Source organism: Gorilla gorilla, chromosome 15, assembly GCF_029281585.2.
Source record: "Gorilla gorilla gorilla isolate KB3781 chromosome 15, NHGRI_mGorGor1-v2.1_pri, whole genome shotgun sequence".
Lineage (NCBI taxonomy): Eukaryota > Metazoa > Chordata > Mammalia > Primates > Hominidae > Gorilla > Gorilla gorilla.
This window is the reverse complement of record NC_073239.2, coordinates 53,418,841-53,563,019: the sequence shown is the minus strand read 5'-3', so window position 1 is coordinate 53,563,019 and position 144,179 is coordinate 53,418,841.

Genomic DNA, 144,179 nt, shown 5'->3' with positions numbered 1-144,179 from the left:
GGAATGGAATGGAATCGAAAGGAATGGAATGGAATGGAATGGAATCGAATGGAATCGAATGGAATGGAATGGAATGGAATGGAATGGAATGGAATGGAATGGAATGGAATGGAATGGAATCAACCCGAGTAGATTGGAATGGATTGGAATGGAATGGAATGGAATGGAATGGAATGGAATTCAATGGAAAAAATGAAATGGAATGGAATGGAATGGAATGGAATGGAATCGAATGGAATCGAATGGAATCGAATGGAATGGAGTGGAATAGAATGGAATCAACCCGAGTAGAACGGAATGGAATGGAACGGAACGGAACGGAACTGAACGGAACGGAACGGAACGGAACCGAATGGAATGGAGTGAAATGGAATGGAATCAAATGGAATCGAATGGCACCGAATGCAATGGAAAGAAGGGAATGGAATGGAATGGAATGGAATGGAATGGAATGGAATGGAATCAACCCGAGTAGAATGGAATGGATTGGAATGGAATGGAATGGAGTGGAATGGAATGGAATTCAATAGAATAGAATGGAATGGAATGGAATGGAATGGAATGGAATGGAATCGAATGGAATCGAATGGAATGGAGTGGAATAGAATGGAATCAACCTGAATTGAACGGAACGGAACGGAACGGAACGGAACGGAACGGAATGGAATTGAGTGAAATGGAATGGAATCGAATGGAATCGAAAGGAACCGAATGGAATGGAATGGAAGGGAATGGAATGGAATGGAATGGAATGGAATGGAATCAACCCGAGTAGAATGGAATGGATTGGAATGGAATGGAATGGAATGGAATGGAATGGAATAGAATGGAATGGAATGGAATGGAATGGAATGGAATGGAATGGAATTCAATGGAATAGAATGGAATGGAATTGAATGGAATGGAATGAACCCGAGCTGAACGGAATGGAATGGAATGGGATGGAATGGAATGGAATGGAATGGAATGGAATGGAATGGAATGGAATTGATTCGAATGGAATGGAATGGAATGGAATGGAATGGAATGGTATCGAAAGGAATGGAATGGAATGGAATGGAATGGAATGGAATGGAATGGAATGGAATGGAATGGAATGGAATCAACCCGAGTAGAATGGAGTGGATTGGAATGGAATGGAATGGAATGGAATGGAATTCAATGGAATAGAATGAAATGGAATGGAATGGAATTGAACGGAATGGATTGGAATAGAATGGAATCGGATGGAATGGAGAGGAATGGAATGGAATGGAATGGAATGGAATGGAATGTAATCGAATGGAATGGAATGGAATGGAATGGAATGGAATGGAATGGAATGGAAAGGAATGGAATGGAATGGAATTCAATGGAATAGAATGGAATGGAATGGAATAGAATGGAATGGAATGGAATTGAATCGAATGGAATGGAATGGAATGGAATGGAATGGAAAGGAATGGAATCAACCCGAGTAGAACGGAATGGATTGGAATGGAAAGGAATGGAATGGAATTGAATGGAATCGAATGGAATGGAATGGAATGGAATGGAATCGAATGGAATGGAATGGAATGGAATTCAAAGAAATGGAATGGAATGGAATGGAATGGAATGGAATGGAATCAACCCGAGTAGAACGGAATGGAATGGAATGGAATGGAATGGAATGGAATGGCATGGAATGGAATGGAATGGAATGAAATGGAATGGAATGGAATGGAATGGAATGGAATGGAATGGAATCGAATGGAATCGAATGGAATCGAATGGAATGGAGTGGAATAGAATGGAATCAACCCGAGTAGAAAGGAATGGAATGGAAAGGAACGGAATGGAACGGAACGGAGAGGAGCGGAATGGAGTGAAATGGAATGGAATCGAATGGAATCGAATGGAACCGAATGGAATGGAATGGAAGGGAATGGAATGGAATGGAATGGAATGGAATGGAATGGAATGGAATGGAATCAACCCGAGTAGAATAGAATGGATTGGAATGGAATGGAATGGAATGGAATGGAATGGAATGGAATGGAATGGAATGGAATCGAATGGAATCGAATGGAATCGAATGGAATGGAATGGAATGGAATGGAATCAACCCGAGTAGAACGGAATGGAAGGGAATGGAATGGAATGTAATGGAATGGAATGGAGTGGAATTCAATGGAATAGAATGGAATGGAATGGAATGGAATGGAATGGAATGGAATGGAATGGAATGGAAACGAATGGAATCGAATGGATTCGAATGGAATGGAATGGAATAGAATGGAATCAACCCGAGTAGAAAGGAATGGAATGGAATGGAATGGAATGGAATGGAATGGAATGGAATGGAATGGAATGGAATGGAATCGAATGGAATCGAATGGAATCGAATGGAATGGAATGGAATGGAATGGAATGGAATGGAAAGGAATGGAATCAACCCGAGTAGATTGGAATGGATTGGAATGGAATGGAATGGAATGGAATGGAAATCAATGGAAAAAATGAAATGGAATGGAATGGAATGGAAAGAAATGGAATCGAATGGAATCGAATGGAATGGAATGGAATGGAATGGAATGGAATGGAATGGAATCGAATGGAATGGAATGGAATGGAATGGAATGGAATCGAATGGAATGGAATGGAATGGAATGGAATGGAATGGAATGGAATGGAATGGAATGGAATGGAATGGAGTGGAATGGAATGGAATGGAATCAACCCGAGTAGATTGGAATGGATTGCAATGGAATGGAATGGAATGGAATGGAATGGAATTCAATGGAAAAAATGAAATGGAATGGAATGGAATGGAATCGAATGGAATCGAATGGAATCGAATGGAATCGAATGGAATGGAGTGGAATAGAATGGAATCAACCCGAGTAGAACGGAATGGAATGGAACGGAATGGAACGGAACGGAACGGAACGGAACGGAACCGAATGGAATGGAGTGAAATGGAATGAAATCGAATGGAATCGAATGGCACCGAATGGAATGGAAAGAAGGGAATGGAATGGAATGGAATGGAATGGAATGGAATGGAATGGAATCAACCCGAGTAGAATGGAATGGATTGGAATGGAATGGAATGGAGTGGAATGGAATGGAATTCAATAGAATAGAATGGAATGGAATGCAATGGAATGGAATGGAATGGAATGGAATCGAATGGAATCGAATGGAATCGAATGGAATGGAGTGGAATATAATGGAATGAACCTGAATTAAAGGGAACGGAACGGAACGGAACGGAACAGAATGGAATTGAGTGAAATGGAATGGAATCGAATGGAATCGAAAGGAACCGAATGGAATGGAATGGAAGGGAATGGAATGGAATGGAATGGAATGGAATGGAATCAACCCGAGTAGAATGGAATGGATTGGAATGGAATGGAATGGAATGGAATGGAATGGAATGGAATGGAATAGAATGGAATGGAATGGAATGGAATGGAATGGAATGGAATGGAATGGAATGGAATGGAATTCAATGGAATAGAATGGAATGGAATGGAATGGAATGAACCCGAGCTGAACGGAATGGAGTGGAATGGGATGGAATTGAATGGAATGGAATGGAATGGAATGGAATGGAATGGAATGGAATGGAATGGAATGGAATGGAATGGAAAGGAATTGATTCGAATGGAATGGAATGGAATGGAAAGGAACGGAATGGAATCAACCCGAGTAGAATAGAATGGATTGGAATGGAATGGAATGGAATGGAATGGAATCGAATGGAATCGAATGGAATGGAATGGAATGGAATGGAATGGAATGGAATCAACCCGAGTAGAACGGAATGGAATGGAATGGAATGGAATGGAATGGAATGGAATGGAATGGAATGGAATGGAATGGAATGGAATGGAATGGAATTCAATGGACTAGAATGGAATGGAATGGAATGGAATGGAATGGAATGGAATGGAATCGAATGGAATCGAATGGAATTGAATGGAATGGAATGGAATAGAATGGAATCAACCCGAGTAGAAAGGAATGGAATGGAATGGAATGGAATGGAATGGAATGGAATGGAATGGAATGGAATGGAATGCAATGAAATGGAAAAGAATGGAATGGAATCGAATGGAATGGACTGGAATGAAATGGAAAGGAATGGAATGGACTGGAATGGAATGGAATGGAATCAACCCGAGTAGAATGGAATGGATTGGAATGGAATGGAATGGAATCGAATGGAATCAAATGGAACCGAATGGAATGGAATGGAAGGGAATGGAATGGAATGGAATGGAATGGAATGGAATGGAATGGAATCGAATGGAATCGAATATGATCGAATGGAATGGAGTGGAATAGAATGGAATCAACCCGAATAGAACGGAACGGAACGGAACGGAACGGAACGGAACGGAATGGAATGGAGTGAAATGGAATGGAATCAAATGGAATCGAACGGAACCGAATGGAATGGAATGGAAGGGAATGGAATGCAATGGAATGGAATGGAATGGAATGGAATCAACCCGAGTAGAATGGAATGGACTGGAATGGAATGGAATGGAATGGTATGGAATCGAATGGAATGGAATGGAATGGAATGGAATGGAATGGAATGGAATGGAATCAACCCGAGTAGAACGGAATGGAATGGAATGGAATGGAATGGAATGGAATGGAATGGAATGGAATCAACCCGAGTAGAAAGGAATGGAATGGAATGGAATGGAATGGAATTCAATGGAATGGAATTCAATGGAATGGAATTCAATGGAATAGAATGGAATGGAATGGAATGGAATGGAATGGAATGAACCCGAGTAGAACGGAATGGAATGGAATGGAATGGAATGGAATGGAATGGAATGGAATGGAATGGAATCGAACGGAATGGAATGGAATGGAATGGAATGGAATGGAATGGAATGGAATGGAATGGAATCGAATGGAATGGAATGGAATGGAATGGAATGGAATGGAATGGAATGGAATGGAATGGAATCAACCCGAGTATATTGGAATGGATTGGAATGGAATGAAATGGAATGGAATGGAATTCAATGGAAAAAATGAAATGGAATGGAATGGAATGGAATGGAATGGAATGGAATGGAATGGAATCGAATGGAATCGAATGGAATCGAATGGAATGGAATGGAATCGAATGGAATGGAATGGAATGGAATGGAATGAAATGGAATCAACCCGAGTAGAACGGAATGGAATGGAATGGAATGGAATGGAATGGAATGGAATGGAATGGAATGGAACTCAATGGAATGGAATGGAATGGAATGGAATGGAATGGAATGGAATGGAATGGAATAGAATGGAATTGAATGGAATCGAATGGAACGGAATGGAATAGAATGGAATCAAGTCGAGTAGAAAGGAATGGAATGGAATGGAATGGAATGGAATGGAATGGAATGGAATCGAATGGAATGGAATGGAATGGAAAGGAATGGAATGAACCCGAGTAGAAAGGAATGGAATGGAATGGAATGGAATGGAATGGAATGGAATGGAATGGAATGGAATGGAATGGAATGGAATGGAATCGAATGGAATTGAATGGAATCAAATGGAATGGAATGGAATCGAATGTAATCAACCCGAGTAGAACGGAATGGAATGGAAAGGAATGGAATGGAATGGAATGGAATGGAATGGAATGGAATGGAATGGAATGGAATGGAATGGAATGGAATTGAGTCGAATGGAATGGAATGGAATGGAATGGAATGGAATGGAATCAACACGAGTAGAACGGAATGGAATGGAATGGAATGGAATGGAATGGAATGGAATGGAATTGAGTGGAATGGAATGGAATGGAATGGAATGGAATGGAATGGAATCAACACGAGTAGAACGGAATGGAATGGAATGGAATGGAATGGAATGGAATGGAATGGAATGGAATGGAATGGAATTCAATGGAATGGAATGGAATGGAATGGAATCAACCCGAGTAGAACGGAATGGAATGGAATGGAAAGGAATGGAATGGAGTGGAATGGAATGGATTGGCATGGAATCAACACGAGTAGAACGGAATGGAATGGAATGGAAAGGAATGGAATGGAATGTAATATAATGTAATGGAATGGAATGGAATCGAATGGAATCGAATGGAATCGAATGGAATGGAATGGAATGGAATGGAATCGAATGGAATGGAACGGAATGGAATGGAATGGAATGGAATGGAATGAAATGGAATGGAATGGAATTCTATGGAATAGAATGGAATGGAATGAAATGGAATGGAATCAACCCGAGAAGAATGGAATGGATTGGAATGGAATGGAATGGAATGGAATGGAATGGAATGGAATGGAATGGAATGGAATGGAATGGAATGGAATGGAATCAACCCGAGTAGAACGGAATGGAATGGAATGGAATGGAATGGAAAGGAATGGAATGGAATGGAATGGAATTCAATGGAATGGAATGGAATGGAATGGAAGGGAATGGAATCAACCCGAGTACAACGGAATGGAATGGAATGGAATGGAATGGAATGGAATGGAATGGAATTCAATGGAATAGAATGGAATGGAATGGAATGGAATGGAATGGAATGGAATGGAATGGAATCAACCCGAGTAGAACGGAATGGAATGGAAAGGAATGGAATGGAATGGAATGGAATGGAATGGAATGGAATGGAATCAACCCGAGTAGAACGGAATGGAATGGAATGGAATGGAATGGAATTCAATGGAATGGAATTCAATGGAATGGAATTCAATGGAATAGAATGGAATGGAATGGAATGGAATGGAATGGAATGGAATGAACCCGAGTAGAACGGAATGGAATGGAATGGAATTGAATGGAATGGAATGGAATGGAATGGAATAGAATCGAACGGAATCGAATGGAATGGAATGGAATGGAATCAACCCGAGTAGAATGGAATGGATTGGAATGGAATGGAATGGAATGGAATGGAATGGAATTCAATAGAATAGAATGGAATGGAATGGAATGGAATCGAATGGAATCGAATGGAATGGAGTGGAATAGAATGGAATCAACCCGAATAGAACGGAACGGAACGGAACGGAATGGAACAGAATGGAATGGAGTGAAATGGAATGGAATCGAATGGAATCGAAAGGAACCGAATGGAATGGAATGGAAGGGAATGGAATGGAATTGAATGGAATGGAATGGAATGGAATCAACCCTAGTAGAATGGAATGGATTGGAATGGAATGGAATGGAATCGAATGCAATGCAATGGAATGGAATGGAATGGAATGGAATGGACCCGAGTAGAACGGAATGGAATGGAATGGAATGGAATGGAATGGAATGGAATGAACCCGAGTAGAACGGAATGGAATGGAATGGAATGGAATGGAATGGAATGGAATGGAATGGAATGGAATGGAATGGAATGGAATGGAATCAAAAGGAATGGAATGGAATGGAATGGAATGGAATGGAATGGAATGGAATGGAATGGAATGGAATGGAATTTAATCGAATGGAATCGAATGGAATGGAATGGAACGGAATGGAATCGAATGGCACGGAATGGAATGCAATGGAATGGAATGGAATGGAATCGAATGGAATGGAATGGAATCGAATGGATTGGAATGGAATGGAATGGAATGGAATGGAATGGAATGGAATGGAATGGAATGGAATCAACCCGAGTAGAATGGAATGGATTGGACTGGAATAGAATGGAATGGAATGGAATTCAATGGAAGAGAATGAAATGGAATGGAATGGAATGGAATGGAATGGAATGGAATGGAATGGAATGGAATGGAATGGAATCGAATGGAATCGAATGGAATCGAATGGAATGGAGTGGAAGAGAATGGAATCAACTCGAGTAGAACGGAATGGAATGGAACGGAATGGAACGGAACGGAACGGAATGGAACGGAACGGAATGGAATGGAGTGAAATGGAATAGAATCGAATGGAATCGAATGGAACCGAATGGAATGGAATGGAACGGAATGGAATGGAATGGACTGGAATGGAATGGAATCAACCCTAGTAGAATGTAATGGATTGGAATGGAATGGAATGGAATGGAATGGAATGGAATCGAATGGAATCGAATGGAATGGAATGGAATGGAATGGAATGGAATGGAATGGAATGGAATGGAATGGAATGGAATCAACCCGAGTAGAACGGAATGGAATGGAATGGAATGGAATGGAATGGAATGGAATGGAATGGAATGGAATTCAATGGAATGCAATGGAATGGAATGGAATGGAATGGAATCGAATGGAATTGAATGGAATCGAATGGAATGGAATGGAATAGAATGGAATCAACTCGAGTAGAAAGGAATGGAATGGAATGGAATGGAATGGAATGGAATGGAATGGAATGCAATGAAACGGAATGGAATGGAATGGAACCGAATGGAATGGACTGGAATGAAATGGAATGGAATGGAATGGAATGGAATGGAATGGAATGGAATGGAATGGAATGGAATGGAATGGAATGGAATGGAATGGAATCAACCCGAGTAGAATGGAATGGATTGGAATGGAATGCAATGGAATGGAATTGAATGGAATGGAATGGAATCGAATGGAATCGAATGGAATGGACTGGAATGAAATGGAATGGAATGGAATGGAATGGAATGGAATTCAATGCAATAGAATGAAATGGAAAGGAGTGGAAAGGAATGGAATGGAATGGAATGGAATCGAATGGAATCGAATGGAATCGAATGGAATGGAGTGGAATAGAATGGAATCAAAACTAATAGAACGGAACGGAACGGAACAGAACGGAACGGAACGGAATGGAATGGAGTGAAATGGAATGGAATCAAATGGAATCGAATGGAACCGAATGGAATGGAATGGAAGGGAATGGAATGCAATGGAATGGAATGGAATGGAATGGAATCAACCCGAGTAGAATGGAATGGACTGGAATGGAATGGAATGGAATGGAATGGAATGGAATGGAATGGAATGGAATCGAATGGAATGGAATGGAATGGAATGGAATGGAATGGAATCAACCCGAGTAGAACGGAATGGAATGGAATGGAATGGAATGGAAAGGAATGAAATGGAATGGAATGGAATGGAATCAACCCGAGTAGAACGGAATGGAATGGAATGGAATGGAATGGAATGGAATGGAATGGAATTCAATGGAATGGAATTCAATGGAATAGAATGGAATGGAATGGAATGGAATGGAATGGAATGGAATGAACCCGAGTAGAAGGGAATGGAATGGAATGGAATTGAATGGAATGGAATGGAATGGAATGGAATGGAATCGAATGGAATCGAATGGAATGGAATGGAATGGAATGGAATGGAATGGAATGGAATCAAATGGAATGGAATGGAATGGAATGGAATGGAATGGAATGGAATGGAATGGAATCAACCCGAGTAGATTGGAATGGATTGGAATGGAATGAAATGGAATGGAATGGAATTCAATGGAAAAAATGAAATGGAATGGAATGGAATGGAATGGAATGGAATCGAATGGAATCGAATGGAATCGAATGGAATGGAGTGGAATAGAATGGAAACAACCAGAGTAGAATGGAATGGAATGGAACGGAATGGAACGGAATGGAACGGAATGGAACGGAACGGAATGGAATGGAGTGAAATGGAATGGAATCAAATGGAATCGAACGGAACCGAATGGAATGGGAAGAAGGGAACGGAATGGAATGGAATGGAATGGAATGGAATGGAATCGAATGGAATGGAATGGAATCGAATGGATTGGAATGGAATGGAATGGAATGGAATGGAATGGAATGGAATGGAATGGAATGGAATGGAATCAACCCGAGTAGAATGGAATGGATTGGACTGGAATAGAATGGAATGGAATGGAATTCAATGGAAGAGAATGAAATGGAATGGAATGGAATGGAATGGAATGGAATGGAATGGAATGGAATCAAATGGAATCGAATGGAATCGAATGGAATGGAGTGGAAGAGAATGGAATCAACTCGAGTAGAACGGAATGGAATGGAACGGAATGGAACGGAACGGAACGGAATGGAACGGAACGGAATGGAATGGAGTGAAATGGAATAGAATCGAATGGAATCGAATGGAACCGAATGGAATGGAATGGAACGGAATGGAATGGAATGGACTGGAATGGAATGGAATCAACCCTAGTAGAATGTAATGGATTGGAATGGAATGGAATGGAATGGAATGGAATGGAATGGAATCGAATGGAATCGAATGGAATGGAATGGAATGGAATGGAATGGAATGGAATGGAATGGAATGGAATGGAATGGAATGGAATCAACCCGAGTAGAACGGAATGGAATGGAATGGAATGGAATGGAATGGAATGGAATGGAATGGAATGGAATTCAATGGAATGCAATGGAATGGAATGGAATGGAATGGAATCGAATGGAATTGAATGGAATCGAATGGAATGGAATGGAATAGAATGGAATCAACTCGAGTAGAAAGGAATGGAATGGAATGGAATGGAATGGAATGGAATGGAATGGAATGCAATGAAACGGAATGGAATGGAATGGAACCGAATGGAATGGACTGGAATGAAATGGAATGGAATGGAATGGAATGGAATGGAATGGAATGGAATGGAATGGAATGGAATGGAATGGAATGCAATCAACCCGAGTAGAATGGAATGGATTGGAATGGAATGCAATGGAATGGAATTGAATGGAATGGAATGGAATCGAATGGAATCGAATGGAATGGACTGGAATGAAATGGAATGGAATGGAATCGAATGGAAGGGAATGGAATGCAATGGAATGGAATGGAATGGAATGGAATCAACCCGAGTAGAATGGAATGGACTGGAATGGAATGGAATGGAATGGAATGGAATGGAATGGAATCGAATGGAATGGAATGGAATGGAATGGAATCAACCCGAGTAGAACGGAATGGAATGGAATGGAATGGAATGGAATGGAATGGAATGGAATGGAATGGAATGGAATGGAATGGAATGGAATCAACCCGAGTAGAACGGAATGGAATGGAATGGAATGGAATGGAATGGAATTCAATGGAATGGAATTCAATGGAAAAGAATGGAATGGAATGGAATGGAATGGAATGGAATGGAATGAACCCGAGTAGAACGGAATGGAATGGAATGGAATTGAATGGAATGGAATGGAATGGAATGGAATGGAATCGAATGGAATGGAATGGAATGGAATGGAATGGAATGGAATCGAATGGAATGGAATGGAATGGAATCGAATGGAATGGAATGGAATGGAATGGAATGGAATGGAATCAACCCGAGTAGATTGGAATGGATTGGAATGGAATGAAATGGAATGGAATGGAATTCAATGGAAAAAATGAAATGGAATGGAATGGAATGGAATGGAATGGAATCGAATGGAATCGAATGGAATCGAATGGAATGGAGTGGAATAGAATGGAATCAACCCGAGTAGAATGGAATGGAATGGAACGGAATGGAACGGAATGGAACGGAATGGAACGGAACGGAATGGAATTGAGTGAAATGGAATGGAATCAAATGGATTCGAACGGAACCGAATGGAATGGGAAGAAGGGAACGGAATGGAATGGAATGGAACGGAATAAACCCGAGTAGAATGGAATGGATTGGAATGGAATGGAATGGAATGGAATGGTATTCAATGGAATAGAATGAAATGGAATGGAATGGAATGGAATGGAATGGAATCGAATGGAATCGAATGGAATCGATTGGAATGGAGTGGAAGAGAATGGAATCAACTCGAGTAGAACGGAATGGAATGCAACGGAATGGAACAGAATGGAACGGAATGAAACGGAACGGAACGGAATGGAGTGAAATGGAATGGAATCGAACGGAATCGAATGGAACCGAATGGAATGGAATGGAACGGAATGGAATGGAATGGACTGGAATGGAATGGAATCAACCCTAGTAGAATGTAATGGATTTGAATGGAATGGAATGGAATGGAATGGAATGGAATGGAATGGAATGGAATCGAATGGAATCGAATGGAATGGAATGGAATGGAATGGAATGGAATCAACCCGAGTAGAACGGAATGGAATGGAATGGAATGGAATGGAATGGAATGGAATGGAATGGAATGGAATGGAATGGAATGGAATTGAGTGGAATGGAACGGAATGGAATGGAATGGAATGGAATGGAATGGAACGGAATGGAATGGAATGGAATGGAATGGAATGGAATGGAATCAAAACGAATAGAACGGAATGGAATTGAATGGAATGGAATGGAATGGAATGGAATTCAATGGAATGGAATGGAATGGAATGGAATCAACCCAAGTAGAACGGAATGGAATGGAATGGAATGGAATGGAATGGAATGGAATGGAATGGAATGGAGTGGAATGGAATGGAATGGAATGGTATGGAATGGAATGGAATGGAATTCTATGGAATAGAATGGAATGGAATGGAATGGAATGGAATGAACTCGAGTAGAAAGGAATGGAACGGAATGGAATGGAATGGAATGGAATGGATTGGAATGGAATGGAATGGAATGGAATGCAATGAAATGGAATGGAATCGAATGGAATTCAATGGAATCGAATGGAATGGACTGTAATGAAATGGAATGGAATGGAATGGAATGGAATGGAATAGAATGGAATGGAATCAACCCGAGTAGAATGGAATGTATTGGAATGGAATGGAATGGAATGGAATCGAATGGAATGGAATGGAATCGAAAGGAATGGAAAGGAATGGAATGGACGCGAGTAGAACGGAATGGAATGCAATGGAATGGAATGGAATGGAATGGAATGGAATGAACCCGAGTAGAACGGAATGGAATGGAATGGAATGGAATGGAATGGAATGGAATGGAATGGAATGGAATGGAATGGAATGGAATCAACCCGAGTAGAATGGAATGGATAGGAATGGAATGGAATGGAATGGAATGGAATGGAATGGAATGGAATGGAATGGAATGGAATCGAATGGAATCGAATGGAATGGAGTGGAATACAGTGGAATCAACCCGAATAGAACGGAACGGAAAGGAACGGAACGGAACGGAACGGAATGGAATGGAGTGAAATGGAATGGAATCAAATGGAGTCGAATGGAACCGAATGGAATGGAATGGAAGGGAATGGAATGGAATGGAATGGAACGGAGTGGAATGGAATGGAATGGAATGGAATCAACCCGAGTAGAACGGAATGGAATGGAATGGAATGGAATGGAATGGAATGGAATGGAATGCAATGGAATGGAATGGAATGGAATGGAATGCAATGGAATGGAATGGAATGGAATGGAATGGAATGGAATGGAATGGAATGGAATGGAATGGAATTCAATGGAAAGGAATGGAATGGAATGGAATGGAATGGAATTGAATGGAATGGAATCTTCCCAAGTAGAATGGAATGGAATGGAATGGAATGGAATGGAATGGAATGGAATGGAATGGAATGCAATGGAATGGAATGGAATGGAATGGAATGGAATGGAATTCAATGGAAAGGAATGGAATGGAATGGAATGGAATGGAATTGAATGGAATGGAATCTTCCCAAGTAGAACGGAATGGAATGGAATGGAATGGAATGGAATGGAATGGAATTCAATGGAATGGAATTCAATGGAATAGAATGGAATGGAATGGAATGGAATGGAATGGAATTAACCCGAGTGGAACGGAATGGAATGGAATGGAATTGAATGGAATGGAATGGAATGGAATGGAATGGAATGGAATGGAATCGAATGGAATGGAATGGAATGCAATGGAATGGAATGGAATGGAATGGAATCGAATGGAATGGAATGGAATGGAATGGAATCGAATGGAATGGAATGGAATGGAATGGAATCGAATGGAATCGAATGGAATGGAATGGAATGGAATGGAATGGAATGGAATGGAATGGAAAGGAATGGAATGGAATGGAATCAACCCGAGTAGATTGGAATGGATTGGAATGGAATGGAATGGAATGGAATGGAATTCAATGGAAAAAATGAAATGGAATGGAATGGAATGGAATGGAATGAAATGGAATGGAATCGAATGGAATGGAATGGAATAAAATGGAATGGAATGGAATCGAATGGAATGGAATGTAAAGGAATGGAATCGAATGGAATTGAATGGAATGGAATGGAATGGAATGGAATGGAATGGAATGGAATCAACCCGAGTAGATTGGAATGGATTGGAATGGAATGGAATGGAATGGAATGGAGTGGAATGGAATCGAATGGAATCGAATGGAATCGAATGGAATGGAGTGGAATAGAATGGAATCAACCCGAGTAGAACGGAATGGAATGGAACGGAACGGAACGGAACGGAACGGAACGTAACCGAATGGAATGGATTGAAATGGAATGGAATCGAATGGAATCGAATGGAAGCGAATGCAATGGAAAGAAGGGAATTAAATGGAATGGAATGGAATGGAATGGAATCAACACGAGTAGAATGGAATGGATTGGAATGGAATGGAAAGAAGTGGAATGGAATGGAATTCAATAGAATAGAATGGAATGGAATGGAATGGAATGGAATGGAATGGAATGGAATGGAATCGAATGGAATCGAATGGAATGGAATGGAATGGAATGGAATGGAATGGAATGGAATGGAATGGAATGGAAAGGAATGGAATCAACCCGAGTAGATTGGAATGGATTGGAATGGAATGGAATGGAATGGAATGGAATTCAATGGAAAAAATGAAATGGAATGGAATGGAATGGAATGGAATGGAATGGAATCAAATGGAATCGAATGGAATGGAATGGAATGGAATGGAATGGAATGGAATGGAAAGGAATGGAATCAACCCGAGTAGATTGGAATGGATTGGAATGGAATGGAATGGAATGGAATGGAATTCAATGGAAAAAATGAAATGGAATGGAATGGAATGGAATGGAATCAAATGGAATCGAACGGAATGGAATGGAATGGAATGGAATGGAATGGAATGGAATGGAATCGAATGGAGTGGAATGGAATGGAATGGAATCGAATGGAATCGAATGGAATGGAATGGAATGGAATGGAATGGAATGGAATGGAATGGAATGGAATGGAATGGAATCAACCCGAGTAGATTGGAATGGATTGGAATGGAATGGAATGGAATGGAATGGAATGGAATTCAATGGAAAAAATGAAATGGAATGGAATGGAATGGAATGGAATGGAATCGAATGGAATCGAATGGAATCGAATGGAATGGAGTGGAATAGAATGGAATCAACCCGAGTAGAACGGAATGGAATGGAACGGAACGGAACGGAACTGAACGGAACGGAACGGAACGGAACCGAATGGAATGGAGTGAAATGGAATGGAATCAAATGGAATCGAATGGCACCGAATGCAATGGAAAGAAGGGAATGGAATGGAAAGGAAGGGAATGGAATGGAATGGAATGGAATGGAATGGAATCAACCCGAGTAGAATGGAATGGATTGGAATGGAATGGAACGGAATGGAATGGAATGGAATGGAATGGAATGGAATGGAATGGAATGGAATGGAATGGAATTCAATGGAATAGAATGGAATGGAATTGAATGGAATGGAATGAACCCGAGCTGAACGGAATGGAATGGAATGGGATGGAATGGAATGGAATGGAATGGAATGGAATGGAATGGAATGGAATTGATTCGAATGGAATGGAATGGAATGGAATGGAATGGAATGGTATCGAAAGGAATGGAATGGAATGGAATGGAATGGAATGGAATGGAATGGAATGGAATGGAATGGAATGGAATGGAATCAACCCGAGTAGAATGGAGTGGATTGGAATGGAATGGAATGGAATGGAATGGAATTCAATGGAATAGAATGAAATGGAATGGAATGGAATTGAACGGAATGGATTGGAATAGAATGGAATCGGATGGAATGGAGTGGAATGGAATGGAATGGAATGGAATGGAATGGAATGGAATCGAATGGAATGGAATGGAATGGAATGGAATGGAATGGAATGGAATGGAAAGGAATGGAATGGAATGGAATTCAATGGAATAGAATGGAATGGAATGGAATAGAATGGAATGGAATGGAATTGAATCGAATGGAATGGAATGGAATGGAATGGAATGGAAAGGAATGGAATCAACCCGAGTAGAACGGAATGGATTGGAATGGAAAGGAATGGAATGGAATGGAATGGAATCGAATGGAATGGAATGGAATGGAATGGAATCGAATGGAATGGAATGGAATGGAATTCAAAGAAATGGAATGGAATGGAATGGAATGGAATGGAATGGAATCAACCCGAGTAGAACGGAATGGAATGGAATGGAATGGAATGGAATGGAATGGCATGGAATGGAATGGAATGGAATGAAATGGAATGGAATGGAATGGAATGGAATGGAATGGAATGGAATCGAATGGAATCGAATGGAATCGAATGGAATGGAGTGGAATAGAATGGAATCAACCCGAGTAGAAAGGAATGGAATGGAAAGGAACGGAATGGAACGGAACGGAGAGGAGCGGAATGGAGTGAAATGGAATGGAATCGAATGGAATCGAATGGAACCGAATGGAATGGAATGGAAGGGAATGGAATGGAATGGAATGGAATGGAATGGAATGGAATGGAATGGAATCAACCCGAGTAGAATAGAATGGATTGGAATGGAATGGAATGGAATGGAATGGAATGGAATGGAATGGAATCGAATGGAATCGAATGGAATCGAATGGAATGGAATGGAATGGAATGGAATCAACCCGAGTAGAACGGAATGGAAGGGAATGGAATGGAATGTAATGGAATGGAATGGAGTGGAATTCAATGGAATAGAATGGAATGGAATGGAATGGAATGGAATGGAATGGAATGGAATGGAATGGAAACGAATGGAATCGAATGGATTCGAATGGAATGGAATGGAATAGAATGGAATCAACCCGAGTAGAAAGGAATGGAATGGAATGGAATGGAATGGAATGGAATGGAATGGAATGGAATGGAATGGAATGGAATCGAATGGAATCGAATGGAATCGAATGGAATGGAATGGAATGGAATGGAATGGAATGGAAAGGAATGGAATCAACCCGAGTAGATTGGAATGGATTGGAATGGAATGGAATGGAATGGAATGGAAATCAATGGAAAAAATGAAATGGAATGGAATGGAATGGAAAGAAATGGAATCGAATGGAATCGAATGGAATGGAATGGAATGGAATGGAATGGAATGGAATGGAATCGAATGGAATGGAATGGAATGGAATGGAATGGAATCGAATGGAATGGAATGGAATGGAATGGAATGGAATGGAATGGAATGGAATGGAATGGAATGGAGTGGAATGGAATGGAATGGAATCAACCCGAGTAGATTGGAATGGATTGCAATGGAATGGAATGGAATGGAATGGAATGGAATTCAATGGAAAAAATGGAATGGAATGGAATGGAATCGAATGGAATCGAATGGAATCGAATGGAATCGAATGGAATGGAGTGGAATAGAATGGAATCAACCCGAGTAGAACGGAATGGAATGGAACGGAACGGAACGGAACGGAACGGAACGGAACGGAACCGAATGGAATGGAGTGAAATGGAATGAAATCGAATGGAATCGAATGGCACCGAATGGAATGGAAAGAAGGGAATGGAATGGAATGGAATGGAATGGAATGGAATGGAATGGAATCAACCCGAGTAGAATGGAATGGATTGGAATGGAATGGAATGGAGTGGAATGGAATGGAAATCAATAGAATAGAATGGAATGGAATGCAATGGAATGGAATGGAATGGAATGGAATCGAATGGAATCGAATGGAATCGAATGGAATGGAGTGGAATATAATGGAATCAACCTGAATTAAAGGGAACGGAACGGAACGGAACGGAACAGAATGGAATTGAGTGAAATGGAATGGAATCGAATGGAATCGAAAGGAACCGAATGGAATGGAATGGAAGGGAATGGAATGGAATGGAATGGAATGGAATGGAATCAACCCGAGTAGAATGGAATGGATTGGAATGGAATGGAATGGAATGGAATGGAATGGAATGGAATGGAATAGAATGGAATGGAATGGAATGGAATGGAATGGAATGGAATGGAATGGAATGGAATTCAATGGAATAGAATGGAATGGAATGGAATGGAATGAACCCGAGCTGAACGGAATGGAGTGGAATGGGATGGAATTGAATGGAATGGAATGGAATGGAATGGAATGGAATGGAATGGAATGGAATGGAAAGGAATTGATTCGAATGGAATGGAATGGAATGGAAAGGAACGGAATGGAATCAACCCGAGTAGAATAGAATGGATTGGAATGGAATGGAATGGAATGGAATGGAATCGAATGGAATCGAATGGAATGGAATGGAATGGAATGGAATGGAATGGAATCAACCCGAGTAGAACGGAATGGAATGGAATGGAATGGAATGGAATGGAATGGAATGGAATGGAATGGAATGGAATGGAATGGAATGGAATGGAATGGAATGGAATGGAATGGAATGGAATGGAATGGAATGGAATGGAATGGAATGGAATGGAATTCAATGGACTAGAATGGAATGGAATGGAATGGAATGGAATGGAATGGAATGGAATCGAATGGAATCGAATGGAATTGAATGGAATGGAATGGAATAGAATGGAATCAACCCGAGTAGAAAGGAATGGAATGGAATGGAATGGAATGGAATGGAATGGAATGGAATGGAATGGAATGGAATGGAATGCAATGAAATGGAAAAGAATGGAATGGAATCGAATGGAATGGACTGGAATGAAATGGAAAGGAATGGAATGGACTGGAATGGAATGGAATGGAATCAACCCGAGTAGAATGGAATGGATTGGAATGGAATGGAATGGAATCGAATGGAATCAAATGGAACCGAATGGAATGGAATGGAAGGGAATGGAATGGAATGGAATGGAATGGAATGGAATGGAATGGAATCGAATGGAATCGAATATGATCGAATGGAATGGAGTGGAATAGAATGGAATCAACCCGAATAGAACGGAACGGAACGGAACGGAACGGAACGGAACGGAATGGAATGGAGTGAAATGGAATGGAATCAAATGGAATCGAACGGAACCGAATGGAATGGAATGGAAGGGAATGGAATGCAATGGAATGGAATGGAATGGAATGGAATCAACCCGAGTAGAATGGAATGGACTGGAATGGAATGGAATGGAATGGTATGGAATCGAATGGAATGGAATGGAATGGAATGGAATGGAATGGAATGGAATGGAATCAACCCGAGTAGAACGGAATGGAATGGAATGGAATGGAATGGAATGGAATGGAATGGAATGGAATGGAATCAACCCGAGTAGAATGGAATGTATTGGAATGGAATGGAATGGAATGGAATCGAATGGAATGGAATGGAATCGTAAGGAATGGAAAGGAATGGAATGGACGCGAGTAGAACGGAATGGAATGGAATGGAATGGAATGGAATGGAATGGAATGGAATGGAATGGAATGGAATGGAATCCACCCGAGTAGAATGGAATGGATAGGAATGGAATGGAATGGAATGGAATGTAATTCAATAGAATGGAATGGAGGGGAATGGAAAGGAATGGAATGGAATGGAATGGAATGGAATGGAATGGAATCGAATGGAATCGAATGGAATCGAATGGAATGGAGTGGAATAGAGTGGAATCAACCCGAATAGAACGGAACGGAACGGAACGGAACAGAACGGAACGGAATGTAATGGAGTGAAATGGAATGGAATCAAATGGAGTGGAATGGAACAGAATGGAATGGAATGGAAGGGAATGGAATGGAATGGAATGGAATGGAATGGAATGGAATGGAATGGAATGGAATCAACCCGAGTAGAACGGAATGGAATGGAAAGGAATGGAATGGAATAGAATGGAATGGAATGGAATGCATTGAAATTGAATGGAATGGAATTCAATGGAATGGAATGGAATGGAATGGAATGGAACTGAATGGAATGGAATCAACCCGAGTAGAACGGAATGGAATGGAATGGAATGGAATGGAATGGAATGGAATGGAATGGAATGGAATGGAATGGAATGGAATTGATTCGAATGGAATGGAAAGGAATGGAATGGAATGGTATCGAAAGGAACGGAATGGAATGGAATGCAATGGAATGGAATGGAATGGAATGGAATGCAATGGAATGGAATGGAATGGAATCAACCCGAGTAGAATGGAGTGGATTGGAATGGAATGGAATGGAATGGAATGGAATTCAATGGAATAGAATGAAATGGAATGGAATGGAATTGAAAGGAATGGAATGGAATAGAATGGAATCAGATGGAATGGAGTGGAATGGAATGGAATGGAATGGAATCGAATGGAATGGAATGGAATGGAATGGAATGGAATGGAATGGAATCAACCCGAGTAGAACGGAATGGAATGGAATGGAATGGAGTGGAATGGAATGGAATGGAATGGAATGGAATGGAATTCAATGGAATAGAATGGAATGGAATGGAATAGAATGGAATGGAATGGAATTGAATCGAATGGAATGGAATGGAATGGAATGGAATGGAATGGAATGGATTGGAATGGAATTCAATGGAATATAATGGAATGGAATGGAATGGAATGGAATGGAATGGAATGCAATGGAATGGAATGGAATGGAATGGAATGGAATGGAATTCAATGGAATATAATGGAATGGAATGGAATGGAATGGAATGGAATCAACACGAGTAGAACGGAATGGAAAGGAATGGAATGGAATGGAATGGAATGGAATGGAATGGAATGGAATGGAATGGAATCGAATGGAATCGAACGGAATCGAATGGAATGGAATGGAATGGAATGGAATCGAATGGAATGGAACGGAACGGAACGGAACGGAATGGAATGGAATGGAATGGAACGGAATGGAATGGAATGGAATGGAATGGAATCGAATGGAATTGAATGGAATCGAATGGAATGGAATGGAATAGAATGTAATCAACCCGAGTAGAACGGAATGGAATGGAATTGAATGGAATGGAATGGAATGGAATGGAATGGAATGGAATTGAGTGGAATGGAATGGAATGGAATGGAATGGAATGGAATGGAATGGAATGGAATGGAATGGAATGGAATGGAATCAACACGAGTAGAACGGAATGGAATGGAATGGAATGGAATGGAATGGAATGGAATGGAATGGAATGGAATTCTATGGAATGGAATGGAATGGAATGGAATCAACCCGAGTAGAAAGGAATGGAACGGAATGAAATGGAATGGAATGGAATGGAATGGAATGGAATGGAATGCAATGAAATGGAATGGAATCGAATGGAATCGAATGGAATGGACTGGAATGAAATGGAATGGAATGGAATGGAATGGAATGGAATGGAATGGAATGGAATGGAATGAAATGGAATGGAATCAACCCGAGTAGAATGGAATGGATTGGAATGGAATGGAATGGAATGGAATCGAATGGAATGGAATGGAATCGAAAGGAATGGAAAGGAATGGAATGGACGCGAGTAGAACGGAATGGAATGGAATGGAATGGAATGGAATGGAATGGAATGGAATGGAATGGAATGGAATGAACCCGAGTAGAACGGAATGGAATGGAATGGAATGGAATGGAATGGAATGGAATGGAATGGAATGGAATGGAATGAACCCGAGTAGAACGGAATGGAATGGAATGGAATTGAATGGAATGGAATGGAATGGAATGGAATGGAATGGAATCGAATGGAATCGAATGGAATGGAATGGAATGGAATGGAATGGAATGGAATCGAATGGAATGGAATGGAATGGAATCGAATCGAATCGAATGAAATGGAATGGAATGGAATGGAATGGAATGGAATGGAATGGAATGGAATGGAATGGAATGGAATCAACCCGAGTAGATTGGAATGGATTGGAATGGAATGAAATGGAATGGAATGGAATTCAATGGAAAAAATGAAATGGAATGGAATGGAATGGAATGGAATAGAATCGAATGGAATCGAATGGAATCGAATGGAATGGAGTGGAATAGAATGGAATCAACCCGAGTAGAATGGAATGGAATGGAACGGAACGGAACGGAACGGAACGGAACGGAACGGAACGGAACGGAACAGAATTTAGTGAAATGGAATGGAATCGAATGGAATTGAACGGAACCGAATGGAATGGAAAGAAGGGAACGGAATGGAATGGAATGGAATGGAGTGGAATGGAATAAACAAGAGTAGAATGGAATGGATTGGAATGGAATGGAATGGAATGGAATGGAATGGAATGGAATTCAATAGAATAGAATGGAATGGAATGGAATGGAATGGAATGGAATGGAATGGAATGGAATGGAATGGAATCGAATGGAATCGAATGGAATCGAATGGAATGGAGTGGAATAGAATGGAATCAACCCGAGTAGAATGGAATGGATTGGAATGGAATGGAATGGAATCAAATGCAATGCAATGGAATGGAATGGAATGGAATGGAATGGAACGGAATGGACCCGAGTAGAACGGAATGGAATGGAATGGAATGGAATGGAATGGAATGGAATGGAATGAACCGGAGTAGAACGGAATGGAATGGAATGGAATGGAATGGAATGGAATGGAATCGAAAGGAATGGAATGGAATGGAATGGAATGGAATGGAATGGAATGGAATTTAATTTAATCGAATGGAATCGAATGGAATGGAATGGAACGGAACGGAATGGAATGGAGTGATATGGAATGGAATCGAATGGAATCGAATGGAACCGAATGGAATGGAATGGAACGGAATGGAATGGAATGGACTGGAATGGAATGGAATCAACCCTAGTAGAATGTATTGGATTGGAATGGAATGGAATGGGATGGAATGGAATGGAATCGAATGGAATCGAATGGAATCGAATGGAATGGAATGGAATGGAATGGAATGGAATGGAATGGAATCAACCCGAGTAGAAGGGAATGGAATGGAATGGAATGGAATGGAATGGAATGGAATGGAATGGAATGGAATGGAATGGAATGGAATTCAATGGAATGGAATGGAATGGAATGGAATGGAATGGAATGGAAACGAATGGAATTGAATGGAATCGAATGAAATGGAATGGAATAGAATGTAATCAACCCGAGTAGAACGGAATGGAATGGAATGGAATGGAATGGAATGGAATGGAATGGAATGGAATGGAATTGAGTGGAATGGAATGGAATGGAATGGAATGGAATCGAATGGAATGGAATGGAATGGAATGGAATGGAATCAACACGAGTAGAACGGAATGGAATGGAATGGAATGGAATGGAATGGAATGGAATGGAATTCTATGGAATGGAATGGAATGGAATGGAATCAACCCGAGTAGAACGGAATGGAATGGAATGGAAAGGAATGGAATGGAATTGAATGGAATGGAATGGAATGGAATGGAATGGAATGGAATGGAGTGGAATGGAATGGAATGGAATGGAATGGAGTGGAATGGAATGGAATGGAATGGAATGGAATGGAATGGAATTCAATGGAATAGAATGGAATGGAATGGAATGGAATGGAATCAACCCGAGTAGAAAGCAATGGAACGGAATGAAATGGAATGGAATGGAATGGAATGGAATGGAATGGAATGGAATGAAATGAAATGGAATGGAATCGAATGGAATCGAATGGAATGGACTGGAATGAAATGGAATGGAATGGAATGGAATGGAATGGAATGGAATGGAATGGAATGGAATGGAATCAACCCGAGTAGAATGGAATGGATTGGAATGGAATGGAATGGAATGGAATCGAATGTAATGGAATGGAATCGAAAGGAATGGAAAGGAATGGAATGGAAGCGAGTAGAACGGAATGGAATGGAATGGAATGGAATGGAATGGAACGGAATGGAATGGAATGAACCCGAGTAGAACGGAATGGAATGGAATGGAATGGAATGGAATGGAATGGAATGGAATGGAATGGAATGGAATGGAATGGAATCCACCCGAGTAGAATGGAATGGATAGGAATGGAATGGAATGGAATGGAATGTAATTCAATAGAATGGAATGGAGGGGAATGGAAAGGAATGGAATGGAATGGAATGGAATGGAATGGAATGGAATGGAATGGAATCGAATGGAATCGAATGGAATCGAATGGAATGGAGTGGAATAGAGTGGAATCAACCCGAATAGAACGGAACGGAACGGAACGGAACAGAACGGAACGGAATTTAATGGAGTGAAATGGAATGGAATCAAATGGAGTGGAATGGAACAGAATGGAATGGAATGGAAGGGAATGGAATGGAATGGAATGGAATGGAATGGAATGGAATCGAATCGAATCGAATGGAATGGAATGGAATGGAATGGAATGGAATGGAATGGAATGGAATCAACCCGAGTAGAACGGAATGGAATGGAATGGAAAGGAATGGAATGGAATGGAATGGAATGGAATGGAATGGAATGGAATGGAGTGGAATGGAATGGAATGGAATGGAATGGAATGGAATGGAATTCAATGGAATAGAATGGAATGGAATGGAATGGAATGGAATCAACCCGAGTAGAAAGGAATGGAACGGAATGAAATGGAATGGAATGGAATGGAATGGAATGGAATGGAATGGAATGGAATGGAATGCAATGAAATGGAATGGAATCGAATGGAATCGAATGGAATGGACTGGAATGAAATGGAATGGAATGGAATGGAATGGAATGGAATGGAATGGAATGGAATGGAATGGAATGGAATGGAATGGAATGGAATGGAATGGAATGGAATGGAATGGAATGGAATCAACCCGAGTAGAATGGAATGGATTGGAATGGAATGGAATGGAATGGAATCGAATGGAATGGAATGGAATCGTAAGGAATGGAAAGGAATGGAATGGACGCGAGTAGAACGGAATGGAATGGAATGGAATGGAATGGAATGGAACGGAATGGAATGGAATGAACCCGAGTAGAACGGAATGGAATGGAATGGAATGGAATGGAATGGAATGGAATGGAATGGAATGGAATGGAATGGAATGGAATGGAATGGAATGGAATCCACCCGAGTAGAATGGAATGGATAGGAATGGAATGGAATGGAATGGAATGTAATTCAATAGAATGGAATGGAGGGGAATGGAAAGGAATGGAATGGAATGGAATGGAATGGAATGGAATGGAATCGAATGGAATCGAATGGAATCGAATGGAATGGAGTGGAATAGAGTGGAATCAACCCGAATAGAACGGAACGGAACGGAACGGAACAGAACGGAACGGAATGTAATGGAGTGAAATGGAATGGAATCAAATGGAGTGGAATGGAACAGAATGGAATGGAATGGAAGGGAATGGAATGGAATGGAATGGAATGGAATGGAATGGAATGGAATGGAATGGAATGGAATGGAATGGAATCAACCCGAGTAGAACGGAATGGAATGGAAAGGAATGGAATGGAATAGAATGGAATGGAATGGAATGCATTGAAATTGAATGGAATGGAATTCAATGGAATGGAATGGAATGGAATGGAATGGAACTGAATGGAATGGAATCAACCCGAGTAGAACGGAATGGAATGGAATGGAATGGAATGGAATGGAATGGAATGGAATGGAATGGAATTGATTCGAATGGAATGGAAAGGAATGGAATGGAATGGTATCGAAAGGAACGGAATGGAATGGAATGCAATGGAATGGAATGGAATGGAATGGAATGGAATGGAATGGAATGGAATGGAATGGAATCAACCCGAGTAGAATGGAGTGGATTGGAATGGAATGGAATGGAATGGAATGGAATTCAATGGAATAGAATGAAATGGAATGGAATGGAATTGAAAGGAATGGAATGGAATAGAATGGAATCAGATGGAATGGAGTGGAATGGAATGGAATGGAATGGAATGGAATGGAATGGAATGGAATGGAATGGAATGGAATGGAATGGAAAGGAATCAACCCGAGTAGAACGGAATGGAATGGAATGGAATGGAGTGGAATGGAATGGAATGGAATGGAATGGAATGGAATTCAATGGAATAGAATGGAATGGAATGGAATAGAATGGAATGGAATGGAATTGAATCGAATGGAATGGAATGGAATGGAATGGAATGGAATGGAATGGAATGGAATGGAATGGAATTCAATGGAATATAATGGAATGGAATGGAATGGAATGGAATGGAATGGAATGGAATGGAATGGAATTCAATGGAATATAATGGAATGGAATGCAATGGAATGGAATGGAATGGAATGGAATGGAATGGAATGGAATGGAATGGAATGGAATCAACACGAGTAGAACGGAATGGAAAGGAATGGAATGGAATGGAATGGAATGGAATGGAATGGAATGGAATGGAATGGAATCGAATGGAATCGAATGGAATCGAATGGAATGGAATGGAATGGAATGGAATCGAATGGAATGGAACGGAACGGAACGGAACGGAACGGAATGGAATGGAATGGAATGGAATGGAATGGAATGGAATGGAATCGAATGGAATTGAATGGAATCGAATGGAATGGAATGGAATAGAATGTAATCAACCCGAGTAGAACGGAATGGAATGGAATTGAATGGAATGGAATGGAATGGAATGGAATGGAATGGAATTGAGTGGAATGGAATGGAATGGAATGGAATGGAATGGAATGGAATGGTATGGAATGGAATGGAATCAACACGAGTAGAACGGAATGGAATGGAATGGAATGGAATGGAATGGAATGGAATGGAATGGAATTCTATGGAATGGAATGGAATGGAATGGAATCAACCCGAGTAGAAAGGAATGGAACGGAATGAAATGGAATCGAATGGAATGGAATGGAATGGAATGGAATGCAATGAAATGGAATGGAATCGAATGGAATCGAATGGAATGGACTGGAATGAAATGGAATGGAATGGAATGGAATGGAATGGAATGGAATCGAATGGAATGGAATGGAATGGAATGGAATCGAATGGAATGGAATGGAATGGAATGGAATGGAATGGAATGGAATGGAATCAACCCGAGTAGAATGGAATGGAATGGAATGGAATGGAGTGGAATGGAATGGAATGGAATGAAATGGAATGGAATCAACCCGAGTAGAATGGAATGGATTGGAATGGAATGGAATGGAATGGAATCGAATGGAATGGAATGGAATCGAAAGGAATGGAAAGGAATGGAATGGACGCGAGTAGAACGGAATGGAATGGAATGGAATGGAATGGAATGGAATGGAATGGAATGGAATGGAATGGAATGAACCCGAGTAGAACGGAATGGAATGGAATGGAATGGAATGGAATGGAATGGAATGGAATGGAATGGAATGAACCCGAGTAGAACGGAATGGAATGGAATGGAATTGAATGGAATGGAATGGAATGGAATGGAATGGAATGGAATCGAATGGAATCGAATGGAATGGAATGGAATGGAATGGAATGGAATGGAATCGAATGGAATGGAATGGAATGGAATCGAATCGAATCGAATGAAATGGAATGGAATGGAATGGAATGGAATGGAATGGAATGGAATGGAATGGAATGGAATGGAATTGAATGGAATCGAATGGAATCGAATGGAATGGAGTGGAATAGAATGGAATCAACCCGAGTAGAATGGAATGGAATGGAACGGAACGGAACGGAACGGAACGGAACGGAACGGAACAGAATTTAGTGAAATGGAATGGAATCGAATGGAATCGAACGGAACCGAATGGAATGGAAAGAAGGGAACGGAATGGAATGGAATGGAATGGAGTGGAATGGAATAAACAAGAGTAGAATGGAATGGATTGGAATGGAATGGAATGGAATGGAATGGAATGGAATGGAATGGAATTCAATAGAATAGAATGGAATGGAATGGAATGGAATGGAATGGAATGGAATGGAATGGAATGGAATCGAATGGAATCGAATGGAATCGAATGGAATGGAGTGGAATAGAATGGAATCAACCCGAGTAGAATGGAATGGATTGGAATGGAATGGAATGGAATCAAATGCAATGCAATGGAATGGAATGGAATGGAATGGAATGGAACGGAATGGACCCGAGTAGAACGGAATGGAATGGAATGGAATGGAATGGAATGGAATGGAATGAACCGGAGTAGAACGGAATGGAATGGAATGGAATGGAATGGAATGGAATGGAATCGAAAGGAATGGAATGGAATGGAATGGAATGGAATGGAATGGAATGGAATTTAATTTAATCGAATGGAATCGAATGGAATGGAATGGAACGGAACGGAATGGAATGGAGTGATATGGAATGGAATCGAATGGAATCGAATGGAACCGAATGGAATGGAATGGAACGGAATGGAATGGAATGGACTGGAATGGAATGGAATCAACCCTAGTAGAATGTATTGGATTGGAATGGAATGGAATGGGATGGAATGGAATGGAATCGAATGGAATCGAATGGAATCGAATGGAATGGAATGGAATGGAATGGAATGGAATGGAATGGAATCAACCCGAGTAGAAGGGAATGGAATGGAATGGAATGGAATGGAATGGAATGGAATGGAATGGAATGGAATTCCATGGAATGGAATGGAATGGAATGGAATGGAATGGAATGGAAACGAATGGAATTGAATGGAATCGAATGAAATGGAATGGAATAGAATGTAATCAACCCGAGTAGAACGGAATGGAATGGAATGGAATGGAATGGAATGGAATGGAATGGAATGGAATGGAATTGAGTGGAATGGAATGGAATGGAATGGAATGGAATCGAATGGAATGGAATGGAATGGAATGGAATGGAATCAACACGAGTAGAACGGAATGGAATGGAATGGAATGGAATGGAATGGAATGGAATGGAATTCTATGGAATGGAATGGAATGGAATGGAATCAACCCGAGTAGAACGGAATGGAATGGAATGGAAAGGAATGGAATGGAATGGAATGGAATGGAATGGAATGGAATGGAATGGAGTGGAATGGAATGGAATGGAATGGAATGGAATGGAATGGAATTCAATGGAATAGAATGGAATGGAATGGAATGGAATGGAATGGAATCGAATGGAATCGAATGGAATCGAATGGAATGGAGTGGAATAGAGTGGAATCAACCCGAATAGAACGGAACGGAACGGAACGGAACAGAACGGAACGGAATTTAATGGAGTGAAATGGAATGGAATCAAATGGAGTGGAATGGAACAGAATGGAATGGAATGGAAGGGAATGGAATGGAATGGAATGGAATGGAATGGAATGGAATGGAATGGAATGGAATGGAATGGAATGGAATCAACCCGAGTAGAACGGAATGGAATGGAAAGGAATGGAATGGAATAGAATGGAATGGAATGGAATGCATTGAAATTGAATGGAATGGAATTCAATGGAATGGAATGGAATGGAATGGAATGGAACTGAATGGAATGGAATCAACCCGAGTAGAACGGAATGGAATGGAATGGAATGGAATGGAATGGAATGGAATGGAATGGAATGGAATGGAATTGATTCGAATGGAATGGAAAGGAATGGAATGGAATGGTATCGAAAGGAACGGAATGGAATGGAATGCAATGGAATGGAATGGAATGGAATGGAATGGAATGGAATGGAATGGAATGGAATGGAATCAACCCGAGTAGAATGGAGTGGATTGGAATGGAATGGAATGGAATGGAATGGAATTCAATGGAATAGAATGAAATGGAATGGAATGGAATTGAAAGGAATGGAATGGAATAGAATGGAATCAGATGGAATGGAGTGGAATGGAATGGAATGGAATGGAATCGAATGGAATGGAATGGAATGGAATGGAATGGAATGGAATGGAAAGGAATCAACCCGAGTAGAACGGAATGGAATGGAATGGAATGGAGTGGAATGGAATGGAATGGAATGGAATGGAATGGAATTCAATGGAATAGAATGGAATGGAATGGAATAGAATGGAATGGAATGGAATTGAATCGAATGGAATGGAATGGAATGGAATGGAATGGAATGGAATGGAATGGAATGGAATGGAATGGAATTCAATGGAATATAATGGAATGGAATGGAATGGAATGGAATGGAATGGAATGGAATGGAATGGAATGGAATGGAATGGAATTCAATGGAATATAATGGAATGGAATGCAATGGAATGGAATGGAATGGAATGGAATGGAATGGAATGGAATGGAATGGAATCAACACGAGTAGAACGGAATGGAAAGGAATGGAATGGAATGGAATGGAATGGAATGGAATGGAATGGAATGGAATGGAATCGAATGGAATCGAATGGAATCGAATGGAATGGAATGGAATGGAATGGAATCGAATGGAATGGAACGGAACGGAACGGAACGGAATGGAATGGAATGGAATGGAATGGAATGGAATGGAATGGAATGGAATGGAATCGAATGGAATTGAATGGAATCGAATGGAATGGAATGGAATAGAATGTAATCAACCCGAGTAGAACGGAATGGAATGGAATTGAATGGAATGGAATGGAATGGAATGGAATGGAATGGAATTGAGTGGAATGGAATGGAATGGAATGGAATGGAATGGAATGGAATGGTATGGAATGGAATGGAATCAACACGAGTAGAACGGAATGGAATGGAATGGAATGGAATGGAATGGAATGGAATGGAATGGAATTCTATGGAATGGAATGGAATGGAATGGAATCAACCCGAGTAGAAAGGAATGGAACGGAATGAAATGGAATCGAATGGAATGGAATGGAATGGAATGGAATGCAATGAAATGGAATGGAATCGAATGGAATCGAATGGAATGGACTGGAATGAAATGGAATGGAATGGAATGGAATGGAATGGAATGGAATCGAATGGAATGGAATGGAATGGAATGGAATCGAATGGAATGGAATGGAATGGAATGGAATGGAATGGAATGGAATGGAATGGAATCAACCCGAGTAGAACGGAATGGAATGGAATGGAATGGAGTGGAATGGAATGGAATGGAATGAAATGGAATGGAATCAACCCGAGTAGAATGGAATGGATTGGAATGGAATGGAATGGAATGGAATCGAATGGAATGGAATGGAATCGAAAGGAATGGAAAGGAATGGAATGGACGCGAGTAGAACGGAATGGAATGGAATGGAATGGAATGGAATGGAATGGAATGGAATGGAATGGAATGGAATGAACCCGAGTAGAACGGAATGGAATGGAATGGAATGGAATGGAATGGAATGGAATGGAATGGAATGGAATGGAATGAACCCGAGTAGAACGGAATGGAATGGAATGGAATTGAATGGAATGGAATGGAATGGAATGGAATGGAATGGAATCGAATGGAATCGAATGGAATGGAATGGAATGGAATGGAATGGAATGGAATCGAATGGAATGGAATGGAATGGAATCGAATCGAATCGAATGAAATGGAATGGAATGGAATGGAATGGAATGGAATGGAATGGAATGGAATGGAATGGAATTGAATGGAATCGAATGGAATCGAATGGAATGGAGTGGAATAGAATGGAATCAACCCGAGTAGAATGGAATGGAATGGAACGGAACGGAACGGAACGGAACGGAACGGAACGGAACAGAATTTAGTGAAATGGAATGGAATCGAATGGAATCGAACGGAACCGAATGGAATGGAAAGAAGGGAACGGAATGGAATGGAATGGAATGGAGTGGAATGGAATAAACAAGAGTAGAATGGAATGGATTGGAATGGAATGGAATGGAATGGATTGGAATGGAATGGAATGGAACGGAATGGACCCGAGTAGAACGGAATGGAATGGAATGGAATGGAATGGAATGGAATGGAATGAACCGGAGTAGAACGGAATGGAATGGAATGGAATGGAATGGAATGGAATGGAATCGAAAGGAATGGAATGGAATGGAATGGAATGGAATGGAATGGAATGGAATTTAATTTAATCGAATGGAATCGAATGGAATGGAATGGAACGGAACGGAATGGAATGGAGTGATATGGAATGGAATCGAATGGAATCGAATGGAACCGAATGGAATGGAATGGAACGGAATGGAATGGAATGGACTGGAATGGAATGGAATCAACCCTAGTAGAATGTATAGGATTGGAATGGAATGGAATGGGATGGAATGGAATGGAATCGAATGGAATCGAATGGAATCGAATGGAATGGAATGGAATGGAATGGAATGGAATGGAATGGAATCAACCCGAGTAGAAGGGAATGGAATGGAATGGAATGGAATGGAATGGAATGGAATGGAATGGAATGGAATGGAATTCAATGGAATGGAATGGAATGGAATGGAATGGAATGGAATGGAAACGAATGGAATTGAATGGAATCGAATGAAATGGAATGGAATAGAATGTAATCAACCCGAGTAGAACGGAATGGAATGGAATGGAATGGAATGGAATGGAATGGAATGGAATGGAATGGAATTGAGTGGAATGGAATGGAATGGAATGGAATGGAATCGAATGGAATGGAATGGAATGGAATGGAATGGAATCAACACGAGTAGAACGGAATGGAATGGAATGGAATGGAATGGAATGGAATGGAATGGAATTCTATGGAATGGAATGGAATGGAATGGAATCAACCCGAGTAGAACGGAATGGAATGGAATGGAAAGGAATGGAATGGAATGGAATGGAATGGAATGGAATGGAATGGAATGGAGTGGAATGGAATGGAATGGAATGGAATGGAATGGAATGGAATTCAATGGAATAGAATGGAATGGAATGGAATGGAATGGAATCAACCCGAGTAGAAAGCAATGGAACGGAATGAAATGGAATGGAATGGAATGGAATGGAATGGAATGGAATGGAATGAAATGAAATGGAATGGAATCGAATGGAATCGAATGGAATGGACTGGAATGAAATGGAATGGAATGGAATGGAATGGAATGGAATGGAATGGAATGGAATGGAATGGAATCAACCCGAGTAGAATGGAATGGATTGGAATGGAATGGAATGGAATGGAATCGAATATAATGGAATGGAATCGAAAGGAATGGAAAGGAATGGAATGGAAGCGAGTAGAACGGAATGGAATGGAATGGAATGGAATGGAATGGAACGGAATGGAATGGAATGAACCCGAGTAGAACGGAATGGAATGGAATGGAATGGAATGGAATGGAATGGAATGGAATGGAATGGAATGGAATGGAATCCACCCGAGTAGAATGGAATGGATAGGAATGGAATGGAATGGAATGGAATGTAATTCAATAGAATGGAATGGAGGGGAATGGAAAGGAATGGAATGGAATGGAATGGAATGGAATGGAATGGAATGGAATGGAATCGAATGGAATCGAATGGAATCGAATGGAATGGAGTGGAATAGAGTGGAATCAACCCGAATAGAACGGAACGGAACGGAACGGAACAGAACGGAACGGAATTTAATGGAGTGAAATGGAATGGAATCAAATGGAGTGGAATGGAACAGAATGGAATGGAATGGAAGGGAATGGAATGGAATGGAATGGAATGGAATGGAATGGAATCGAATCGAATCGAATGGAATGGAATGGAATGGAATGGAATGGAATGGAATGGAATCAACCCGAGTAGAACGGAATGGAATGGAATGGAAAGGAATGGAATGGAATGGAATGGAATGGAATGGAATGGAATGGAATGGAGTGGAATGGAATGGAATGGAATGGAATGGAATGGAATGGAATTCAATGGAATAGAATGGAATGGAATGGAATGGAATGGAATCAACCCGAGTAGAAAGGAATGGAACGGAATGAAATGGAATGGAATGGAATGGAATGGAATGGAATGGAATGGAATGGAATGCAATGAAATGGAATGGAATCGAATGGAATCGAATGGAATGGACTGGAATGAAATGGAATGGAATGGAATGGAATGGAATGGAATGGAATGGAATGGAATGGAATGGAATGGAATGGAATCAACCCGAGTAGAATGGAATGGATTGGAATGGAATGGAATGGAATGGAATCGAATGGAATGGAATGGAATCGTAAGGAATGGAAAGGAATGGAATGGACGCGAGTAGAACGGAATGGAATGGAATGGAATGGAATGGAATGGAACGGAATGGAATGGAATGAACCCGAGTAGAACGGAATGGAATGGAATGGAATGGAATGGAATGGAATGGAATGGAATGGAATGGAATGGAATGGAATCCACCCGAGTAGAATGGAATGGATAGGAATGGAATGGAATGGAATGGAATGTAATTCAATAGAATGGAATGGAGGGGAATGGAAAGGAATGGAATGGAATGGAATGGAATGGAATGGAATGGAATCGAATGGAATCGAATGGAATCGAATGGAATGGAGTGGAATAGAGTGGAATCAACCCGAATAGAACGGAACGGAACGGAACGGAACAGAACGGAACGGAATTTAATGGAGTGAAATGGAATGGAATCAAATGGAGTGGAATGGAACAGAATGGAATGGAATGGAATGGAATGGAATGGAATGGAATGGAATGGAATGGAATGGAATGGAATGGAATGGAATGGAATGGAATCAACCCGAGTAGAACGGAATGGAATGGAAAGGAATGGAATGGAATAGAATGGAATGGAATGGAATGCATTGAAATTGAATGGAATGGAATTCAATGGAATGGAATGGAATGGAATGGAATGGAACTGAATGGAATGGAATCAACCCGAGTAGAACGGAATGGAATGGAATGGAATGGAATGGAATGGAATGGAATGGAATGGAATGGAATTGATTCGAATGGAATGGAAAGGAATGGAATGGAATGGTATCGAAAGGAACGGAATGGAATGGAATGCAATGGAATGGAATGGAATGGAATGGAATGGAATGGAATGGAATGGAATGGAATGGAATCAACCCGAGTAGAATGGAGTGGATTGGAATGGAATGGAATGGAATGGAATGGAATTCAATGGAATAGAATGAAATGGAATGGAATGGAATTGAAAGGAATGGAATGGAATAGAATGGAATCAGATGGAATGGAGTGGAATGGAATGGAATGGAATGGAATCGAATGGAATGGAATGGAATGGAATGGAATGGAATGGAATGGAAAGGAATCAACCCGAGTAGAACGGAATGGAATGGAATGGAATGGAGTGGAATGGAATGGAATGGAATGGAATGGAATGGAATGGAATTCAATGGAATAGAATGGAATGGAATGGAATAGAATGGAATGGAATGGAATTGAATCGAATGGAATGGAATGGAATGGAATGGAATGGAATGGAATGGAATGGAATGGAATGGAATTCAATGGAATATAATGGAATGGAATGGAATGGAATGGAATGGAATGGAATGGAATGGAATGGAATGGAATGGAATTCAATGGAATATAATGGAATGGAATGCAATGGAATGGAATGGAATGGAATGGAATGGAATGGAATGGAATGGAATGGAATGGAATGGAATCAACACGAGTAGAACGGAATGGAAAGGAATGGAATGGAATGGAATGGAATGGAATGGAATGGAATGGAATGGAATGGAATGGAATCGAATGGAATCGAATGGAATCGAATGGAATGGAATGGAATGGAATGGAATCGAATGGAATGGAACGGAACGGAACGGAACGGAATGGAATGGAATGGAATGGAATGGAATGGAATGGAATGGAATGGAATGGAATCGAATGGAATTGAATGGAATCGAATGGAATGGAATGGAATAGAATGTAATCAACCCGAGTAGAACGGAATGGAATGGAATTGAATGGAATGGAATGGAATGGAATGGAATGGAATGGAATTGAGTGGAATGGAATGGAATGGAATGGAATGGAATGGAATGGAATGGTATGGAATGGAATGGAATCAACACGAGTAGAACGGAATGGAATGGAATGGAATGGAATGGAATGGAATGGAATGGAATGGAATTCTATGGAATGGAATGGAATGGAATGGAATCAACCCGAGTAGAAAGGAATGGAACGGAATGAAATGGAATCGAATGGAATGGAATGGAATGGAATGGAATGCAATGAAATGGAATGGAATCGAATGGAATCGAATGGAATGGACTGGAATGAAATGGAATGGAATGGAATGGAATGGAATGGAATGGAATCGAATGGAATGGAATGGAATGGAATGGAATCGAATGGAATGGAATGGAATGGAATGGAATGGAATGGAATGGAATGGAATCAACCCGAGTAGAACGGAATGGAATGGAATGGAATGGAGTGGAATGGAATGGAATGGAATGAAATGGAATGGAATCAACCCGAGTAGAATGGAATGGATTGGAATGGAATGGAATGGAATGGAATGGAATGGAATGGAATGGAATGGAGTGGAATAGAATGGAATCAACCCGAGTAGAATGGAATGGATTGGAATGGAATGGAATGGAATCAAATGCAATGCAATGGAATGGATTGGAATGGAATGGAATGGAATCAAATGCAATGCAATGGAACGGAATGGAATGGAATGGAATGGAATGGAATGGAATGGAATGAACCGGAGTAGAACGGAATGGAATGGAATGGAGTGGAATGGAATGGAATGGAATCGAAAGGAATGGAATGGAATGGAATGGAATGGAATGGAATGGAATGGAATGGAATGGAATTTAATTTAATCGAATGGAATCGAATGGAATGGAATGGAATGGAATGGAATGGAATGGAATGGAATGGAATGGAATGGAATGGAATCAACCCGAGTAGATTGGAATGGATTGGAATGGAATGAAATGGAATGGAATGGAATTCAATGGAAAAAATGAAATGGAATGGAATGGAATGGAATGGAATAGAATCGAATGGAATCGAATGGAATCGAATGGAATGGAGTGGAATAGAATGGAATCAACCCGAGTAGAATGGAATGGAATGGAACGGAACGGAACGGAACGGAACGGAACGGAACGGAACGGAACAGAATTTAGTGAAATGGAATGGAATCGAATGGAATCGAACGGAACCGAATGGAATGGAAAGAAGGGAACGGAATGGAATGGAATGGAATGGAGTGGAATGGAATAAACAAGAGTAGAATGGAATGGATTGGAATGGAATGGAATGGAATGGAATGGAATGGAATGGAATGGAATTCAATAGAATAGAATGGAATGGAATGGAATGGAATGGAATGGAATGGAATGGAATGGAATGGAATGGAATGGAATCGAATGGAATCGAATGGAATCGAATGGAATGGAGTGGAATAGAATGGAATCAACCCGAGTAGAATGGAATGGATTGGAATGGAATGGAATGGAATCAAATGCAATGCAATGGAATGGAATGGAATGGAATGGAATGGAACGGAATGGACCCGAGTAGAACGGAATGGAATGGAATGGAATGGAATGGAATGGAATGGAATGAACCGGAGTAGAACGGAATGGAATGGAATGGAATGGAATGGAATGGAATGGAATCGAAAGGAATGGAATGGAATGGAATGGAATGGAATGGAATGGAATGGAATTTAATTTAATCGAATGGAATCGAATGGAATGGAATGGAACGGAACGGAATGGAATGGAGTGATATGGAATGGAATCGAATGGAATCGAATGGAACCGAATGGAATGGAATGGAACGGAATGGAATGGAATGGACTGGAATGGAATGGAATCAACCCTAGTAGAATGTATTGGATTGGAATGGAATGGAATGGGATGGAATGGAATGGAATCGAATGGAATCGAATGGAATCGAATGGAATGGAATGGAATGGAATGGAATGGAATGGAATGGAATCAACCCGAGTAGAAGGGAATGGAATGGAATGGAATGGAATGGAATGGAATGGAATGGAATGGAATGGAATGGAATGGAATGGAATGGAATTCAATGGAATGGAATGGAATGGAATGGAATGGAATGGAATGGAATGGAATGGAATGGAATGGAATTCAATGGAATGGAATGGAATGGAATGGAATGGAATGGAATGGAAACGAATGGAATTGAATGGAATCGAATGAAATGGAATGGAATAGAATGTAATCAACCCGAGTAGAACGGAATGGAATGGAATGGAATGGAATGGAATGGAATGGAATGGAATGGAATGGAATGGAATTGAGTGGAATGGAATGGAATGGAATGGAATGGAATCGAATGGAATGGAATGGAATGGAATGGAATGGAATCAACACGAGTAGAACGGAATGGAATGGAATGGAATGGAATGGAATGGAATGGAATGGAATTCTATGGAATGGAATGGAATGGAATGGAATCAACCCGAGTAGAACGGAATGGAATGGAATGGAAAGGAATGGAATGGAATTGAATGGAATGGAATGGAATGGAATGGAATGGAATGGAATGGAATGGAATGGAGTGGAATGGAATGGAATGGAATGGAATGGAGTGGAATGGAATGGAATGGAATGGAATGGAATGGAATGGAATTCAATGGAATAGAATGGAATGGAATGGAATGGAATGGAATCAACCCGAGTAGAAAGCAATGGAACGGAATGAAATGGAATGGAATGGAATGGAATGGAATGGAATGGAATGAAATGAAATGGAATGGAATCGAATGGAATCGAATGGAATGGACTGGAATGAAATGGAATGGAATGGAATGGAATGGAATGGAATGGAATGGAATGGAATGGAATGGAATCAACCCGAGTAGAATGGAATGGATTGGAATGGAATGGAATGGAATGGAATCGAATGTAATGGAATGGAATCGAAAGGAATGGAAAGGAATGGAATGGAAGCGAGTAGAACGGAATGGAATGGAATGGAATGGAATGGAATGGAACGGAATGGAATGGAATGAACCCGAGTAGAACGGAATGGAATGGAATGGAATGGAATGGAATGGAATGGAATGGAATGGAATGGAATGGAATGGAATCCACCCGAGTAGAATGGAATGGATAGGAATGGAATGGAATGGAATGGAATGTAATTCAATAGAATGGAATGGAGGGGAATGGAAAGGAATGGAATGGAATGGAATGGAATGGAATGGAATGGAATGGAATCGAATGGAATCGAATGGAATCGAATGGAATGGAGTGGAATAGAGTGGAATCAACCCGAATAGAACGGAACGGAACGGAACGGAACAGAACGGAACGGAATTTAATGGAGTGAAATGGAATGGAATCAAATGGAGTGGAATGGAACAGAATGGAATGGAATGGAAGGGAATGGAATGGAATGGAATGGAATGGAATGGAATGGAATGGAATCGAATCGAATCGAATGGAATGGAATGGAATGGAATGGAATGGAATGGAATGGAATGGAATGGAATCAACCCGAGTAGAACGGAATGGAATGGAATGGAAAGGAATGGAATGGAATGGAATGGAATGGAATGGAATGGAATGGAATGGAGTGGAATGGAATGGAATGGAATGGAATGGAATGGAATGGAATGGAATTCAATGGAATAGAATGGAATGGAATGGAATGGAATGGAATCAACCCGAGTAGAAAGGAATGGAACGGAATGAAATGGAATGGAATGGAATGGAATGGAATGGAATGGAATGGAATGGAATGGAATGCAATGAAATGGAATGGAATCGAATGGAATCGAATGGAATGGACTGGAATGAAATGGAATGGAATGGAATGGAATGGAATGGAATGGAATGGAATGGAATGGAATGGAATGGAATGGAATCAACCCGAGTAGAATGGAATGGATTGGAATGGAATGGAATGGAATGGAATCGAATGGAATGGAATGGAATCGTAAGGAATGGAAAGGAATGGAATGGACGCGAGTAGAACGGAATGGAATGGAATGGAATGGAATGGAATGGAACGGAATGGAATGGAATGAACCCGAGTAGAACGGAATGGAATGGAATGGAATGGAATGGAATGGAATGGAATGGAATGGAATGGAATGGAATGGAATGGAATCCACACGAGTAGAATGGAATGGATAGGAATGGAATGGAATGGAATGGAATGTAATTCAATAGAATGGAATGGAGGGGAATGGAAAGGAATGGAATGGAATGGAATGGAATGGAATGGAATGGAATCGAATGGAATCGAATGGAATCGAATGGAATGGAGTGGAATAGAGTGGAATCAACCCGAATAGAACGGAACGGAACGGAACGGAACAGAACGGAACGGAATTTAATGGAGTGAAATGGAATGGAATCAAATGGAGTGGAATGGAACAGAATGGAATGGAATGGAAGGGAATGGAATGGAATGGAATGGAATGGAATGGAATGGAATGGAATGGAATGGAATGGAATGGAATGGAATCAACCCGAGTAGAACGGAATGGAATGGAAAGGAATGGAATGGAATAGAATGGAATGGAATGGAATGCATTGAAATTGAATGGAATGGAATTCAATGGAATGGAATGGAATGGAATGGAATGGAATGGAACTGAATGGAATGGAATCAACCCGAGTAGAACGGAATGGAATGGAATGGAATGGAATGGAATGGAATGGAATGGAATGGAATGGAATGGAATGGAATTGATTCGAATGGAATGGAAAGGAATGGAATGGAATGGTATCGAAAGGAACGGAATGGAATGGAATGCAATGGAATGGAATGGAATGGAATGGAATGGAATGGAATGGAATGGAATGGAATGGAATCAACCCGAGTAGAATGGAGTGGATTGGAATGGAATGGAATGGAATGGAATGGAATTCAATGGAATAGAATGAAATGGAATGGAATGGAATTGAAAGGAATGGAATGGAATAGAATGGAATCAGATGGAATGGAGTGGAATGGAATGGAATGGAATCGAATCGAATGGAATGGAATGGAATGGAATGGAATGGAATGGAATGGAAAGGAATCAACCCGAGTAGAACGGAATGGAATGGAATGGAATGGAGTGGAATGGAATGGAATGGAATGGAATGGAATGGAATTCAATGGAATAGAATGGAATGGAATGGAATAGAATGGAATGGAATGGAATTGAATCGAATGGAATGGAATGGAATGGAATGGAATGGAATGGAATGGAATGGAATGGAATTCAATGGAATATAATGGAATGGAATGGAATGGAATGGAATGGAATGGAATGGAATGGAATGGAATGGAATGGAATTCAATGGAATATAATGGAATGGAATGCAATGGAATGGAATGGAATGGAATGGAATGGAATGGAATGGAATGGAATGGAATGGAATCAACACGAGTAGAACGGAATGGAAAGGAATGGAATGGAATGGAATGGAATGGAATGGAATGGAATGGAATGGAATGGAATGGAATCGAATGGAATCGAATGGAATCGAATGGAATGGAATGGAATGGAATGGAATCGAATGGAATGGAACGGAACGGAACGGAACGGAATGTAATGGAATGGAATGGAATGGAATGGAATGGAATGGAATGGAATGGAATCGAATGGAATTGAATGGAATCGAATGGAATGGAATGGAATAGAATGTAATCAACCCGAGTAGAACGGAATGGAATGGAATTGAATGGAATGGAATGGAATGGAATGGAATGGAATGGAATTGAGTGGAATGGAATGGAATGGAATGGAATGGAATGGAATGGAATGGTATGGAATGGAATGGAATCAACACGAGTAGAACGGAATGGAATGGAATGGAATGGAATGGAATGGAATGGAATGGAATGGAATTCTATGGAATGGAATGGAATGGAATGGAATCAACCCGAGTAGAAAGGAATGGAACGGAATGAAATGGAATCGAATGGAATGGAATGGAATGGAATGGAATGCAATGAAATGGAATGGAATCGAATGGAATCGAATGGAATGGACTGGAATGAAATGGAATGGAATAGAATGGAATGGAATGGAATGGAATCGAATGGAATGGAATGGAATGGAATGGAATCGAATGGAATGGAATGGAATGGAATGGAATGGAATGGAATGGAATGGAATCAACCCGAGTAGAACGGAATGGAATGGAATGGAATGGAGTGGAATGGAATGGAATGGAATGAAATGGAATGGAATCAACCCGAGTAGAATGGAATGGATTGGAATGGAATGGAATGGAATGGAATGGAATGGAATGGAATGGAATGGAATGGAATGGAATGGAATCGAATGGAATCGAATGGAATCGAATGGAATGGAGTGGAATAGAATGGAATCAACCCGAGTAGAATGGAATGGATTGGAATGGAATGGAATGGAATCAAATGCAATGCAATGGAATGGAATGGAATGGAATGGAATGGAACGGAATGGACCCGAGTAGAACGGAATGGAATGGAATGGAATGGAATGGAATGGAATGGAATGAACCGGAGTAGAACGGAATGGAATGGAATGGAATGGAATGGAATGGAATGGAATCGAAAGGAATGGAATGGAATGGAATGGAATGGAATGGAATGGAATGGAATTTAATTTAATCGAATGGAATCGAATGGAATGGAATGGAACGGAACGGAATGGAATGGAGTGATATGGAATGGAATCGAATGGAATCGAATGGAACCGAATGGAATGGAATGGAACGGAATGGAATGGAATGGACTGGAATGGAATGGAATCAACCCTAGTAGAATGTATTGGATTGGAATGGAATGGAATGGGATGGAATGGAATGGAATCGAATGGAATCGAATGGAATCGAATGGAATGGAATGGAATGGAATGGAATGGAATGGAATGGAATCAACCCGAGTAGAAGGGAATGGAATGGAATGGAATGGAATGGAATGGAATGGAATGGAATGGAATGGAATGGAATGGAATGGAATGGAATTCAATGGAATGGAATGGAATGGAATGGAATGGAATGGAATGGAATGGAATGGAATGGAATGGAATGGAATGGAATGGAATGGAATGGAATTCAATGGAATGGAATGGAATGGAATGGAATGGAATGGAATGGAAACGAATGGAATTGAATGGAATCGAATGAAATGGAATGGAATAGAATGTAATCAACCCGAGTAGAACGGAATGGAATGGAATGGAATGGAATGGAATGGAATGGAATGGAATGGAATGGAATTGAGTGGAATGGAATGGAATGGAATGGAATGGAATCGAATGGAATGGAATGGAATGGAATGGAATGGAATCAACACGAGTAGAACGGAATGGAATGGAATGGAATGGAATGGAATGGAATGGAATGGAATTCTATGGAATGGAATGGAATGGAATGGAATCAACCCGAGTAGAACGGAATGGAATGGAATGGAAAGGAATGGAATGGAATTGAATGGAATGGAATGGAATGGAATGGAATGGAATGGAATGGAATGGAGTGGAATGGAATGGAATGGAATGGAATGGAGTGGAATGGAATGGAATGGAATGGAATGGAATGGAATGGAATTCAATGGAATAGAATGGAATGGAATGGAATGGAATGGAATCAACCCGAGTAGAAAGCAATGGAACGGAATGAAATGGAATGGAATGGAATGGAATGGAATGGAATGGAATGGAATGAAATGAAATGGAATGGAATCGAATGGAATCGAATGGAATGGACTGGAATGAAATGGAATGGAATGGAATGGAATGGAATGGAATGGAATGGAATGGAATGGAATGGAATCAACCCGAGTAGAATGGAATGGATTGGAATGGAATGGAATGGAATGGAATCGAATGTAATGGAATGGAATCGAAAGGAATGGAAAGGAATGGAATGGAAGCGAGTAGAACGGAATGGAATGGAATGGAATGGAATGGAATGGAACGGAATGGAATGGAATGAACCCGAGTAGAACGGAATGGAATGGAATGGAATGGAATGGAATGGAATGGAATGGAATGGAATGGAATGGAATGGAATCCACCCGAGTAGAATGGAATGGATAGGAATGGAATGGAATGGAATGGAATGTAATTCAATAGAATGGAATGGAGGGGAATGGAAAGGAATGGAATGGAATGGAATGGAATGGAATGGAATGGAATGGAATCGAATGGAATCGAATGGAATCGAATGGAATGGAGTGGAATAGAGTGGAATCAACCCGAATAGAACGGAACGGAACGGAACGGAACAGAACGGAACGGAATTTAATGGAGTGAAATGGAATGGAATCAAATGGAGTGGAATGGAACAGAATGGAATGGAATGGAAGGGAATGGAATGGAATGGAATGGAATGGAATGGAATGGAATGGAATCGAATCGAATCGAATGGAATGGAATGGAATGGAATGGAATGGAATGGAATGGAATGGAATGGAATCAACCCGAGTAGAACGGAATGGAATGGAATGGAAAGGAATGGAATGGAATGGAATGGAATGGAATGGAATGGAATGGAATGGAGTGGAATGGAATGGAATGGAATGGAATGGAATGGAATGGAATGGAATTCAATGGAATAGAATGGAATGGAATGGAATGGAATGGAATCAACCCGAGTAGAAAGGAATGGAACGGAATGAAATGGAATGGAATGGAATGGAATGGAATGGAATGGAATGGAATGGAATGGAATGCAATGAAATGGAATGGAATCGAATGGAATCGAATGGAATGGACTGGAATGAAATGGAATGGAATGGAATGGAATGGAATGGAATGGAATGGAATGGAATGGAATGGAATGGAATGGAATCAACCCGAGTAGAATGGAATGGATTGGAATGGAATGGAATGGAATGGAATCGAATGGAATGGAATGGAATCGTAAGGAATGGAAAGGAATGGAATGGACGCGAGTAGAACGGAATGGAATGGAATGGAATGGAATGGAATGGAACGGAATGGAATGGAATGAACCCGAGTAGAACGGAATGGAATGGAATGGAATGGAATGGAATGGAATGGAATGGAATGGAATGGAATGGAATGGAATGGAATCCACACGAGTAGAATGGAATGGATAGGAATGGAATGGAATGGAATGGAATGTAATTCAATAGAATGGAATGGAGGGGAATGGAAAGGAATGGAATGGAATGGAATGGAATGGAATGGAATGGAATCGAATGGAATCGAATGGAATCGAATGGAATGGAGTGGAATAGAGTGGAATCAACCCGAATAGAACGGAACGGAACGGAACGGAACAGAACGGAACGGAATTTAATGGAGTGAAATGGAATGGAATCAAATGGAGTGGAATGGAACAGAATGGAATGGAATGGAAGGGAATGGAATGGAATGGAATGGAATGGAATGGAATGGAATGGAATGGAATGGAATGGAATGGAATGGAATCAACCCGAGTAGAACGGAATGGAATGGAAAGGAATGGAATGGAATAGAATGGAATGGAATGGAATGCATTGAAATTGAATGGAATGGAATTCAATGGAATGGAATGGAATGGAATGGAATGGAATGGAACTGAATGGAATGGAATCAACCCGAGTAGAACGGAATGGAATGGAATGGAATGGAATGGAATGGAATGGAATGGAATGGAATGGAATGGAATTGATTCGAATGGAATGGAAAGGAATGGAATGGAATGGTATCGAAAGGAACGGAATGGAATGGAATGCAATGGAATGGAATGGAATGGAATGGAATGGAATGGAATGGAATGGAATGGAATGGAATCAACCCGAGTATAATGGAGTGGATTGGAATGGAATGGAATGGAATGGAATGGAATTCAATGGAATAGAATGAAATGGAATGGAATGGAATTGAAAGGAATGGAATGGAATAGAATGGAATCAGATGGAATGGAGTGGAATGGAATGGAATGGAATCGAATCGAATGGAATGGAATGGAATGGAATGGAATGGAATGGAATGGAAAGGAATCAACCCGAGTAGAACGGAATGGAATGGAATGGAATGGAGTGGAATGGAATGGAATGGAATGGAATGGAATGGAATTCAATGGAATAGAATGGAATGGAATGGAATAGAATGGAATGGAATGGAATTGAATCGAATGGAATGGAATGGAATGGAATGGAATGGAATGGAATGGAATGGAATGGAATTCAATGGAATATAATGGAATGGAATGGAATGGAATGGAATGGAATGGAATGGAATGGAATGGAATGGAATGGAATTCAATGGAATATAATGGAATGGAATGCAATGGAATGGAATGGAATGGAATGGAATGGAATGGAATGGAATGGAATGGAATGGAATCAACACGAGTAGAACGGAATGGAAAGGAATGGAATGGAATGGAATGGAATGGAATGGAATGGAATGGAATGGAATGGAATGGAATCGAATGGAATCGAATGGAATCGAATGGAATGGAATGGAATGGAATGGAATCGAATGGAATGGAACGGAACGGAACGGAACGGAATGTAATGGAATGGAATGGAATGGAATGGAATGGAATGGAATGGAATGGAATGGAATCGAATGGAATTGAATGGAATCGAATGGAATGGAATGGAATAGAATGTAATCAACCCGAGTAGAACGGAATGGAATGGAATTGAATGGAATGGAATGGAATGGAATGGAATGGAATGGAATTGAGTGGAATGGAATGGAATGGAATGGAATGGAATGGAATGGAATGGTATGGAATGGAATGGAATCAACACGAGTAGAACGGAATGGAATGGAATGGAATGGAATGGAATGGAATGGAATGGAATGGAATTCTATGGAATGGAATGGAATGGAATGGAATCAACCCGAGTAGAAAGGAATGGAACGGAATGAAATGGAATCGAATGGAATGGAATGGAATGGAATGGAATGCAATGAAATGGAATGGAATCGAATGGAATCGAATGGAATGGACTGGAATGAAATGGAATGGAATGGAATGGAATGGAATGGAATGGAATCGAATGGAATGGAATGGAATGGAATGGAATCGAATGGAATGGAATGGAATGGAATGGAATGGAATGGAATGGAATGGAATCAACCCGAGTAGAACGGAATGGAATGGAATGGAATGGAGTGGAATGGAATGGAATGGAATGAAATGGAATGGAATCAACCCGAGTAGAATGGAATGGATTGGAATGGAATGGAATGGAATGGAATGGAATGGAATGGAATGGAATGGAATGGAATGGAATGGAATGGAATCGAATGGAATCGAATGGAATCGAATGGAATGGAGTGGAATAGAATGGAATCAACCCGAGTAGAATGGAATGGATTGGAATGGAATGGAATGGAATCAAATGCAATGCAATGGAATGGATTGGAATGGAATGGAATGGAATCAAATGCAATGCAATGGAACGGAATGGAATGGAATGGAATGGAATGGAATGGAATGGAATGAACCGGAGTAGAACGGAATGGAATGGAATGGAGTGGAATGGAATGGAATGGAATCGAAAGGAATGGAATGGAATGGAATGGAATGGAATGGAATGGAATGGAATGGAATGGAATTTAATTTAATCGAATGGAATCGAATGGAATGGAATGGAACGGAACGGAATGGAATGGAGTGATATGGAATGGAATCGAATGGAATCGAATGGAACCGAATGGAATGGAATGGAACGGAATGGAATGGAATGGACTGGAATGGAATGGAATCAACCCTAGTAGAATGTATTGGATTGGAATGGAATGGAATGGGATGGAATGGAATGGAATCGAATGGAATCGAATGGAATGGAATGGAATGGAATGGAATGGAATGGAATGGAATGGAATGGAATCAACCCGAGTAGAAGGGAATGGAATGGAATGGAATGGAATGGAATGGAATGGAATGGAATGGAATGGAATGGAATGGAATGGAATGGAATTCAATGGAATGGAATGGAATGGAATGGAATGGAATGGAATGGAATCGAATGGAATTGAATGGAATCGAATGAAATGGAATGGAATAGAATGTAATCAACCCGAGTAGAACGGAATGGAATGGAATGGAATGGAATGGAATGGAATGGAATGGAATGGAATGGAATTGAGCGGAATGGAATGGAATGGAATGGAATGGAATCGAATGGAATGGAATCGAATGGAATGGAATGGAATCAACACGAGTAGAACGGAATGGAATGGAATGGAATGGAATGGAATGGAATGGAATGGAATTCTATGGAATGGAATGGAATGGAATGGAATCAACCCGAGTAGAACGGAATGGAATGGAATGGAAAGGAATGGAATGGAATGGAATGGAATGGAATGGAATGGAATGGAGTGGAATGGAATGGAATGGAATGGAATGGAATGGAGTGGAATGGAATGGAATGGAATGGAATGGAATGGAATGGAATGGAATTCAATGGAATAGAATGGAATGGAATGGAATGGAATGGAATCAACCCGAGTAGAAAGGAATGGAACGGAATGAAATGGAATGGAATGGAATGGAATGGAATGGAATGGAATGGAATGGAATGGAATGGAATGGAATGGAATCCACCCGAGTAGAATGGAATGGATAGGAATGGAATGGAATGGAATGGAATGTAATTCAATAGAATGGAATGGAGGGGAATGGAAAGGAATGGAATGGAATGGAATGGAATGGAATGGAATGGAATGGAATCGAATGGAATCGAATGGAATCGAATGGAATGGAGTGGAATAGAGTGGAATCAACCCGAATAGAACGGAACGGAACGGAACGGAACAGAACGGAACGGAATTTAATGGAGTGAAATGGAATGGAATCAAATGGAGTGGAATGGAACAGAATGGAATGGAATGGAAGGGAATGGAATGGAATGGAATGGAATGGAATGGAATGGAATGGAATGGAATGGAATGGAATGGAATCGAATGGAATGGAATGGAATGGAATGGAATGGAATGGAATGGAATGGAATGGAATGGAATCAACCCGAGTAGAACGGAATGGAATGGAATGGAATGGAGTGGAATGGAATGGAATGGAATGGAATGGAATGGAATTCAATGGAATAGAATGGAATGGAATGGAATAGAATGGAATGGAATGGAATTGTATCGAATGGAATGGAATGGAATGGAATGGAATGGAATGGAATGGAATTCAATGGAATATAATGGAATGGAATGGAATGGAATGGAATGGAATGGAATGGAATGGAATGGAATGGAATGGAATTCAATGGAATATAATGGAATGGAATGGAATGGAATGGAATGGAATGGAATGGAATGGATTGGAATGGAATCAACACGAGTAGAACGGAATGGAAAGGAATGGAATGGAATGGAATGGAATGGAATGGAATGGAATGGAATGGAATGGAATCGAATGGAATGGAACGGAACGGAATGGAATGGAATGGAATGGAATGGAATGGAATGGAATCGAATGGAATTGAATGGAATCGAATGGAATGGAATGGAATAGAATGTAATCAACCCGAGTAGAACGGAATGGAATGGAATGGAATGGAATGGAATCGAATGGAATGGAATGGAATGCAATAGAATGGAATGGAATGGAATGGAATGGAATGGAATGGAATGGAATGGAATGGAATGGAATGGAATCGAATGGAATGGAATGGAATGGAATCAACCCGAGAAGATTGGAATGGATTGGAATGGAATGGAATGGAATGGAATGGAATGGAATTCATTTGAAAAAATGAAATGGAATGGAATGGAATGGTATGGAATGGAATGGAATGGAATCGAATGGAATCGAATGGAATCGAATGGAATGGAGTGGAATAGAATGGAATCAACCCGAGTAGAACGGAATGGAATGGAACGGAACGGAACGGAACGGAACGGAACGGAACCGAATGGAATGGAGTGAAATGGAATGGAATCGAATGGAATCGAATGGCACCGAATGGAATGGAAAGAAAGGAATGGAATGGAATGGAATGGAATGGAATGGAATGGAATCAACCCGAGTAGAATGGAATGGATTGGAATGGAATGGTATGGAATGGAATGGAATTCAATAGAATAGAATGGAATGGAATGGAATGGAATGGAATGGAATGGAATCGAATGGAATCGAATGGAATCGAAAGGAATGGAGTGGAATAGAATGGAATCAACCTGAATAGAACGGAACGGAACGGAACGGAACGGAACGGAATGGAATTGAGTGAAATGGAATGGAATCGAATGGAATCGAATGGAACCGAATGGCATGGAATGGAAGGGAATGGAATGGAATGGAATGGAATGGAATGGAATCAACCCGAGTAGAATGGTATGGATTGGAATGGAATGGAATGGATTGGAATGGAATGGAATGGAGTGGAATGGAATGGAATGGAATGGAATGGAATGGAATGAAATGGAATGGAATGGAATGGAATGGAATTCAACGGAATGGAATGGAATGGAATGGAATGGAATGGAATGGAATGAACCCGAGTTGAACGGAATGGAATGGAATGGGATGGAATGGAATGGAATGGAATGGAATGGAATGGAATGGAATGGAATTGATTCGAATGGAATGGAATGGAATGGAATGGAATGGAATGGTATCGAAAGGAATGAAATGGAATGGAATGCAATGGAATGGAATGGAATGGAATGGAATGGAATGGAATGGAATGGAATGGAATGGAATCAACCCGAGTAGAATAGAGTGGATTGGAATGGAATGGAATGGAATGGAATGGAATTCAATGGAATAGAATGAAATGGAATGGAATGTAATTGAATGGAATGGAATGGAATAGAATGGAATCGGATGGAATGGAGAGGAATGGAATGGAATGGAATGGAATGGAATGGAATGGAATCGAATGGAATGGAATGGAATGGAATGGAATGGAATCAACCAGAGTAGAACGGAATGGAATGGAATGGAATGGAATGGAATGGAATGGAATGCAATGGAATGGAATGGAATGGAATGGAATGGAATGGAATTCGATGGAATAGAAAGGAATGGAATGGAATAGAATGGAATGGAATGGAATTGAATCGAATGGAATGGAATGGAATGGAATGCAATGGAATGGAATGGAATGGAATCAACCCGAGTAGAACGGAATGGATTGGAATGGAAAGGAATGGAATGGAATGGAATGGAATGAATGGAATGGAATGGAATGGAATGGAATCGAATGGAATCGAATGGAATCGAATGGAATGGAACGGAATGGAATGGAATGGAATGGAATCGAATGGAATGGAATGGAATGGAATGGAATCGAATGGTATGGAATGGAATGGAATGGAATGGAATGGAATGGAATGGAATGGAATGGAATCAACCCGAGTAAAACGGAATGGAATGGAATGGAATGGAATGGAATGGAATGGAATGGAATGGAATGGAATGGAATGGAATGGAATTCAATGGAATATAATGGAATGGAATGGAATGGAATGGAATGGAATGGAATGGAATGGAATGGATTGGAATGGAATCAACACGAGTAGAACGGAATGGAATGGAATGGAAAGGAATGGAATGGAATGGAATGGAATGGAATGGAATGGAATGGAATGCAATCGAATGGAATCGAATGGAATGGAATGGAAGGGAATGGAATGGAATGGAATGGAATGGAATGGAATGGAATGGAATCAACCCGAGTAGAATGGAATGGATTGGAATGGAATGGAATGGAATGGAATCGAATGGAATCGAATGGAATCGAATGGAACCGAATGGAATGGAATGGAAGGGAATGGAATGGAATGGAATGGAATGGAATGGAATGGAATCAACCCGAGTAGAATGGAATGGATTGGAATGGAATGGAATGGAATGGAATGGAATGGAATCGAATGGAATCGAATGGAATCGAATGGAATGGAATGGAATGGAATGGAATCAACCCGAGTAGAACGGAATGGAATGGAATGGAATGGAATGGAATGGAATGGAATGGAATGGAACGGAATGGAATGGAATGGAATGGAATGGAATTCAATGGAATAGAATGGAATGGAATGGAATGGAATGGAATGGAATGGAATGGAATGGAATGGAATCGAATGGAATCGAATGGAATCGAATGGAATGGAATGGAATAGAATGGAATCAACCCGAGTAGAAAGGAATCGAATGGAATGGAATGGAACCGAATGGAATGGAATGGAATAGAATGGAATCAACCCGAGTAAAAAGGAATCGAATGGAATGGAATGGAATCGAATGGAATGGACTGGAATGAAATGGAAAGGAATGGAATAGACTGGAATGGAATGGAATGGAATCAACACGAGTAGAATGGAATGGATTGGAATGGAATGGAATGGAATCGAATGGAATCAAATGGAACCGAATGGAATGGAATGGAAGGGAATGGAATGGAATGCAATGGAATGGAATGGAATCAACACGAGTACAATGGAATGGATTGGAATGGAATGGAATATAATGTAATGGATTGGAATGGAATCGAATGGAATGTAATGGAATGGAATGGAATGGAATGGAATGGAATGGAATGGAATGGAATGGAATCAACCCGAGTAGAACGGAATGGAATGGAATGGAATGGAACTGAATGGAATGAAATGGAATGGAATGGAGTGGAATGGAATGGAATGGAATTCTATGGAATGGAATGGAATGGAATGGAATGGAATGGAATCAACCCGAGTAGAACGGAATGGAATGGAATAGAATGGAATGGAATGGAATGGAATGGAATGGAATGGAATGGAATGGAATGGAATGGAATGGAATGGAGTGGAGTGGAGTGGAATGGAATGGAATGGAATGGAATGGAATGGAATTCAATGGAATAGAATGGAATGGAATGGAATGGAATGGAATCAACTCGAGTAGAAAGGAATGGAATGGAATGGAATGGAATGGAATGGAATGGAATGGAATGGAATGGAATGGAATGGAATGGAATGGAATGGAATCAACCCGAGTAGAATGGAGTGGATTGGAATGGAATGGAATGGAATGGAATGGAATGGAATGGAATGGAATCGAATGGAATGGAAAGGAATGGAATGGACGCGAGTAGAACGGATTGGAATGGAATGGAATGGAATGGAATGGAATGGAATGGAATGAACCCGAGTAGAACGGAATGGAATGGAATGGAAAGGAATGGAATGGAATGGAATCAACCCGAGTTGAATGGAATGGGTAGGAATGGAATGGAATGGAATGGAATGTAATTCAATAGAATAGAATGGAAGGGAATGGAAAGGAATGGAATGGAATGTAATGGAATGGAATGGAATCGAATGGAATCGAATGGAATCGAACGGAATGGAGTGGAATATAATGGAATCAACCAGAATAGAACGGAACGGAACGGAACGGAACGGAACGGAATGGAATGGAGTGAAATGGAATGGAATCAAATGGAATCGAACGGAACCGAATGGAATGGAATGGAAGGGAATGGAATGCAATGGAATGGAATGGAATGGAATGGAATCAACCCGAGTAGAATGGAATGGACTGGAATGGAATGGAATGGAATGGAATGGAATGGAATGGAATGGAATCAACCCGAGTAGAACGGAATGGAATGGAATGGAATGGAATGGAATGGAATGGAACGGAATTCAATGGAATGGAATTCAATGGAATAGAATGGAATGGAATGGAATGGAATGAACCCGAGTAGAACGGAATGGAATGGAATGGAGTTGAATGGAATGGAATGGAATGGAATGGAATGGAATGGAATGGAATGCAATGGAATGGAATGGAATCGAATGGAATCGAATGGAACCGAATGGAATCGAATGGAAGGGAATGGAATGGAATGGAATGGAATGGAGTGGAATCAACCCGAGTAGAATGGAATGGATTGGAATGGAATGGAATGGAATGGAATGGAATGGAATGGAATGGAATCGAATGGAATCGAATGGAATCGAATGGAATGGAATGGAATGGAATGGAATGGAATCAACCCGAGTAGAACGGAATGGAGTGGAATGGAATGGAATGGAATGGAATGGAATGGAACGGAATGGAATGGAATGGAATGGAATGGAATTCAATGGAATAGAATGGAATGGAATGGAATGGAATGGAATGGAATGGAATGGAATGGAATCGAATGGAATCGAATGGAATCGAATGGAATGGAATGGAATAGAATGGAATCAACCCGAGTAGAAAGGAATCGAATGGAATGGAATGGAACCGAATGGAATGGAATGGAATAGAATGGAATCAACCCGAGTAGAAAGGAATCGAATGGAATGGAATGGAATCGAATGGAATGGACTGGAATGAAATGGAAAGGAATGGAATAGACTGGAATGGAATGGAATGGAATCAACACGAGTCGAATGGAATGGATTGGAATGGAATGTAATGGAATCGAATGGAATCAAATGGAACCGAATGGAATGGAATGGAAGGGAATGGAATGGAATGGAATGGAATGGAATGGAATTGAATCAACCCGAGTACAATGGAATGGATTGGAATGGAATGGAATATAATGTAATGGAATGGAATGGAATCGAATGGAATGGAATGGAATGGAATGGAATGGAATGGAATGGAATGGAATGGAATGGAATGGAATCAACCCGAGTAGAACGGAATGGAATGGAATGGAATGGAATGGAATGGAATGGAATGGAATGGAATGGAATGGAATGGAATGGAATGGAATTCTATGGAATGGAATGGAATGGAATGGAATGGAATGGAATCAACCCGAGTAGAATGGAATGGAATGGAATGGAATGGAATGGAATGGAATGGAATGGAATGGAATGGAATGGAATGGAATGGAGTGGATTGGAGTGGAGTGGAGTGGAGTGGAATGGAATGGAATGGAATGGAATGGAATGGAATTCAATGGAATAGAATGGAATGGAATGGAATGGAATGGAATCAACTCGAGTAGAAAGGAATGGAATGGAATGGAATGGAATGGAATGGAATGGAATGGAATGGAATGCAATGAAATGGAATGGAATGGAATGGAATCGAATGGAATGGACTGGAATGAAATGGAATGGAATGGAATGGAATGGAATGGAATGGAATGGAATGGAATGGAATGGAATGGAATGGAATTGAATGGAATCAACCCGAGTAGAATGGAATGGATTGGAATAGAATGGAATGGAATGGAATCGAATGGAATGGAATGGAATCGAATGGAATGGAAAGGAATGGAATGGACGTGAGTAGAACGGAATGGAATGGAATGGAATGGAATGGAATGGAGTGGAATGGAATGGAGTGGAATGGAATGGAATGGAATGGAATGAACCCGAGTAGAACGGAATGGAATGGAATGCAATGGAATGGAATGGAATGGAATGGAATTTAATGGAATGGAATGGAAAGGAATGGAATGGAATGGAAAAAACCCGAGTAGAATGGAATGGGTAGGAATGGAATGGAATGGAATGGAATGTAATTCAATAGAATAGAATGGAAGGGAATGCAAAGGAATGGAATGGAATGTAATGGAATGGAATGGAATCGAATGGAATCGAATGGAATCGAACGGAGTGGAGTGGAATAGAATGGAATCAACCCGAATAGAACGGAACGGAACGGAACGGAACGGAACGGAATGGAATGGAGTGAAATGGAATGGAATCAAATGGAATCGAATGGAACCGAATGGAATGGAATGGAAGGGAATGGAATGCAATGGAATGGAATGGAATGGAATGGAATCAACCCGAGTAGAATGGAATGGACTGGAATGGAATGGAATGGAATGGAATGGAATGGAATGGAATGGAATGGAATGGAATGGAATGGAATGGAATCAACACGAGTAGAATGGAATGGAATGGAATGGAATGGAATGGAATGGAATGGAATGGAATTCTATGGAATGGAATTCAATGGAATAGAATGGAATGGAAAGGAATGGAATGGAATGGAATGGAATGAACCCTAGTAGAACGGAATGGAATGGAATGGAATGGAATTGAATGGAATGGAATGGAATTGAATGGAATCGAATGGAATCGAATGGAATGGAATGGAATGGAATGGAATGGAATGGAATCGAATGGAATGGAATGGAATGGAATCGAATCGAACGGAATGAAATGGAATGGAATGGAATGGAATGGAATGGAATGGAATGGAATGGAATGGAATCAACCCGAGTAGATTGGAATGGATTGGAATGGAATGAAATGGAATGGAATGGAATTCAATGGAAAAAATGAAATGGAATGGAATGGAATGGAATGGAATGGAATGGAATAGGATCGAATGGAATCGAATGGAATCGAATGGAACGGAGTGGAATAGAATGGAATCAACCCGAGTAGAATGGAATGGAATGGAACGGAACGGAACGGAACGGAACGGAACGGAACGGAACGGATCGGAATGGAGTGAAATGGAATGGAAACGAATGGAATCGAACGGAACCGAATGGAATGGAAAGAAGGGAACGGAATGGAATGGAATGGAATGGAATGGAATGGAATGGAATTCAATAGAATAGAAGGGAATGGAATGGAATGGAATGGAATGGAATGGAATGGAATGGAATCGAATGGAATCGAATGGAATCGAATGGAATGGAGTGGAATAGAATGGAATCAACCCGAATAGAACGGAACGGAACGGAACGGAACGGAACGGAATGGAATGGAGTGAAATGGAATGGAATCGAATGGAATCGAAAGGAACCGAATGGAATGGAACGGAAGGGAATGGAATGGAATTGAATGGAACGGAATGGATTGGAATAAACCCGAGTAGAATGGAATGGATTGGAATGGAATGGAATGGAATCAAATGCAATGCAATGGAATGGAATGGAATGGAATGGAATGGAATGGAACGGAATGGACCCGAGTAGAACGGAATGAAATGGAATGGAATGGAATGGAATGGAATGAACCGGAGTAGAACGGAATGGAATGGAATGGAATGGAATGGAATGGAATGGAATCGAAAGGAATGGAATGGAATGGAATGGAATGGAATGGAATGGCATGGAATGGAATGGAATGGAATGGAATTTAATCGAATGGAATCGAATGGAATGGAATGGAACGGAATGGAATCGAATGGAACGGAAAGGAATGGAATGGAATGGAATGGAATGGAATGGAATGGAATGGAATGGAATGGAATGGAATGGAATGGAATGGAATGGAATGGAATGGAATGGAATCGAATGGATTGGAATGGAATGGAATGGAATGGAATGGAATGGAATGGAATGGAATGGAATGGAATCAACACAAGTAGAATGGAATGGATTGGAATGGAATGGAATGGAATGGAATGGAATTCAATGGAATAGAATGAAATGGAATGGAATGGAATGGAATGGAATGGAATGGAATGGAATGGAATGGAATGGAATCGAATGGTATAGAATGGAGTCGAATGGAATGGAGTGGAAGAGAATGGAATCAACTCGAGTAGAACGGAATGGAATGGAACGGAATGGAATGGAACGGAACGGAATGGAACGGAACGGAATGGAATGGAGTGAAATGGAATGGAATCGAATGGAATCGAATGGAACCGAATGGAATGGAATGGAACGGAATGGAATGGAATGGACTGGAATGGAATGGAATCAACCCTAGTAGAATGTAATGGATTGGAATGGAATGGAATGGAATGGAATGGAATGGAATCGAATGGAATCGAATGGAATCGAATGGAATGGAATGGAATGGAATGGAATGGAATGGAATGGAATGGAATGGAATGGAATCAACCCGAGTAGAAGGGAATGGAATGGAATGGAATGGAATGGAATGGAATGGAATGGAATGGAATGGAATGGAATGGAATGGAATGGAATTCAATGGAATGGAATGGAATGGAATGGAATGGAATGGAATGGAATGGAATGGAATCGAATGGAATTGAATGGAATCGAATGGAATGGAATGGAATAGAATGTAATCAACCCGAGTAGAACGGAATGGAATGGAATGGAATGTAATGGAATGGAATGGAATGGAATGGAATGGAATTGAGTGGAATGGAATGGAATGGAATGGAATGGAATCGAATGGAATGGAATGGAATGGAATGGAATGGAATGGAATCAACACGAGTAGAACGGAATGGAATGGAATGGAATGGAATGGAATGGAATGGAATGGAATGGAATGGAATGGAATGGAATGGAATGGAATTCTATGGAATGGAATGGAATGGAATGGAATCAACCCGAGTAGAACGGAATGGAATGGAATGGAAAGGAATGGAATGGAATGGAATGGAATGGAATGGAATGGAATGGAATGGAATGGAATTGAATCGAATGGAATGGAATGGAATGGAATGGAATGGAATGGAATGGAATGGAATTCAATGGAATATAATGGAATGGAATGGAATGGAATGGAATGGAATGGAATGGAATGGAATGGAATGGAATGGAATTCAATGGAATATAATGGAATGGAATGGAATGGAATGGAATGGAATGGAATGGAATGGAATGGAATGGATTTGAATGGAGTCAACACGAGTAAAACGGAATGGAAAGGAATGGAATGGAATGGAATGGAATGGAATGGAATGGAATGGAATGTAATGGAATGAAATGGAATCGAATGGAATCGAATGGAATCGAATGGAATGGAATGGAATGGAATGGAATCGAATGGAATGGAACGGAATGGAATGGAATGGAATGGAATGGAATGGAATGGAATGGAATTCTATGGAATAGAATGGAATGGAATGAAATGGAATGGAATCAACCCGACAAGAATGGAATGGATTGTAATGGAAGGGAATGGAATGGAATGGAATGGAATGGAATGGAATGGAATGGAATGGAATCGAATGGAATGGAATGGAATGGAATGGAATGGAATGGAATGGAATGGAATGGAATGGAATCAACCCGAGTAGAACGGAATGGAATGGAATCGAATGGAATCGAATGGAATGCAATGGAATGGAATGGAATGGAATGGAATCGAATGGAATGGAATGGAATCGAATGGAATCGAATGGAATCGAATGGAATGGAATGGAATGGAATGGAATGGAATGGAATGGAATGGAATGGAATGGAATGGAATGGAATGGAATCAACCCGAGTAGATTGGAATGGATTGGAATGCAATGTAATGGAATGGAATGGAATTCAATGGAAAAAATGAAATGGAATGGAATGGAATGGAATGGAATAGAATCGAATGGAATCGAATGGAATCGAATGGAATGGAGTGGAATAGAATGGAATGAACCCGAGTAGAATGGAATGGAATGGAACGGAACGGAACGGAACGGAACGGAATGGAACGGAACGGAACAGAATTTAGTGAAATGGAATGGAATCGAATGGAATCGAATGGAACCGAATGGAATGGAAAGAAGGGAACGGAATGGAATGGAATGGAATGGAGTGGAATGGAATAAACAAGAGTAGAATGGAATGGATTGGAATGGAATGGAATGGAATGGAATGGAATGGAATGGAATGGAATTCAATAGAATAGAATGGAATGGAATGGAATGGAATGGAATGGAATGGAATGGAATGGAATGGAATCGAATGGAATCGAATGGAATCGAATGGAATGGAGTGGAATAGAATGGAATCAACCCGAGTAGAATGGAATGGATTGGAATGGAATGGAATGGAATCAAATGCAATGCAATGGAATGGAATGGAATGGAATGGAATGGAATGGAACGGAATGGACCCGAGTAGAACGGAATGGAATGGAATGGAATGGAATGGAATGGAATGGAATGAACCGGAGTAGAACGGAATGGAATGGAATGGAGTGGAATGGAATGGAATGGAATCGAAAGGAATGGAATGGAATGGAATGGAATGGAATGGAATGGAATGGAATGGAATGGAATGGAATTTAATTTAATCGAATGGAATCGAATGGAATGGAATGGAACGGAACGGAATGGAATGGAGTGATATGGAATGGAATCGAATGGAATCGAATGGAACCGAATGGAATGGAATGGAACGGAATGGAATGGAATGGACTGGAATGGAATGGAATCAACCCTAGTAGAATGTATTGGATTGGAATGGAATGGAATGGGATGGAATGGAATGGAATCGAATGGAATCGAATGGAATGGAATGGAATGGAATGGAATGGAATTCAATGGAATGGAATGGAATGGAATGGAATGGAATGGAATGGAATCGAATGGAATTGAATGGAATCGAATGAAATGGAATGGAATAGAATGTAATCAACCCGAGTAGAACGGAATGGAATGGAATGGAATGGAATAGAATGGAATGGAATGGAATTGAGTGGAATGGAATGGAATGGAATGGAATGGAATCGAATGGAATGGAATCGAATGGAATGGAATGGAATCAACACGAGTAGAACGGAATGGAATGGAATGGAATGGAATGGAATGGAATGGAATGGAATTCTATGGAATGGAATGGAATGGAATGGAATCAACCCGAGTAGAACGGAATGGAATGGAATGGAAAGGAATGGAATGGAATGGAATGGAATGGAGTGGAATGGAATGGAATGGAATGGAATGGAGTGGAATGGAATGGAATGGAATGGAATGGAATGGAATGGAATTCAATGGAATAGAATGGAATGGAATGGAATGGAATGGAATCAACCCGAGTAGAAACGAATGGAACGGAATGAAATGGAATGGAATGGAATGGAATGGAATGGAATGGAATGGAATGGAATGGAATGGAATGGAATCCACCCGAGTAGAATGGAATGGATAGGAATGGAATGGAATGGAATGGAATGTAATTCAATAGAATGGAATGGAGGGGAATGGAAAGGAATGGAATGGAATGGAATGGAATGGAATGGAATGGAATGGAATCGAATGGAATCGAATGGAATCGAATGGAATGGAGTGGAATAGAGTGGAATCAACCCGAATAGAACGGAACGGAACGGAACGGAACAGAACGGAACGGAATTTAATGGAGTGAAATGGAATGGAATCAAATGGAGTGGAATGGAACAGAATGGAATGGAATGGAAGGGAATGGAATGGAATGGAATGGAATGGAATGGAATGGAATGGAATCGAATGGAATGGAATGGAATGGAATGGAATGGAATGGAATGGAATGGAATGGAATCAACCCGAGTAGAACGGAATGGAATGGAATGGAATGGAGTGGAATGGAATGGAATGGAATGGAAAGGAATGGAATTCAATGGAATAGAATGGAATGGAATGGAATAGAATGGAATGGAATGGAATTGAATCGAATGGAATGGAATGGAATGGAATGGAATGGAATGGAATGGAATTCAATGGAATATAATGGAATGGAATGGAATGGAATGGAATGGAATGGAATGGAATGGAATGGAATGGAATTCAATGGAATATAATGGAATGGAATGGAATGGAATGGAATGGAATGGAATGGAATGGATTGGAATGGAATCAACACGAGTAGAACGGAATGGAAAGGAATGGAATGGAATGGAATGGAATGGAATGGAATGGAATGGAATGGAATGGAATCGAATGGAATGGAACGGAACGGAATGGAATGGAATGGAATGGAATGGAATGGAATGGAATCGAATGGAATTGAATGGAATCGAATGGAATGGAATGGAATAGAATGTAATCAACCCGAGTAGAACGGAATGGAATGGAATGGAATGGAATGGAATCGAATGGAATGGAATGGAATGCAATAGAATCGAATGGAATGGAATGGAATGGAATGGAATGGAATGGAATGGAATGGAATGGAATGGAATGGAATCGAATGGAATGGAATGGAATGGAATCAACCCGAGAAGATTGGAATGGATTGGAATGGAATGGAATGGAATGGAATGGAATGGAATTCATTTGAAAAAATGAAATGGAATGGAATGGAATGGTATGGAATGGAATGGAATGGAATCGAATGGAATCGAATGGAATCGAATGGAATGGAGTGGAATAGAATGGAATCAACCCGAGTAGAACGGAATGGAATGGAACGGAACGGAACGGAACGGAACGGAACGGAACCGAATGGAATGGAGTGAAATGGAATGGAATCGAATGGAATCGAATGGCACCGAATGGAATGGAAAGAAAGGAATGGAATGGAATGGAATGGAATGGAATGGAATGGAATCAACCCGAGTAGAATGGAATGGATTGGAATGGAATGGAATGGAATGGAATGGAATTCAATAGAATAGAATGGAATGGAATGGAATGGAATGGAATGGAATGGAATCGAATGGAATCGAATGGAATTGAAAGGAATGGAGTGGAATAGAATGGAATCAACCTGAATAGAACGGAACGGAACGGAACGGAACGGAACGGAATGGAATTGAGTGAAATGGAATGGAATCGAATGGAATCGAAAGGAACCGAATGGAATGGAATGGAAGGGAATGGAATGGAATGGAATGGAATGGAATGGAATCAACCCGAGTAGAATGGAATGGATTGGAATGGAATGGAATGGAGTGGAATGGAATGGAATGGAATAGAATGGAATGGAATGGAATGGAATGGAATGGAATGGAATGGAATGGAATGGAATGGAATTCAACGGAATGGAATGGAATGGAATGGAATGGAATGGAATGGAATGAACCCGAGTTGAACGGAATGGAATGGAATGGGATGGAATGGAATGGAATGGAATGGAATGGAATGGAATGGAATGGAATGGAATGGAATGGAATTGATTCGAATGGAATGGAATGGAATGGAATGGAATGGAATGGTATCGAAAGGAATGAAATGGAATGGAATGCAATGGAATGGAATGGAATGGAATGGAATGGAATGGAATGGAATGGAATGGAATGGAATGGAATGGAATCAACCCGAGTAGAATGGAGTGGATTGGAATGGAATGGAATGGAATGGAATGGAATTCAATGGAATAGAATGAAATGGAATGGAATGTAATTGAATGGAATGGAATGGAATAGAATGGAATCGGATGGAATGGAGTGGAATGGAATGGAATGGAATGGAATGGAATGGAATGGAATCGAATGGAATGGAATGGAATGGAATGGAATGGAATCAACCAGAGTAGAACGGAATGGAATGGAATGGAATGGAATGGAATGGAATGGAATGGAATGCAATGGAATGGAATGGAATGGAATGGAATGGAATGGAATTCAATGGAATAGAAAGGAATGGAATGGAATAGAATGGAATGGAATGGAATTGAATCGAATGGAATGGAATGGAATGGAATGCAATGGAATGGAATGGAATGGAATCAACCCGAGTAGAACGGAATGGATTGGAATGGAAAGGAATGGAATGGAATGGAATGGAATGGAATGAATGGAATGGAATGGAATGGAATGGAATCGAATGGAATCGAATGGAATCGAATGGAATGGAACGGAATGGAATGGAATGGAATGGAATCGAATGGAATGGAATGGAATCGAATGGTATGGAATGGAATGGAATGGAATGGAATGGAATGGAATGGAATGGAATGGAATCAACCCGAGTAAAACGGAATGGAATGGAATGGAATGGAATGGAATGGAATGGAATGGAATGGAATGGAATGGAATGGAATGGAATTCAATGGAATATAATGGAATGGAATGGAATGGAATGGAATGGAATGGAATGGAATGGAATGGATTGGAATGGAATCAACACGAGTAGAACGGAATGGAATGGAATGGAAAGGAATGGAATGGAATGGAATGGAATGGAATGGAATGGAATGGAATGGAATGGAATGCAATCGAATGGAATCGAATGGAATGGAATGGAAGGGAATGGAATGGAATGGAATGGAATGGAATGGAATGGAATCAACCCGAGTAGAATGGAATGGATTGGAATGGAATGGAATGGAATGGAATGGAATGGAATGGAATGGAATGGAATCGAATGGAATCGAATGGAATCGAATGGAACCGAATGGAATGGAATGGAAGGGAATGGAATGGAATGGAATGGAATGGAATGGAATGGAATCAACCCGAGTAGAATGGAATGGATTGGAATGGAATGGAATGGAATGGAATGGAATGGAATCGAATGGAATCGAATGGAATCGAATGGAATGGAATGGAATGGAATGGAATCAACCCGAGTAGAACGGAATGGAATGGAATGGAATGGAATGGAATGGAATGGAATGGAATGGAACGGAATGGAATGGAATGGAATGGAATGGAATTCAATGGAATAGAATGGAATGGAATGGAATGGAATGGAATGGAATGGAATGGAATGGAATCGAATGGAATCGAATGGAATCGAATGGAATGGAATGGAATAGAATGGAATCAACCCGAGTAGAAAGGAATCGAATGGAATGGAATGGAACCGAATGGAATGGAATGGAATAGAATGGAATCAACCCGAGTAAAAAGGAATCGAATGGAATGGAATGGAATCGAATGGAATGGACTGGAATGAAATGGAAAGGAATGGAATAGACTGGAATGGAATGGAATGGAATCAACACGAGTAGAATGGAATGGATTGGAATGGAATGGAATGGAATCGAATGGAATCAAATGGAACCGAATGGAATGGAATGGAAGGGAATGGAATGGAATGCAATGGAATGGAATGGAATCAACACGAGTACAATGGAATGGATTGGAATGGAATGGAATATAATGTAATGGAATGGAATGGAATCGAATGGAATGTAATGGAATGGAATGGAATGGAATGGAATGGAATGGAATGGAATGGAATGGAATGGAATCAACCCGAGTAGAACGGAATGGAATGGAATGGAATGGAACTGAATGGAATGAAATGGAATGGAATGGAGTGGAATGGAATGGAATGGAATTCTATGGAATGGAATGGAATGGAATGGAATGGAATGGAATCAACCCGAGTAGAACGGAATGGAATGGAATAGAATGGAATGGAATGGAATGGAATGGAATGGAATGGAATGGAATGGAATGGAATGGAATGGAATGGAATGGAATGGAGTGGAGTGGAGTGGAATGGAATGGAATGGAATGGAATGGAATGGAATTCAATGGAATAGAATGGAATGGAATGGAATGGAATGGAATCAACTCGAGTAGAAAGGAATGGAATGGAATGGAATGGAATGGAATGGAATGGAATGGAATGGAATGGAATGGAATCAACCCGAGTAGAATGGAATGGATTGGAATGGAATGGAATGGAATGGAATGGAATGGAATGGAATGGAATCGAATGGAATGGAAAGGAATGGAATGGACGCGAGTAGAACGGAATGGAATGGAATGGAATGGAATGGAATGGAATGGAATGGAATGAACCCGAGTAGAACGGAATGGAATGGAATGGAAAGGAATGGAATGGAATGGAATCAACCCGAGTTGAATGGAATGGGTAGGAATGGAATGGAATGGAATGGAATGTAATTCAATAGAATAGAATGGAAGGGAATGGAAAGGAATGGAATGGAATGTAATGGAATGGAATGGAATCGAATGGAATCGAATGGAATCGAACGGAATGGAGTGGAATATAATGGAATCAACCCGAATAGAACGGAACGGAACGGAACGGAACGGAACGGAATGGAATGGAGTGAAATGGAATGGAATCAAATGGAATCGAACGGAACCGAATGGAATGGAATGGAAGGGAATGGAATGCAATGGAATGGAATGGAATGGAATGGAATCAACCCGAGTAGAATGGAATGGACTGGAATGGAATGGAATGGAATGGAATGGAATGGAATGGAATGGAATCAACCCGAGTAGAACGGAATGGAATGGAATGGAATGGAATGGAATGGAATGGAACGGAATTCAATGGAATGGAATTCAATGGAATAGAATGGAATGGAATGGAATGGAATGAACCCGAGTAGAACGGAATGGAATGGAATGGAGTTGAATGGAATGGAATGGAATGGAATGGAATGGAATGGAATGGAATGCAATGGAATGGAATGGAATGGAATGGAATGGAATGGAATGGAATGGAATGGAATGGAATGGAATGGAATGGAATGGAATTCAATGGAATATAATGGAATGGAATGGAATGGAATGGAATGGAATGGAATGGATTGGAATGGAATCAACACGAGTAGAACGGAATGGAATGGAATGGAAAGGAATGGAATGGAATGGAATGGAATGGAATGGAATGGAGTGGAATGGAATGGAATCGAATGGAATCGAATGGAATCGAATGGAATGGAATGGAAGGGAGTGGAATGGAATGGAATGGAATGGAATGGAATCAACCCGAGTAGAATGGAATGGATTGGAATGGAATGGAATGGAATGGAATGGAATGGAATGGAATCGAATGGAATCGAATGGAACCGAATGGAATCGAATGGAAGGGAATGGAATGGAATGGAATGGAATGGAGTGGAATCAACCCGAGTAGAATGGAATGGATTGGAATGGAATGGAATGGAATGGAATGGAATGGAATGGAATGGAATGGAATGGAATCGAATGGAATCGAATGGAATGGAATGGAATGGAATGGAATCAACCCGAGTAGAACGGAATGGAGTGGAATGGAATGGAATGGAATGGAATGGAATGGAACGGAATGGAATGGAATGGAATGGAATGGAATTCAATGGAATAGAATGGAATGGAATGGAATGGAATGGAATGGAATGGAATGGAATGGAATCGAATGGAATCGAATGGAATCGAATGGAATGGAATGGAATAGAATGGAATCAACCCGAGTAGAAAGGAATCGAATGGAATGGAATGGAACCGAATGGAATGGAATGGAATAGAATGGAATCAACCCGAGTAGAAAGGAATCGAATGGAATGGAATGGAATCGAATGGAATGGACTGGAATGAAATGGAAAGGAATGGAATAGACTGGAATGGAATGGAATGGAATCAACACGAGTAGAATGGAATGGATTGGAATGGAATGGAATGGAATCGAATGGAATCAAATGGAACCGAATGGAATGGAATGGAAGGGAATGGAATGGAATGGAATGGAATGGAATGGAATGGAATTGAATCAACCCGAGTACAATGGAATGGATTGGAATGGAATGGAATGTAATGTAATGGAATGGAATGGAATCGAATGGAATGGAATGGAATGGAATGGAATGGAATGGAATGGAATGGAATGGAATGGAATCAACCCGAGTAGAACGGAATGGAATGGAATGGAATGGAATGGAATGGAATGGAATGGAATGGAATGGAATGGAATGGAATGGAATTCTATGGAATGGAATGGAATGGAATGGAATGGAATGGAATCAACCCGAGTAGAATGGAATGGAATGGAATGGAATGGAATGGAATGGAATGGAATGGAATGGAATGGAATGGAATGGAGTGGAGTGGAGTGGAGTGGAGTGGAATGGAATGGAATGGAATGGAATGGAATGGAATTCAATGGAATAGAATGGAATGGAATGGAATGGAATGGAATCAACTCGAGTAGAAAGGAATGGAATGGAATGGAATGGAATGGAATGGAATGGAATGGAATGGAATGGAATGCAATGAAATGGAATGGAATGGAATGGAATCGAATGGAATGGACTGGAATGAAATGGAATGGAATGGAATGGAATGGAATGGAATGGAATGGAATGGAATGGAATGGAATGGAATTGAATGGAATCAACCCGAGTAGAATGGAATGGATTGGAATAGAATGGAATGGAATGGAATCGAATGGAATGGAATGGAATCGAATGGAATGGAAAGGAATGGAATGGACGTGAGTAGAACGGAATGGAATGGAATGGAATGGAATGGAATGGAGTGGAATGGAATGGAGTGGAATGGAATGGAATGGAATGGAATGAACCCGAGTAGAACGGAATGGAATGGAATGGAATGGAATGGAATGGAATGGAATGGAATTTAATGGAATGGAATGGAAAGGAATGGAATGGAATGGAAAAAACCCGAGTAGAATGGAATGGGTAGGAATGGAATGGAATGGAATGGAATGTAATTCAATAGAATAGAATGGAAGGGAATGCAAAGGAATGGAATGGAATGTAATGGAATGGAATGGAATCGAATGGAATCGAATGGAATCGAACGGAGTGGAGTGGAATAGAATGGAATCAACCCGAATAGAACGGAACGGAACGGAACGGAACGGAACGGAATGGAATGGAGTGAAATGGAATGGAATCAAATGGAATCGAATGGAACCGAATGGAATGGAATGGAAGGGAATGGAATGCAATGGAATGGAATGGAATGGAATGGAATCAACCCGAGTAGAATGGAATGGACTGGAATGGAATGGAATGGAATGGAATGGAATGGAATGGAATGGAATGGAATGGAATGGAATGGAATCAACACGAGTAGAATGGAATGGAATGGAATGGAATGGAATGGAATGGAATGGAATGGAATGGAATTCTATGGAATGGAATTCAATGGAATAGAATGGAATGGAAAGGAATGGAATGGAATGGAATGGAATGAACCCGAGTAGAACGGAATGGAATGGAATGGAATGGAATTGAATGGAATGGAATGGAATTGAATGGAATCGAATGGAATCGAATGGAATGGAATGGAATGGAATGGAACGGAATGGAATGGAATCGAATGGAATGGAATGGAATGGAATCGAATCGAACGGAATGAAATGGAATGGAATGGAATGGAATGGAATGGAATGGAATGGAATGGAATGGAATCAACCCGAGTAGATTGGAATGGATTGGAATGGAATGAAATGGAATGGAATGGAATTCAATGGAAAAAATGAAATGGAATGGAATGGAATGGAATGGAATGGAATGGAATAGGATCGAATGGAATCGAATGGAATCGAATGGAACGGAGTGGAATAGAATGGAATCAACCCGAGTAGAATGGAATGGAATGGAACGGAACGGAACGGAACGGAACGGAACGGAATGGAACGGATCGGAATGGAGTGAAATGGAATGGAATCGAATGGAATCGAACGGAACCGAATGGAATGGAAAGAAGGGAACGGAATGGAATGGAATGGAATGGAATGGAATGGAATGGAATTCAATAGAATAGAAGGGAATGGAATGGAATGGAATGGAATGGAATGGAATGGAATGGAATCGAATGGAATCGAATGGAATCGAATGGAATGGAGTGGAATAGAATGGAATCAACCCGAATAGAACGGAACGGAACGGAACGGAACGGAACGGAATGGAATGGAGTGAAATGGAATGGAATCGAATGGAATCGAAAGGAACCGAATGGAATGGAACGGAAGGGAATGGAATGGAATTGAATGGAATGGAATGGATTGGAATAAACCCGAGTAGAATGGAATGGATTGGAATGGAATGGAATGGAATCAAATGCAATGCAATGGAATGGAATGGAATGGAATGGAATGGAATGGAATGGAACGGAATGGACCCGAGTAGAACGGAATGAAATGGAATGGAATGGAATGGAATGGAATGAACCGGAGTAGAACGGAATGGAATGGAATGGAATGGAATGGAATGGAATGGAATGGAATCGAAAGGAATGGAATGGAATGGAATGGAATGGAATGGAATGGCATGGAATGGAATGGAATGGAATGGAATTTAATCGAATGGAATCGAATGGAATGGAATGGAACGGAATGGAATCGAATGGAACGGAAAGGAATGGAATGGAATGGAATGGAATGGAATGGAATGGAATGGAATGGAATGGAATGGAATGGAATGGAATGGAATGGAATGGAATCGAATGGATTGGAATGGAATGGAATGGAATGGAATGGAATGGAATGGAATGGAATGGAATGGAATCAACACAAGTAGAATGGAATGGATTGGAATGGAATGGAATGGAATGGAATGGAATTCAATGGAATAGAATGAAATGGAATGGAATGGAATGGAATGGAATGGAATGGAATGGAATGGAATGGAATCGAATGGAATAGAATGGAGTCGAATGGAATGGAGTGGAAGAGAATGGAATCAACTCGAGTAGAACGGAATGGAATGGAACGGAATGGAACGGAACGGAACGGAATGGAACGGAACGGAATGGAATGGAGTGAAATGGAATGGAATCGAATGGAATCGAATGGAACCGAATGGAATGGAATGGAACGGAATGGAATGGAATGGACTGGAATGGAATGGAATCAACCCTAGTAGAATGTAATGGATTGGAATGGAATGGAATGGAATGGAATGGAATGGAATCGAATGGAATCGAATGGAATCGAATGGAATGGAATGGAATGGAATGGAATGGAATGGAATGGAATGGAATGGAATCAACCCGAGTAGAAGGGAATGGAATGGAATGGAATGGAATGGAACGGAATGGAATGGAATGGAATGGAATGGAATGGAATGGAATGGAATGGAATGGAATGGAATCGAATGGAATTGAATGGAATCGAATGGAATGGAATGGAATAGAATGTAATCAACCCGAGTAGAACGGAATGGAATGGAATGGAATGGAATGGAATGGAATGGAATGGAATGGAATGGAATTGAGTGGAATGGAATGGAATGGAATGGAATGGAATCGAATGGAATGGAATGGAATGGAATGGAATGGAATGGAATCAACACGAGTAGAACGGAATGGAATGGAATGGAATGGAATGGAATGGAATGGAATGGAATGGAATGGAATGGAATGGAATGGAATGGAATTCTATGGAATGGAATGGAATGGAATGGAATCAACCCGAGTAGAACGGAATGGAATGGAATGGAAAGGAATGGAATGGAATGGAATGGAATGGAATGGAATGGAATGGAATGGAATTGAATGGAATGGAGTGGAATAGAATGGAATCAACCTGAATAGAACGGAACGGAACGGAACGGAACGGAATGGAATTGAGTGAAATGGAATGGAATCGAATGGAATCGAAAGGAACCGAATGGAATGGAATGGAATGGAATGGAATGGAATGGAATGGAATGGAATGGAATCAACCAGAGTAGAATGGAATGGATTGGAATGGAATGGAATGGAATGGAATGGAATGGAATAGAATGGAATGGAATGGAATGGAATGGAATGGAATGGAATGGAATGGAATGGAATGGAAATCAATGGAATGGAATGGAATGGAATGGAATGGAATGAACCCGAGTTGAACGGAATGGAATGGAATGGGATGGAATGGAATGGAATGGAATGGAATTGATTCGAAGGGAATGGAATGAAATGGAATGGAATGGAATGGTATCGAAAGGAATGGAATGGAATGGAATGCAATGGAATGGAATGGAATGGAATGGAATGGAATGGAATGGAATGGAATGGAATCAACCCGAGTAGAATGGAGTGGATTGGAATGGAATGGAATGGAATGGAATGGAATTCAATGGAATAGAATTAAATGGAATGGAATGGAGTAGAATGGAATGGAATTGAATAGAATGGAATCGGATGGAATGGAGTGGAATGGAATGGAATGGAATGGAATGGAATGGAATGGAATCGAATGGAATGGAATGGAATGGAATGGAATGGAATGGAATGGAATGGAATGGAATGGAATCAACCCGAGTACAACAGAATGGAATGGAATGGAATGGAATGGAATGGAATGGAATGGAATGGAATGGAATGGAATGGAATCGAATGGAATCGAATGGAATCGAACGGAATGGAGTGGAATAGAATGGAATCAACCCGAATAGAATGGAACGGAACGGAACGGAACGGAACGGAATGGAATGGAGTGAAATGGAATGGAATCAAATGGAATCGAACGGAACTGAATGGAATGGAATGGAAGGGAATGGAATGCAATGGAATGGAATGGAATGGAATGGAATCAACCCGAGTAGAATGGAATTGACTGGAATGGAATGGAATGGAATGGAATGGAATGGAATGGAATGGAATGGAATCAACCCGAGTAGAACGGAATGGAATGGAATGGAATGGAATGGAATGGAATGGAATGGAATGGAATTCAATGGAATGGAATTCAATGGAATAGAATGGAATGGAATGGAATGGAATGAACCCGAGTAGAACGGAATGGAATGGAATGGAATGGAATGGAATGGAATGGAATGGAATGGAATGGAATGGAATCGAATGGAATCGAATGGAACCGAATGGAATCGAATGGAAGGGAATGGAATGGAATGGAATGGAATCAACCCGAGTAGAATGGAATGGATTGGAATGGAATGGAATGGAATGGAATGGAATGGAATGGAATGGAATCGAATGGAATCGAATGGAATCGAATGGAATGGAATGGAATGGAATGGAATCAACCCGAGTAGAACGGAATGGAATGGAATGGAATGGAATGGAATGGAATGGAATGGAACGGAATGGAATGGCATGGAATGGAATGGAATTCAATGGAATAGAATGGAATGGAATGGAATGGAATGGAATGGAATGGAATGGAATGGAATGGAATCGAATGGAATCGAATGGAATCGAATGGAATGGAATGGAATAGAATGGAATCAACCCGAGTAGAAAGGAATCGAATGGAATGGAATGGAACCGAATGGAATGGAATGGAATAGAATGGAATCAACCCGAGTAGAAAGGAATCGAATGGAATGGAATGGAATCGAATGGAATGGACTGGAATGAAATGGAAAGGAATGGAATAGACTGGAATGGAATGGAATGGAATCAACACGAGTAGAATGGAATGGATTGGAATGGAATGGAATGGAATCGAATGGAATCAAATGGAACCGAATGGAATGGAATGGAAGGGAATGGAATGGAATGGAATGGAATGGAATGGAATCAACCCGAGTACAATGGAATGGATTGGAATGGAATGGAATATAATGTAATGGAATGGAATGGAATCGAATGGAATCGAATGGAATGGAATGGAATGGAATGGAATGGAATGGAATGGAATGGAATGGAATGGAATGGAATGGAATGGAATGGAATGGAATCAACCCGAGTAGAACGGAATGGAATGGAATGGAATGGAATGGAATGGAATGGAATGGAATGGAATGGAATGGAGTGGAGTGGAGTGGAGTGGAATGGAATGGAATGGAATGGAATGGAATGGAATTCCATGGAATAGAACGGAATGGAATGGAATGGAATGGAATCAACTCGAGTAGAAAGGAATGGAATGGAATGGAATGGAATGGAATGGAATGGAATGGAATGGAATGGAATGCAATGGAATGGAATGGAATGGAATGGATTCGAATGGAATGGACTGGAATGAAATGGAATGGAATGGAATGGAATGGAATGGAATGGAATGGAATGGAATGGAATGGAATTGAATGGAATCAACCCGAGTAGAATGGAATGGATTTGAATGGAATGGAATGGAATGGAATCGAATGGAATGGAATGGAATCGAATGGAATGGAAAGGAATGAAATGGACGCGAGTAGAACGGAATGGAATGGAATGGAATGGAATGGAATGGAGTGGAATGGAATGGAATGGAATGGAATGGAATGGAATGGAATGAACCCGAGTAGAACGGAATGGAATGGAATGGAATGGAATGGAATGGAATGGAATGGAATGGAATTTAATGGAATGGAATGGAAAGGAATGGAATGGAATGGAATCAACCCGAGTAGAATGGAATGTTTAGGAATGGAATGGAATGGAATGGAATGTAATTCAATAGAATAGAATGGAAGGGAATGCAAAGGAATGGAATGGAATGGAATGGAATGGAGTGGAATCGAATGGAATCGAATGGAATCGAACGGAATGGAGTGGAATAGAATGGAATCAACCCGAATAGAACGGAACGGAACGGAACGGAACGGAACGGAACGGAATGGAATGGAGTGAAATGGAATGGAATCAAATGGAATCGAATGGAACCGAATGGAATGGAATGGAAGGGAATTGAATGCAATGGAATGGAATGGAATGGAATGGAATCAACCCGAGTAGAATGGAATGGACTGGAATGGAATGGAATGGAATGGAATGGAATGGAATGGAATGGAATGGAATCAACCCGAGTAGAATGGAATGGAATGGAATGGAATGGAATGGAATGGAATTCTATGGAATGGAATTCAATGGAATAGAATGGAATGGAATGGAATGGAATGGAATGGAATGAACCCGAGTAGAACGGAATGGAATGGAATGGAATTGAATTGAATGGAATGGAATGGAATGGAATGGAATCGAATGGAATCGAATGGAATGAAATGGAATGGAATGGAATTCAATAGAATAGAAGGGAATGGAATGGAATGGAATGGAATGGAATGGAATGGAATGGAATGGAATGGAATCGAATGGAATCGAATGGAATCGAATGGAATGGAGTGGAATAGAATGGAATCAACCCGAATAGAACGGAACGGAACGGAACGGAACGGAACGGAATGGAATGGAGTGAAATGGAATGGAATCGAATGGAATCGAAAGGAACCGAATGGAATGGAATGGAAGGGAATGGAATGGAATTGAATGGAATGGAATGGATTGGAATAAACCCGAGTAGAATGGAATGGATTGGAATGGAATGGAATGGAATCAAATGCAATGCAATGGAATGGAATGGAATGGAATGGAATGGAACGGAATGGACCCGAGTAGAACGGAATGAAATGGAATGGAATGGAATGGAATGGAATGAACCGGAGTAGAACGGAATGGAATGGAATGGAATGGAATGGAATGGAATGGAATCGAAAGGAATGGAATGGAATGGAATGGAATGGAATGGAATGGAATGGAATGGAATTTAATCGAATGGAATCGAATGGAATGGAGTGGAAAGGAATGGAATCGAATGGAACGGAAAGGAATGGAATGGAATGGAATGGAATGGAATGGAATGGAATGGAATGGAATGGAATGGAATGGAATGGAATGGAATCGAATGGATTGGAATGGAATGGAATGGAATGGAATGGAAAGGAATGGAATGGAATGGAATGGAATCAACACAAGTAGAATGGAATGGATTGGAATGGATTGGAATGGAATGGAATGGAATTCAATGGAATAGAATGAAATGGAATGGAATGGAATGGAATGGAATGGAATGGAATGGAATGGAATGGAATCGAATGGAATAGAATGGAGTCGAATGGAATGGAGTGGAAGAGAATGGAATCAACTCGAGTAGAACGGAATGGAATGGAACGGAATGGAACGGAACGGAACGGAATGGAACGGAACGGAATGGAATGGAGTGAAATGGAATGGAATCGAATGGAATCGAATGGAACCGAATGGAATGGAATGGAACGGAATGGAATGGAATGGACTGGAATGGAATGGAATCAACCCTAGTAGAATGTAATGGATTGGAATGGAATGGAATGGAATGGAATGGAATGGAATGGAATCGAATGGAATCGAATGGAATCGAATGGAATGGAATGGAATGGAATGGAATGGAATGGAATGGAATGAAATAGAATGGAATGGAATCAACCCGAGTAGAAGCGAATGGAATGGAATGGAATGGAATGGAATGGAATGGAATGGAATGCAATGGAATTCAATGGAATGGAATGGAATGGAATGGAATGGAATGGAATGGAATCGAATGGAATTGAATGGAATCGAATGGAATGGAATGGAATTGAATGTAATCAACCCGAGTAGAACGGAATGGAATGGAATGGAATGGAATGGAATGGAATGGAATGGAATGGAATGGAATGGAATGGAATTGAGTGGAATGGAATGGAATGGAATGGAATGGAATGGAATGGAATGGAATGGAATGGAATCAACACGAGTAGAACGGAATGGAATGGAATGGAATGGAATGGAATGGAATGGAATGGAATGGAATGGAATGGAATTCTATGGAATGGAATGGAATGGAATGGAATCAACCCGAGTAGAACGGAATGGAATGGAATGGAAAGGAATGGAATGGAATGGAATGGAATGGAATGGAATGGAATGGAATGGAATTCAATGGAATGGAACGGAATGGAATGGAATGGAATGGAATGGAATGGAATGGAATGGAGTGGAATGGAATGGAATGGAATGGAATGGAATGGAATTCAATGGAATAGAATGGAATGGAATGGAATGGAATGGAATCAACCCGAGTAGAAAGGAATGGAACGGAATGAAATGGAATGGAATGGAATGGAATGGAATGGAATGGAATGGAATGGAATGCAATGAAATGGAATGGAATCGAATGGAATCGAATGGAATGGACTGGAATGAAATGGAATGGAATGGAATGGAATGGAATGGAATGGAATGGAATGGAATGGAATCAACCCGAGTAGAATGGAATGGATTGGAATGGAATGGAATGGAATGGAATCGAATGGAATGGAATGGAATCGAAAGGAATGGAAAGGAATGGAATGGACGCGAGTAGAACGGAATGGAATGGAATGGAATGGAATGGAATGGAATGGAATGGAATGGAATGGAATGAACCCTAGTTGAACGGAATGGAATGGAATGGAATGGAATGGAATGGAATGGAATGGAATGGAATGGAATGGAATGGAATGGAATCAACCCGAGTAGAATGGAATGGATAGGAATTTAATGGAAAGGAATGGAATGGAATGGAATGGAATGGAATGGAGTCGAATGGAATCGAATGGAATCGAATGGAATGGAGTGGAATAGAGTGGAATCAACCCGAATAGAATGGAACGGAACGGAACGGAACGGAACGGAACGGAATTTAATGGAGTGAAATGGAATGGAATCACATGGAGTGGAATGGAACAGAATGGAATGGAATGGAAGGGAATGGAATGGAATGGATTGGAATGGAATGGAATTGAATGGAATCAACCCGAGTAGAACGGAATGGAATGGAATGGAATGGAATGGAATGGAATGGAATGGAATGGAATGGAATGGAATGGAATTGATTCGAATGGAATGGAATGGAATGGAATGGAATGGAATGGTATCGAAAGGAATGGAATGGAATGGAATGCAATGGAATGGAATGGAATGCAATGGAATGGAATGGAATGGAATGGAATGGAATGGAATGGAATGGAATCAACCCGAGTAGAATGGAGTGGATTGGAATGGAATGGAATGGAATGGAATGGAATTCAATGGAATATAATGAAATGGAATGGAATGGAATTGAAAGGAATGGAATGGAATAGAATGGAATCAGATGGAATGGAGTGGAATGGAATGGAATGGAATGGAATGGAATCGAATGGAATGGAATGGAATGGAATGGAATCGAATGGAATGGAATGGAATGGAATCAACCCTAGTAGAACGGAATGGAATGGAATGGAATGGAATGGAATGGAATGGAATGGAATGGAATGGAATGGAATGGAATTCAATGGAATAGAATGGAATGGAATGGAATAGAATGGAATGGAATGGAATTGAATGGAATGGAATGGAATGGAATGGAATGGAATGGAATGGAATTCAATGGAATATAATGGAATGGAATGGAATGGAATGGAATGGAATGGAATGGATTTGAATGGAGTCAACACGAGTAGAACGGAATGGAAAGGAATGGAATGGAATGGAATGGAATGGAATGGAATGGAATGGAATGTAATGGAATGAAATGGAATCGAATGGAATCGAATGGAATCAAATGGAATGGAATGGAATGGAATCGAATGGAATGGAACGGAATGGAATGGAATGGAATGGAATGGAATGGAATGGAATGGAATGGAATGGAATTCTATGGAATAGAATGGAATGGAATGAAATGGAATGGAATCAACCCGACAAGAATGGAATGGATTGTAATGGAATGGAATGGAATGGAATGGAATGGAATGGAATGGAATGGAATGGAATCGAATGGAATGGAATGGAATGGAATGGAATGGAATGGAATCAACCCGAGTAGAACGGAATGGAATGGAATCGAATGGAATCGAATGGAATGCAATGGAATGGAATGGAATGGAATGGAATCGAATGGAATGGAATGGAATGGAATGGAATCGAATGGAATCGAATGGAATGGAATGGAATGGAATGGAATGGAATGGAATGGAATGGAATGGAATGGAAAGGAATGGAATGGAATCAACCCGAGTAGATTGGAATGGATTGGAATGGAATGGAATGGAATGCAATGGAATTCAATGGAAAAAATGAAATGGAATCGAATGGAATGGAATGGAATGGAATGGAATGGAATGGAATGCAATAGAATCGAATGGAATGGAATGGAATGGAATGGAATGGAATGGAATGGAATGGAATGCAATGGAATGGAATCGAATGGAATGGAATGGAATGGAATCAACCCGAGAAGATTGGAATGGATTGGAATGGAGTGGAATGGAATGGAATGGAATGGAATGGAAAGTAATCGAATGGAATCGAATGGAATGGAATGGAATGGAATGGAATGGAATGGAATTCAATGGAATAGAATGGAATGGAAAGGAATGGAATGGAATCAACCCGACAAGAATGGAATGGATTGTAATGGAATGGAATGGAATGGAATTGAATGGAATGGAATGGAATGGAATGGAATGGAATGGAATCGAATGGAATGGAATGGAATGGAATGGAATGGAATGGAATGGAATGGAATGGAATGGAATGGAATGGAATCGAATGGAATGGAATGGAATGGAATGGAATCGAATGGAATCGAATGGAATGGAATGGAATGGAATGGAATGGAATGGAATGGAATGGAATGGAATGGAATGGAATCAACCCGAGTAGATTGGAATGGATTGGAATGGAATGGAATGGAATGGAATGTAATTCAATAGAATGGAATGGAGGGGAATGGAAAGGAATGGAATGGAATGGAATGGAATGGAATGGAATGGAATCGAATGGAATCAAATGGAATCGAATGGAATGGAGTGGAATAGAGTGGAATCAACCCGAATAGAACGGAACGGAACGGAACGGAACGGAACGGAACGGAACGGAATTTAATGGAGTGAAAAGGAATGGAATCAAATGGAGTGGAATGGAACAGAATGGAATGGAATGGAAGGGAATGGAATGGAATGGAATGGAATGGAATGGAATGGAATGGAATGGAATGGAATCAACCCGAGTAGAACGGAATGGAATGGAATGGAATGGAATGGAATGCAATGGAATGCATTGGAATGGAATGGAATGGAATTCCATGGAATGGAATGGAATGGAATTCCATGGAATGGAATGGAATGGAATGGAATGGAATGGAATGGGATTTAATCGAATGGAATCGAATGGAATCGAATGGAATCGAATGGAATGGAATGGAATAGAATGGAATCAACCCGAGTAGAAAGGAATCGAATGGAATGGAATGGAACCGAATGGAATGGAATGGAATAGAATGGAATCAACCCGAGTAAAAAGGAATCGAATGGAATGGAATGGAATCGAATGGAATGGACTGGAATGAAATGGAAAGGAATGGAATAGACTGGAATGGAATGGAATGGAATCAACAGGAGTAGAATGGAATGGAATGGAATCGAATGGAATCAAATGGAACCGAATGGAATGGAATGGAAGGGAATGGAATGGAATGGAATGGAATGGAATGGAATCAACCCGAGTACAATGGAATGGATTGGAATGGAATGGAATATAATGTAATGGAATGGAATGGAATCGAATGGAATCGAATGGAATGGAATGGAATGGAATGGAATGGAATGGAATGGAATGGAATCAACCTGAGTAGAACGGAATGGAATGGAATGGAATGGAATGGAATGGAATGGAATGGAATGGAATGGAATGGAATGGAATGGAATTCTATGGAATGGAATGGAATGGAATGGAATGGAATGGAATGGAATCAATCCGAGTAGAACGGAATGGAATGGAATAGAATGGAATGGAATGGAATGGAATGGAATGGAATGGAATGGAATGGAATGGAGTGGAGTGGAGTGGAATGGAAAGGAATGGAATGGAATGGAATGGAATTCAATGGAATAGAATGGAATGGAATGGAATGGAATGGAATCAACTCGAGTAGAAAGGAATGGAATGGAATGGAATGGAATGGAATGGAATGGAATGGAATGGAATGGAATGGAATCGAATGGAATCGAATGGAATCGAATGGAATGGAATGGAATAGAATGGAATCAACCCAAGTAGAAAGGAATCGAATGGAATGGAGTGGAACCGAATGGAATGGAATGGAATAGAATGGAATCAACCCCAGTAGAAAGGAATCGAATGGAATGGAATGGAATCGAATGGAATGGACTGGAATGAAATGGAAAGGAATGGAATAGACTGGAATGGAATGGAATGGAATCAACACGAGTAGAATGGAATGGATTGGAATGGAATGGAATGGAATCGAATGGAATCAAATGGAACCGAATGGAATGGAATGGAATGGAATGGAATGGAATTCAATGGAATGGAATGGAATGGAATGGAATGGAATGGAATGGAATCGAATGGAATTGAATGGAATCGAATGGAATGGAATGGAATTGAATGTAATCAACCTGAGTAGAACGGAATGGAATGGAATGGAATGGAATGGAATGGAATGGAATGGAATGGAATGGAATGGAATGGAATGGAATTGAGTGGAATGGAATGGAATGGAATGGAATGGAATGGAATGGAATGGAATGGAATGGAATGGAATGGAATGGAATCAACACGAGTAGAACGGAATGGAATGGAATGGAATGGAATGGAATGGAATGGAATGGAATGGAATGGAATGGAATGGAATGGAATTCTATGGAATGGAATGGAATGGAATGGAATCAACCCGAGTAGAACGGAATGGAATGGAATGGAAAGGAATGGAATGGAAAGGAATGGAATGGAATGGAATGGAATGGAATTCAATGGAATGGAACGGAATGGAATGGAATGGAATGGAATGGAATGGAATGGAATGGAATGGAATGGAATGGAGTGGAATGGAATGGAATGGAATGGAATGGAATGGAATTCAATGGAATAGAATGGAATGGAATGGAATGGAATGGAATGAACCCGAGTAGAAAGGAATGGAACGGAATGAAATGGAATGGAATGGAATGGAATGGAATGGAATGGAATGGAATGGAATGCAATGAAATGGAATGGAATCGAATGGAATGGAATGGAATGGACTGGAATGAAATGGAATGGAATGGAATGGAATGGAATGGAATGGAATGGAATGGAATGGAATCAACCCGAGTAGAATGGAATGGATTGGAATGGAATGGAATGGAATGGAATCGAATGGAATGGAATGGAATCGAAAGGAATGGAAAGGAATGGAATGGACGCGAGTAGAACGGAATGGAATGGAATGGAATGGAATGGAATGGAATGGAATGGAATGGAATGAACCCTAGTTGAACGGAATGGAATGGAATGGAATGGAATGGAATGGAATGGAATGGAATGGAATGGAATGGAATGGAATCAACCCGAGTAGAAAGGAATGGATAGGAATGGAATGGAATGGAATGGAATGTAATTCAATAGAATGGAATGGAGGGGAATGGAACGGAATGGAATGGAATGGAATGGAATGGAATGGAGTCGAATGGAATCGAATGGAATCGAATGGAATGGAGTGGAATAGAGTGGAATCAACCCGAATAGAATGGAACGGAATTGAACGGAACGGAACGGAACGGAATTTAATGGAGTGAAATGGAATGGAATCACATGGAGTGGAATGGAACAGAATGGATTGGAATGGAAGGGAATGGAATGGAATGGATTGGAATGGAATGGAATTGCATGGAATCAACCCGAGTAGAACGGAATGGAATGGAATGGAATGGAATGGAATGGAATGGAATGGAATGGAATGGAATGGAATGGAATGGAATTGATTCGAATGGAATGGAATGGAATGGAATGGAATGGAATGGTATCGAAAGGAATGGAATGGAATGGAATGCAATGGAATGGAATGGAATGGAATGGAATGGAATGGAATGGAATGGAATGGAATGGAATCAACCCGAGTAGAATGGAGTGGATTGGAATGGAATGGAATGGAATGGAATGGAATACAATGGAATATAATGAAATGGAATGGAATGGAATTGAAAGGAATGGAATGGAATAGAATGGAATCAGATGGAATGGAGTGGAATGGAATGGAATGGAATGGAATGGAATCGAATGGAATGGAATGGAATGGAATGGAATCGAATGGAATGGAATGGAATGGAATCAACCCGAGTAGAACGGAATGGAATGGAATGGAATGGAATGGAATGGAATGGAATGGAATGGAATGGAATGGAATGGAATGGAATGGAATTCAATGGAATAGAATGGAATGGAATGGAATAGAATGGAATGGAATGGAATTGAATGGAATGGAATGGAATGGAATGGAATGGAATTCAATGGAATATAATGGAATGGAATGGAATGGAATGGAATGGAATGGAATGGATTTGAATGGAGTCAACACGAGTAGAACGGAATGGAAAGGAATGGAATGGAATGGAATGGAATGGAATGGAATGGAATGGAATGGAATGGAATGAAATGGAATCGAATGGAATCGAATGGAATCGAATGGAATGGAATGGAATGGAATCGAATGGAATGGAACGGAATGGAATGGAATGGAATGGAATGGAATGGAATGGAATGGAATGGAATTCTATGGAATAGAATGGAATGGAATGAAATGGAATGGAATCAACCCGACAAGAATGGAATGGATTGGAATGGAATGGAATGGAATGGAATGGAATGGAATGGAATGGAATGGAATGGAATCGAATGGAATGGAATGGAATGGAATGGAATGGAATGGAATGGAATCAACCCGAGTAGAACGGAATGGAATGGAATCGAATGGAATCGAATGGAATGCAATGGAATGGAATGGAATGGAATGGAATCGAATGGAATGGAATGGAATGGAATGGAATCGAATGGAATCGAATGGAATGGAATGGAATGGAATGGAATGGAATCGAATGGAATGGAATGGAATGGAAAGGAATGGAATGGAATCAACCCGAGTAGATTGGAATGGATTGGAATGGAATGGAATGGAATGGAATGGAATTCAATGGAAAAAATGAAATGGAATGGAATGGAATGGAATGGAATGGAATGGAATGGAATGCAATAGAATCGAATGGAATGGAATGGAATGGAATGGAATGGAATGGAATTCTATGGAATAGAATGGAATGGAATGAAATGGAATGGAATCAACCCGACAAGAATGGAATGGATTGGAATGGAATGGAATGGAATGGAATGGAATGGAATGGAATGGAATGGAATGGAATCGAATGGAATGGAATGGAATGGAATGGAATGGAATGGAATGGAATCAACCCGAGTAGAACGGAATGGAATGGAATCGAATGGAATCGAATGGAATGCAATGGAATGGAATGGAATGGAATGGAATCGAATGGAATGGAATGGAATGGAATGGAATCGAATGGAATCGAATGGAATGGAATGGAATGGAATGGAATGGAATCGAATGGAATGGAATGGAATGGAAAGGAATGGAATGGAATCAACCCGAGTAGATTGGAATGGATTGGAATGGAATGGAATGGAATGGAATGGAATTCAATGGAAAAAATGAAATGGAATGGAATGGAATGGAATGGAATGAAATGGAATGGAATGGAATGCAATAGAATCGAATGGAATGGAATGGAATGGAATGGAATGGAATGGAATGGAATGGAATGCAATGGAATGGAATCGAATGGAATGGAATGGAATGGAATCAACCCGAGAAGATTGGAATGGATTGGAATGGAGTGGAATGGAATGGAATGGAATGGAATGGAATGGAATGGAATCGAATGTAATCGAATGGAATGGAATGGAATGGAATGGAATGGAATGGAATGGAATTCAATGGAATAGAATGGAATGGAAAGGAATGGAATGGAATCAACCCGACAAGAATGGAATGGATTGTAATGGAATGGAATGGAATGGAATGGAATGGAATGGAATGGAATGGAATGGAATGGAATCGAATGGAATGGAATGGAATGGAATGGAATGGAATGGAATGGAATGGAATGGAATGGAATGGAATGGAATGGAATGGAATCGAATGGAATGGAATGGAATGGAATGGAATCGAATGGAATCGAATGGAATGGAATGGAATGGAATGGAATGGAATGGAATGGAATGGAATGGAATGGAATGGAATGGAATCAACCCGAGTAGATTGGAATGGATTGGAATGGAATGGAATGGAATGGAATGTAATTCAATAGAATGGAATGGAGGGGAATGGAAAGGAATGGAATGGAATGGAATGGAATGGAATGGAATCGAATGGAATCAAATGGAATCGAATGGAATGGAGTGGAATAGAGTGGAATCAACCTGAATAGAACGGAACGCAACGGAACGGAACGGAACGGAACGGAACGGAATTTAATGGAGTGAAAAGGAATGGAATCAAATGGAGTGGAATGGAACAGAATGGAATGGAATGGAAGGGAATGGAATGGAATGGAATGGAATGGAATGGAATGGAATGGAATGGAATGGAATGGAATGGAATCAACGCGAGTAGAACGGAATGGAATGGAATGGAATGGAATGGAATGCAATGGAATGCATTGGAATGGAATGGAATGGAATGGAATGGAATTCAATGGAATGGAATGGAATGGAATGGAATGGAATTGAATGGAATGGAATCAACCCGAGTAGAACGGAATGGAATGGAATGGAATGGAATGGAATGGAATGGAATGGAATGGAATGGAATGGAATGGAATGGAGTGGAATTGATTCGAATGGAATGGAATGGAATGGAATGGAATGGAATGGTATCGAAAGGAATGGAATGGAATGGAATGCAATGGAATGGAATGGAATGGAATGGAATGGAATGGAATGGAATGGAATGGAATCAACCCGAGTAGAATGGAGTGGATTGGAATGGAATGGAATGGAATGGAATGGAATTCAATGGAATAGAATGAAATGGAATGGAATGGAATTGAAAGGAATGGAATGGAATAGAATGGAATCAGATGGAATGGAGTGGAATGGAATGGAATGGAATGGAATGGAATGGAATGGAATGGAATGGAATGGAATGGAATCAACCCGAGTAGAACGGAATGGAATGGAATGGAATGGAATGGAATGGAATGGAATGGAATGGAATGGAATGGAATGGAATGGAATGGAATTCAATGGAATAGAATGGAATGGAATGGAATAGAATGGAATGGAATGGAATAGAATGGAATGGACTGGAATTGAATCGAATGGAATGGAATGGAATGGAATGGAATGGAATGGAATGGAATTCAATGGAATATAATGGACTGGAATGGAATGGAATGGAATGGAATGGAATGGAATGGAATGGAATGGAATGGATTGGAATGGAATCAACACGAGTAGAACGGAATGGAAAGGAATGGAATGGAATGGAATGGAATGGAATGGAATGGAATGGAATGGAATGGAATGGAATGGGATCGAATGGAATCGAACGGAATCGAATGGAATGGAATGGAATGGAATCGAATGGAATGGAACGGAATGGAATGGAATGGAATGGAATGGAATGGAATGGAATGGAATGGAACGGAATTCCATGGAATAGAATGGAATGGAATGGAATGGAATGGAATCAACCCGACAAGAATGGAATGGATTGTAATGGAATGGAATGGAATGGAATGGAATGGAATGGAATGGAATGGAATCGAATGCAATGGAATGGAATGGAATGGAATGGAATGGAATGGAATGGAATGGAATGGAATCGAATGGAATCGAATGGAATGGAATGGAATGGAATGGAATGGAATCGAATGGAATGGAATGGAATGCAATAGAATCGAATGGAATGGAATGGAATGGAATGGAATGGAATGGAATGGAATGGAATGGAATGGAATGGAATCAACCCGAGAAGATTGGAATGGATTGGAATGGAATGGAATGGAATGGAATGGAATGGAATTCAATGGAAAAAATGAAATGGAATGGAATGGAATGGTATGGAATGGAATGGAATGGAATCGAATGGAATCGAATGGAATCGAATGGAATGGAGTGGAATAGAATGGAATCAACCCGAGTAGAACGGAATGGAATGGAACGGAATGGAACGGAACGGAACGGAACGGAACCGAATGGAATGGAGTGAAATGGAATGGAATCGAATGGAATCGAATGGCACCGAATGGAATGGAAAGAAGGGAATGGAATGGAATGGAATGGAATGGAATGGAATGGAATCAACCCGAGTAGAATGGAATGGAATGGAATGGAATGGAATTCAATAGAATAGAATGGAATGGAATGGAATGGAATGGAATGGAATGGAATGGAATCGAATGGAATCAAATGGAATCGAAAGGAATGGAGTGGAATAGAATGGAATCAACCTGAATAGAACGGAACGGAACGGAACGGAACGGAACGGAATGGAATTGAGTGAAATGGAATGGAATCGAATGGAATCGAAAGGAACCGAATGGAATGGAATGGAAGGGAATGGAATGGAATGGAATGGAATGGAATGGAATCAACCCGAGTAGAATGGAATGGATTGGAATGGAATGGAATGGAGTGGAATGGAATGGAATGGAATAGAATGGAATGGAATGGAATGGAATGGAATGGAATGGAATGGAATGGAATGGAATGGAATGGAATGGAATGGAATGGAATTCAATGGAATGGAATGGAATGGAATGGAATGGAATGGAATGGAATGAACCCGAGTTGAAAGGAATGGAATGGAATGGGATGGAATGGAATGGAATGGAATGGAATGGAGTGGAATGGAATGGAATGGAATGGAATTGATTCGAATGGAATGGAATGGAATGGAATGGAATGGAATGGAATGGAATGGTATCGAAAGGAATGGAATGGAATGGAATGCAATGGAATGGAATGGAATGGAATGGAATGGAATGGAATGGAATGGAATGGAATGGAATGGAATGAACCCGAGTAGAATGGAATGGATTGGAATGGAATGGAATGGAATGGAATGGAATTCAATGGAATAGAATGAAATGGAATGGAATGTAATTGAATGGAATTGAATGGAATCGAATGGAATCGAATGGAATGGAGTGGAATAGAATGGAATCAACCCGAGTAGAATGGAATGGAATGGAACGGAACGGAACGGAACGGAACGGAACGGAACGGAACGGAACGGAACAGAATTTAGTGAAATGGAATGGAATCGAATGGAATCGAACGGAACCGAATGGAATGGAAAGAAGGGAACGGAATGGAATGGAATGGAATGGAGTGGAATGGAATAAACAAGAGTAGAATGGAATGGATTGGAATGGAATGGAATGGAATGGAATGGAATGGAATGGAATGGAATTCAATAGAATAGAATGGAATGGAATGGAATGGAATGGAATGGAATGGAATGGAATGGAATGGAATGGAATCGAATGGAATCGAATGGAATCGAATGGAATGGAGTGGAATAGAATGGAATCAACCCGAGTAGAATGGAATGGATTGGAATGGAATGGAATGGAATCAAATGCAATGCAATGGAATGGAATGGAATGGAATGGAATGGAACGGAATGGACCCGAGTAGAACGGAATGGAATGGAATGGAATGGAATGGAATGGAATGGAATGAACCGGAGTAGAACGGAATGGAATGGAATGGAATGGAATGGAATGGAATGGAATCGAAAGGAATGGAATGGAATGGAATGGAATGGAATGGAATGGAATGGAATTTAATTTAATCGAATGGAATCGAATGGAATGGAATGGAACGGAACGGAATGGAATGGAGTGATATGGAATGGAATCGAATGGAATCGAATGGAACCGAATGGAATGGAATGGAACGGAATGGAATGGAATGGACTGGAATGGAATGGAATCAACCCTAGTAGAATGTATTGGATTGGAATGGAATGGAATGGGATGGAATGGAATGGAATCGAATGGAATCGAATGGAATCGAATGGAATGGAATGGAATGGAATGGAATGGAATGGAATGGAATCAACCCGAGTAGAAGGGAATGGAATGGAATGGAATGGAATGGAATGGAATGGAATGGAATGGAATGGAATGGAATTCAATGGAATGGAATGGAATGGAATGGAATGGAATGGAATGGAAACGAATGGAATTGAATGGAATCGAATGAAATGGAATGGAATAGAATGTAATCAACCCGAGTAGAACGGAATGGAATGGAATGGAATGGAATGGAATGGAATGGAATGGAATGGAATGGAATTGAGTGGAATGGAATGGAATGGAATGGAATGGAATCGAATGGAATGGAATGGAATGGAATGGAATGGAATCAACACGAGTAGAACGGAATGGAATGGAATGGAATGGAATGGAATGGAATGGAATGGAATTCTATGGAATGGAATGGAATGGAATGGAATCAACCCGAGTAGAACGGAATGGAATGGAATGGAAAGGAATGGAATGGAATGGAATGGAATGGAATGGAATGGAATGGAATGGAGTGGAATGGAATGGAATGGAATGGAATGGAATGGAATGGAATTCAATGGAATAGAATGGAATGGAATGGAATGGAATGGAATCAACCCGAGTAGAAAGCAATGGAACGGAATGAAATGGAATGGAATGGAATGGAATGGAATGGAATGGAATGGAATGAAATGAAATGGAATGGAATCGAATGGAATCGAATGGAATGGACTGGAATGAAATGGAATGGAATGGAATGGAATGGAATGGAATGGAATGGAATGGAATGGAATGGAATCAACCCGAGTAGAATGGAATGGATTGGAATGGAATGGAATGGAATGGAATCGAATGTAATGGAATGGAATCGAAAGGAATGGAAAGGAATGGAATGGAAGCGAGTAGAACGGAATGGAATGGAATGGAATGGAATGGAATGGAACGGAATGGAATGGAATGAACCCGAGTAGAACGGAATGGAATGGAATGGAATGGAATGGAATGGAATGGAATGGAATGGAATGGAATGGAATGGAATCCACCCGAGTAGAATGGAATGGATAGGAATGGAATGGAATGGAATGGAATGTAATTCAATAGAATGGAATGGAGGGGAATGGAAAGGAATGGAATGGAATGGAATGGAATGGAATGGAATGGAATGGAATCGAATGGAATCGAATGGAATCGAATGGAATGGAGTGGAATAGAGTGGAATCAACCCGAATAGAACGGAAAGGAACGGAACGGAACAGAACGGAACGGAATTTAATGGAGTGAAATGGAATGGAATCAAATGGAGTGGAATGGAACAGAATGGAATGGAATGGAAGGGAATGGAATGGAATGGAATGGAATGGAATGGAATGGAATCGAATCGAATGGAATGGAATGGAATGGAATGGAATGGAATGGAATGGAATGGAATCAACCCGAGTAGAACGGAATGGAATGGAATGGAAAGGAATGGAATGGAATGGAATGGAATGGAATGGAATGGAATGGAATGGAATGGAGTGGAATGGAATGGAATGGAATGGAATGGAATGGAATGGAATTCAATGGAATAGAATGGAATGGAATGGAATGGAATGGAATCAACCCGAGTAGAAAGGAATGGAACGGAATGAAATGGAATGGAATGGAATGGAATGGAATGGAATGGAATGGAATGGAATGCAATGAAATGGAATGGAATCGAATGGAATCGAATGGAATGGACTGGAATGAAATGGAATGGAATGGAATGGAATGGAATGGAATGGAATGGAATGGAATGGAATGGAATGGAATCAACCCGAGTAGAATGGAATGGATTGGAATGGAATGGAATGGAATGGAATCGAATGGAATGGAATGGAATCGTAAGGAATGGAAAGGAATGGAATGGACGCGAGTAGAACGGAATGGAATGGAATGGAATGGAATGGAATGGAACGGAATGGAATGGAATGAACCCGAGTAGAACGGAATGGAATGGAATGGAATGGAATGGAATGGAATGGAATGGAATGGAATGGAATCCACCCGAGTAGAATGGAATGGATAGGAATGGAATGGAATGGAATGGAATGTAATTCAATAGAATGGAATGGAGGGGAATGGAAAGGAATGGAATGGAATGGAATGGAATGGAATGGAATGGAATCGAATGGAATCGAATGGAATCGAATGGAATGGAGTGGAATAGAGTGGAATCAACCCGAATAGAACGGAACGGAACGGAACGGAACAGAACGGAACGGAATTTAATGGAGTGAAATGGAATGGAATCAAATGGAGTGGAATGGAACAGAATGGAATGGAATGGAATGGAATGGAATGGAATGGAATGGAATGGAATGGAATGGAATGGAATGGAATGGAATGGAATCAACCCGAGTAGAACGGAATGGAATGGAAAGGAATGGAATGGAATAGAATGGAATGGAATGGAATGCATTGAAATTGAATGGAATGGAATTCAATGGAATGGAATGGAATGGAATGGAATGGAACTGAATGGAATGGAATCAACCCGAGTAGAACGGAATGGAATGGAATGGAATGGAATGGAATGGAATGGAATGGAATGGAATGGAATTGATTCGAATGGAATGGAAAGGAATGGAATGGAATGGTATCGAAAGGAACGGAATGGAATGGAATGCAATGGAATGGAATGGAATGGAATGGAATGGAATGGAATGGAATGGAATGGAATGGAATCAACCCGAGTAGAATGGAGTGGATTGGAATGGAATGGAATGGAATGGAATGGAATTCAATGGAATAGAATGAAATGGAATGGAATGGAATTGAAAGGAATGGAATGGAATAGAATGGAATCAGATGGAATGGAGTGGAATGGAATGGAATGGAATGGAATCGAATGGAATGGAATGGAATGGAATGGAATGGAATGGAATGGAATGGAAAGGAATCAACCCGAGTAGAACGGAATGGAATGGAATGGAATGGAGTGGAATGGAATGGAATGGAATGGAATGGAATGGAATTCAATGGAATAGAATGGAATGGAATGGAATAGAATGGAATGGAATGGAATTGAATCGAATGGAATGGAATGGAATGGAATGGAATGGAATGGAATGGAATGGAATGGAATTCAATGGAATATAATGGAATGGAATGGAATGGAATGGAACGGAATGGAATGGAATGGAATGGAATGGAATTCAATGGAATATAATGGAATGGAATGCAATGGAATGGAATGGAATGGAATGGAATGGAATGGAATGGAATGGAATGGAATGGAATCAACACGAGTAGAACGGAATGGAAAGGAATGGAATGGAATGGAATGGAATCGAATGGAATCGAATGGAATCGAATGGAATGGAATGGAATGGAATGGAATCGAATGGAATGGAACGGAACGGAACGGAACGGAATGGAATGGAATGGAATGGAATGGAATGGAATGGAATGGAATGGAATGGAATCGAATGGAATTGAATGGAATCGAATGGAATGGAATGGAATAGAATGTAATCAACCCGAGTAGAAAGGAATGGAATGGAATTGAATGGAATGGAATGGAATGGAATGGAATGGAATGGAATTGAGTGGAATGGAATGGAATGGAATGGAATGGAATGGAATGGAATGGTATGGAATGGAATGGAATCAACACGAGTAGAACGGAATGGAATGGAATGGAATGGAATGGAATGGAATGGAATGGAATGGAATTCTATGGAATGGAATGGAATGGAATGGAATCAACCCGAGTAGAAAGGAATGGAACGGAATGAAATGGAATCGAATGGAATGGAATGGAATGGAATGGAATGCAATGAAATGGAATGGAATCGAATGGAATCGAATGGAATGGACTGGAATGAAATGGAATGGAATGGAATGGAATGGAATGGAATGGAATCGAATGGAATGGAATGGAATGGAATGGAATCGAATGGAATGGAATGGAATGGAATGGAATGGAATGGAATGGAATGGAATCAACCCGAGTAGAACGGAATGGAATGGAATGGAATGGAGTGGAATGGAATGGAATGGAATGAAATGGAATGGAATCAACCCGAGTAGAATGGAATGGATTGGAATGGAATGGAATGGAATGGAATGGAATGGAATGGAATGGAATGGAATGGAATGGAATCGAATGGAATCGAATGGAATCGAATGGAATGGAGTGGAATAGAATGGAATCAACCCGAGTAGAATGGAATGGATTGGAATGGAATGGAATGGAATCAAATGCAATGCAATGGAATGGAATGGAATGGAATGGAATGGAACGGAATGGACCCGAGTAGAACGGAATGGAATGGAATGGAATGGAATGGAATGGAATGGAATGAACCGGAGTAGAACGGAATGGAATGGAATGGAGTGGAATGGAATGGAATGGAATCGAAAGGAATGGAATGGAATGGAATGGAATGGAATGGAATGGAATGGAATGGAATGGAATTTAATTTAATCGAATGGAATCGAATGGAATGGAATGGAACGGAACGGAATGGAATGGAGTGATATGGAATGGAATCGAATGGAATCGAATGGAACCGAATGGAATGGAATGGAACGGAATGGAATGGAATGGACTGGAATGGAATGGAATCAACCCTAGTAGAATGTATTGGATTGGAATGGAATGGAATGGGATGGAATGGAATGGAATCGAATGGAATCGAATGGAATGGAATGGAATGGAATGGAATGGAATGGAATGGAATGGAATCAACCCGAGTAGAAGGGAATGGAATGGAATGGAATGGAATGGAATGGAATGGAATGGAATGGAATGGAATGGAATGGAATGGAATGGAATTCAATGGAATGGAATGGAATGGAATGGAATGGAATGGAATGGAATCGAATGGAATTGAATGGAATCGAATGAAATGGAATGGAATAGAATGTAATCAACCCGAGTAGAACGGAATGGAATGGAATGGAATGGAATGGAATGGAATGGAATGGAATTGAGCGGAATGGAATGGAATGGAATGGAATGGAATCGAATGGAATGGAATCGAATGGAATGGAATGGAATCAACACGAGTAGAACGGAATGGAATGGAATGGAATGGAATGGAATGGAATGGAATGGAATTCTATGGAATGGAATGGAATGGAATGGAATCAACCCGAGTAGAACGGAATGGAATGGAATGGAAAGGAATGGAATGGAATGGAATGGAATGGAATGGAATGGAATGGAGTGGAATGGAATGGAATGGAATGGAATGGAGTGGAATGGAATGGAATGGAATGGAATGGAATGGAATGGAATTCAATGGAATAGAATGGAATGGAATGGAATGGAATGGAATCAACCCGAGTAGAAAGGAATGGAACGGAATGAAATGGAATGGAATGGAATGGAATGGAATGGAATGGAATGGAATGGAATGGAATGGAATGGAATGGAATCCACCCGAGTAGAATGGAATGGATAGGAATGGAATGGAATGGAATGGAATGTAATTCAATAGAATGGAATGGAGGGGAATGGAAAGGAATGGAATGGAATGGAATGGAATGGAATGGAATGGAATGGAATCGAATGGAATCGAATGGAATCGAATGGAATGGAGTGGAATAGAGTGGAATCAACCCGAATAGAACGGAACGGAACGGAACGGAACAGAACGGAACGGAATTTAATGGAGTGAAATGGAATGGAATCAAATGGAGTGGAATGGAACAGAATGGAATGGAATGGAAGGGAATGGAATGGAATGGAATGGAATGGAATGGAATGGAATGGAATGGAATGGAATGGAATCGAATGGAATGGAATGGAATGGAATGGAATGGAATGGAATGGAATGGAATGGAATCAACCCGAGTAGAACGGAATGGAATGGAATGGAATGGAGTGGAATGGAATGGAATGGAATGGAATGGAATGGAATTCAATGGAATAGAATGGAATGGAATGGAATAGAATGGAATGGAATGGAATTGAATCGAATGGAATGGAATGGAATGGAATGGAATGGAATGGAATGGAATTCAATGGAATATAATGGAATGGAATGGAATGGAATGGAATGGAATGGAATGGAATGGAATGGAATGGAATTCAATGGAATATAATGGAATGGAATGGAATGGAATGGAATGGAATGGAATGGAATGGATTGGAATGGAATCAACACGAGTAGAACGGAATGGAAAGGAATGGAATGGAATGGAATGGAATGGAATGGAATGGAATGGAATGGAATGGAATCGAATGGAATGGAACGGAACGGAATGGAATGGAATGGAATGGAATGGAATGGAATGGAATCGAATGGAATTGAATGGAATCGAATGGAATGGAATGGAATAGAATGTAATCAACCCGAGTAGAACGGAATGGAATGGAATGGAATGGAATGGAATCGAATGGAATGGAATGGAATGCAATAGAATGGAATGGAATGGAATGGAATGGAATGGAATGGAATGGAATGGAATGGAATGGAATGGAATCGAATGGAATGGAATGGAATGGAATCAACCCGAGAAGATTGGAATGGATTGGAATGGAATGGAATGGAATGGAATGGAATGGAATTCATTTGAAAAAATGAAATGGAATGGAATGGAATGGTATGGAATGGAATGGAATGGAATCGAATGGAATCGAATGGAATCGAATGGAATGGAGTGGAATAGAATGGAATCAACCCGAGTAGAACGGAATGGAATGGAACGGAACGGAACGGAACGGAACGGAACGGAACCGAATGGAATGGAGTGAAATGGAATGGAATCGAATGGAATCGAATGGCACCGAATGGAATGGAAAGAAAGGAATGGAATGGAATGGAATGGAATGGAATGGAATGGAATCAACCCGAGTAGAATGGAATGGATTGGAATGGAATGGAATGGAATGGAATGGAATTCAATAGAATAGAATGGAATGGAATGGAATGGAATGGAATGGAATGGAATCGAATGGAATCGAATGGAATCGAAAGGAATGGAGTGGAATAGAATGGAATCAACCTGAATAGAACGGAACGGAACGGAACGGAACGGAACGGAATGGAATTGAGTGAAATGGAATGGAATCGAATGGAATCGAATGGAACCGAATGGCATGGAATGGAAGGGAATGGAATGGAATGGAATGGAATGGAATGGAATCAACCCGAGTAGAATTGAATGGATTGGAATGGAATGGAATGGATTGGAATGGAATGGAATGGAGTGGAATGGAATGGAATGGAATGGAATGGAATGGAATGAAATGGAATGGAATGGAATGGAATGGAATTCAACGGAATGGAATGGAATGGAATGGAATGGAATGGAATGAACCCGAGTTGAACGGAATGGAATGGAATGGGATGGAATGGAATGGAATGGAATGGAATGGAATGGAATGGAATGGAATGGAATGGAATTGATTCGAATGGAATGGAATGGAATGGAATGGAATGGAATGGAATGGAATGGAATGGAATGGAATGGTATCGAAAGGAATGAAATGGAATGGAATGCAATGGAATGGAATGGAATGGAATGGAATGGAATGGAATGGAATGGAATGGAATGGAATCAACCCGAGTAGAATAGAGTGGATTGGAATGGAATGGAATGGAATGGAATGGAATTCAATGGAATAGAATGAAATGGAATGGAATGTAATTGAATGGAATGGAATGGAATAGAATGGAATCGGATGGAATGGAGAGGAATGGAATGGAATGGAATGGAATGGAATGGAATGGAATCGAATGGAATGGAATGGAATGGAATGGAATGGAATCAACCAGAGTAGAACGGAATGGAATGGAATGGAATGGAATGGAATGGAATGGAATGCAATGGAATGGAATGGAATGGAATGGAATGGAATGGAATTCAATGGAATAGAAAGGAATGGAATGGAATAGAATGGAATGGAATGGAATTGAATCGAATGGAATGGAATGGAATGGAATGCAATGGAATGGAATGGAATGGAATCAACCCGAGTAGAACGGAATGGATTGGAATGGAAAGGAATGGAATGGAATGGAATGGAATGAATGGAATGGAATGGAATGGAATGGAATCGAATGGAATCGAATGGAATCGAATGGAATGGAACGGAATGGAATGGAATGGAATGGAATCGAATGGAATGGAATGGAATGGAATGGAATCGAATGGTATGGAATGGAATGGAATGGAATGGAATGGAATGGAATGGAATGGAATGGAATCAACCCGAGTAAAACGGAATGGAATGGAATGGAATGGAATGGAATGGAATGGAATGGAATGGAATGGAATGGAATGGAATGGAATGGAATGGAATTCAATGGAATATAATGGAATGGAATGGAATGGAATGGAATGGAATGGAATGGAATGGAATGGAATGGATTGGAATGGAATCAACACGAGTAGAACGGAATGGAATGGAATGGAAAGGAATGGAATGGAATGGAATGGAATGGAATGGAATGGAATGGAGTGGAATGGAATGGAATGGAATGGAATGGAGTGGAATGGAATGGAATGGAATGGAATCAACCCGAGTAGAACGGAATGGAATGGAATGGAAAGGAATGGAATGGAATGGAATGGAATGGAATGGAATGGAATGGAGTGGAATGGAATGGAATGGAATGGAATGGAGTGGAATGGAATGGAATGGAATGGAATGGAATGGAATGGAATTCAATGGAATAGAATGGAATGGAATGGAATGGAATGGAATCAACCCGAGTAGAAAGGAATGGAACGGAATGAAATGGAATGGAATGGAATGGAATGGAATGGAATGGAATGGAATGGAATGGAATGGAATGGAATCCACCCGAGTAGAATGGAATGGATAGGAATGGAATGGAATGGAATGGAATGTAATTCAATAGAATGGAATGGAGGGGAATGGAAAGGAATGGAATGGAATGGAATGGAATGGAATGGAATCGAATGGAATCGAATGGAATCGAATGGAATGGAGTGGAATAGAGTGGAATCAACCCGAATAGAACGGAACGGAACGGAACGGAACAGAACGGAACGGAATTTAATGGAGTGAAATGGAATGGAATCAAATGGAGTGGAATGGAACAGAATGGAATGGAATGGAAGGGAATGGAATGGAATGGAATGGAATGGAATGGAATGGAATGTAATGGAATGGAATGGAATCGAATGGAATGGAATGGAATGGAATGGAATGGAATGGAATGGAATGGAATGGAATCAACCCGAGTAGAACGGAATGGAATGGAATGGAATGGAGTGGAATGGAATGGAATGGAATGGAATGGAATGGAATTCAATGGAATAGAATGGAATGGAATGGAATAGAATGGAATGGAATGGAATTGAATCGAATGGAATGGAATGGAATGGAATGGAATGGAATGGAATTCAATGGAATATAATGGAATGGAATGGAATGGAATGGAATGGAATGGAATGGAATGGAATGGAATGGAATTCAATGGAATATAATGGAAAGGAATGGAATGGAATGGAATGGAATGGAATGGAATGGATTGGAATGGAATCAACACGAGTAGAACGGAATGGAAAGGAATGGAATGGAATGGAATGGAATGGAATGGAATGGAATGGAATGGAATCGAATGGAATGGAACGGAACGGAATGGAATGGAATGGAATGGAATGGAATGGAATGGAATCGAATGGAATTGAATGGAATCGAATGGAATGGAATGGAATAGAATGTAATCAACCCGAGTAGAACGGAATGGAATGGAATGGAATGGAATGGAATCGAATGGAATGGAATGGAATGCAATAGAATGGAATGGAATGGAATAGAATGGAATGGAATGGAATGGAATGGAATGGAATGGAATGGAATCGAATGGAATGGAATGGAATGGAATCAACCCGAGAAGATTGGAATGGATTGGAATGGAATGGAATGGAATGGAATGGAATGGAATTCATTTGAAAAAATGAAATGGAATGGAATGGAATGGTATGGAATGGAATGGAATGGAATCGAATGGAATCGAATGGAATCGAATGGAATGGAGTGGAATAGAATGGAATCAACCCGAGTAGAACGGAATGGAATGGAACGGAACGGAACGGAACGGAACGGAACGGAACCGAATGGAATGGAGTGAAATGGAATGGAATCGAATGGAATCGAATGGCACCGAATGGAATGGAAAGAAAGGAATGGAATGGAATGGAATGGAATGGAATGGAATGGAATCAACCCGAGTAGAATGGAATGGATTGGAATGGAATGGAATGGAATGGAATGGAATTCAATAGAATAGAATGGAATGGAATGGAATGGAATGGAATGGAATGGAATCGAATGGAATCGAATGGAATCGAAAGGAATGGAGTGGAATAGAATGGAATCAACCTGAATAGAACGGAACGGAACGGAACGGAACGGAACGGAATGGAATTGAGTGAAATGGAATGGAATCGAATGGAATCGAATGGAACCGAATGGCATGGAATGGAAGGGAATGGAATGGAATGGAATGGAATGGAATGGAATCAACCCGAGTAGAATTGAATGGATTGGAATGGAATGGAATGGATTGGAATGGAATGGAATGGAGTGGAATGGAATGGAATGGAATGGAATGGAATGGAATGAAATGGAATGGAATGGAATGGAATGGAATTCAACGGAATGGAATGGAATGGAATGGAATGGAATGGAATGGAATGAACCCGAGTTGAACGGAATGGAATGGAATGGGATGGAATGGAATGGAATGGAATGGAATGGAATGGAATGGAATGGAATGGAATGGAATTGATTCGAATGGAATGGAATGGAATGGAATGGAATGGAATGGAATGGAATGGAATGGAATGGTATCGAAAGGAATGAAATGGAATGGAATGCAATGGAATGGAATGGAATGGAATGGAATGGAATGGAATGGAATGGAATGGAATGGAATCAACCCGAGTAGAATAGAGTGGATTGGAATGGAATGGAATGGAATGGAATGGAATTCAATGGAATAGAATGAAATGGAATGGAATGTAATTGAATGGAATGGAATGGAATAGAATGGAATCGGATGGAATGGAGAGGAATGGAATGGAATGGAATGGAATGGAATGGAATGGAATCGAATGGAATGGAATGGAATGGAATGGAATGGAATCAACCAGAGTAGAACGGAATGGAATGGAATGGAATGGAATGGAATGGAATGGAATGCAATGGAATGGAATGGAATGGAATGGAATGGAATGGAATTCAATGGAATAGAAAGGAATGGAATGGAATAGAATGGAATGGAATGGAATTGAATCGAATGGAATGGAATGGAATGGAATGCAATGGAATGGAATGGAATGGAATCAACCCGAGTAGAACGGAATGGATTGGAATGGAAAGGAATGGAATGGAATGGAATGGAATGAATGGAATGGAATGGAATGGAATGGAATCGAATGGAATCGAATGGAATCGAATGGAATGGAACGGAATGGAATGGAATGGAATGGAATCGAATGGAATGGAATGGAATGGAATGGAATCGAATGGTATGGAATGGAATGGAATGGAATGGAATGGAATGGAATGGAATGGAATGGAATCAACCCGAGTAAAACGGAATGGAATGGAATGGAATGGAATGGAATGGAATGGAATGGAATGGAATGGAATGGAATGGAATTCAATGGAATATAATGGAATGGAATGGAATGGAATGGAATGGAATGGAATGGAATGGAATGGAATGGATTGGAATGGAATCAACACGAGTAGAACGGAATGGAATGGAATGGAAAGGAATGGAATGGAATGGAATGGAATGGAATGGAATGGAATGGAATGGAATGCAATCGAATGGAATCGAATGGAATGGAATGGAAGGGAATGGAATGGAATGGAATGGAATGGAATGGAATGGAATCAACCCGAGTAGAATGGAATGGATTGGAATGGAATGGAATGGAATGGAATGGAATCGAATGGAATCGAATGGAATCGAATGGAACCGAATGGAATGGAATGGAAGGGAATGGAATGGAATGGAATGGAATGGAATGGAATGGAATCAACCCGAGTAGAATGGAATGGATTGGAATGGAATGGAATGGAATGGAATGGAATGGAATCGAATGGAATCGAATGGAATGGAATGGAATGGAATGGAATGGAATGGAATGGAATGGAACGGAATGGAATGGAATGGAATGGAATGGAATTCAATGGAATAGAATGGAATGGAATGGAATGGAATGGAATGGAATGGAATGGAATGGAATGGAATGGAATCGAATGGAATCGAATGGAATCGAATGGAATGGAATGGAATAGAATGGAATCAACCCGAGTAGAAAGGAATCGAATGGAATGGAATGGAACCGAATGGAATGGAATGGAATAGAATGGAATCAACCCGAGTAAAAAGGAATCGAATGGAATGGAATGGAATCGAATGGAATGGACTGGAATGAAATGGAAAGGAATGGAATAGACTGGAATGGAATGGAATGGAATCAACACGAGTAGAATGGAATGGATTGGAATGGAATGGAATGGAATCGAATGGAATCAAATGGAACCGAATGGAATGGAATGGAAGGGAATGGAATGGAATGCAATGGAATGGAATGGAATCAACACGAGTACAATGGAATGGATTGGAATGGAATGGAATATAATGTAATGGATTGGAATGGAATCGAATGGAATGTAATGGAATGGAATGGAATGGAATGGAATGGAATGGAATGGAATGGAATGGAATCAACCCGAGTAGAACGGAATGGAATGGAATGGAATGGAACTGAATGGAATGAAATGGAATGGAATGGAGTGGAATGGAATGGAATGGAATTCTATGGAATGGAATGGAATGGAATGGAATGGAATGGAATCAACCCGAGTAGAACGGAATGGAATGGAATAGAATGGAATGGAATGGAATGGAATGGAATGGAATGGAATGGAATGGAATGGAATGGAATGGAATGGAGTGGAGTGGAGTGGAATGGAATGGAATGGAATGGAATGGAATGGAATTCAATGGAATAGAATGGAATGGAATGGAATGGAATGGAATCAACTCGAGTAGAAAGGAATGGAATGGAATGGAATGGAATGGAATGGAATGGAATGGAATGGAATGGAATGGAATGGAATGGAATCAACCCGAGTAGAATGGAATGGATTGGAATGGAATGGAATGGAATGGAATGGAATGGAATGGAATGGAATGGAATCGAATGGAATGGAAAGGAATGGAATGGACGCGAGTAGAACGGATTGGAATGGAATGGAATGGAATGGAATGGAATGGAATGGAATGAACCCGAGTAGAACGGAATGGAATGGAATGGAAAGGAATGGAATGGAATGAAATGGAATGGAATGGAGTGGAATGGAATGGAATGGAATTCTATGGAATGGAATGGAATGGAATGGAATGGAATGGAATCAACCCGAGTAGAATGGAATGGACTGGAATGGAATGGAATGGAATGGAATGGAATGGAATGGAATGGAATCAACCCGAGTAGAACGGAATGGAATGGAATGGAATGGAATGGAATGGAATGGAATGGAACGGAATTAAATGGAATGGAATTCAATGGAATAGAATGGAATGGAATGGAATGGAATGAACCCGAGTAGAACGGAATGGAATGGAATGGAGTTGAATGGAATGGAATGGAATGGAATGGAATGGAATGGAATGGAATGCAATGGAATGGAATGGAATCGAATGGAATCGAATGGAACCGAATGGAATCGAATGGAAGGGAATGGAATGGAATGGAATGGAATGGAGTGGAATCAACCCGAGTAGAATGGAATGGATTGGAATGGAATGGAATGGAATGGAATGGAATGGAATGGAATCGAATGGAATCGAATGGAATCGAATGGAATGGAATGGAATGGAATGGAATGGAATGGAATCAACCCGAGTAGAACGGAATGGAGTGGAATGGAATGGAATGGAATGGAATGGAATGGAACGGAATGGAATGGAATGGAATGGAATGGAATTCAATGGAATAGAATGGAATGGAATGGAATGGAATGGAATGGAATGGAATGGAATGGAATCGAATGGAATCGAATGGAATCGAATGGAATGGAATGGAATGGAATGGAATCAACCCGAGTAGAAAGGAATCGAATGGAATGGAATGGAACCGAATGGAATGGAATGGAATAGAATGGAATCAACCCGAGTAGAAAGGAATCGAATGGAATGGAATGGAATCGAATGGAATGGACTGGAATGAAATGGAAAGGAATGGAATAGACTGGAATGGAATGGAATGGAATCAACACGAGTAGAATGGAATGGATTGGAATGGAATGTAATGGAATCGAATGGAATCAAATGGAACCGAATGGAATGGAATGGAAGGGAATGGAATGGAATGGAATGGAATGGAATGGAATTGAATCAACCCGAGTACAATGGAATGGATTGGAATGGAATGGAATATAATGTAATGGAATGGAATGGAATCGAATGGAATGGAATGGAATGGAATGGAATGGAATGGAATGGAATGGAATGGAATGGAATGGAATCAACCCGAGTAGAACGGAATGGAATGGAATGGAATGGAATGGAATGGAATGGAATGGAATGGAATGGAATGGAATGGAATGGAATGGAATGGAATGGAATTCTATGGAATGGAATGGAATGGAATGGAATGGAATGGAATCAACCCGAGTAGAATGGAATGGAATGGAATGGAATGGAATGGAATGGAATGGAATGGAATGGAATGGAATGGAATGGAATGGAATGGAGTGGAGTGGAGTGGAGTGGAGTGGAGTGGAATGGAATGGAATGGAATGGAATGGAATGGAATTCAATGGAATAGAATGGAATGGAATGGAATGGAATGGAATCAACTCGAGTAGAAAGGAATGGAATGGAATGGAATGGAATGGAATGGAATGGAATGGAATGCAATGAAATGGAATGGAATGGAATGGAATCGAATGGAATGGACTGGAATGAAATGGAATGGAATGGAATGGAATGGAATGGAATGCAATGGAATGGAATGGAATGGAATGGAATGGAATGGAATTGAATGGAATCAACCCGAGTAGAATGGAATGGATTGGAATAGAATGGAATGGAATGGAATCGAATGGAATGGAATGGAATCGAATGGAATGGAAAGGAATGGAATGGACGTGAGTAGAACGGAATGGAATGGAATGGAATGGAATGGAATGGAGTGGAATGGAATGGAGTGGAATGGAATGGAATGGAATGGAATGAACACGAGTAGAACGGAATGGAATGGAATGCAATGGAATGGAATGGAATGGAATGGAATTTAATGGAATGGAATGGAAAGGAATGGAATGGAATGGAAAAAACCCGAGTAGAATGGAATGGGTAGGAATGGAATGGAATGGAATGGAATGTAATTCAATAGAATAGAATGGAAGGGAATGCAAAGGAATGGAATGGAATGTAATGGAATGGAATGGAATCGAATGGAATCGAATGGAATCGAACGGAGTGGAGTGGAATAGAATGGAATCAACCCGAATAGAACGGAACGGAACGGAACGGAACGGAACGGAATGGAATGGAGTGAAATGGAATGGAATGAAATGGAATCGAATGGAACCGAATGGAATGGAATGGAAGGGAATGGAATGCAATGGAATGGAATGGAATGGAATGGAATCAACCCGAGTAGAATGGAATGGACTGGAATGGAATGGAATGGAATGGAATGGAATGGAATGGAATGGAATGGAATGGAATCAACACGAGTAGAATGGAATGGAATGGAATGGAATGGAATGGAATGGAATGGAATGGAATTCTATGGAATGGAATTCAATGGAATAGAATGGAATGGAAAGGAATGGAATGGAATGGAATGGAATGAACCCGAGTAGAACGGAATGGAATGGAATGGAATGGAATTGAATGGAATGGAATGGAATTGAATGGAATCGAATGGAATCGAATGGAATGGAATGGAATGGAATGGAATGGAATGGAATCGAATGGAATGGAATGGAATGGAATCGAATCGAACGGAATGAAATGGAATGGAATGGAATGGAATGGAATGGAATGGAATGGAATGGAATGGAATCAACCCGAGTATATTGGAATGGATTGGAATGGAATGAAATGGAATGGAATGGAATTCAATGGAAAAAATGAAATGGAATGGAATGGAATGGAATGGAATGGAATGGAATAGGATCGAATGGAATCGAATGGAATCGAATGGAACGGAGTGGAATAGAATGGAATCAACCCGAGTAGAATGGAATGGAATGGAACGGAACGGAACGGAACGGAACGGAACGGAACGGAACGGATCGGAATGGAGTGAAATGGAATGGAAACGAATGGAATCGAACGGAACCGAATGGAATGGAAAGAAGGGAACGGAATGGAATGGAATGGAATGGAATGGAATGGAATGGAATTCAATAGAATAGAAGGGAATGGAATGGAATGGAATGGAATGGAATGGAATGGAATGGAATGGAATGGAATCGAATGGAATCGAATGGAATCGAATGGAATGGAGTGGAATAGAATGGAATCAACCCGAATAGAACGGAACGGAACGGAACGGAACGGAACGGAATGGAATGGAGTGAAATGGAATGGAATCGAATGGAATCGAAAGGAACCGAATGGAATGGAACGGAAGGGAATGGAATGGAATTGAATGGAACGGAATGGATTGGAATAAACCCGAGTAGAATGGAATGGATTGGAATGGAATGGAATGGAATCAAATGCAATGCAATGGAATGGAATGGAATGGAATGGAATGGAATGGAACGGAATGGACCCGAGTAGAACGGAATGAAATGGAATGGAATGGAATGGAATGGAATGAACCGGAGTAGAACGGAATGGAATGGAATGGAATGGAATGGAATGGAATGGAATCGAAAGGAATGGAATGGAATGGAATGGAATGGAATGGAATGGCATGGAATGGAATGGAATGGAATGGAATTTAATCGAATGGAATCGAATGGAATGGAATGGAACGGAATGGAATCGAATGGAACGGAAAGGAATGGAATGGAATGGAATGGAATGGAATGGAATGGAATGGAATGGAATGGAATGGAATGGAATGGAATGGAATGGAATGGAATGGAATGGAATCGAATGGATTGGAATGGAATGGAATGGAATGGAATGGAATGGAATGGAATGGAATGGAATGGAATCAACACAAGTAGAATGGAATGGATTGGAATGGAATGGAATGGAATGGAATGGAATTCAATGGAATAGAATGAAATGGAATGGAATGGAATGGAATGGAATGGAATGGAATGGAATGGAATGGAATGGAATCGAATGGTATAGAATGGAGTCGAATGGAATGGAGTGGAAGAGAATGGAATCAACTCGAGTAGAACGGAATGGAATGGAACGGAATGGAATGGAACGGAACGGAATGGAACGGAACGGAATGGAATGGAGTGAAATGGAATGGAATCGAATGGAATCGAATGGAACCGAATGGAATGGAATGGAACGGAATGGAATGGAATGGACTGGAATGGAATGGAATCAACCCTAGTAGAATGTAATGGATTGGAATGGAATGGAATGGAATGGAATGGAATGGAATCGAATGGAATCGAATGGAATCGAATGGAATGGAATGGAATGGAATGGAATGGAATGGAATGGAATGGAATGGAATGGAATCAACCCGAGTAGAAGGGAATGGAATGGAATGGAATGGAATGGAATGGAATGGAATGGAATGGAATGGAATGGAATGGAATGGAATGGAATTCAATGGAATGGAATGGAATGGAATGGAATGGAATGGAATGGAATGGAATGGAATCGAATGGAATTGAATGGAATCGAATGGAATGGAATGGAATAGAATGTAATCAACCCGAGTAGAACGGAATGGAATGGAATGGAATGTAATGGAATGGAATGGAATGGAATGGAATGGAATTGAGTGGAATGGAATGGAATGGAATGGAATGGAATCGAATGGAATGGAATGGAATGGAATGGAATGGAATGGAATCAACACGAGTAGAACGGAATGGAATGGAATGGAATGGAATGGAATGGAATGGAATGGAATGGAATGGAATGGAATGGAATGGAATTCTATGGAATGGAATGGAATGGAATGGAATCAACCCGAGTAGAACGGAATGGAATGGAATGGAAAGGAATGGAATGGAATGGAATGGAATGGAATGGAATGGAATGGAATGGAATGGAATTGAATCGAATGGAATGGAAGGGAATGGAATGGAATGGAATGGAATGGAATGGAATGGAATGGAATTCAATGGAATATAATGGAATGGAATGGAATGGAATGGAATGGAATGGAATGGAATGGAATGGAATGGAATGGAATTCAATGGAATATAATGGAATGGAATGGAATGGAATGGAATGGAATGGAATGGAATGGAATGGAATGGAATGGATTTGAATGGAGTCAACACGAGTAAAACGGAATGGAAAGGAATGGAATGGAATGGAATGGAATGGAATGGAATGGAATGTAATGGAATGAAATGGAATCGAATGGAATCGAATGGAATCGAATGGAATGGAATGGAATGGAATGGAATCGAATGGAATGGAACGGAATGGAATGGAATGGAATGGAATGGAATGGAATGGAATTCTATGGAATAGAATGGAATGGAATGAAATGGAATGGAATCAACCCGACAAGAATGGAATGGATTGTAATGGAATGGAATGGAATGGAATGGAATGGAATGGAATGGAATGGAATGGAATGGAATCGAATGGAATGGAATGGAATGGAATGGAATGGAATGGAATGGAATGGAATGGAATGGAATCAACCCGAGTAGAACGGAATGGAATGGAATCGAATGGAATCGAATGGAATGCAATGGAATGGAATGGAATGGAATGGAATCGAATGGAATGGAATGGAATCGAATGGAATCGAATGGAATCGAATGGAATGGAATGGAATGGAATGGAATGGAATGGAATGGAATGGAATGGAATGGAATGGAATCAACCCGAGTAGATTGGAATGGATTGGAATGGAATGTAATGGAATGGAATGGAATTCAATGGAAAAAATGAAATGGAATGGAATGGAATGGAATGGAATAGAATCGAATGGAATCGAATGGAATCGAATGGAATGGAGTGGAATAGAATGGAATGAACCCGAGAAGAATGGAATGGAATGGAACGGAACGGAACGGAACGGAACGGAATGGAACGGAACGGAACAGAATTTAGTGAAATGGAATGGAATCGAATGGAATCGAATGGAACCGAATGGAATGGAAAGAAGGGAACGGAATGGAATGGAATGGAATGGAGTGGAATGGAATAAACAAGAGTAGAATGGAATGGATTGGAATGGAATGGAATGGAATGGAATGGAATGGAATGGAATGGAATTCAATAGAATAGAATGGAATGGAATGGAATGGAATGGAATGGAATGGAATGGAATGGAATGGAATCGAATGGAATCGAATGGAATCGAATGGAATGGAGTGGAATAGAATGGAATCAACCCGAGTAGAATGGAATGGATTGGAATGGAATGGAATGGAATCAAATGCAATGCAATGGAATGGAATGGAATGGAATGGAATGGAACGGAATGGACCCGAGTAGAACGGAATGGAATGGAATGGAATGGAATGGAATGGAATGGAATGGAATGAACCGGAGTAGAACGGAATGGAATGGAATGGAGTGGAATGGAATGGAATGGAATCGAAAGGAATGGAATGGAATGGAATGGAATGGAATGGAATGGAATGGAATGGAATGGAATGGAATTTAATTTAATCGAATGGAATCGAATGGAATGGAATGGAACGGAACGGAATGGAATGGAGTGATATGGAATGGAATCGAATGGAATCGAATGGAACCGAATGGAATGGAATGGAACGGAATGGAATGGAATGGACTGGAATGGAATGGAATCAACCCTAGTAGAATGTATTGGATTGGAATGGAATGGAATGGGATGGAATGGAATGGAATCGAATGGAATCGAATGGAATGGAATGGAATGGAATGGAATGGAATGGAATGGAATGGAATGGAATTCAATGGAATGGAATGGAATGGAATGGAATGGAATGGAATGGAATCGAATGGAATTGAATGGAATCGAATGAAATGGAATGGAATAGAATGTAATCAACCCGAGTAGAACGGAATGGAATGGAATGGAATGGAATAGAATGGAATGGAATGGAATTGAGTGGAATGGAATGGAATGGAATGGAATGGAATCGAATGGAATGGAATCGAATGGAATGGAATGGAATCAACACGAGTAGAACGGAATGGAATGGAATGGAATGGAATGGAATGGAATGGAATGGAATTCTATGGAATGGAATGGAATGGAATGGAATCAACCCGAGTAGAACGGAATGGAATGGAATGGAAAGGAATGGAATGGAATGGAATGGAATGGAGTGGAATGGAATGGAATGGAATGGAATGGAGTGGAATGGAATGGAATGGAATGGAATGGAATGGAATGGAATTCAATGGAATAGAATGGAATGGAATGGAATGGAATGGAATCAACCCGAGTAGAAAGGAATGGAACGGAATGAAATGGAATGGAATGGAATGGAATGGAATGGAATGGAATGGAATGGAATGGAATGGAACGGAATCCACCCGAGTAGAATGGAATGGATAGGAATGGAATGGAATGGAATGGAATGTAATTCAATAGAATGGAATGGAGGGGAATGGAAAGGAATGGAATGGAATGGAATGGAATGGAATGGAATGGAATGGAATCGAATGGAATCGAATGGAATCGAATGGAATGGAGTGGAATAGAGTGGAATCAACCCGAATAGAACGGAACGGAACGGAACGGAACAGAACGGAACGGAATTTAATGGAGTGAAATGGAATGGAATCAAATGGAGTGGAATGGAACAGAATGGAATGGAATGGAAGGGAATGGAATGGAATGGAATGGAATGGAATGGAATGGAATGGAATGGAATGGAATGGAATGGAATGGAATGGAATGGAATGGAATCAACCCGAGTAGAACGGAATGGAATGGAATGGAATGGAGTGGAATGGAATGGAATGGAATGGAATGGAATGGAATTCAATGGAATAGAATGGAATGGAATGGAATAGAATGGAATGGAATGGAATTGAATCGAATGGAATGGAATGGAATGGAATGGAATGGAATTCAATGGAATATAATGGAATGGAATGGAATGGAATGGAATGGAATGGAATGGAATGGAATGGAATTCAATGGAATATAATGGAATGGAATGGAATGGAATGGAATGGAATGGAATGGATTGGAATGGAATCAACACGAGTAGAACGGAATGGAAAGGAATGGAATGGAATGGAATGCAATGGAATGGAATGGAATGGAATGGAATGGAATGGAATCGAATGGAATGGAACGGAACGGAATGGAATGGAATGGAATGGAATGGAATGGAATGGAATCGAATGGAATTGAATGGAATCGAATGGAATGGAATGGAATAGAATGTAATCAACCCGAGTAGAACGGAATGGAATGGAATGGAATGGAATTCATTTGAAAAAATGAAATGGAATGGAATGGAATGGTATGGAATGGAATGGAATGGAATCGAATGGAATCGAATGGAATCGAATGGAATGGAGTGGAATAGAATGGAATCAACCCGAGTAGAACGGAATGGAATGGAACAGAACGGAACGGAACGGAACGGAACGGAACCGAATGGAATGGAGTGAAATGGAATGGAATCGAATGGAATCGAATGGCACCGAATGGAATGGAAAGAAAGGAATGGAATGGAATGGAATGGAATGGAATGGAATGGAATCAACCCGAGTAGAATGGAATGGATTGGAATGGAATGGAATGGAATGGAATGGAATTCAATAGAATAGAATGGAATGGAATGGAATGGAATGGAATGGAATGGAATCGAATGGAATCGAATGGAATCGAAAGGAATGGAGTGGAATAGAATGGAATCAACCTGAATAGAACGGAACGGAACGGAACGGAACGGAACGGAATGGAATTGAGTGAAATGGAATGGAATCGAATGGAATCGAAAGGAACCGAATGGAATGGAATGGAAGGGAATGGAATGGAATGGAATGGAATGGAATGGAATCAACCCGAGTAGAATGGAATGGATTGGAATGGAATGGAATGGAGTGGAATGGAATGGAATGGAATAGAATGGAATGGAATGGAATGGAATGGAATGGAATGGAATGGAATGGAATGGAATGGAATTCAACGGAATGGAATGGAATGGAATGGAATGGAATGGAATGGAATGAACCCGAGTTGAACGGAATGGAATGGAATGGGATGGAATGGAATGGAATGGAATGGAATGGAATGGAATGGAATGGAATGGAATGGAATGGAATTGATTCGAATGGAATGGAATGGAATGGAATGGTATCGAAAGGAATGAAATGGAATGGAATGCAATGGAATGGAATGGAATGGAATGGAATGGAATGGAATGGAATGGAATGGAATGGAATCGAATGGAATGGAATGGAATGGAATGGAATGGAATCAACCAGAGTAGAACGGAATGGAATGGAATGGAATGGAATGGAATGGAATGGAATGGAATGCAATGGAATGGAATGGAATGGAATGGAATGGAATGGAATTCAATGGAATAGAAAGGAATGGAATGGAATAGAATGGAATGGAATGGAATTGAATCGAATGGAATGGAATGGAATGGAATGCAATGGAATGGAATGGAATGGAATCAACCCGAGTAGAACGGAATGGATTGGAATGGAAAGGAATGGAATGGAATGGAATGGAATGGAATGAATGGAATGGAATGGAATGGAATGGAATCGAATGGAATCGAATGGAATCGAATGGAATGGAACGGAATGGAATGGAATGGAATGGAATCGAATGGAATGGAATGGAATGGAATGGAATCGAATGGTATGGAATGGAATGGAATGGAATGGAATGGAATGGAATGGAATGGAATGGAATCAACCCGAGTAAAACGGAATGGAATGGAATGGAATGGAATGGAATGGAATGGAATGGAATGGAATGGAATGGAATGGAATTCAATGGAATATAATGGAATGGAATGGAATGGAATGGAATGGAATGGAATGGAATGGAATGGATTGGAATGGAATCAACACGAGTAGAACGGAATGGAATGGAATGGAAAGGAATGGAATGGAATGGAATGGAATGGAATGGAATGGAATGGAATGGAATGGAATGCAATCGAATGGAATCGAATGGAATGGAATGGAAGGGAATGGAATGGAATGGAATGGAATGGAATGGAATGGAATCAACCCGAGTAGAATGGAATGGATTGGAATGGAATGGAATGGAATGGAATGGAATGGAATGGAATGGAATCGAATGGAATCGAATGGAATCGAATGGAACCGAATGGAATGGAATGGAAGGGAATGGAATGGAATGGAATGGAATGGAATGGAATGGAATCAACCCGAGTAGAATGGAATGGATTGGAATGGAATGGAATGGAATGGAATGGAATGGAATCGAATGGAATCGAATGGAATCGAATGGAATGGAATGGAATGGAATGGAATCAACCCGAGTAGAACGGAATGGAATGGAATGGAATGGAATGGAATGGAATGGAATGGAATGGAACGGAATGGAATGGAATGGAATGGAATGGAATTCAATGGAATAGAATGGAATGGAATGGAATGGAATGGAATGGAATGGAATGGAATGGAATCGAATGGAATCGAATGGAATCGAATGGAATGGAATGGAATAGAATGGAATCAACCCGAGTAGAAAGGAATCGAATGGAATGGAATGGAACCGAATGGAATGGAATGGAATAGAATGGAATCAACCCGAGTAAAAAGGAATCGAATGGAATGGAATGGAATCGAATGGAATGGACTGGAATGAAATGGAAAGGAATGGAATAGACTGGAATGGAATGGAATGGAATCAACACGAGTAGAATGGAATGGATTGGAATGGAATGGAATGGAATCGAATGGAATCAAATGGAACCGAATGGAATGGAATGGAAGGGAATGGAATGGAATGCAATGGAATGGAATGGAATCAACACGAGTACAATGGAATGGATTGGAATGGAATGGAATATAATGTAATGGAATGGAATGGAATCGAATGGAATGTAATGGAATGGAATGGAATGGAATGGAATGGAATGGAATGGAATGGAATGGAATCAACCCGAGTAGAACGGAATGGAATGGAATGGAATGGAACTGAATGGAATGAAATGGAATGGAATGGAGTGGAATGGAATGGAATGGAATTCTATGGAATGGAATGGAATGGAATGGAATGGAATGGAATCAACCCGAGTAGAACGGAATGGAATGGAATAGAATGGAATGGAATGGAATGGAATGGAATGGAATGGAATGGAATGGAATGGAATGGAATGGAATGGAATGGAATGGAGTGGAGTGGAGTGGAATGGAATGGAATGGAATGGAATGGAATGGAATTCAATGGAATAGAATGGAATGGAATGGAATGGAATGGAATCAACTCGAGTAGAAAGGAATGGAATGGAATGGAATGGAATGGAATGGAATGGAATGGAATGGAATGGAATGGAATCAACCCGAGTAGAATGGAATGGATTGGAATGGAATGGAATGGAATGGAATGGAATGGAATGGAATGGAATCGAATGGAATGGAAAGGAATGGAATGGACGCGAGTAGAACGGAATGGAATGGAATGGAATGGAATGGAATGGAATGGAATGGATTGAACCCGAGTAGAACGGAATGGAATGGAATGGAAAGGAATGGAATGGAATGGAATCAACCCGAGTTGAATGGAATGGGTAGGAATGGAATGGAATGGAATGGAATGTAATTCAATAGAATAGAATGGAAGGGAATGGAAAGGAATGGAATGGAATGTAATGGAATGGAATGGAATCGAATGGAATCGAATGGAATCGAACGGAATGGAGTGGAATATAATGGAATCAACCCGAATAGAACGGAACGGAACGGAACGGAACGGAACGGAATGGAATGGAGTGAAATGGAATGGAATCAAATGGAATCGAACGGAACCGAATGGAATGGAATGGAAGGGAATGGAATGCAATGGAATGGAATGGAATGGAATGGAATCAACCCGAGTAGAATGGAATGGACTGGAATGGAATGGAATGGAATGGAATGGAATGGAATGGAAAGGAATCAACCCGAGTAGAACGGAATGGAATGGAATGGAATGGAATGGAATGGAATGGAACGGAATTCAATGGAATGGAATTCAATGGAATAGAATGGAATGGAATGGAATGGAATGAACCCGAGTAGAACGGAATGGAATGGAATGGAGTTGAATGGAATGGAATGGAATGGAATGGAATGGAATGGAATGGAATGCAATGGAATGGAATGGAATGGAATGGAATGGAATGGAATGGAATGGAATGGAATGGAATGGAATGGAATGGAATTCAATGGAATATAATGGAATGGAATGGAATGGAATGGAATGGAATGGAATGGATTGGAATGGAATCAACACGAGTAGAACGGAATGGAATGGAATGGAAAGGAATGGAATGGAATGGAATGGAATGGAATGGAATGGAGTGGAATGGAATGGAATCGAATGGAATCGAATGGAATCGAATGGAATGGAATGGAAGGGAGTGGAATGGAATGGAATGGAATGGAATGGAATCAACCCGAGTAGAATGGAATGGATTGGAATGGAATGGAATGGAATGGAATGGAATGGAATGGAATGGAATGGAATCGAATGGAATCGAATGGAACCGAATGGAATCGAATGGAAGGGAATGGAATGGAATGGAATGGAATGGAGTGGAATCAACCCGAGTAGAATGGAATGGATTGGAATGGAATGGAATGGAATGGAATGGAATGGAATGGAATGGAATGGAATCGAATGGAATCGAATGGAATCGAATGGAATGGAATGGAATGGAATGGAATCAACCCGAGTAGAACGGAATGGAGTGGAATGGAATGGAATGGAATGGAATGGAATGGAACGGAATGGAATGGAATGGAATGGAATGGAATTCAATGGAATAGAATGGAATGGAATGGAATGGAATGGAATGGAATGGAATGGAATGGAATCGAATGGAATCGAATGGAATCGAATGGAATGGAATGGAATAGAATGGAATCAACCCGAGTAGAAAGGAATCGAATGGAATGGAATGGAACCGAATGGAATGGAATGGAATAGAATGGAATCAACCCGAGTAGAAAGGAATCGAATGGAATGGAATGGAATCGAATGGAATGGACTGGAATGAAATGGAAAGGAATGGAATAGACTGGAATGGAATGGAATGGAATCAACACGAGTAGAATGGAATGGATTGGAATGGAATGGAATGGAATCGAATGGAATCAAATGGAACCGAATGGAATGGAATGGAAGGGAATGGAATGGAATGGAATGGAATGGAATGGAATTGAATCAACCCGAGTACAATGGAATGGATTGGAATGGAATGGAATGGAATGTAATGGAATGGAATGGAATCGAATGGAATGGAATGGAATGGAATGGAATGGAATGGAATGGAATGGAATGGAATCAACCCGAGTAGAACGGAATGGAATGGAATGGAATGGAATGGAATGGAATGGAATGGAATGGAATGGAATGGAATGGAATGGAATTCTATGGAATGGAATGGAATGGAATGGAATGGAATGGAATCAACCCGAGTAGAATGGAATGGAATGGAATGGAATGGAATGGAATGGAATGGAATGGAATGGAATGGAATGGAATGGAATGGAATGGAATGGAGTGGAGTGGAGTGGAGTGGAGTGGAATGGAATGGAATGGAATGGAATGGAATGGAATTCAATGGAATAGAATGGAATGGAATGGAATGGAATGGAATCAACTCGAGTAGAAAGGAATGGAATGGAATGGAATGGAATGGAATGGAATGGAATGGAATGGAATGGAATGCAATGAAATGGAATGGAATGGAATGGAATCGAATGGAATGGACTGGAATGAAATGGAATGGAATGGAATGGAATGGAATGGAATGGAATGGAATGGAATGGAATGGAATGGAATGGAATGGAATGGAATGGAATGGAATTGAATGGAATCAACCCGAGTAGAATGGAATGGATTGGAATAGAATGGAATGGAATGGAATCGAATGGAATGGAATGGAAACGAATGGAATGGAAAGGAATGGAATGGACGTGAGTAGAACGGAATGGAATGGAATGGAATGGAATGGAATGGAGTGGAATGGAATGGAGTGGAATGGAATGGAATGGAATGGAATGAACCCGAGTAGAACGGAATGGAATGGAATGCAATGGAATGGAATGGAATGGAATGGAATTTAATGGAATGGAATGGAAAGGAATGGAATGGAATGGAAAAAACCCGAGTAGAATGGAATGGGTAGGAATGGAATGGAATGGAATGGAATGTAATTCAATAGAATAGAATGGAAGGGAATGCAAAGGAATGGAATGGAATGTAATGGAATGGAATGGAATCGAATGGAATCGAATGGAATCGAACGGAGTGGAGTGGAATAGAATGGAATCAACCCGAATAGAACGGAACGGAACGGAACGGAACGGAACGGAATGGAATGGAGTGAAATGGAATGGAATCAAATGGAATCGAATGGAACCGAATGGAATGGAATGGAAGGGAATGGAATGCAATGGAATGGAATGGAATGGAATGGAATCAACCCGAGTAGAATGGAATGGACTGGAATGGAATGGAATGGAATGGAATGGAATGGAATGGAATGGAATGGAATGGAATGGAATGGAATCAACACGAGTAGAATGGAATGGAATGGAATGGAATGGAATGGAATGGAATGGAATGGAATGGAATTCTATGGAATGGAATTCAATGGAATAGAATGGAATGGAAAGGAATGGAATGGAATGGAATGGAATGAACCCGAGTAGAACGGAATGGAATGGAATGGAATGGAATTGAATGGAATGGAATGGAATTGAATGGAATCGAATGGAATCGAATGGAATGGAATGGAATGGAATGGAATGGAATGGAATCGAATGGAATGGAATGGAATGGAATCGAATCGAACGGAATGAAATGGAATGGAATGGAATGGAATGGAATGGAATGGAATGGAATGGAATGGAATCAACCCGAGTAGATTGGAATGGATTGGAATGGAATGAAATGGAATGGAATGGAATTCAATGGAAAAAATGAAATGGAATGGAATGGAATGGAATGGAATGGAATGGAATAGGATCGAATGGAATCGAATGGAATCGAATGGAACGGAGTGGAATAGAATGGAATCAACCCGAGTAGAATGGAATGGAATGGAACGGAACGGAACGGAACGGAACGGAACGGAATGGAACGGATCGGAATGGAGTGAAATGGAATGGAATCGAATGGAATCGAACGGAACCGAATGGAATGGAAAGAAGGGAACGGAATGGAATGGAATGGAATGGAATGGAATGGAATGGAATTCAATAGAATAGAAGGGAATGGAATGGAATGGAATGGAATGGAATGGAATGGAATGGAATCGAATGGAATCGAATGGAATCGAATGGAATGGAGTGGAATAGAATGGAATCAACCCGAATAGAACGGAACGGAACGGAACGGAACGGAACGGAATGGAATGGAGTGAAATGGAATGGAATCGAATGGAATCGAAAGGAACCGAATGGAATGGAACGGAAGGGAATGGAATGGAATTGAATGGAATGGAATGGATTGGAATAAACCCGAGTAGAATGGAATGGATTGGAATGGAATGGAATGGAATCAAATGCAATGCAATGGAATGGAATGGAATGGAATGGAATGGAATGGAACGGAATGGACCCGAGTAGAACGGAATGAAATGGAATGGAATGGAATGGAATGGAATGAACCGGAGTAGAACGGAATGGAATGGAATGGAATGGAATGGAATGGAATGGAATGGAATCGAAAGGAATGGAATGGAATGGAATGGAATGGAATGGAATGGCATGGAATGGAATGGAATGGAATGGAATTTAATCGAATGGAATCGAATGGAATGGAATGGAACGGAATGGAATCGAATGGAACGGAAAGGAATGGAATGGAATGGAATGGAATGGAATGGAATGGAATGGAATGGAATGGAATGGAATGGAATGGAATGGAATCGAATGGATTGGAATGGAATGGAATGGAATGGAATGGAATGGAATGGAATGGAATGGAATGGAATCAACACAAGTAGAATGGAATGGATTGGAATGGAATGGAATGGAATGGAATGGAATTCAATGGAATAGAATGAAATGGAATGGAATGGAATGGAATGGAATGGAATGGAATGGAATGGAATCGAATGGAATAGAATGGAGTCGAATGGAATGGAGTGGAAGAGAATGGAATCAACTCGAGTAGAACGGAATGGAATGGAACGGAATGGAACGGAACGGAACGGAATGGAACGGAACGGAATGGAATGGAGTGAAATGGAATGGAATCGAATGGAATCGAATGGAACCGAATGGAATGGAATGGAACGGAATGGAATGGAATGGACTGGAATGGAATGGAATCAACCCTAGTAGAATGTAATGGATTGGAATGGAATGGAATGGAATGGAATGGAATGGAATCGAATGGAATCGAATGGAATCGAATGGAATGGAATGGAATGGAATGGAATGGAATGGAATGGAATGGAATGGAATGGAATGGAATCAACCCGAGTAGAAGGGAATGGAATGGAATGGAATGGAATGGAATGGAATGGAATGGAATGGAATGGAATGGAATGGAATGGAATGGAATGGAATGGAATGGAATGGAATGGAATCGAATGGAATTGAATGGAATCGAATGGAATGGAATGGAATAGAATGTAATCAACCCGAGTAGAACGGAATGGAATGGAATGGAATGGAATGGAATGGAATGGAATGGAATGGAATGGAATTGAGTGGAATGGAATGGAATGGAATGGAATGGAATCGAATGGAATGGAATGGAATGGAATGGAATGGAATGGAATCAACACGAGTAGAACGGAATGGAATGGAATGGAATGGAATGGAATGGAATGGAATGGAATGGAATGGAATGGAATGGAATGGAATGGAATTCTATGGAATGGAATGGAATGGAATGGAATCAACCCGAGTAGAACGGAATGGAATGGAATGGAAAGGAATGGAATGGAATGGAATGGAATGGAATGGAATGGAATTGAATCGAATGGAATGGAATGGAATGGAATGGAATGGAATGGAATGGAATGGAATGGAATGGAATTCAATGGAATATAATGGAATGGAATGGAATGGAATGGAATGGAATGGAATGGAATGGAATGGAATGGAATTCAATGGAATATAATGGAATGGAATGGAATGGAATGGAATGGAATGGAATGGAATGGAATGGAATGGAATGGATTTGAATGGAGTCAACACGAGTAAAACGGAATGGAAAGGAATGGAATGGAATGGAATGGAATGGAATGAAATGTAATGGAATGTAATGGAATGAAATGGAATCGAATGGAATCGAATGGAATCGAATGGAATGGAATGGAATGGAATGGAATCGAATGGAATGGAACGGAATGGAATGGAATGGAATGGAATGGAATGGAATGGAATGGAATTCTATGGAATAGAATGGAATGGAATGAAATGGAATGGAATCAACCCGACAAGAATGGAATGGATTGTAATGGAATGGAATGGAATGGAATGGAATGGAATGGAATGGAATGGAATGGAATGGAATCGAATGGAATGGAATGGAATGGAATGGAATGGAATGGAATGGAATGGAATGGAATCAACCCGAGTAGAACGGAATGGAATGGAATCGAATGGAATCGAATGGAATGCAATGGAATGGAATGGAATGGAATGGAATCGAATGGAATGGAATGGAATCGAATGGAATCGAATGGAATCGAATGGAATGGAATGGAATGGAATGGAATGGAATGGAATCAACCCGAGTAGATTGGAATGGATTGGAATGGAATGTAATGGAATGGAATGGAATTCAATGGAAAAAATGAAATGGAATGGATTGGAATGGAATGGAATGGAATGGAATGGAATGGAATGCAATAGAATCGAATGGAATGGAATGGAATGGAATGGAATCAACCCGAGAAGATTGGAATGGATTGGAATGGAGTGGAATGGAATGGAATGGAATGGAATTCAATGGAAAAAATGAAATGGAATGGAATGGAATGGAATGGAATCGAATGGAATGGAATCGAATGGAATCGAATGAAATCGAATGGAATGGAGTGGAATAGAATGGAATCAACCCGAGTAGAACGGAATGGAATGGAACGGAACAGAACGGAACGGAACGGAACGGAACCGAATGGAATGGAGTGAAATGGAATGGAATCGAATGGAATCGAATGGCACCGAATGGAATGGAAAGAAGGCAATGGAATGGAATGGAATGGAATGGAATGGAATGGAATCAACCCGAGTAGAATGGAATGGATTGGAATGGAATGGAATGGAATGGAATGGAATTCAATAGAATAGAATGGAATGGAATGGAATGGAATGGAATGGCATGGAATCGAATGGAATCGAATGGAATCGAATGGAATGGAGTGGAATAGAATGGAATCAACCTGAATAGAACGGAACGGAACGGAACGGAACGGAATGGAATTGAGTGAAATGGAATGGAATCGAATGGAATCGAAAGGAACCGAATGGAATGGAATGGAAGGGAATGGAATGGAATGGAATGGAATGGAATGGAATCAACCAGAGTAGAATGGAATGGATTGGAATGGAATGGAATGGAATGGAATGGAATGGAATAGAATGGAATGGAATGGAATGGAATGGAATGGAATGGAATGGAATGGAATGGAATGGAATGGAAATCAATGGAATGGAATGGAATGGAATGGAATGGAATGAACCCGAGTTGAACGGAATGGAATGGAATGGGATGGAATGGAATGGAATGGAATGGAATGGAATGGAATGGAATTGATTCGAAGGGAATGGAATGAAATGGAATGGAATGGAATGGTATCGAAAGGAATGGAATGGAATGGAATGCAATGGAATGGAATGGAATGGAATGGAATGGAATGGAATGGAATGGAATGGAATCAACCCGAGTAGAATGGAGTGGATTGGAATGGAATGGAATGGAATGGAATGGAATTCAATGGAATAGAATTAAATGGAATGGAATGGAGTAGAATGGAATGGAATTGAATAGAATGGAATCGGATGGAATGGAGTGGAATGGAATGGAATGGAATGGAATGGAATGGAATGGAATCGAATGGAATGGAATGGAATGGAATGGAATGGAATGGAATGGAATGGAATGGAATGGAATGGAATCAACCCGAGTACAACAGAATGGAATGGAATGGAATGGAATGGAATGGAATGGAATTGAATGGAATGGAATGGATTGGAATAAACCCGAGTAGAATGGAATGGATTGGAATGGAATGGAATGGAATCAAATGCAATGCAATGGAATGGAATGGAATGGAATGGAATGGAATGGAACGGAATGGACCCGAGTAGAACGGAATGAAATGGAATGGAATGGAATGGAATGGAATGAACCGGAGTAGAACGGAATGGAATGGAATGGAATGGAATGGAATGGAATGGAATGGAATCGAAAGGAATGGAATGGAATGGAATGGAATGGAATGGAATGGCATGGAATGGAATGGAATGGAATGGAATTTAATCGAATGGAATCGAATGGAATGGAATGGAACGGAATGGAATCGAATGGAACGGAAAGGAATGGAATGGAATGGAATGGAATGGAATGGAATGGAATGGAATGGAATGGAATGGAATGGAATGGAATGGAATGGAATCGAATGGATTGGAATGGAATGGAATGGAATGGAATGGAATGGAATGGAATGGAATGGAATGGAATCAACACAAGTAGAATGGAATGGATTGGAATGGAATGGAATGGAATGGAATGGAATTCAATGGAATAGAATGAAATGGAATGGAATGGAATGGAATGGAATGGAATGGAATGGAATGGAATGGAATCGAATGGAATAGAATGGAGTCGAATGGAATGGAGTGGAAGAGAATGGAATCAACTCGAGTAGAACGGAATGGAATGGAACGGAATGGAACGGAACGGAACGGAATGGAACGGAACGGAATGGAATGGAGTGAAATGGAATGGAATCGAATGGAATCGAATGGAACCGAATGGAATGGAATGGAACGGAATGGAATGGAATGGACTGGAATGGAATGGAATCAACCCTAGTAGAATGTAATGGATTGGAATGGAATGGAATGGAATGGAATGGAATGGAATCGAATGGAATCGAATGGAATCGAATGGAATGGAATGGAATGGAATGGAATGGAATGGAATGGAATGGAATGGAATGGAATCAACCCGAGTAGAAGGGAATGGAATGGAATGGAATGGAATGGAATGGAATGGAATGGAATGGAATGGAATGGAATGGAATGGAATGGAATGGAATGGAATGGAATCGAATGGAATTGAATGGAATCGAATGGAATGGAATGGAATAGAATGTAATCAACCCGAGTAGAACGGAATGGAATGGAATGGAATGGAATGGAATGGAATGGAATGGAATGGAATGGAATGGAATTGAGTGGAATGGAATGGAATGGAATGGAATGGAATCGAATGGAATGGAATGGAATGGAATGGAATGGAATGGAATCAACACGAGTAGAACGGAATGGAATGGAATGGAATGGAATGGAATGGAATGGAATGGAATGGAATGGAATGGAATGGAATTCTATGGAATGGAATGGAATGGAATGGAATCAACCCGAGTAGAACGGAATGGAATGGAATGGAAAGGAATGGAATGGAATGGAATGGAATGGAATGGAATGGAATTGAATCGAATGGAATGGAATGGAATGGAATGGAATGGAATGGAATGGAATGGAATGGAATTCAATGGAATATAATGGAATGGAATGGAATGGAATGGAATGGAATGGAATGGAATGGAATGGAATGGAATTCAATGGAATATAATGGAATGGAATGGAATGGAATGGAATGGAATGGAATGGAATGGAATGGAATGGAATGGATTTGAATGGAGTCAACACGAGTAAAACGGAATGGAAAGGAATGGAATGGAATGGAATGGAATGGAATGAAATGTAATGGAATGTAATGGAATGAAATGGAATCGAATGGAATCGAATGGAATCGAATGGAATGGAATGGAATGGAATGGAATCGAATGGAATGGAACGGAATGGAATGGAATGGAATGGAATGGAATGGAATGGAATGGAATTCTATGGAATAGAATGGAATGGAATGAAATGGAATGGAATCAACCCGACAAGAATGGAATGGATTGTAATGGAATGGAATGGAATGGAATGGAATGGAATGGAATGGAATGGAATGGAATGGAATGGAATCGAATGGAATGGAATGGAATGGAATGGAATGGAATGGAATGGAATGGAATGGAATCAACCCGAGTAGAACGGAATGGAATGGAATCGAATGGAATCGAATGGAATGCAATGGAATGGAATGGAATGGAATGGAATCGAATGGAATGGAATGGAATCGAATGGAATCGAATGGAATCGAATGGAATGGAATGGAATGGAATGGAATGGAATGGAATCAACCCGAGTAGATTGGAATGGATTGGAATGGAATGTAATGGAATGGAATGGAATTCAATGGAAAAAATGAAATGGAATGGATTGGAATGGAATGGAATGGAATGGAATGGAATGGAATGCAATAGAATCGAATGGAATGGAATGGAATGGAATGGAATCAACCCGAGAAGATTGGAATGGATTGGAATGGAGTGGAATGGAATGGAATGGAATGGAATTCAATGGAAAAAATGAAATGGAATGGAATGGAATGGAATGGAATCGAATGGAATGGAATCGAATGGAATCGAATGAAATCGAATGGAATGGAGTGGAATAGAATGGAATCAACCCGAGTAGAACGGAATGGAATGGAACGGAACAGAACGGAACGGAACGGAACGGAACCGAATGGAATGGAGTGAAATGGAATGGAATCGAATGGAATCGAATGGCACCGAATGGAATGGAAAGAAGGCAATGGAATGGAATGGAATGGAATGGAATGGAATGGAATCAACCCGAGTAGAATGGAATGGATTGGAATGGAATGGAATGGAATGGAATGGAATTCAATAGAATAGAATGGAATGGAATGGAATGGAATGGAATGGCATGGAATCGAATGGAATCGAATGGAATCGAATGGAATGGAGTGGAATAGAATGGAATCAACCTGAATAGAACGGAACGGAACGGAACGGAACGGAATGGAATTGAGTGAAATGGAATGGAATCGAATGGAATCGAAAGGAACCGAATGGAATGGAATGGAAGGGAATGGAATGGAATGGAATGGAATGGAATGGAATCAACCAGAGTAGAATGGAATGGATTGGAATGGAATGGAATGGAATGGAATGGAATAGAATGGAATGGAATGGAATGGAATGGAATGGAATGGAATGGAATGGAATGGAATGGAAATCAATGGAATGGAATGGAATGGAATGGAATGGAATGAACCCGAGTTGAACGGAATGGAATGGAATGGGATGGAATGGAATGGAATGGAATGGAATGGAATGGAATGGAATTGATTCGAAGGGAATGGAATGAAATGGAATGGAATGGAATGGTATCGAAAGGAATGGAATGGAATGGAATGCAATGGAATGGAATGGAATGGAATGGAATGGAATGGAATGGAATGGAATGGAATCAACCCGAGTAGAATGGAGTGGATTGGAATGGAATGGAATGGAATGGAATGGAATTCAATGGAATAGAATTAAATGGAATGGAATGGAGTAGAATGGAATGGAATTGAATAGAATGGAATCGGATGGAATGGAGTGGAATGGAATGGAATGGAATGGAATGGAATGGAATGGAATGGAATCGAATGGAATGGAATGGAATGGAATGGAATGGAATGGAATGGAATGGAATGGAATGGAATCAACCCGAGTACAACAGAATGGAATGGAATGGAATGGAATGGAATGGAATGGAATGGAATGGAATGGAATGGAATGGAATCGAATGGAATCGAATGGAATCGAACGGAATGGAGTGGAATAGAATGGAATCAACCCGAATAGAATGGAACGGAACGGAACGGAACGGAACGGAATGGAATGGAGTGAAATGGAATGGAATCAAATGGAATCGAACGGAACTGAATGGAATGGAATGGAAGGGAATGGAATGCAATGGAATGGAATGGAATGGAATGGAATCAACCCGAGTAGAATGGAATTGACTGGAATGGAATGGAATGGAACGGAATGGAATGGAATGGAATGGAATGGAATCAACCCGAGTAGAACGGAATGGAATGGAATGGAATGGAATGGAATGGAATGGAATGGAATTCAATGGAATGGAATTCAATGGAATAGAATGGAATGGAATGGAATGGAATGAACCCGAGTAGAACGGAATGGAATGGAATGGAATGGAATGGAATGGAATGGAATGGAATGGAATGGAATCGAATGGAATCGAATGGAACCGAATGGAATCGAATGGAAGGGAATGGAATGGAATGGAATGGAATCAACCCGAGTAGAATGGAATGGATTGGAATGGAATGGAATGGAATGGAATGGAATGGAATGGAATCGAATGGAATCGAATGGAATCGAATGGAATGGAATGGAATGGAATGGAATCAACCCGAGTAGAACGGAATGGAATGGAATGGAATGGAATGGAATGGAATGGAATGGAACGGAATGGAATGGCATGGAATGGAATGGAATTCAATGGAATAGAATGGAATGGAATGGAATGGAATGGAATGGAATGGAATGGAATGGAATGGAATCGAATGGAATCGAATGGAATCGAATGGAATGGAATGGAATAGAATGGAATCAACCCGAGTAGAAAGGAATCGAATGGAATGGAATGGAACCGAATGGAATGGAATGGAATAGAATGGAATCAACCCGAGTAGAAAGGAATCGAATGGAATGGAATGGAATCGAATGGAATGGACTGGAATGAAATGGAAAGGAATGGAATAGACTGGAATGGAATGGAATGGAATCAACACGAGTAGAATGGAATGGATTGGAATGGAATGGAATGGAATCGAATGGAATCAAATGGAACCGAATGGAATGGAATGGAAGGGAATGGAATGGAATGGAATGGAATGGAATGGAATCAACCCGAGTACAATGGAATGGATTGGAATGGAATGGAATATAATGTAATGGAATGGAATGGAATCGAATGGAATGGAATGGAATGGAATGGAATGGAATGGAATGGAATGGAATGGAATGGAATGGAATCAACCCGAGTAGAACGGAATGGAATGGAATGGAATGGAATGGAATGGAAAGGAATGGAATGGAATGGAATGGAATGGAATTCTATGGAATGGAATGGAATGGAATGGAATGGAATGGAATCAACCCGAGTAGAACGGAATGGAATGGAATGGAATGGAATGGAATGGAATGGAATGGAATGGAATGGAATGGAATGGAATGGAGTGGAGTGGAGTGGAGTGGAATGGAATGGAATGGAATGGAATGGAATGGAATTCCATGGAATAGAACGGAATGGAATGGAATGGAATGGAATCAACTCGAGTAGAAAGGAATGGAATGGAATGGAATGGAATGGAATGGAATGGAATGGAATGGAATGGAATGCAATGGAATGGAATGGAATGGAATGGAATGGAATGGAATGGAATGGAATGCAATGGAATGGAATGGAATGGAATGGATTCGAATGGAATGGACTGGAATGAAATGGAATGGAATGGAATGGAATGGAATGGAATGGAATGGAATGGAATGGAATGGAATTGAATGGAATCAACCCGAGTAGAATGGAATGGATTTGAATGGAATGGAATGGAATGGAATCGAATGGAATGGAATGGAATCGAATGGAATGGAAAGGAATGAAATGGACGCGAGTAGAACGGAATGGAATGGAATGGAATGGAATGGAATGGAGTGGAATGGAATGGAATGGAATGGAATGGAATGGAATGGAATGAACCCGAGTAGAACGGAATGGAATGGAATGGAATGGAATGGAATGGAATGGAATGGAATGGAATGGAATTTAATGGAATGGAATGGAAAGGAATGGAATGGAATGGAATCAACCCGAGTAGAATGGAATGTTTAGGAATGGAATGGAATGGAATGGAATGTAATTCAATAGAATAGAATGGAAGGGAATGCAAAGGAATGGAATGGAATGGAATGGAATGGAGTGGAATCGAATGGAATCGAATGGAATCGAACGGAATGGAGTGGAATAGAATGGAATCAACCCGAATAGAACGGAACGGAACGGAACGGAACGGAACGGAACGGAATGGAATGGAGTGAAATGGAATGGAATCAAATGGAATCGAATGGAACCGAATGGAATGGAATGGAAGGGAATTGAATGCAATGGAATGGAATGGAATGGAATGGAATCAACCCGAGTAGAATGGAATGGACTGGAATGGAATGGAATGGAATGGAATGGAATGGAATGGAATGGAATGGAATCAACCCGAGTAGAATGGAATGGAATGGAATGGAATGGAATGGAATGGAATTCTATGGAATGGAATTCAATGGAATAGAATGGAATGGAATGGAATGGAATGGAATGGAATGGAATGGAATGAACCCGAGTAGAACGGAATGGAATGGAATGGAATTGAATTGAATGGAATGGAATGGAATGGAATGGAATCGAATGGAATCGAATGGAATGAAATGGAATGGAATGGAATTCAATAGAATAGAAGGGAATGGAATGGAATGGAATGGAATGGAATGGAATGGAATGGAATGGAATCGAATGGAATCGAATGGAATCGAATGGAATGGAGTGGAATAGAATGGAATCAACCCGAATAGAACGGAACGGAACGGAACGGAACGGAACGGAATGGAATGGAGTGAAATGGAATGGAATCGAATGGAATCGAAAGGAACCGAATGGAATGGAATGGAAGGGAATGGAATGGAATTGAATGGAATGGAATGGATTGGAATAAACCCGAGTAGAATGGAATGGATTGGAATGGAATGGAATGGAATCAAATGCAATGCAATGGAATGGAATGGAATGGAATGGAATGGAACGGAATGGACCCGAGTAGAACGGAATGAAATGGAATGGAATGGAATGGAATGGAATGAACCGGAGTAGAACGGAATGGAATGGAATGGAATGGAATGGAATGGAATGGAATCGAAAGGAATGGAATGGAATGGAATGGAATGGAATGGAATGGAATGGAATGGAATTTAATCGAATGGAATCGAATGGAATGGAGTGGAAAGGAATGGAATCGAATGGAACGGAAAGGAATGGAATGGAATGGAATGGAATGGAATGGAATGGAATGGAATGGAATGGAATGGAATGGAATGGAATGGAATCGAATGGATTGGAATGGAATGTAATGGAATGGAATGGAAAGGAATGGAATGGAATGGAATGGAATCAACACAAGTAGAATGGAATGGATTGGAATGGATTGGAATGGAATGGAATGGAATTCAATGGAATAGAATGAAATGGAATGGAATGGAATGGAATGGAATGGAATGGAATGGAATGGAATGGAATGGAATGGAATCGAATGGAATAGAATGGAGTCGAATGGAATGGAGTGGAAGAGAATGGAATCAACTCGAGTAGAACGGAATGGAATGGAACGGAATGGAACGGAACGGAACGGAATGGAACGGAACGGAATGGAATGGAGTGAAATGGAATGGAATCGAATGGAATCGAATGGAACCGAATGGAATGGAATGGAACGGAATGGAATGGAATGGACTGGAATGGAATGGAATCAACCCTAGTAGAATGTAATGGATTGGAATGGAATGGAATGGAATGGAATGGAATGGAATCGAATGGAATCGAATGGAATCGAATGGAATGGAATGGAATGGAATGGAATGGAATGGAATGGAATGAAATAGAATGGAATGGAATCAACCCGAGTAGAAGCGAATGGAATGGAATGGAATGGAATGGAATGGAATGGAATGGAATGCAATGGAATTCAATGGAATGGAATGGAATGGAATGGAATGGAATGGAATGGAATCGAATGGAATTGAATGGAATCGAATGGAATGGAATGGAATTGAATGTAATCAACCCGAGTAGAACGGAATGGAATGGAATGGAATGGAATGGAATGGAATGGAATGGAATGGAATGGAATGGAATGGAATGGAATTGAGTGGAATGGAATGGAATGGAATGGAATGGAATGGAATGGAATGGAATGGAATGGAATCAACACGAGTAGAACGGAATGGAATGGAATGGAATGGAATGGAATGGAATGGAATGGAATGGAATGGAATGGAATGGAATTCTATGGAATGGAATGGAATGGAATGGAATCAACCCGAGTAGAACGGAATGGAATGGAATGGAAAGGAATGGAATGGAATGGAATGGAATGGAATGGAATGGAATGGAATGGAATTCAATGGAATGGAACGGAATGGAATGGAATGGAATGGAATGGAATGGAATGGAATGGAATGGAATGGAATGGAGTGGAATGGAATGGAATGGAATGGAATGGAATGGAATTCAATGGAATAGAATGGAATGGAATGGAATGGAATGGAATCAACCCGAGTAGAAAGGAATGGAACGGAATGAAATGGAATGGAATGGAATGGAATGGAATGGAATGGAATGGAATGGAATGCAATGAAATGGAATGGAATCGAATGGAATCGAATGGAATGGACTGGAATGAAATGGAATGGAATGGAATGGAATGGAATGGAATGGAATGGAATGGAATGGAATCAACCCGAGTAGAATGGAATGGATTGGAATGGAATGGAATGGAATGGAATCGAATGGAATGGAATGGAATCGAAAGGAATGGAAAGGAATGGAATGGACGCGAGTAGAACGGAATGGAATGGAATGGAATGGAATGGAATGGAATGGAATGGAATGGAATGGAATGAACCCTAGTTGAACGGAATGGAATGGAATGGAATGGAATGGAATGGAATGGAATGGAATGGAATGGAATGGAATGGAATCAACCCGAGTAGAATGGAATGGATAGGAATTTAATGGAATGGAATGGAATGTAATTCAATAGAATGGAATGGAGGGGAATGGAAAGGAATGGAATGGAATGGAATGGAATGGAATGGAGTCGAATGGAATCGAATGGAATCGAATGGAATGGAGTGGAATAGAGTGGAATCAACCCGAATAGAATGGAACGGAACGGAACGGAACGGAACGGAACGGAATTTAATGGAGTGAAATGGAATGGAATCACATGGAGTGGAATGGAACAGAATGGAATGGAATGGAAGGGAATGGAATGGAATGGATTGGAATGGAATGGAATTGAATGGAATCAACCCGAGTAGAACGGAATGGAATGGAATGGAATGGAATGGAATGGAATGGAATGGAATGGAATGGAATTGATTCGAATGGAATGGAATGGAATGGAATGGAATGGAATGGTATCGAAAGGAATGGAATGGAATGGAATGCAATGGAATGGAATGGAATGGAATGGAATGGAATGGAATGGAATGGAATCAACCCGAGTAGAATGGAGTGGATTGGAATGGAATGGAATGGAATGGAATGGAATTCAATGGAATATAATGAAATGGAATGGAATGGAATTGAAAGGAATGGAATGGAATAGAATGGAATCAGATGGAATGGAGTGGAATGGAATGGAATGGAATGGAATGGAATCGAATGGAATGGAATGGAATGGAATGGAATCGAATGGAATGGAATGGAATGGAATCAACCCGAGTAGAACGGAATGGAATGGAATGGAATGGAATGGAATGGAATGGAATGGAATGGAATGGAATTCAATGGAATAGAATGGAATGGAATGGAATAGAATGGAATGGAATGGAATTGAATGGAATGGAATGGAATGGAATGGAATGGAATGGAATGGAATTCAATGGAATATAATGGAATGGAATGGAATGGAATGGAATGGAATGGAATGGATTTGAATGGAGTCAACACGAGTAGAACGGAATGGAAAGGAATGGAATGGAATGGAATGGAATGGAATGGAATGGAATGGAATGTAATGGAATGAAATGGAATCGAATGGAATCGAATGGAATCAAATGGAATGGAATGGAATGGAATCGAATGGAATGGAACGGAATGGAATGGAATGGAATGGAATGGAATGGAATGGAACGGAATGGAATGGAATTCTATGGAATAGAATGGAATGGAATGGAATGGAATGGAATTCTATGGAATAGAATGGAATGGAATGAAATGGAATGGAATCAACCCGACAAGAATGGAATGGATTGTAATGGAATGGAATGGAATGGAATGGAATGGAATGGAATGGAATGGAATGGAATCGAATGGAATGGAATGGAATGGAATGGAATGGAATGGAATCAACCCGAGTAGAACGGAATGGAATGGAATCGAATGGAATCGAATGGAATGCAATGGAATGGAATGGAATGGAATGGAATCGAATGGAATGGAATGGAATGGAATGGAATCGAATGGAATCGAATGGAATGGAATGGAATGGAATGGAATGGAATCGAATGGAATGGAATGGAATGGAAAGGAATGGAATGGAATCAACCCGAGTAGATTGGAATGGATTGGAATGGAATGGAATGGAATGGAATGGAATTCAATGGAAAAAATGAAATGGAATGGAATGGAATGGAATGGAATGGAATGGAATGGAATGCAATAGAATCGAATGGAATGGAATGGAATGGAATGGAATGGAATGGAATGGAATGGAATGCAATGGAATGGAATCGAATGGAATGGAATGGAATGGAATCAACCCGAGAAGATTGGAATGGATTGGAATGGAGTGGAATGGAATGGAATGGAATGGAATGGAAAGTAATCGAATGGAATCGAATGGAATGGAATGGAATGGAATGGAATGGAATGGAATTCAATGGAATAGAATGGAATGGAAAGGAATGGAATGGAATCAACCCGACAAGAATGGAATGGATTGTAATGGAATGGAATGGAATGGAATTGAATGGAATGGAATGGAATGGAATGGAATGGAATGGAATGGAATCGAATGGAATGGAATGGAATGGAATGGAATGGAATGGAATGGAATGGAATGGAATGGAATGGAATCGAATGGAATGGAATGGAATGGAATGGAATCGAATGGAATCGAATGGAATGGAATGGAATGGAATGGAATGGAATGGAATGGAATGGAATGGAATGGAATGGAATCAACCCGAGTAGATTGGAATGGATTGGAATGGAATGGAATGGAATGGAATGTAATTCAATAGAATGGAATGGAGGGGAATGGAAAGGAATGGAATGGAATGGAATGGAATGGAATGGAATGGAATCGAATGGAATCAAATGGAATCGAATGGAATGGAGTGGAATAGAGTGGAATCAACCCGAATAGAACGGAACGGAACGGAACGGAACGGAACGGAACGGAACGGAATTTAATGGAGTGAAAAGGAATGGAATCAAATGGAGTGGAATGGAACAGAATGGAATGGAATGGAAGGGAATGGAATGGAATGGAATGGAATGGAATGGAATGGAATGGAATGGAATCAACCCGAGTAGAACGGAATGGAATGGAATGGAATGGAATGGAATGCAATGGAATGCATTGGAATGGAATGGAATGGAATTCCATGGAATGGAATGGAATGGAATTCCATGGAATGGAATGGAATGGAATGGAATGGAATGGAATGGAATGGGATTTAATCGAATGGAATCGAATGGAATCGAATGGAATCGAATGGAATGGAATGGAATAGAATGGAATCAACCCGAGTAGAAAGGAATCGAATGGAATGGAATGGAACCGAATGGAATGGAATGGAATAGAATGGAATCAACCCGAGTAAAAAGGAATCGAATGGAATGGAATGGAATCGAATGGAATGGACTGGAATGAAATGGAAAGGAATGGAATAGACTGGAATGGAATGGAATGGAATCAACAGGAGTAGAATGGAATGGAATGGAATCGAATGGAATCAAATGGAACCGAATGGAATGGAATGGAAGGGAATGGAATGGAATGGAATGGAATGGAATGGAATCAACCCGAGTACAATGGAATGGATTGGAATGGAATGGAATATAATGTAATGGAATGGAATGGAATCGAATGGAATCGAATGGAATGGAATGGAATGGAATGGAATGGAATGGAATGGAATGGAATCAACCTGAGTAGAACGGAATGGAATGGAATGGAATGGAATGGAATGGAATGGAATGGAATGGAATGGAATGGAATTCTATGGAATGGAATGGAATGGAATGGAATGGAATGGAATCAATCCGAGTAGAACGGAATGGAATGGAATAGAATGGAATGGAATGGAATGGAATGGAATGGAATGGAATGGAATGGAGTGGAGTGGAGTGGAATGGAAAGGAATGGAATGGAATGGAATGGAATTCAATGGAATAGAATGGAATGGAATGGAATGGAATGGAATCAACTCGAGTAGAAAGGAATGGAATGGAATGGAATGGAATGGAATGGAATGGAATGGAATGGAATGGAATGGAATGGAATGGAATCGAATGGAATCGAATGGAATCGAATGGAATGGAATGGAATAGAATGGAATCAACCCAAGTAGAAAGGAATCGAATGGAATGGAGTGGAACCGAATGGAATGGAATGGAATAGAATGGAATCAACCCCAGTAGAAAGGAATCGAATGGAATGGAATGGAATCGAATGGAATGGACTGGAATGAAATGGAAAGGAATGGAATAGACTGGAATGGAATGGAATGGAATCAACACGAGTAGAATGGAATGGATTGGAATGGAATGGAATGGAATCGAATGGAATCAAATGGAACCGAATGGAATGGAATGGAATGGAATGGAATGGAATTCAATGGAATGGAATGGAATGGAATGGAATGGAATGGAATGGAATCGAATGGAATTGAATGGAATCGAATGGAATGGAATGGAATTGAATGTAATCAACCTGAGTAGAACGGAATGGAATGGAATGGAATGGAATGGAATGGAATGGAATGGAATGGAATGGAATGGAATGGAATGGAATTGAGTGGAATGGAATGGAATGGAATGGAATGGAATGGAATGGAATGGAATGGAATGGAATGGAATCAACACGAGTAGAACGGAATGGAATGGAATGGAATGGAATGGAATGGAATGGAATGGAATGGAATGGAATGGAATTCTATGGAATGGAATGGAATGGAATGGAATCAACCCGAGTAGAACGGAATGGAATGGAATGGAAAGGAATGGAATGGAAAGGAATGGAATGGAATGGAATGGAATGGAATTCAATGGAATGGAACGGAATGGAATGGAATGGAATGGAATGGAATGGAATGGAATGGAATGGAATGGAATGGAGTGGAATGGAATGGAATGGAATGGAATGGAATGGAATTCAATGGAATAGAATGGAATGGAATGGAATGGAATGGAATCAACCCGAGTAGAAAGGAATGGAACGGAATGAAATGGAATGGAATGGAATGGAATGGAATGGAATGGAATGGAATGGAATGCAATGAAATGGAATGGAATCGAATGGAATGGAATGGAATGGACTGGAATGAAATGGAATGGAATGGAATGGAATGGAATGGAATGGAATGGAATGGAATGGAATCAACCCGAGTAGAATGGAATGGATTGGAATGGAATGGAATGGAATGGAATCGAATGGAATGGAATGGAATCGAAAGGAATGGAAAGGAATGGAATGGACGCGAGTAGAACGGAATGGAATGGAATGGAATGGAATGGAATGGAATGGAATGGAATGGAATGAACCCTAGTTGAACGGAATGGAATGGAATGGAATGGAATGGAATGGAATGGAATGGAATGGAATGGAATGGAATGGAATCAACCCGAGTAGAATGGAATGGATAGGAATGGAATGGAATGGAATGGAATGTAATTCAATAGAATGGAATGGAGGGGAATGGAACGGAATGGAATGGAATGGAATGGAATGGAATGGAGTCGAATGGAATCGAATGGAATCGAATGGAATGGAGTGGAATAGAGTGGAATCAACCCGAATAGAATGGAACGGAATTGAACGGAACGGAACGGAACGGAATTTAATGGAGTGAAATGGAATGGAATCACATGGAGTGGAATGGAACAGAATGGAATGGAATGGAAGGGAATGGAATGGAATGGATTGGAATGGAATGGAATTGCATGGAATCAACCCGAGTAGAACGGAATGGAATGGAATGGAATGGAATGGAATGGAATGGAATGGAATGGAATGGAATGGAATGGAATTGATTCGAATGGAATGGAATGGAATGGAATGGAATGGAATGGTATCGAAAGGAATGGAATGGAATGGAATGCAATGGAATGGAATGGAATGGAATGGAATGGAATGGAATGGAATGGAATGGAATGGAATCAACCCGAGTAGAATGGAGTGGATTGGAATGGAATGGAATGGAATGGAATGGAATTCAATGGAATATAATGAAATGGAATGGAATGGAATTGAAAGGAATGGAATGGAATAGAATGGAATCAGATGGAATGGAGTGGAATGGAATGGAATGGAATGGAATGGAATCGAATGGAATGGAATGGAATGGAATGGAATCGAATGGAATGGAATGGAATGGAATCAACCCGAGTAGAACGGAATGGAATGGAATGGAATGGAATGGAATGGAATGGAATGGAATGGAATGGAATGGAATGGAATGGAATGGAATTCAATGGAATAGAATGGAATGGAATGGAATAGAATGGAATGGAATGGAATTGAATGGAATGGAATGGAATGGAATGGAATGGAATGGAATGGAATTCAATGGAATATAATGGAATGGAATGGAATGGAATGGAATGGAATGGAATGGATTTGAATGGAGTCAACACGAGTAGAACGGAATGGAAAGGAATGGAATGGAATGGAATGGAATGGAATGGAATGGAATGGAATGGAATGGAATGAAATGGAATCGAATGGAATCGAATGGAATCGAACGGAATGGAATGGAATGGAATGGAATCGAATGGAATGGAACGGAATGGAATGGAATGGAATGGAATGGAATGGAATGGAATGGAATGGAATTCTATGGAATAGAATGGAATGGAATGAAATGGAATGGAATCAACCCGACAAGAATGGAATGGATTGGAATGGAATGGAATGGAATGGAATGGAATGGAATGGAATGGAATGGAATGGAATCGAATGGAATGGAATGGAATGGAATGGAATGGAATGGAATGGAATCAACCCGAGTAGAACGGAATGGAATGGAATCGAATGGAATCGAATGGAATGCAATGGAATGGAATGGAATGGAATGGAATCGAATGGAATGGAATGGAATGGAATGGAATCGAATGGAATCGAATGGAATGGAATGGAATGGAATGGAATGGAATCGAATGGAATGGAATGGAGTGGAAAGGAATGGAATGGAATCAACCCGAGTAGATTGGAATGGATTGGAATGGAATGGAATGGAATGGAATGGAATTCAATGGAAAAAATGAAATGGAATGGAATGGAATGGAATGGAATGGAATGGAATGGAATGCAATAGAATCGAATGGAATGGAATGGAATGGAATGGAATGGAATGGAATTCTATGGAATAGAATGGAATGGAATGAAATGGAATGGAATCAACCCGACAAGAATGGAATGGATTGGAATGGAATGGAATGGAATGGAATGGAATGGAATGGAATGGAATGGAATGGAATCGAATGGAATGGAATGGAATGGAATGGAATGGAATGGAATGGAATCAACCCGAGTAGAACGGAATGGAATGGAATCGAATGGAATCGAATGGAATGCAATGGAATGGAATGGAATGGAATGGAATCGAATGGAATGGAATGGAATGGAATGGAATCGAATGGAATCGAATGGAATGGAATGGAATGGAATGGAATGGAATCGAATGGAATGGAATGGAATGGAAAGGAATGGAATGGAATCAACCCGAGTAGATTGGAATGGATTGGAATGGAATGGAATGGAATGGAATGGAATTCAATGGAAAAAATGAAATGGAATGGAATGGAATGGAATGGAATGAAATGGAATGGAATGGAATGCAATAGAATCGAATGGAATGGAATGGAATGGAATGGAATGGAATGGAATGGAATGGAATGCAATGGAATGGAATCGAATGGAATGGAATGGAATGGAATCAACCCGAGAAGATTGGAATGGATTGGAATGGAGTGGAATGGAATGGAATGGAATGGAATGGAATGGAATGGAATGGAATCGAATGTAATCGAATGGAATGGAATGGAATGGAATGGAATGGAATGGAATGGAATTCAATGGAATAGAATGGAATGGAAAGGAATGGAATGGAATCAACCCGACAAGAATGGAATGGATTGTAATGGAATGGAATGGAATGGAATGGAATGGAATGGAATGGAATGGAATGGAATGGAATCGAATGGAATGGAATGGAATGGAATGGAATGGAATGGAATGGAATGGAATGGAATGGAATGGAATGGAATCGAATGGAATGGAATGGAATGGAATGGAATCGAATGGAATCGAATGGAATGGAATGGAATGGAATGGAATGGAATGGAATGGAATGGAATGGAATGGAATGGAATGGAATCAACCCGAGTAGATTGGAATGGATTGGAATGGAATGGAATGGAATGGAATGTAATTCAATAGAATGGAATGGAGGGGAATGGAAAGGAATGGAATGGAATGGAATGGAATGGAATGGAATCGAATGGAATCAAATGGAATCGAATGGAATGGAGTGGAATAGAGTGGAATGAACCTGAATAGAACGGAACGGAACGGAACGGAACGGAACGGAACGGAACGGAATTTAATGGAGTGAAAAGGAATGGAATCAAATGGAGTGGAATGGAACAGAATGGAATGGAATGGAAGGGAATGGAATGGAATGGAATGGAATGGAATGGAATGGAATGGAATGGAATGGAATGGAATCAACGCGAGTAGAACGGAATGGAATGGAATAGAATGGAATGGAATGCAATGGAATGCATTGGAATGGAATGGAATGGAATGGAATGGAATTCAATGGAATGGAATGGAATGGAATGGAATGGAATTGAATGGAATGGAATCAACCCGAGTAGAACGGAATGGAATGGAATGGAATGGAATGGAATGGAATGGAATGGAATGGAATGGAATGGAATGGAATGGAGTGGAATTGATTCGAATGGAATGGAATGGAATGGAATGGAATGGAATGGTATCGAAAGGAATGGAATGGAATGGAATGCAATGGAATGGAATGGAATGGAATGGAATGGAATGGAATGGAATGGAATGGAATGGAATGGAATGGAATCAACCCGAGTAGAATGGAGTGGATTGGAATGGAATGGAATGGAATGGAATGGAATTCAATGGAATAGAATGAAATGGAATGGAATGGAATTGAAAGGAATGGAATGGAATAGAATGGAATCAGATGGAATGGAGTGGAATGGAATGGAATGGAATGAAATGGAATGGAATGGAATGGAATGGAATGGAATGGAATCAACCCGAGTAGAACGGAATGGAATGGAATGGAATGGAATGGAATGGAATGGAATGGAATGGAATGGAATGGAATGGAATTCAATGGAATAGAATGGAATGGAATGGAATAGAATGGAATGGAATGGAATAGAATGGAATGGACTGGAATTGAATCGAATGGAATGGAATGGAATGGAATGGAATGGAATGGAATGGAATTCAATGGAATATAATGGACTGGAATGGAATGGAATGGAATGGAATGGAATGGAATGGAATGGAATGGATTGGAATGGAATCAACACGAGTAGAACGGAATGGAAAGGAATGGAATGGAATGGAATGGAATGGAATGGAATGGAATGGAATGGAATGGAATGGAATGGGATCGAATGGAATCGAACGGAATCGAATGGAATGGAATGGAATGGAATCGAATGGAATGGAACGGAATGGAATGGAATGGAATGGAATGGAATGGAATGGAATGGAACGGAATTCCATGGAATAGAATGGAATGGAATGGAATGGAATGGAATCAACCCGACAAGAATGGAATGGATTGTAATGGAATGGAATGGAATGGAATGGAATGGAATGGAATGGAATGGAATCGAATGCAATGGAATGGAATGGAATGGAATGGAATGGAATGGAATGGAATGGAATGGAATCGAATGGAATCGAATGGAATGGAATGGAATGGAATGGAATGGAATGGAATCGAATGGAATGGAATGGAATGCAATAGAATCGAATGGAATGGAATGGAATGGAATGGAATGGAATGGAATGGAATGGAATGGAATGGAATGGAATGGAATCAACCCGAGAAGATTGGAATGGATTGGAATGGAATGGAATGGAATGGAATGGAATGGAATTCAATGGAAAAAATGAAATGGAATGGAATGGAATGGTATGGAATGGAATGGAATGGAATCGAATGGAATCGAATGGAATCGAATGGAATGGAGTGGAATAGAATGGAATCAACCCGAGTAGAACGGAATGGAATGGAACGGAACGGAACGGAACGGAACGGAACGGAACCGAATGGAATGGAGTGAAATGGAATGGAATCGAATGGAATCGAATGGCACCGAATGGAATGGAAAGAAGGGAATGGAATGGAATGGAATGGAATGGAATGGAATGGAATCAACCCGAGTAGAATGGAATGGAATGGAATGGAATGGAATGGAATTCAATAGAATAGAATGGAATGGAATGGAATGGAATGGAATGGAATGGAATGGAATCGAATGGAATCAAATGGAATCGAAAGGAATGGAGTGGAATAGAATGGAATCAACCTGAATAGAACGGAACGGAACGGAACGGAACGGAACGGAATGGAATTGAGTGAAATGGAATGGAATCGAATGGAATCGAAAGGAACCGAATGGAATGGAATGGAAGGGAATGGAATGGAATGGAATGGAATGGAATGGAATCAACCCGAGTAGAATGGAATGGATTGGAATGGAATGGAATGGAGTGGAATGGAATGGAATGGAATAGAATGGAATGGAATGGAATGGAATGGAATGGAATGGAATGGAATGGAATGGAATGGAATGGAATGGAATTCAATGGAATGGAATGGAATGGAATGGAATGGAATGGAATGGAATGAACCCGAGTTGAAAGGAATGGAATGGAATGGGATGGAATGGAATGGAATGGAATGGAATGGAATGGAATGGAATGGAATGGAATGGAATTGATTCGAATGGAATGGAATGGAATGGAATGGAATGGAATGGAATGGAATGGTATCGAAAGGAATGGAATGGAATGGAATGCAATGGAATGGAATGGAATGGAATGGAATGGAATGGAATGGAATGGAATGGAATGGAATGGAATCAACCCGAGTAGAATGGAATGGATTGGAATGGAATGGAATGGAATGGAATGGAATTCAATGGAATAGAATGAAATGGAATGGAATGTAATTGAATGGAATGGAATGGAATAGAATGGAATCGGATGGAATGGAGTGGAATGGAATGGAATGGAATGGAATGGAATGGAATGGAATGGAATGGAATGGAATGGAATCAACCCGAGTAGAACGGAATGGAATGGAATGGAATGGAATGGAATGGAATGGAATGGAATGGAATGGAATGGAATGGAATGGAATGGAATTCAATGGAATAGAAAGGAATGGAATGGAATAGAATGGAATGGAATGGAATGGAATGGAATCGAATGTAATGGAATGGAATGGAATGCAATGGAATGGAATGGAATGGAATCAACCCGAGTAGAACGGAATGGATTGGAATGGAAAGGAATGGAATGGAATGGAATGGAATGGAATGAATGGAATGGAATGGAATGGAATGGAATCGAATGGAATCGAATTGAATCGAATGGAATGGAACGGAATGGAATGGAATGGAATGGAATCGAATGGAATGGAATGGAATGGAAGGGAATCGAATGGTATGGAATGGAATGGAATGGAATGGAATGGAATGGAATGGAATGGAATGGAATCAACCCGAGTAGAACGGAATGGAATGGAATGGAATGGAATGGAATGGAATGGAATGGAATGGAATGGAATGGAATGGAATGGAATGGAATGGAATGGAATGGAATGGAATTCCATGGAATATAATGGAATGGAATGGAATGGAATGGAATGGAATGGAATGGAATGGAATGGAATGGATTGGAATGGAATCAACACGAGTAGAACGGAATGGAATGGAATGGAAAGGAATGGAATGGAATGGAATGGAATGGAATGGAATGGAATGGAATGGAATCGAATGGAATCGAATGGAATGGAATGGAAGGGAATGGAATGGAATGGAATGGAATGGAATGGAATGGAATGGAATCAACCCGAGTAGAATGGAATGGATTGGAATGGAATGGAATGGAATGGAATGGAATGGAATGGAATGGAATAGAATCGAATGGAATCGAATGGAACCGAATGGAATGGAATGGAAGGGAATGGAATGGAATGGAATGGAATGGAATGGAATCAACCCGAGTAGAATGGAATGGATTGGAATGGAATGGAATGGAATGGAATGGAATGGAATGGAATCGAATGGAATCGAATGGAATCGAATGGAATGGAATGGAATGGAATGGAATCAACCCGAGTAGAACGGAATGGAATGGAATGGAATGGAATGGAATGGAATGGAATGGAATGGAATGGAACGGAATGGAATGGAATGGAATGGAATGGAATTCAATGGAATAGAATGGAATGGAATGGAATGGAATGGAATGGAATGGAATGGAATCGAATGGAATCGAATGGAATCGAATGGAATGGAATGGAATAGAATGGAATCAACCCGAGTAGAAAGGAATCGAATGGAATGGAATGGAACCGAATGGAATGGAATGGAATAGAATGGAATCAACCCGAGTAAAAAGGAATCGAATGGAATGGGATGGAATCGAATGGAATGGACTGGAATGAAATGGAAAGGAATGGAATAGACTGGAATGGAATGGAATGGAATCAACACGAGTAGAATGGAATGGATTGGAATGGAATGGAATGGAATCGAATGGAATCAAATGGAACCGAATGGAATGGAATGGAAGGGAATGGAAAGGAATGGAATGGAATGGAATGGAATCAACCCGAGTACAATGGAATGGATTGGAATGGAATGGAATATAATGTAATGGAATGGAATGGAATCGAATGGAATCGAATGGAATGGAATGGAATGGAATGGAATGGAATGGAATGGAATCAACCTGAGTAGAACGGAATGGAATGGAATGGAATGGAATGGAATGGAATGGAATGGAATGGAATGGAATGGAATGGAATTCTATGGAATGGAATGGAATGGAATGGAATGGAATGGAATCAATCCGAGTAGAACGGAATGGAATGGAATAGAATGGAATGGAATGGAATGGAATGGAATGGAATGGAATGGAATGGAATGGAATGGAGTGGAGTGGAGTGGAATGGAAAGGAATGGAATGGAATGGAATGGAATTCAATGGAATAGAATGGAATGGAATGGAATGGAATGGAATCAACTCGAGTAGAAAGGAATGGAATGGAATGGAATGGAATGGAATGGAATGGAATGGAATGGAATGGAATCGAATGGAATCGAATGGAATCGAATGGAATGGAATGGAATAGAATGGAATCAACCCGAGTAGAAAGGAATCGAATGGAATGGAGTGGAACCGAATGGAATGGAATGGAATAGAATGGAATCAACCCCAGTAGAAAGGAATCGAATGGAATGGAATGGAATCGAATGGAATGGAATGGAATGAAATGGAAAGGAATGGAATAGACTGGAATTGAATGGAATGGAATCAACACGAGTAGAATGGAATGGATTGGAATGGAATGGAATGGAATCGAATGGAATCAAATGGAACCGAATGGAATGGAATGGAATGGAATGGAATGGAATGGAATGGAATGGAATGGAATCAACCCGAGTACAATGGAATGGATTGGAATGGAATGGAAGATAATGTAATGGAATGGAATGAAATCGAATGGAATCGAATGGAATGGAATGGAATGGAATGGAATGGAATGGAATGGAATGGAATGGAATCAACCCGAGTAGAACGGAATGGAATGGAATGGAATGGAATGGAATGGAATGGAATGGAATGGAATGGAATGGAATGGAATGGAATGGAATTCTATGGAATGGAATGGAATGGAATGGAATGGAATGGAATCAACCCGAGTAGAACGGAATGGAATGGAATGGAATGGAATGGAATGGAATGGAATGGAATGGAATGGAATGGAATGGAATGGAATGGAGTGGAGTGGAGTGGAGTGGAGTGGAATGGAATGGAATGGAATGGAATGGAATGGAATGGAATTCAATGGAATAGAATGGAATGGAATGGAATGGAATGGAATCAACTCGAGTAGAAAGGAATGGAATGCAATGGAATGGAATGGAATGGAATGGAATGGAATGGAATGGAATGCAATGAAATGGAATGGAATGGAATGGAATCGAATGGAATGGACTGGAATGAAATGGAATGGAATGGAATGGAATGGAATGGAATGGAATGGAATGGAATGGAATTGAATGGAATCAACCCGAGTAGAATGGAATGGATTGGAATGGAATGGAATGGAATGGAATCGAATGGAATGGAATGGAATCGAATGGAATGGAAAGGAATGGAATGGACGCGAGTAGAACGGAATGGAATGGAATGGAATGGAATGGAGTGGAATGGAATGGAATGGAATGAACCCGAGTAGAACGGAATGGAATGGAATGCAATGGAATGGAATGGAATGGAATGGAATTTAATGGAATGGAATGGAAAGGAATGGAATGGAATGGAATCAACCCGAGTAGAATGGAATGGGTAGGAATGGAATGCAATGGAATGGAATGTAATTCAATAGAATAGAATGGAAGGGAATGGAAAGGAATGGAATGGAATGTAATGGAATGGAATGGAATCGAATGGAATCGAATGGAATCGAACGGAATGGAGTGGAATAGAATGGAATCAACCCGAATAGAACGGAACGGAACGGAACGGAACGGAACGGAACGGAATGGAATGGAGTGAAATGGAATGGAATCAAATGGAATCGAATGGAACCGAATGGAATGGAATGGAATGGAATGGAATGGAATGGAATGGAATGGAATGGAATCGAATGGAATGGAATGGAATGGAATCGAATCGAACGGAATGAAATGGAATGGAATGGAATGGAATGGAATGGAATGGAATGGAATGGAATGGAATGGAATCAACCCGAGTAGATTGGAATGGATTGGAATGGAATGGAATGGAATGGAATTGAATGTAATTCAATGGAAAAAATGAAATGGAATGGAATGGAATGGTATGGAATGGAATGGAATGGAATCGAATGGAATCGAATGGAATCGAATGGAATGGAGTGGAATAGAATGGAATCAACCCGAGTAGAACGGAATGGAATGGAACGGAACGGAACGGAACAGAACGGAACGGAACCGAATGGAATGGAGTGAAATGGAATGGAATCGAATGGAATCGAATGGCACCGAATGGAATGGAAAGAAGGGAATGGAATGTAATGTAATGGAATGGAATGGAATGGAATCAACCCGAGTAGAATGGAATGGAATGGAATGGAATGGAATTCAATAGAATAGAATGGAATGGAATGGAATGGAATGGAATGGAATGGAATCGAATGGAATCAAATGGAATCGAAAGGAATGGAGTGGAATAGAATGGAATCAACCTGAATAGAACGGAACGGAACGGAACGGAACGGAACGGAATGGAATTGAGTGAAATGGAATGGAATCGAATGGAATCGAAAGGAACCGAATGGAATGGAATGGAAGGGAATGGAATGGAATGGAATGGAATGGAATGGAATCAACCCGAGTAGAATGGAATGGATTGGAATGGAATGGAATGGAGTGGAATGGAATGGAATGGAATAGAATGGAATGGAATGGAATGGAATGGAATGGAATGGAATGGAATGGAATGGAATTCAATGGAATGGAATGGAATGGAATGGAATGGAATGGAATGGAATGGAATGAACCCGAGTTGAAAGGAATGGAATGGAATGGGATGGAATGGAATGGAATGGAATGGAATGGAATGGAATGGAATGGAATGGAATTGATTCGAATGGAATGGAATGGAATGGAATGGAATGGAATGGAATGGAATGGTATCGAAAGGAATGGAATGGAATGGAATGCAATGGAATGGAATGGAATGGAATGGAATGGAATGGAATGGAATGGAATGGAATCAACTCGAGTAGAATGGAATGGATTGGAATGGAATGGAATGGAATGGAATGGAATTCAATGGAATAGAATGAAATGGAATGGAATGTAATTGAATGGAATGGAATGGAATAGAATGGAATCGGATG